Consider the following 144,179-nt stretch of genomic DNA (forward strand, 5'->3'; position numbering starts at 1 on the left):
TCAATGACCTCAAATCCTCTCAAACTCAAATTTGGCCCGCATTACTTCTCTGAAGGGCACTTTGGAGTCGAGTCAATTAGATTTGAAGCATCACAACCCTGTAAGAACAACCAGATGAGTCAATTAAATCGAAACTGCTTCACATTTCCATTCTAAAAAACATTTACAATATATAATCAAAAAAATATATTTGTAAAACTAATTGGTTCATATTATATAGCTAGGCACAACTTTCTTGGGAAAAAAGTTTATATATACATACAGGCATAACTGTCCGCACAAACCAATATATAGCTTCAGTATGCACCCCAAAGGATGACGTAGATATGATTGCTTATTGAGATGCACGAAAATTCAACTAGTTGCATGTGAATCAACCGTTGCATTGGGTTGTAAATAAATTGAGACGTTAGTGGTTGCACATGAAGGCTATTACGTACATACAGTAACAAAACAATCATGGAAGTGCATGCGAATGATAGCAGCTGCTGCAATGGTTCGATTTACCAAAAGTTGTTTTCGCTTGAGGGCAGGTTGAATTATAAAAACCAACTTGAACAATAACAATAACAAACAAAAGGACAATGGGCATGGGGAGCTTCATTTTTACTTTCTCTATTGAACAACTAAGATAGAAAATCAGTAAAAATGGTGAGGTAAGTTTGTTAATGAGACACCACAGTTTATTTCGTACAATATCAAAGTCGATATTTCGGCAATGGCTCAGGAGCAGCTGAGTAGTGGAGCTTCAGAGGTTGGACAAAAAAAAAACAATCTTTCTCTTATCCCAAACAAGTGTGTGCAGCAACCAAGCCTTCTTTCTACTGTGGGCGGAGACGCCAAAGTCCACCAGCAAGACCCAACCAGGTATTGACTTTTCGCGTTGGTTTATTTTGTAACTAGAAATCGACTTCTTTTAGTTGGAGAACTGTTTATAAGTATATGAAAATGTAGTTAGAAAAAGAGAATTTTAGATTATGTTGCACCCGAGGTTATAAAATTCGATTTAACATATTATATTGTATTACAAATTAAGTGATTGATGCTATAGTATGACGGATATGAACTCAAGTATGCTGCTCATGCTGAGCAGATGTCAAACAGTGAGTTATACAACACGTATTATAAGTTTATGTTTGGGGAGCACAAGAGGCGGGTTGTTCAAAAGATGTGTTCTAAGAGAGCTAGAAAAGACTAGGATAACAGATGGTGGTTTTTGCTTCCTCAGACCTGCTATTTATAGCTGACTAGTTCTGAGAAATCCTCTCCTCCAATGAAAATCAGATGTGGCTTGTATGATGAGGATTGGTAAAAGGTGTGCTGGCAAAACCTTCTGTGAAGTCCTTGTTGGTCCTGCGCTCGACCTTGTAACTTTTTTGTCAGACGACGTGTCAGTCTGCTGAGTCTCCCCTCTTCAATTTAGGTTAGATCAAACCAGTTGCACCTAGGAGGAAGTGGCTGCAGGGCTTGGATTTTGCTCATAAAGTGGCCCTCCAAGTAGCCTTCAGAGTTCAGACCACATTTCTTATATCAATTCGCATTGTTCTGAATTTGCAGAGTACCACCTGTCATGCCGCAAGGTTGGGCTCATACTTTGGCTTCTACAAGACTTTTTTCGATCACATAAGGCATCTGATGAGGAGCATTCTATGATGATAATTGAGGCAGGATCCAGAAAAGAGCAAAGACTGAGAAAGACAATACTAGTGATAGGACAATACATGAAATTCTAGAAATCTAGAACCATTTCCTTTAAAATTGGTGTAGTTATAGGCATAGGAGATGTGAGTGAGCCTAGGGGCCGGCACAAACTTAAGTGACAGTAGGCACCCGTACGCGCCTCTAGGCTTCAGGGGCAAGGGTTGAGCTCAGAGCTAGGCAAGCCTTTGATCCTGTGACTTAGGTTGGGGCATTAGAATACTTAAATATTTCTAGGAGTTCTGCATAAATATGCTCTCGACCAACGACACTCTGTTACTTATGACGCTTGCAAAAGACTTGTTTTGGTTTGTGAACTTAGAGGTGCCCTAGGTTATCTATCCATCATTCTGCTGCCTTAAGTCAGTTAAGTGTATGCTTCAACTGAGAGTTTGTTGTTGTATTTTTTTGATGCAAAGCTGATAAGTTATGAACCATGAAATTTAGTTGTTTCTAGTAACATATATATTCCACTGCTTTCGCACTCCGTGGTTTTTTTTTTTTTTTTTCTTTTTCCTCTCAATTTTAGTCATTATTTAGAATCATTGTTAAAGGTTTATCTTTCTTTTTTTAAAACAGAATATCTATCATTTCTGTTTGAAACTGAACAAGTGATATCTTTTATATAGTAAGGCTTTAATTGCTTTTTATTAAATTATTGATGATCTTATATTAGTATCTATCATTTCATAGAAGTCAATGGCATCCCAACTGATCTGTGAATGGACCGGCATTCAACAGTTCCGGCAGCCACCCAAACAAAATTACTTGAATTACTGGGTAAACTAAAGCAAGAGGTTTGTTTCTTTGCTAACTTGAAACATTCTCTTTCTAATTTTCCACATATTCTCAAAATTCTATAGTGAATTATTTCTTTTTGTTAACTATTTTGACACATGTAGAATGTGAACACATTAACAATCCTTGTAATGGGAAAAGGTGGAGTTGGGAAATCATCGACTGTGAACTCCCTGATTGGGGAGCAGTGGTAGCTGTTAGTGCTTTCCAGGTTGGTGAAGTAGCGATGGTTATTTGCTTACAATAAAGTATCTTGACGAATTAAATCCTTGTGGACATTTATTTTCCATTATGATCTTTTTCGTCATTGTTTTGTACGATTGTTGTGCTAAAATTGTGATTTTATCTGCAGTCTGAAGTACCACGACCAGTTATGGTCTCATTTCAAGGGTCGGGATTTACATTGAATATTATTGACACTCCTGGGCTTATAGAAGGGGGGTATGTCAATGAACAGGCTCTTGATACTATAAAACGGTTAGTAGTGGCACACTGGCACTGCATACATATCTTTCTCAGAATATCTTTTATATCATTGACTGACCTTTCGCAGTTTTAGTGCATCTTTCCTGATGAGATAGTATGTTGTAGTAGTGAAAATCTTTTCCTTTGTGTGAGGTGGGTAGTCACCTCTATTCTTCAATTGGTTTTTAGTCTATTTTATGTTGACCTCGCAGGTTCCTTCTGAACAAAACTATTGACGTTTTGTTGTATGTGGATCGACTAGATGCATATAGGGTGGATAATTTGGATAGGCAGATCATTAAGGCTATCAGTGATAGTTTTGGTAATAGGATATGGTGTAGAGGTTTGGTTGTCCTCACACATGCACAACTCTCTCCACCAGATGGACTTAACTATGACGACTTCTTATCTAAAAGATCAGTTGCTCTTCTAAAGATTGTTCGTACAGGAGCTCGGTTTAGAAAGCAAGACATCCAGGTACTGCATTTCTCAATATCAGAAACTGACTTCAATGCGGGCACCATTTCGATTAAGTTTCACATTGATCTCTGTTTCTATGAACTTTATGTTGTAGGGTGTTAGTATATTAAATCATGGTCCTCTAAACCTTAAGGGTTTGCCTTCAGCGATAGGTGAAAAGATAGTCAGAGTATAGCTTTTGGGGTTGTTATTGACACGATAAAATGATAAATATATAATTGCAATTGTATTATAGGAATTCAAAGGGGGGTGACTCAACCTTCAGTGATAGGTGAAAAGATAGTCAGAGTATAGCTTTTGGGGTTGTTATTCACATGATAAGTATGTAATTGCAATTGTATTATAGTAATTTCAAAGGGGGATGGCACAAGCAAATTTTGATTTCAGGGGAAAGAAAGCTTGCTGTGATACTTGTATTCTTTCTTCTTAGTTGTCTGTTGCCAGTTTCAGCATGTCAAATTGTTAATATATTGCCCATTTATTTTCTTGAGAAAAGTAAAAATCTTCTAATGATTTGGTTACAGTTCTCCTTGGGAATATAAAAATCATATATCGTGGTGTTTTTTTCTTTTTCTTGTTGCAAGTGACAGTTTTCAACCGATAGCCTATAGACCAATATAGCATTACAAAGCTCATCTCCTTTATTTTTTTCTATTTTCTTTCAATGGTAGGATTCTATATGTCCTGTCGTTTTGGTTGAGAACAGTGGGAGATGCCGCATCTAATGATGGCGGTGAGAAGGTTAGTCGCTTTTGTCCACTGTTCATTTCTTTGTATTGTTCATCATCTTTAAGCTCCAATAGTTTAGATCTAAAGAAAAATATGTTGAGAATGTTAAGAAGTTAGAGTGTCATCATGCAGATTCTTCCAAATGGTACTGCATGGATCCCAAATTTGAGGTGGAAACCATCACAGAGGTTGTTTCAAATGGAAGCAAAGCAATTCTGGTTGACAAGAAGTTAATTGATGGGCCCAATCCAAGCGAAAAGGCACAAGTTCTTGATCCCTCTAATCCTGGCCTTCCAGGTAAAGCTTGTCAAACATAATGGTAATATCTTTTACTAGCTACCAAATAGAACATTCCCTTATTTGTCTTTGCCATGTTGCAGTATTTTTTCATTGTGAAACCTATTCAAAGAGCGATTAAGCATGACATTTTCAAAGAAAGTAAGCCTTCGTGGGAGCTACGAGACGTTGGGCAGGCTGGTCGCAGGTTCTGATATACAATTGAGTATTCTTCGCTTTTACTGTTCGATTTTTGTCTCTGAGCTCAATACCGTCTAGTAGTTGCACTCAATGGTAGCAATGGACCGCTGCGGCAGTTAGGCTAGTTCGATCTGAGAGAACTGAGTTATGTCCTCACTGTGTATTTCCAAGTTCTATTAGAGCTTATCAAAGTCTTATTTGAGTAGGTTTTGTTGTTGGATCTTACCTTTTTCTACATCTCATTTCTGCCATTGACTTCATTGTTTGCACAGTAGATTAAGATCAATGCTTTACAGTCTGAACTTGATGTTCCAAGCTGCAATTGAATTGTCATGATGTCGTAATTACAGCCATAGCAGGTTGCAGACATGAATTTCTTTAGTACCTCCATTGTTTATAAAATAGTAACATTTGGGAGGTTCTTTGTTGTTAGCAAGTTCCATTGTTGCCCTGCCGAGTGGTGGTGGTCCCTTGAGGCACTCCAGAAATGGTATCAGTACCCAGCAGCTATTTCTGGGTTTTTTTGCAAAGCAGATTCCAATCTCTCTCTGAAGGTTTGGAGTAGGTGGGGACCAGGGCCTGGAGGTATACATACATATAGTGATTAGTGTGGTGTGGCCGTGTGGGTGTCAGTGGTCATCATTAGGATCACCACTACGGCACTACATACATCATTATGTTCACTTAGCATGCTAATTGATTCTATATATTATCAATCCGCCGAACCACAAATCAGTCCCAAGGTTAAAAGCATTTGTAACTTTACCATGAATTGTACCACTTTGTTGACTAAACAAATATAATTGAAGAATTGTAAGTACAGAGTCTGTAGATACATTGTCCAAAAGAAGATGCTAGTTTCTTCAAAATCACATTTTGAGGAATCCAAAGGACCTGTGGGGCTAGCAATACATATACCGGCTGGTTAAGTGCAATTTCTGGAGGCCTAAATGTCAACAAAGTGGAATCGTTATACTTGGTCGCTTCATGGCACTCCCACGCATGCACGAAGTAATATCTTGTTACGTGACTTTCATGATTTTCATCAACCCATAGATAAGATGGAGAGAGAGAGGGGAAAAAAAGGGTAAAGGAAGCCTACAGAGGTAGTGTTGAACCTCTATATATCTATAGTAAATCAAAAAGACATTTTCAACAGTAAAAGTAGCCCATGAGAGATTTTGTAAGCCATTAGAAACTTTGAGCATTACCAAGTGTCTTTGTATTATAAAAGGGTAGCTGGACATAGCTATATCGCATGAGGATATCACCTCAACAATCATAAGCAATGGGGAACTTAAAAAACGCTTTGATAGCCATCTTGGTTCCTCTTCCCTCCATTGCTTTTTATCTCGTATTCCTCCACCATTTCAATAGTAGTAAGAGCACGACTGCTAAAGCTACTACAGACGGTAGTACTAGTGTAGATGGAACTCTACATGCTATCTGGACATGTAGTTTCAACCATCCCCATCTACTGGCTGTTCTTCTTTTCTTCATCAATGTTGATATTCTGTTCTGGCTCATCAGTCTCATCCAATCAAGCCACTGGGTACGTAGGCCACTTAATCTTCCTTGAAAAAGAAAATACATTCTCCCACACAGTCCCACTGCACATTTATTTTCATTTTCTACTTAACTTGGAATATAATCTTAAATATGAGTGCAGATGATTGATTTGTATTGGACGGTGATACCTGTGATGCTGGTTAACTATTATGCAAGCCATCCTCTTTCAAAGTTTAATGTCTTTAGGTCCATGGTTGTAACTTCTCTGACTTGGGTTTGGAGCATTAGGCTCTCCCATAGCTACTTCAGGAGAGAAAGGTGGCAATGGGGTGCAAGAGAAGACTGGCGATTTACTGATATGAGGGAACAGTACGGTAAGCGATGGTGGTGGGTCTCGTTTTTTGCAGTTTACATTGCTCAGCAGGTAATTCACTTTTCTAAAACAACTCTATATGCCCTCACAGCTCTGTTTTCAGAGTCAGTAAACTAGTACAGATGCATGGATTATGAATATGAAATTGTACTTTCTTTGCGTATAGGGAGACTGGTGTGAATCTGTTGATATACACGTCCTATACAGGAACCGTCAACCACGCCTTATTTTATTGTCACAGCATATTAATTCCTCATTTCAACTGTTATGTTTCTGTGCTCGTTTTCTTACTACTCAATTTGTACTAACATTATATATTCATACTGAATTTCAGGTCTTAATGATGGGAGTATGCCTCCCAATGTACGCAATTCATTCAGTTGAAAAACCATGGAACACTTGGGATACTATTGCTACAATCATTTGTAGTTGTGGAATAGCTCTAGCTTACTTCGCAGACACACAGCTCCATGAATTCATTAGTAGGAACATTATACTGAAAGAACAAGGAAAGCCAACAGAGATCGTTCTCAAGAAGGGTTTGTGGCAATACTCTCGACATCCAAATTATTTTGGGGAGCAATTGTGGTGGTGGGGATTGGCAGTTTTTGGTTGGAACGTTGGATATGGTTGGACCTTCATTGGATCTCTTGTGAATAGTCTGTGCTTAGCCTATGTCACTGGTCTTGTAGAGCAAAGGATGTTGCAACATGATCTCAGAGCCAATGAATACATTGCGTACCAGAAAACAACATCAGTGTGGATTCCATGGTTCAAGTTGTCATTTAAAGGAGAAAAAGTGAAGAACACCTGATGCAAATTTGTCCCTTCTTGTGTTGCGCTCCTAACGAGCAACCTTTTCTTGCTCTTTGTTCATTTTCCCTGTCTCTGTGTGGGATGCAGAATGTAGGAAATGTGTTCTGTACTTCTGTTCTAGTTTGAGTGTTTTGATGGAAGTACGTTATCCTATTTATTTATGTTGATAAAACATTTTAATCCGTAAATTCAGATCTACAGAGAGCATGTTGAATAATGGTAGCTACCTTCATTTGATCATTTACTTAAATTGATAATCTCAAGTTCAATGGATTAGAATTCTGGTCATTCCAATGCTCCCCAGAACTTGAAAAATGCAATTAGAACCTTTCAGTGATGCACACAATTTTAGAGACCCTCACGCTACGATGAATTCCAACTTATACTTATTACTAAACCCACTATTTAAAGCAGCATGCACCCACCTACTCAATAAACCCACCAAAGACTTCACCTCTCGATCTCATCCTCTGGTACATGGAATCCTAAAATAAAATTGGGAGTGTTAATTACATTGCATTTTAAATCAAAAGTTTATTGATTCACTTAAATTAATTAATTTTTAATAATTACTTCCAATTGATTCCATTCAAAATTGTCAGCTTAAGAATGTAAATTTTGATGGGTCGTTAGAGAGAAACAAATGAACATTGAGCATTAAATATTTGAAGGAAATAAATTATTAACACATGATAGCAATAAATTAATTATCGTCATCAACTTATTACGCAATCGCTACTGATGACGACGATGCAATTTGATTTGTGTATGAGAGAAACCTAAAACTTTTTATTCACTTAAATACAATTTGACATTTCGAATTCTCAAACTTGAAAATCTCACACCTCAAGTAAGCTCCTCTAAACTATGAGAATGACATAAACTCAAATAAGATTACAAAGAGGAAGATGCTAAAAGGAAAAAAAGAAATTTAACATGAAACCCCCCCTTTTTATTTTTTGCTAAAATTAGTTATTATTGCCGCACAAATGAACATTTTGTATATATCCCCACGTTTGTTGCTTTACATGCCCTCATGACTTCATGAGTGAAGTCAGAAGATTTTATATAGGCTTAATAACTAATTTTCTGATTTTTAGGGAGTCATGCATGTACGTGTTTTTTGCATCATCATCTAGCTACCAGTGGTAATTCTTAGAAATATAATTGACATAAACAAACATAGTTCGGTAAAGTAACACAACACACACAACAATAAATACACGTTATCCGTGACGTTTTAAGAAATACACATTAAAAAGAATATTGGAGGAGTGGATGGAGTTGAGAGGGAGAATATCCTTTTGATTGGACTCGTCCTCATAAACCTTGAACAGACACCAAGACGCCAACAAAGAGAGAGGAAAATCACAGATACATTGGGAATTGAACTGAACTGCAATTGGAATTGTTTACCGTGAAATGTAGTTTGACCTATCTGAACAAACTACAAAATGAATAGCAGATGGTTGAAAAATAGACAAAATGTGAATTTCGTTTGAAATTATTGATGAGACTTTATAAATGTTCCCATTGGCTGCCACTTTTCTATAAAAAAAACAAAAATTACAACCTTGTGTAGGGAAACTAAGCATGACATAATACTATATACAGTAACTTAGACAATGATTTAGTCTGAACAACGACATTGCTAAACATAAATGTAAAACTGAAGGGCCATAAACGAAGGAAAAAGTTAAATAGGCTATGGACTATATATAAAAGGTAATAAAGAAGGGGAGAACTTTTTAGTTACGTTACATTTAAGATTGGTAAACTGAAATGATGTCAAAAGTAATGCATCCAAAGAGATGTCTTATTACATTGTGAGTCAACACTTAAGAGATATATAAAGACCCACAAAAGAATGGTAGTAGACACCTAAGTGAAGATTAATCTTATATTAAACAAATAATTCAGAGCACACTGAAATCATTCCCAACAAAAAGAATATTATTATTTGGGGGAAACAAAAGAGCAACATGTAACAGAATTAATGATACCAACTATAAAATGAATAACATAAGCAACAACTGTATGACAATCCATTCTGGTTCACACAGAATCAATCCTAGTAATAAATTAGTAGTACTTATTTATTAAGAATGCACTAAACTCTCGAGATAATCACCAAGGACGAAAATTGAATGGAACACACCTGAAAAATGGGAGTCACAGAACTCACACCCTTGGATTAATTGTTGATAACCTGATAGTGCTATTGCAATATGAAAGTACAATAAAATCACTCTAAATACAAATTTGATCTAAACAAAATAATCTCGAGATAATCACCAAGGACGAAAATTGAATGGAACACAACTAAAAAATGGGAGTCGCAGAACACACACCCCTGGATTAATTGTTGATAGTCTGATAGTGTTATTGCAATATGAAAGTACAATAAAATCACTCTAAATACAAATCTGATCTAAACAAAATAATAAATGATAATGGGAAAAAAAAGAATGGAAATGTGAAATAAAAACCCACTTATCCTCGACGGTCGTCTTGCAGATGGAAGAGTTGCTGACATTATATGCGCGCTGGATCTGTTACTCCCTGGAAGCAACATTAGTGTAGATTGAGTAAAGAGATGAGCGTAGAAGATATTTAAAAGTTCTTTTGAGTGACATGGCATGGAACTTTTTCTTCTTAACTTAGTTAAAGCTTTAAAGAAATGTAAAGAAAATGCATAAACTCCTATTGTGCTGAAGGAAACGAACTACATTGAACAGTTGGAGCAAACGACGTAGAAGAACAACTAAAAGCAGCAATCTTAACATGTCAAAACACAAACAACAAAAATTATATACTAAAATAAATAAATCGATGAAGATGGCAATAAATGTCACCTAAATTCGAGTTTCTGTTTCTAGCTATTTGCAGTGAGTCTGTTAGTCACAGGCGTGTGTTCGCGGGAACAGGTTGTTTATGGGACTCTAATTTGAAAAAAAAGTGTTAAAAAGAAGAATAAGTTAGAATGGAAGCAAAAAAATAAAGTTTTAAATATAATGAGATAACTTTTGGCAACGGATTAAATTAAAACCGAACCTTCATTAACGCTAGAAGATAAGTGCTGTTGATTGAGCTGCCTTTGATAGAGATTTCTACGATTAATATAACAAAACGAATGAAAAAGAAACAGTAAATTAGAATCTGTGGGTGAGAGAGGTTCGAATGATGAGGAGAGTTGAGATGATAATGAAAAAGCGTTGGAGATAATTTGTGTGCTATTTTTTTTTCCCATTGTGATTTAAGAAGCGATGGAAATGGTACGTCTGTTTGGTTTTTCCAATTGTAATTTAAGTGATGGAAAAGGTGAAGTGTATTTACGATTTTACCCTTTGTGTGAAAAGCAAAAAGAAAGTGGTTATCTAACTTTCTGGTACCCTTTTGATTAAAACTTTGGCCTAAAACTGGAAATATGGGAACTAAATGAAAAAAACAAGTTTTCGTGATTATATAAAAATAAATATTGAACATTAATTGTATTAAAAAATGTGATACTTAGAAAAAGTTTTAGCATTATATAAAAGATAAATATTGAACATTAATTGTATTAAAAGTTTTAGTGATTATATAAAAATAAATATTGAACATTAATTGTATTAAAAAATGTGATACTTAGAAAAAGTTTTCGCATTATATAAAAGATAAATATTGAACATTAACTGTATTAAAAAATGTGATACTTAGGAAATATTGTTGTTCATAACAACAATAACTAATACTGTCTCTCTCCTCTCGAACAAGCAGTTATGCAATGGATTAGTCCACGTGGCCACTAATAGCACGTGATTTTGTTATTTGTTCTAACAACATTTCTCGCGCTCCTCTTTCTTCTTCACCACCATTATAAAATGCTGTCCACTCCAGAGAAAAATAATTCTTCAAGAAATTTTCTTTCACTTCACAGAGCTCCGAGTTTTTTTCGATTCACATCAGTTCTAGGTATTATATACTAAGCTTTTCTTCGTTTTTGTTCATAGTAGTCTAGCTTATTAGCTTGTTGAACAATTAGTATTTGAGTTGAGAATCGTTTTCAGATAAAAAATGAGTTGAATGATAACCTAGCAAGATTGAGCTTAATTGAGTTTATAAATTTATTATTCATCTTCTTCTTTAATAATTTTGAGTTGTTGTATCTTGAAATTACTCAATAACTAGTTTAGTTGATTGAAAAAAATGCATTCATCAAAATTTATATAATTTTGTGTTTAGTTTATCATAATATTATTGTCGAATTTAGATTTAGATGCGTGTTGTAGTTCTTGCCTAATTTCCACCGCAAATGTTGTTGAATCTTGGCAGTTGAAACAAACTTTTTTTGAAAATAATGTTTAGAAATTTGTTGTGTTATTCATGTTTCAGCTGGAAATAAAAAATGTCAACCCCAAACTTAACTCCATTAAGAGGTTCTGGTTCGGAATTTTTTTGTCAGAGGGTCTAAACAATAAAGATTAACAAAATTATACATTTATTTCAATTCACAAAACTAGAGTGCGTTGACTACTAAGAATTTAATATGGACTGATGAAGTTAACTACTTAAGCACTTAAACCATTAATTGATACTACTATGTCTATATATATCTAAATAATTTAGTCCACAAGTCTACAACAATTTAACAAATTGTTAACTTTCTATAATGTTATAAGTCTATATAATAATGTTATATAGACTTATAAAATATTAACATTGAAAATAAAAAATTACCTTGTTTTGTTTTGTTTTTTTTAAGTGGAAATTTTATTGATAGTGATAATAACTTTTACAAATAATTGGGACAAGCGTGCAACAAGCTGTATACTTAAGTCATTAATTGATACTACTATGTCTATATATATCTAAATAATTTAGTCCACAAGTCTACAACAATTTAACAAATTGTTAACTTTCTATAATGTTATAAGTCTATATAATAATGTTATATAGACTTATAAATATTAACATTGAAAATAAAAAATTACCTTGTTTTGTTTTGTTTTTTTTAAGTGGAAATTTTATTGATAGTGATAATAACTTTTACAAATAATTGGGACAAGCGTGCAACAAGCTGTATACTTAAGCCATTAATTGATACTACTATGTCTATATATATCTAAATAATTTAGTCCACAAGTCTACAACAATTTAACAAATTGTTAACTTTCTATAATGTTATAAGTCTATATAATAATGTTATATAAACTTATAAAATATTAACAGTGAAAATAAAAAATTACCTTGTTTTGTTTTGTTTTTTTTTAAGTGGAAATTTTATTGATAGTGATAATAACTTTTACAAATAATTGGGATAAGCGTGCAACAAGCTGCGTACTTAAGCCATTGATTGATACTACTATGTCTATATATATCTAAATAATTTAGTCCACAAGTCTACAACAATTTAACAAATTGTTAATTTTCTATAATGTTATAAGTCTATATAATAATGTTATATAGACTTATAAAATATTAACATTGAAAATAAAAAATTACCTTGTTTTGTTTTGTTTTTTTTTAAGTGGAAATTTTATTAATAGTGATAATAATTTTTACAAATAATTGGGACAAGCGTGCAACAAGCTGCGTTGCGCCGCAAGTCCTTTATGAATTTGTGTGTGTGTGTGTGTGTTTTTTTTTTGGTTGAGGTCTGACCGTTTGTTTAAGAATTGAGAGTGAAACATATATGTGGCCAAACATATATTGGATTATGGACTAAACCTTGGTGTAGCAATCCTCTACACCTAAGTATCCAAAAGTTCTAAAAGGAGGATGGCATGCTAGAATTGTTGGGATGGCGATTGGAACTCTTTCGATGCTGGCGATACTAATAGGATCAACTCTAGTGCAGAGTATTGTCGAAGGTTTTGGATTCATTACGACTGCTATGACAACAATATCTGTCTTGTACGCTTCTGAAGGAAAGTGGAAGCATATGTGGATATTGTTTCTATAATTTCTTATCTTTTCCACAGTTTTGATGCTAACAACATATGGAGTCATCCGCTAGAAGAAGAGTGCCCAAAATATTTCACTCCTAGCATAACATCAGTAAGCTAAAAAAGGATATAGAGGCTCTGACAGTTGTGTTATTTGTGTATTTGACCAGATAATACATAATATTAGAAACCCTTTTACTCTAGGTCAGTTGCAACAACCACTTTGCTTCCCTCTTTACTAGTTACAGATGTTGAGTATAAGACATGTTGAGTCAGAATGAAACTGTAGTATGAATTTCTTAAGAATTTGACTCTGTTTGTTATATGATGATTAGGTAGATTTACTTCAAGTTTTGTAAACGACTTCATCGGATAAGCACCTAAAAATCAAGTGTTGATACATGGCAGTGGTTACTATTTTGTTATTTATACCTTACATTAGAATAGTTTCTGTTTTTAGTACTTTTCATTCCTCGCCATCTAGACCCTCTGAGCTTGCGCCATTAGCTTTGGTTGTTGGTGATATTTGTTAAGAAGTAATTAAGATGGCAAGCATCAACCAGCTTCCCACCCTCTGCTTCCTTCCTGTAAGCTTAATTTTTCTGAACCATTGCAAGAGAGGCAGGTTCTAGATAATGGTGGTCTGTTTCTTGAGGCAGGTTCTATGACCTTCTTTTCTCCCATGAACTCTGTGTAGTTGGTAACGCTAGCATCAGCAACCTTCTATGGTACGGTATGTGTATTAATACCCTCACTTGCATTGGTCGCGCGTCTCAAGTCCCAAAGATATCTAGTATAACAAATTAAGATATAACTTTATACAGGCCTTCTCTTCAACGGATTATCCGTTAACAGACATGGTGTCTTGGACAACTTGTTTAGTGTCTTGAACAACTTTTTCATTTACACTTATTGTATGGTTGTGGGCAAGACACTAAATAAGATGCGTCAAGACACTATATAATATGTCCGTAAACGGATAATCCGTTTAAGAGAATTCTTGTAACTTTATAAACAGGATACAAGATAGACTATGCAGGTATGTGTAGTACTATGATTACTATCCTCACTTGCTTTGGTCGCACGTCTCAAGTCCCAGAGAAATTTAGTACGTATAACAAATGAAGGTATAACTTTAGGGACAGGATACAAGAGAGACTAACAGGGAAAAAACAATAAAATGGTAGTCTAGAACATATTCGAGTGATACAGTCAGAGATTGAGCTCCCCACTATATCTTGTCACTGACCTCTTCTTCAGATTTCTTATCCTTCTTTTTTTCATCTCCCTTATAGCTCTCTTAAGCTGTGGTTTCTCCAATGTAGACTGCGGACTGATCCTCAAACACGTTCTTTTTCTCCTAAGATGTCCTCTTCTATCTCCTTGTTAGCTCCATCCACCGTAAGACCCTCAAATACCTGCATTCCACCAGATAAAGTTTCAAACTGATAGTAATAAAAGATAACAGAGAGGTATGATGCAAATTAACAGTAGATCTGGTGTAGACTATACATATATTTAAATTTCTTTTCTTCAAAGTTCAAATGACGTTTTCTTTATGCTCTTTCAACACCTGTTCATCTATCTGGGAGTTCTCTTTAAGTAGTGCTTCTTCTCCAGCAGTGTCCGTTGAGTGCTCCTGGAGTGTTGCTTCTTCTTTAATTACCTATTTTACTTTTTGGTGCACTTTACAAATAATTATAGGAACATAGCTTGTCAAGCAAGATTAAGATAACAAAAGAAACGAAAGAAATTCAATTATGGAAAACACTACACGGAAAGAAACTAAATTATAGACTAAAAGATGAATTATTCAGTTTCACCTCTCCAGCAGGTTTACATTGCTCCCCTTCTACCTTCCTCCAAACTTGCTCAAATATTTTCCTCTTCGGTACATGTAACAGACTCTTCTTTGTTTACCTTTTCAATGTCTTCACTAGATCAGATATCCTAGCTAGATTTATCGCCATCCCTATAGGGAAGTGAAGCTGGAATCTTCAGTATAAAATGAAAGAACAGATCGAAAAACAGAACAAATGTAGGAGATACTTTTACAAGTGCACTGGGGTCAACGAGAAACACTGGGATCATGTAATCTGTCAAACTGGATACGGCGTATCAAAAGAGACTCAGCTTTCATGCTTTTCTTGGGTCTTACCTCTTCATTTTCAATTTTGATATTGCGTGCAACACCACTTGTATGTATCCGATCTTCATCCCAGTTCTTGTTCCAACTCAATATTCTTTTGCTCCTTTTTATTTTCATACATATTCTTTGATCTTCATATAGTAAAAAAAAAATTATTTGGTGATTTATAGACAACCATATTCAAGAGGGTTTGGCTATTAGAGATTCTGCAGCAATTAAGTTTTAAACTTAAAGATATATAATATCATGTTCCTATTCTAGAAAATTTGAGGTTTTTTCCGCTTGAAATGGAACTATGAATATTGATGATTTCAGAACGAAGATAATTCTCAGAAATAGTAGTTCAAGGCCTAACTAAAATAATTGATAAGCATATGGAGTGTGAATGACTCAAACGGCAACATAATTAGGACCAACAAATTCTTTCATGAGTGTTTGGGTGAGAACTCACACAAACACACTAATGATCTTGTTGGAGAGGTTGATAGAGAGTGAAAGAGACTGTACCACCAATGGCTGCCTACGTATCCAAATTGTTCTCTGGAATCAAGTCTAAAAAATGCACGTAGTTTTTTGTTTGAAATGATTGTTGGGTATTTATAGGAATCTCATTGCTAAAAATACCCCTTTCTTATTTGACGAGATATTTCCCTCTTTGTATAAAATCTTTCTAAAAGCTTCATATGGACAAAATCCCTTGACATATCTCCAGACCTACTATATATAACTTGGGTGTCATATTAGTGGGCAGTGTCATTGCTCCAATAGAGGGTGTTTGGGTGAGAACTCACACAAACACACTAATGATCTTGTTGGAGAGGTTGATAGAGAGTGAAAGAGACTGTACCACCAATGGCTGCCTACGTATCCAAATTGTTCTCTCGGAATCAAGTCAAAAAATGCACGTAGTTCTTTTGTTTGAAATGATTGTTGGGTATTTATAGGAATCTCATTGCTAAAAATACCCCCTTTCTTATTTGACGAGATATTTCCCTCTTTGTATAAAATCTTTCCAAAAGCTTCATATGGACAAAATCCCTTGACATATCTCCAGACCTGCTATATATAACTTGGGTGTCATATTAGCATAAAACTAGGTTTAAAACCCTAATTCCAGTCTTTATTAGCTTAAAAACCATTGACTTTATTAATTACACCTAAAGCCCACCCGATTTTTTGAAATGTGAAATAAAGGTTTCAACTTCGGTAAATTTCGAGTTTAAGTCTTTTCTTTGTGTTTCATTTATTCAAAATGCCCATTTTACCCTTTTCAAGTTTTTCCTCACAAACACCTCTCTTCTCAAAATATATCTTCATCACCACACTCCAACATACACTAGCTGTCGACCTTCGCATCTCCCACAATCAAAGTAATCACTTTGCCTCTCCATCTTCTTTTCTCCCCACTCTTTTTTTTTTTCCTCTAATCGTTCTAAAAAAATGAGTGTTTTTATTATTTATGATTTTGGGTTTCAAAATAACCTTTGAAATTTGGCATTGATTGACTTTTTGGATTTCATTCATTACAAATGAAGCATTTCCCCTTTATGTAGATTAGTTTTATTGCATACTCCTGTGATTTCAAGCGGTTGCTATATATATTGATTGTTTAATTTAATATCTGATTTTCTTTACTTTGAATTATTGATATTGTTACTACATACTTTGTAAAGTTATACGTTGAATACATTGTGTAATATTCTAATTGTGTTTTCAAGGTCATTTAACTCATATTGTTTTTGGCACTTGAAGAACAATGTTGGTTATGTTATACGAAAAAGATAACAAATTGAGAAAATATGTTGTGAAGCTATTTTTTCGATTGTGCTTATATAGCTTCTCATCATGAATTTTTGCCTTGTCTTTGAAAAGTTGAAGAAACATGGTGGTTTTCATTGCAAAGGTTTTGACAGATATTAGATTGGAAAATTGGGCAAATGCATACTTTCACGGTGCTAGATATGGTAAGATACATGTGCTCGACACTAACTGATCGAATGTTTCAATGAATGATATGGATCACTAAAGAGCGCTTCCTGCCTATTATTCCTATGCTTTTTGGAATCATGGAAAAGATGATAGAAATGACTTGGAACAGATTGGAGGAGTCTATGAAATGGAATTCCTTTTTATGTCCAAAAATGGAGATAGTACTGGTTAGTAAGGTTGAAGCTATAAAGACTTTGAGGGTGGTTAGATCAAATGAAAATCAGTTTCTAGTTCATAGCGACGTCATTCATTCAGTTGATTTAGTGAATAGATCATGTACTTGTAACTATTAGCGTGTTGATAATTTCCCTTGCATACATGTTATCGCTTGTATTGGTAGTAAGGGTGATTCCTTTTATAGCTACATTGATGAAGGATATCAATTGATGATCGATTCAGCAATGTTACTCACATTCTATCAAGCCAGTTTCGAATGGTTCTATGCCAAGACATATGCTTGATTTTCCTACGGTTTATCCGTGTAGTCCGAAGATTGGTCTTGGTAGACTCAAGAAGAAAAAAATTGAAAGCACCGGTGTGATTCGTTAGTCTGTGATTAGTTTTGATATTCTCGGCAAACCATATTTTTTTTGTTATCTTAATTGAGATTTTTAAGTATGGTCTTCTGACATTTATTAATGAGAAATTGATACTCATTGTATTCTTTTTATTGAATGTTAGATACTCATTTGAGATTATTCGTTAGTCGTTTTTTTTTTCATTTGTTATAATGGAATTTATATCCTGTGAAATTATTTGTGTTGCAATTGTAATTAAGAGTGCAACATTCATGTTGCAGTCATAATTGATAGTGCAACATTCTAATTGATATTGCAACATTCATGTTGCAGTCGTAATTGAGAGTGCAACATTCATGTTGTAGTCGTAATTGATAGTGCAACATTTTAATTGAGAATGCAACATTCATGTTGCGCGTGAATGATTGAGTGAAACATTGGCGGTGCAACATTCATGTTGCAGTAAATGAATTGAGAGTGTAACATTCTAATTGAGAGTGTAACATTCATGTTAGGTTGTAATTGAAGGTGCAACATCCATATTGCAGTGGGATGTTGTACAAGAACCATGCGTGAGACTTACTTTTGATGTAATGCATGAGACTTAATGCTAGAACTATGCGTGAGACTTAATGCTATATACACATATAAACGAATCTTGGTGGATTTGAACCACCATCCTCTTGGGATTCTTCTCCCAAGCGCTCTACCTTTTTGAGCTAAAGATCCATTCTTTTTATGTTAACTTCATCACGATAATACTTATAGTACATTTGAATCAAAAGTAATAAGTGCACTTTCTATTGTGTATAACCATTAAGTTCTTTAACATTCATATATGAGTACATGTAATCTCAATTATTTGATGTCAATGTAATAGTGCAACATCCATGTTGCAGTAGAGGTGACAGTGCAACATCCATGTTGCAGTGGTAATTGACAGTGTAACATTCATGTTGCAGTGGTAATTGACAGTGTAACATTCATGTTGCAGTGGTTGTTGTAGTGGTAATTGACAGTGCAATATTCATGTTGCAGTATTAGTTGACAATGGTTGTTGCAGTAGTAATTGACTATGCAACATCCATGTTGTAATGATAATTGACATTGCAACATCCATGTTGTAATATGAGTTGACTGTGGTTGTTGGAATGGTAATTAATTGTGCTACATCCATGTTGCAATGGTAATTGACGTATAGTGTAACACCCATGTTGCAGTAGGAGTTGACAATTGAAAACAACATGTAAAATCAAATAACAAGCATCAACATTTAAGCTTCATGTTCATTTAAGCAAAAAGCAAGTTCATTAAACCAAAACACAAAATACAACTAAAATTAAAATATATATATATATATATATATATATATATATATATATATATATATATATATATATGGACATTTTAAATTTAGTTTCTCACTTTTGTAATAGTTGGTTGTTTTTGTTTCGAAAGTAGATCTCGGTTTTAATGTACAAAATCGATTGGAATCGCCATTAATTTCAAATTTCAAATTTTCATGTTACACTTTTCATACTTTCGGTTTAATTTGGAGGAACTAGGGTTTGTTTTTTTGTTTTCAAACTATTTAGATTTCTGTTTGGGGAAGATGGGGTAAAGGACAAATTTGTAATATTACCAAAAAATTGACTGGGTGGGCTTTTAACATAATTATAAAAGTCTATGTCTTTTATCCGAAATTAAATTAGAATGGTGGGCTTCGGGCCCAATCTCTGTCATATTAGTGGGCAGTGTCATTGCTCCAATAGAGGGCATGCCCGAATGCCACATTAGTAGACAAGCGGGACTGCCACAGTAGCGGGTAAGCAAGCCCGTCTCATTAGTGGGCGGCTCTTATAGTGGTACCCTATGATGGTCGTTCGTAGGGGTATAAGTACAGTGGTACATACAATGAGGTCGTAGGTGCTCTCGTCCTTGAGAGCTTCAGCAGCAGCTATTTCCTCATCATCATTAGTCCTAGGGATTTGATGTTCTACCTGCGCCCCAAGAACACATACAAAGCAAGTGTTTCTGATTCCACGAGCACAATAGACATCCAAGAGTAAGCAGTCAACAAGGCAAAAGCTTCAATGAGAGAGAGCAAAGCAATTGCTAGCGAGTATAAGCATTAAGCCATTTACGTTCTTAAAATTCAATTTAGCTTTCCCTTCAACCTGCCCAGCCCGAAGCAGATGCCTTGTTGTCCATGTAGTAGGAAAAAGCAAACCTACCAAGCTAAAACATTCGAAACAACGGTGAAGAGTGATAATATCCAGACACCATGATTCATCACAGGTTAAGCTCATGGCATAGTAAACCTTTACAATATTGCTGGCAGAAGAAAAGATAACTAAATTCAATGGTAATTTCATTTTGCACACCGCAGTTTATTTCGTACAATATCAAAGTCGATATTTCGGCAATGGCTGAGTAGTGGACCTGGAGAAGCAACAAGACTTCTTTGCAGGTAATTCACTTTTCTAAAATGCATGGATTATGGATATGAAATTGTACTTTCTTTGCGTATAGGGAGACTGGTGTGAATCTGTTGATATACACGTCCTATACAGGAACCGTCAACCACGCCTTATTTGATTGTCACAGCATATTAAATCCCTCATTTCAACTGTCATGTTTCTGTGCTTGTTTTCTTACTACTCAATTTGTACTAACATTATATATTCATACTGAATTTCAGGTCTTAATGATGGGAGTATGCCTTCCAATGTACGCAATTCATTCAGTTGAAAAACCATGGAACACTTGGGATACTATTGCTACAATCATTTGTAGTTGTGGAATAGCTCTAGCTTACTTCGCAGACACACAGCTCCATGAATTCGTTAGTAGGAACATTATACTGAAAGAACAAGGAAAGCCAACAGAGATCGTTCTCAAGAAGGGTTTGTGGCAATACTCTCGACATCCAAATTATTTTGGGGAGCAATTGTGGTGGTGGGGATTGGCAGTTTTTGGTTGGAACGTAGGTTATGGTTGGACCTTCATTGGATCTCTTGTGAATAGTTTGTGCTTAGCCTATGTCACTGGTCTTGTAGAGCAAAGGATGTTGCAACATGATCTCAGAGCCAATGAATACATTGCGTACCAGAAAACAATATCAGTGTGGATTCCATGGTTCAAGTTGTCATTTAAAGGAGAAAAAGTGAAGAACACCTGATGCAAATTTGTCCCTTCTTGTGTTGCGCTCCTAACGAGCAACCTTTTCTTGCTCTTTGTTCATTTTCTCCGTCTCTGTGTGGGATGCAGAATGTAGGAAATGTGTTCTGTACTTCTGTTCTAGTTTGAGTGTTTGACGGAAGTACGTTATCCTATTTATTTATGTTGATAAAACATTTTAATCCGTAAATTCAGATCTACGGAGAGCATGTTGAATAATGGTAGCTACCTTCATTTGATCATTTACTTAAATTGATAATCTCAAGTTCAATGGATTAGAATTTTGGTCATTCCAATGCTCCCCAGAACTTGAAAAATGCAATTAGAACCTTTCAGTGATGCACACAATTTTAGAGACCCTCACGCTACGATGAATTCAAACTTATACTTATTACTAAACCCACTATTTAAAGCAGCATGCACCCACCTACTCAATAAACCCACCAAAGACTTCACCTCTCGATCTCATCCTCTGGTACATGGAATCCTAAAATAAAATTGGGAGTGTTAATTACATTGCATTTTAAATCAAAAGTTTATTGATTCATTTAAATTAATTAATTTTTAATAATTACTTCCAATTGATTCCATTCAAAATTGTCAGCTTAAGAATGTAAATTTTGATGGGTCGTTAGAGAGAAACAAATGAACATTGAGCATTAAATATTTGAAGGAAATAAATTATTAACACATGATAGCAATAAATTAATTATCGTCATCAACTTATTACGCAATCGCTACTGATGACGACGATGCAATTTGATTTGTGTATGAGAGAAACCTAAAACTTTTTATTCACTTAAATACAATTTGACATTTCGAATTCTCAAACTTGAAAATCTGACACCTCAAGTAAGCTCCTCTAAACTATGAGAATGACATAAACTCAAATAAGATTACAAAGAGGAAGATGCTAAAAGGAAAAAAAAGAAATTTAGCATGAAACCCTCCCTTTTTATTTTTCGCTAAAATTAGTTATTATTGCCGCACAAATGAACACTTAGTATATATCCCCACGTTTGTTGCTTTACATGCCCTCGTGAGTGAAGTCAGAAGATTTTATATAGGCTTAATAACTAATTTTCTGATTTTTTGGGAGTCATGCATGTACGTGTTTTTTGCATCATCATCTAGCTACCAGTGGTAATTCTTAGAAATATAATTGACATAAACAAACATGGTTCGGTAAAGTAACACAACACACACAACAATAAATACACGTTATCCGTGACGTTTTAAGAAATACACATTAAAAAGAATATTGGAGGAGTGGATGGAGTTGAGAGGGAGAATATCCTTTTGATTGGACTCGTCCTCATAAACCTTGAACAGACACCAAGACGCCAACAAAGAGAGAGGAAAATCACATGTACATTGGGAATTGAACTGAACTGCAATTGGAATTGTTTACCGTGAAATGTAGTTTGAACTATCTGAACAAACTACAAAATGAATGGTAGATGGTTGAAAAATAGACAAAATGTGAATTTCGTTTGAAATTATTGATGAGACTTTATAAATGTTCCCATTGGCTGCCACTTTTCTATAAAAAAAAATTACAACCTTGTGTAGGGAAACTAAGCATGACATAATACTATATACAATAACTTAGACAATGATTTAGTCTGAACAACGGCATTGCTAAACATAAATGTAAAACTGAAGGGCCATAAACGAAGGAAAAAGTTAAATAGGCTATGGACTATATATAAAAGGTAATAAAGAAGGGGAGAACTTTTTAGTTACGTTACATTTAAGATTGGTAAACTGAAATGATGTCAAAAGTAATGCATCCAAAGAGATGTCTTATTACATTGTGAGTCAACACTTAAGAGATATATAAAGAGCCACAAAAGAATGGTAGTAGACACCTAAGTGAAGATTAATCTTATATTAAACAAATAATCCAGAGCACACTGAAATCATTCCCAACAAAAAGAATTTATTATTTGGGGGAAACAAAAGAACAACATGTAACAGAATTAATGATATCAACTATAAAATGAATAACATAAGCAACAACTATATGGCAATCCATTATGGTTCACACAGAATCAGTCCTAGTAATAAATTAGTAGTACTTATTTATTAAGAATGCACTAAACTCTCGAGATAATCACCAAGGACGAAAATTAAATGGAACACACCTGAAAAATGGGAGTCACAGAACTCACACCCTTGGATTAATTGTTGATAGCCTGATAGTGCTATTGCAATATGAAAGTACAATAAAATCACTCTAAATACAAATTTGATCTAAACAAAATAATCTCGAGATAATCACCAAGGACGAAAATTGAATGGAACACAACTAAAAATGGGAGTCGCGGAGAACACACCCCGATTAATTGTTGATAGTCGATGGTGTTATTGCAATATGAAAGTACAATAAAATCACTCTAAATACAAATCTGATCTAAACAAAATAATAAATGATAATGGGAAAAAAATGAATGGAAATGTGAAATAAAAACCCACTTATCCTCGTGATTCGTCTTTTGCAGATGGAAGAGTTTGACATTATATGCATTTGGATTGCATTACTCCCCAGGAAGCAACATTAGTGTAGATTGAGTAAAGAGATGGCGTAGAAGATATTTAAAAGTTCTTTTGAGTGACATAGCATGGAACTTTTTCTTCTTAACTTAGTTAAAGCTTTAAAGAAATGTAAAGAAAATGCATAAACTCCTATTGTGCTGAAGGAAACGAACTAAATTGAACAGTTGGAGCAAACGACGTAGAAGAACAACTAAAAGCAGCAATCTTAACATATCAAAACACAAACAACAAAAATTATATAATAAAATAAATAAATCGATGAAGATGGCAATAAATGTCACCTAAATTCGAGTTTTTGTTTCTAGCTATTTGCAGTGAGTCTGTTAGTCGCAGGTGTGTGTTCGTGGGAACAGGTTGTTTATGGGACTCTAATTTGAAAAAAAAGTGTTAAAAAGAAATTGAAAAGCAATCAGGGCATTCAGACAGTGCCTGTGCCTCTATCCCTATATATATATATATATATATATATATATATAAAAGAAATCAAGAGAATACAGGCAAGTACATGAAATATGGTCTTTACCTCGGTGAATTGGTGGAGACAGCTATCCACAAGATGAAGATCCTTGCCTTTGGATACTGCTTCATGCCACACAAAGACCCATGAGAACCCATTAGCTCTCCACTCGAAGCTTGGGCAATTTTCTTCAATCAAACAGCCACACTAACATTCATATTTTGTCTTAATGGTTGGACTTTTCTGGACAATGGCATATTGAGATCAAAATCCTTGTTCAACACAGTTAGCGTAATTTGTTTGGCTTCATTCGGCATACCAGCCTTTAAAAGACAAGACCTTAAAGAATTCACAGTGATATCATCTGGGGCACACCCACTCAAGTGAATCCCACCACTCAAATACATCTTCTTGTTCATACATTAAGTTGTTGCGTTCTCTGCGTCCAGTTTGACTGTTCAACAAATCACATTGCGGACACACACATAGACACCATTGATTGATAGGAACAAATAATTGAGAGTATAGAAGTCGATTCCGAGTTCTACCATCACCAAAAGAAGTTCCAATACTATCGGTGGCGATTCCATAATCGAAAACTCTAGAAATCAGTTCAACTGAAAAAACAAAACAACCAAATTCAAAATTCCAATCAATTGAAACCAAAACAAGACTAGAATTTCTGAATCTCCACGAAAAAATCAACACAAATTTGAATTTATCTGTGGATAAATTGAACAACAAATTATTTGAAAATCTTTAAAAACGGCAACAAATCAAAGAAAATCCTAAAAAGAAATAAAGTTTCTGATGAAAAGCTTGAAACTACATACCTTGATCGAAAGGGTTTTCAGTGTAGAAGCAGATTATCGAAATACTTCATGAAAGAGATGTTCAGGACGTGGATAATCTCCCCACTCCAGTGTATCCCACCACTTTCTGCTTCCATAAATTTCTTTGAGAGAAGGTGGGGCTGACTGATGTTCTCGGTTGAACAGAGGGAGCCTTTTCAATTCAGGACCATAGTATACTTTAACTGTTTGAAGATAGTCACAAACCATCATGCCCTTCCAAATGCTCTTCAGTTTCGGTAGATTCCAGAAATCCAATATCTTCAACCTTGGGAGTGCGACAGTATAATCAATTTCACATGCTTCTTCTTCTTCTACAATTAGTTCTTCCAATTCCGCACAAAAGTACACCCTGATATATTCCAGGTATTGAAAGTGTTGTAATAACCTAGTTGAAAACAGGCGGTCCAGTTTGACAGTCTCAATTCTAACAGACTGCCAAGAGTTGCTGTACATGAATAGCTGGCTCCAAGTGCTCTTCAGTTTTGGTAAACTTTTTAATTCCAGATTATGTAACCTCGGGAGTACTGGAATGGCACCACTCTCATCTCCATCCGCTACCACTAGCTCCTCCAATTGCTTACAATACCCCACAATGATTTCTTCAAGATTAAGAAGCTGTTGAAGCAACCAAGACGACAAGAAAACTTTGATATTATCACAAGCAAAGATCTCTAACCTCTTCAAACAAGGAAAAGCTCCGTGTGCTGGGACCTTCTCATATATCTTGCTTAGATTCTGACAGTATTTGATTTTCATAATCTCAATCCGTTGTAGGAAGATGCCCTCTTCGTCTTCTGGTACTATGAATTCCATTGAATTGCATAAAATGATAATTTCTCTTAGGTCTGTTGAATCAATTAAGGGCAACTCTGATAATCTTGTGAAACGTAGAACTTGAAGAAATTGAATGCTTTTCGGAAGTCGGAGGGCATTGCAAGGAATACCTTTTGAGTTGGACAAACATAGACTTCTCTCGTGCTGACCTACGAAATATATGTCGCTTTCCATTTTAATAACATACTTTTTTAACTTTTCAAAGTTTGTAAATTCACCATAGCAAATAAAGTCCGACAGCTCGTGAAATTGAATGGCAAGATTCTCCAAGTGTGTCAAGCTTGAGAGTTCCCGCACGAAATCTCTCCCTTTTTCTCGCGCATACACATTTTCCGGTGGTATTCCCAGCAATTGTAACTCTTGAAGTAAAGAAAACTTGGATATCAATCCTCCTGAAGGGATCATTTCTTTCAATTTAGAATTGCCGCTGAGATCAAGGCTTCTGAGGTTGACCAACATTTCCATCCCATGAGGCAGTTCTTCTATGTCCGAATATGTGAGCTTCAACACTCTTAGTGACTGAAGCTTGGATAGAGAAGGCACTCTAACTAATTTCTCACAATTAATTAAGAGTAAACCACGAAGATTCACCAAATCAGAAAGTGAATCTGGTAATGACTCAATACAAGTCCCAGATAAATTGAGAACTGTCAGACTATTCATGTGCCTAAAAAAACCAGAGGCAACGTGTTTCAGTCCAGACATATAATACTCCTGAACAAAGATCAATGTCAAGAGTTTTGGGCATTTAGGAATAATTTGAATATTTTCTATTTTACTTTCCATAAACGAAACCCTCTCAAGATCTTCTGACCAATCATCTTCATGCGGTATTTCGGTTGATGAAATCCCAGTTCCGACCATGAATTTAGGTTTTGATTTTGTGATGTAAAGAGCCATATCCCTTATCAAATCATGCATTTTAACAAGGTCCCTATCAACATCTTGGAAAGAAACTTCTTCTAGCATGCAACAACCTTTTAGTTTGTTCATTATAACCCGCCACCCACGCATTTCATCTTCTTTGCTTTCGATCCCTTGACTAACCCTTCAATTACCCAATACTCAATTAACTTCGCTAGTGTCGACGATTTTATAATCTTGAGGATACAATGCACAATATAAGAAACACTACGGTGGTTTCCCTCAATTGATAAAGAATGAATTTCGCATTCTTTGAATGACTTTCTCCTCCATGGCCATGTTCAAACTTGTAGATTCTCGCAGATCGATAATGCAACTTCGCCACTCATCAACATCACCAACATCTTTGCTTCTCATAGCTAGCCCAATTGTGATGATTGCAAGCGGCAAACCACAAACTCCCCCAATAACTTCTTTTGCAATCTCTTCCACGTCGGGAACAAGCTCCTTACCGACATTTACCAAGAACAGTTCCCATGCTTCGTCCTTAGAGGCCCGGTTCAACTTTGACATCTTTACGGCACCGAAAAACCACTAAGTGATTCGAGAAAGTATCGCGAAGATGATTATTTCAGTTTATATAAACGATGATACTAAGGACACTAAAGCCCATCGATCGCCCAATTAAATCCGACGCCTTGTTCACCTCCCCATGCTACTTCTTCTTCTTCTTGACCGACGCTTATCTTTTCATTTGTAAAGAACAATCCGATGTTTATGATAAAGCCAAATTTTCATTCATGTAAGGGGATTGTTAAAAAAATATTTACCTGAAATCCATTCAGATATAAATGAATTGTCCCCTGAGATACCCCAACTTGAGATGAAATGGGTTTCTCTTGAAATAATGCGTAAAGTGAGAAAAACTTTTTTGAAAGGGTTTACCGTTCAAAACATCTGATATGTCAAAAGGTCGACGCTTTCGAAATGCCTTTGGTTTCGAAACGATTACATCATATCGAAAAGGTGTGACTTTTTGAAAAGGCACTATTTAGCTTGATTAACTTTCTCTTGAAAATGGTATATGTCGCTTTCGAAACATGTGACTTTTCAAGAGTTGCTTACTTTTTTTTTGAGTCATTTTGTTGTTTTGAGAAGCACCACTCACCTATAAATATTGGATGAATTTGGAGAAAGACACACTAGATCGCAATACGAGTTGATCTTTCTATTGCTTACGTTGCTTGAGAATCCCGAATCTTATGTTATGTTCAATGGACTTCATAGAATTGAAGTGCTGCTTTCTATAGAAGAAAATTCATTATCTTGGGAGACAATTTCCGTCAACCTTGACAGAGCGGGAGGAGGAAAATCAATGGTTCTTAATGACATATTGTATCTACAACTAAGCCTCGAATTTAACTAAAAGTCTGACATACTTACAAGACAAAAGTTTGTATAGTTTGGTAATTGGTGGTAAGAGTAAGTATAATTAAGTTGTATATTCCACAACAAAGATCTTACGTAGAGTAGATATGCACATGAGCAATGTCTTAAGAGCTTTATCTGGTTGTTGATTCTTGATCTGTCCTTTACTAGTAATTCCTCGTATTTTTTTTTCAGACAAATGGTGTTATGTTTAGCATTGGAGAGAGTGAACAAGTTGCAGATGAGAGTACCACTGGGATATTGACATGATGTGCTATGAGCTGAACTACGGAATGGCGCCATTTAAGGCCAGAGGAATCTCCCACAGAAAAAAAAATTACGCAAAAGTTCAGAACAATCTTGTGCAGGATTCCTGTTACATTTTCAAGGAATTATGAGCAAAAAGGACACTTGGTTTATGAAGTGGCACTCAGATTGTCAGTCTATCCTTGTTTTCCATCTTGATTTAGAAAGTAACCACTGATCAACGTATGCCGAGGACCCAAGCATTAAATTTCTGAGACCGGATCCGCGAAAAGTTTATGTAGAATGTATGTCCTTAAAATTTGATAGTATTCTTCACAAGTGCGCAAACATTAGATATTCTCTATATGAACTTTTGTACATGTAATCTTTTGAATAGTCTACCATATCCCCCTAGTCGTCCAGACTCTAGAGCATATCTAACCTCAAGCTACGGTGAAATTTATGACCCCCTGATACTTTATATGCCGGTATTTGTTGTGTCGGTATCTTAACATTGGCATCGACCGTACTTCCGAAAATCAATCTAGTTCCTCCCAAGTGTGGCCAGTAACGGCTCCTTTTAATGCGCAAACTCCAACTTCACTCAAGGTATGATGAGCTAGCTACCCTTTTCTTCATTTTGTTTCTTCCAAAGTCTACTTGTTCATAATAAGATAACCTCTCAAACTTCCAATGTTTATCCACAAACCATTTGTCCAATTCTTCATTGGGTTTTTTTGCTTGTAATTGTACTGAAAATAAGTCTTATATTGATCTCTTAAAAGTCCAATGTTACAAGTGTAATAGGTTCGGTCACTATGCTCACAATTGCCCTAAGAAACTGAATAAGAAACCCTTAGAGAAAAAGGAAAGCCAACGTTTCTGTAACTTGATGATTCCCAAGATGATGAAATAGTTAACTATGTTGTGTTTGGTGCTAGTCTTGGTAGAGATCTTGAGGAATCTGACAAAGATAGTTTTTGTAAGTAGTACGTTGAATCATTTTGAGTCAAGTGCTACTAATGGCCACCACTTTCTTCCCAGCAAAGTGCATCCTTGCAGACCATATAGAATTCCTTGGAGCTCCTGGTATAATACAGACATATTCCCCTTCTCCAGTGTAGACTAGGAAAATTTCACCATCTGCATCTCGTATTGCCCCACCATTACTTGTTGTAGAGTCAGTCATGGCTCCATCAGAGTTTTGATACTGAAGAGAATTAGAAATACAAATCGGTCTTGGCTGAATTTGAGCAAACCAAGAAAGACTTTGTGTTTTCTCAACAACAACTTCAAGCTTTCTCTAATGGCCACCAAGCACCCTCACCTACCAACTCCAACATCACTCAAGGGTATGATGACCTATCCATTTCAGCTTTTTCTTCATTTTGTTCATAATAAGATAAGCTCTCAACTTTCACTAATTATCCACAAAGTTCAATGCCATCTCTTTCTCTACATTTTATTTTTGACTTTCGACTTGAGAACCATTTACATGTACTTTCGTTTATATGTAGTTTCATAATTCTTCTTATTGTATTATTAATTTTGTAAGGATTCCTTTCTTGATTGGGTTTTTTCTCCTTGTTACTTTTTGTTTGTAATTGTATGTTTATTTGGATGTATCTGCTTTATATCTTTATTCTAGAAGCCCCTTACTTTTGGGTGAGTTCTGATGGTTGGGGGAGATTCGTGTAGCTTAAAGGTTAGTGAATATGTGTCAAGGAGAAGTATTTTGCCTTGTTTTATTCTTGGATTGTTCTAGCATGAGGTTTTATTTTAACAGAAACAAGAGACGGTCCATTACGTTTGTTTAGTTACTAATTTAGGTATATGTTTCTAAGCGCAATGATATGGCCACTTGTAGTTGTCAAATCTTTTCTCAACAAAATATTTCTGTAACATTGGCAATGTATATGGTTTTGTGGACCTCAATATAGGGCTTGTTTCCCCTGACTAGATTCTATTGGAAATGGTCCTTGAGGAGTTAAGAATGTACCTCGATAAGGCATTTTAAGTGATTTATGTGTGGCTTCTTATGTGTACTACACATTATCATTGAAAAAAATTCTTATATGTCTACTAGTTATCTATAACTCGTGGGTTCTGAAACTGTCATTTACAGTCTACCAGATTCTGACCTTGGTATGATCCCCAGATTATATCAAAAGAATGACACTGTCAGCAAAGGATTTTATGTGCATCACTCAAATTCAACTAGTTCACCACAAAACAGCAGCTCCAGCTTCCCAAAAAAGCTATGGAATTCTCATGGTCAGAACGTGCTCCACTGCTGCCTCAATGGTGACATCTTCATTAAGCCCATTCGTTCTTTGTGCCCCATCATCTCTGGTAGTGAAGTGCCAGCTTACCCATTCTAATGCCCCGCAAAGTGGGAGGAGTGGTTTTGCTCACGTCCAGGGACAAGCTGACGACAAGCACCTTTAGCACCGCCTTGGGATTCTGGAAGGGAAATCGTAAGTAATGAGCTTTGGCAGGAGAAAGTATTTGCACCACATGGTGATTCAATTGCTATTGCAGCCAAGGCTGCTATGGATTGGGGAGTGCTCAATGAGACTGCAGCGATCGAAAGGTACAAAAGCATCACTGGTAGAGATGTGTTGGCTTCTTAGGGTTTGCCATCCATGCGGAAGAAAAGTTTCAGTGGCTTGGGGCCTCTCAGATGGACTACTTGAGGGTTGCCCAGGAGGTGGGGTATTAGAGGTAAAGTGTCCATATAACAAGGGAAAACCTGAACTTGGCCTACCCTGGGAAACAATGCCTTTCTATTATATGCCTCAGGTACAGGGTCAGATGGAGATCTTGGATAGAGAATGGGTTGATCTATATTGTTGGACTCCAAATGGGAGCAATATATTTCGTGTCAGTAGGGAGAATATTGGGAACTGATGAATAAGATTTTGCAATTTTGGTGGAACAATGTTCTTCCTGCAAGGGAACTGATGTCTTTGGGGAGGGAAGAAGATGCAAAGGGCCACATGCCAAGCGCACACACAGGCAAACAGGGTTGATTATTGAAGAGTCTGAAGTTGGCAGCGGAGGCAAAGTTGCTTTGCAAGGAAATCGCCAGGTCATGTAGAGTTTTACAGGTATTGATTCAACAGAAGAAAGGTGTCACTTTTGTGTTACTTTGTTTCTTCTGGTTTTCAGATAGCGATGGCTGATTCTATGTATGTGTACACTAGCCTCAAGGACTCAACTGTATACTATCATTTTGAATCCATAGTATAATATCATTCCATTCTTTTGTTCTCCTAGAAGTGTTGACTCATGGTATTTTTTTGTCGTGTTTAATATTTTTAGGTCCCATTTCATGTTTGGCATTGTCAGTTACAGCATGTTAAAGTGTTGTTATTTCATCATTGTTGTTGTCAAAAGCTTTCTTGACTGATTCCTATTATAGTTAGCCAGTTTTATTAGAATTTGATTCTTATTCAGTGATATAGTTAACTTTTTTGAAGAATTTAGATTGTTGGTTTGGACTATAAAGCTGGAATTTACTTGCACTCTGTTTCTCTTAATTTGCTTACGCATTTCGGCAGACGCATTGGTTGATTTAGATTTCACAATATGCATTTTATTTCCTTGACAAGTTCCGCGAGTAACAAAATCCAAAACTATTCCACACATGAGAAGCTGTGTTGCATGGGTACGGGATGAGTGTTTGGTTTGGACACGGTACGACGATTTGACACGCGAGATCTGAGAATTAGAGTACTGTTTTGCTTGTGTCCGTGTCCGTATCCGTGTCGGCTGCGACACACGGGTACATGATACAGAGGAAATTAGGGCGTACCTATGCAACAGAGGAGAAGGCTCCCAGGTACGTATCCTCTATGAAAATAACGTTGATTTTCCTCCAAGTCTTTCACGTTATCTTCTTTTGTGTGTTCCCTTTGAGATGTGGGTCATTTCCCTTGGCATTCTCTCAGTAATGGACAATTTTAACAACTGTTCTACTTTTCATAAGCGATTTACGCCCTCACAAGTTCACAACATACCCCACACGGTTTTCTTCAAATTCCAAGCAATTGGTGGGTGGAACGTCCCCACTGTCACTTCAAATATTTCAAACTTTGATTAGAAATTTTGTTCTTATTCAGTTATATATATGAGTTTGTTGCATCTGTTACCAGTTAACTATTTTGAACAATGCGGATCGTCGGTCTGTGCTCTAAAGCTGGATATTTACTTGCACTCTGTTTCGCTTCCAAATGCCAAGTTACTTTTCCTTCACCGTTTTCAATCAGATTGCCGTAATTCCAAACCCATAGGATCATAGAAGTTTCAAGATGTTGATGAAACAACAAATAATTTAATCACCTCAAACTTCAGGGGGTGTAAGACCAAGCCAGAAAAGGAAGAAATATTGCTTATAGGAGGAAGGATTTAGATAGAAAAAGAAATAATAAAAGTGACTGGCCCCAGCTACTACTTTGAACTAATCTGGCATGTATATACAACAACAACAAATGTCCTACATCATAAAACTAACTGAAACTGGTAACCAGACAGATTCAAGGTTGGGTAGCCTAAAACAAAAGGCCACCCAAAAATCATACAAAATTCTGTAGGTTTGTTAACTGGACAGAAGTTTTGTTAAAAAAATGATTTGCTCAAATCCATTTAAATATGAATGAGTTTGTTTGTCTCCTGTTACCCCACTTAAGATGAAATGGGTTTTTTAACAAAGATGCGTAATGTGAGAAAAACTTTTTTCAAAATGATGATTTGTTTGAAACAAATGCATTATGTCGGAAAGGTCGCGACCTTTTCAAATGCCAGTAATCGGGTTTGAAACAAACAGATCATAAATCTTAGAAAAGTCTTAACAACTTTCAAATAAGAATCGGTTCGACAAATAAGATATGCCGAAAATGGTGTGTCCTTTCAAAACATGTGACTTTTCAAAGAGTTTACTTTTTTTCCCAAGAGTCACCGTGTTGTTTCGAAAAGCGCACCACTCACCTATAAATAGTGGATGAATTTGGAGAGAAAGATACACCGGATCACCAGAAGTTCCGATCTTTCTTCTCCCTCCGCTCTTACCAAATACTTACGTTGTGTTCACGAAGTTCATAGAATTGAAGTGCGCTAGCTTTCTATGTATGAAACCCGTTATCTTGGGAGATAGTTTCCATCAACCTTCAAGCACCAGAGGGGAAAATCATTTTAAGGACATAATGTATCTACACTAGTTCCGGATTTAATTAAAGTCTACAAGACACTTCTGCTGACAAAAAGATTTGTATAGTTTGGTAATCGGTAAATAGTAAGTACAATTAAGTTGTATATTCCAACAACTTAAGACACGATTTCTTTTCTTCTTATTTTTGCGAACGTAATTTGTTTACGCTTTTCTTTTTCTTTTTGGTTTAAAGGAATAACAAAGTGTAGTTGTATTTGAATATGGCAACACCACCAGTTAGTCCTCATTCATCGCTTCCCATTCCGCTCTCCTCATGGGGAGAAGCACGAAAAGTTCAATGGAACCGATTTCAAGCTACCGCAACAAAAGATGCTCTTCTATCCGACCACCCTTAACTTGGCAAGGTTTCGATAAGGCTCACGATGTAAGCTCCGATGAAACCGACAAGGGAGAAGGTTTTAGCCAAGGATGCTTGGTTTCATCGCCGATTTCTTGTGTAGAAATTATGTTCTTAAGCGGGTTAGGTGACTCGTTATACAATGTGTATAGTGTGTTCAAGATCGCTAAGGAACTTTGGGATTCGTTGGACAAGAAATACAAGAGTGAAGATGTTTGCATGAAGAAATTCATAGTTGGGCGATTTCTTGATTTCAAAATGACCGGATAGTAAGACCGGCCATAAGCCAAGTCCAAGAACTTCAAGTAATCTTCCATGATGTCATTCATTGGAAGGAATGACCCTAGGAGAATCTTTCCAAGTGGCTGCTATGATTGAGAAATTACCACCATCTTGGAAGGATTTTAAGAACTATCTTAAGCATAAACGCGAAAGATATGAATCTTGAAGAGCTGATTGTCCGCCTAAGGATAGAAGAAGATAACCGCTATATCCGGTAAGAGCGGCAAGGATCCCATGGTGGCAAAAGGCCAATATTGTGGAAGGATCTAGTGCTAAGGGAAAGAGGAAGCGCCAAGACAAAGCTCGAAAGAGAGAAAGTACGCTACTAAGTTCAAGGGCAAGTCTACAACCGTGTGGAAAAAGGCCGACATAAGGCAAGTGAATGTCGCAAGCCAAAAGAAGTACAAAAAAAAAAGATCAAGCAAATGTGACAATGGACACGCTTTTATAATGTTAATGACATGAACCTATCTGGCCGTGGTTTTTGAATGTCTCATGATTGGAAATGAAAGGGAATGGTGGGTGGATACCGGGTGCTACTCGCCACATATGTCCAACAAGTCGATGTTCACCACTTATCATCATTTGGGAAAAGGAAGAACAACTCTTTATGGGGAACTCTTCTTCCTACGCCCAAGGTTGAAGGCAAAGGAAGGTGGTGATGAGGTTGACTTCCGGGAAAGGAACTAACTCTAAATGAGGTGCTCTATGTGCGACATTCAAGAATTTGGTTTTACGGGTCGTTGAGCAAGCAAGAATGGCTTTAAGTTAGTCTTTGTTTCGATAAATTTGTACTAACTAAGAATGATGTATTCGGTGGGAAAGGGCTATCTTCGTGGATGGACTCTTTAGGATATCTTGTTTTACTATCAAGCCAAAGAGAGCCCAATAAAGTTGAATCTTTTGTTTACTTGATTAGTCTTCACATGTATGGCATGGTAGATTAGGACATGTTAATTATGATACCTTTGCGAGATTAATTAATTTGGAATATATACCAAAGATAAAAATAGACCCACACCATAAATGTGAAACTTGTGTAGAATCCAAGTTGACCGGATCATCCTTTCATTCCATTGAAAGAAGTCTTGAACCTCTAGACTTAATACATACGGATATATGTGATCTTAAGTATGTACAAACTAGAGGTGGTAAAAAGTATTTCATTACTTTTATTGACGATAAAGACTAGATATAGTTATGTTTACTTGTCGGTGAAAGTAAAGATGAGGCAATTGAAGTGTTCAAGCATTATAAAAATGAAGTTGAAAATCAACTAAGCAAAAAAGATTAAGCGCTATAAGGAGTGATAGAGGAGGTGAATATGAATCACCTTTTTGAAGGTTTCGCTTACGAACATGGAATCATTCATCAAACTACTGGCCCCTTATTCACCTCAATCAAACGGTATTACTAACGCAAAACCGAACTCTAAAAGAGATGATGATGAACTATGTTGTTAAGTTCGGTTTGCCCTGCAATTTGTGGGGAAGCTTTGCTTTCACGCCAATTACATTCTCAACAAGATTCCTAACAAGAAGACGCTTTTTAAAACACCATACCTAATTGTGGAAAGGTCATCGACTTCCTACTTAATTCTTAAAAGTGGGGGTGTCTTGCTAAAGTGGAAGTCCCTAAACCTAAGAAGGTGAAGATAGGACCCAAGACTATTGATTGTGTATTCATTGGATATGCAAACAATAGTAGTGCATATCGCTTTCTGGTTCATAAATCGAGATTCAAGATATACATGTTAATACAATTATAGAGTCAAGGAATGCTTCATTCTTTGAAAAGATGTTTCGTGATAACATGTGTATAGAGTCAAGTTCAACAAAGAGAACTTTAGATGCTACAACTAGTAACCATCCTACACAAAGCCGAAATTGAGGAGGAACCTAGATGTAGGAAAAGGTCAAGGACGCCAACGTCTTTTGACCTGATTTTCTAACATACTTGTTGGAAAATAATCCTCAAACGCTCAAGGAGGCAATGTCATCTCCGGTTACTTATTGGAAAGAAAGCAATAAATAGCGAGATTGAATCCATAATGCAAAATCATACATGGAATTGGTAGATTTACCACCAGGTTCCAAGACTTTGGGATATAAGTGGATATTCACAAAGAAATTTAAGACCCGATGGATCAATCGACAAGTATAAAGCTAGACTTGTGGTCAAAGGCTTTTGCATGTGACAAAAGGAAGGATTGGATTATTTTGACACTTACTCTCCGATTACAAGAATAACTTCCATAAGAATGCTAATAGCAATAGCATCAATACATGGATTTGAGATACATCAAATGGATGTAAAGACGGCATTCTTGAATGGTGAAGTTAGATGAAGAAATATACATGGAACAACCCGGGCGGTTTATTGCTCCCCGACAAGAAAGGAAAGTTTGCAAAGCTTGTTAAATCTTTATATGGATTAAAAGCAAGCACCTAAACAATGGCATGAGAAATTTGACAATGCAATGTTGTCAAACGGTTTCAAAATAAACGAGTGTGACAAGTGTGTCTATGTCAAAAGCACTCAAAAGGGATGTGTCATTGTTTGTCTCTATGTAGACGATATGCTAATTTTGGGTAGTAATATGGATGTCATAAAATCTACCAAACAAATGTTGTCTAGTAAGTTTGACATGAAAGATTTAGGTGTCACCGATGTTATCCTAGGAATTAAGATCTCTAGGATGGAGGATGGACTTGTTCTATCACAATCTCATTACATTGAGACGATTCTTGACAAGTTCAAGAAATATAACATCACACAAAAAAGGTCACCACCGACGAAATCTTCATTTAGCCAAAAATATCGAGATAGCATATCTCAACTAGAATACTCTCGATACTTGGTAGTTTAATGTATGTCATGAACTGACAAGGCCCCCATAGCATACTCAGGAGCAAACTAAGTCGATATATCGAGTAATCCCGGCGAGATCATTGATCCGCCATATTGAGAGTTTTGGGGATACTTAAAGTATACTCGAATTTTTGGTTTTGCACTATACAAGATATCCAAACCGCTCCGTATGGTATGCGATGCTAATTGATATCCGACACTAAAGACTCAAAGTCCACAAGTGGATATGTCTTTACACTTGGAGGTGCAAAATTGCTTTCTTGGAAATCCTCAAAACAAGCGTGCATAGCGAGGTCCACTATGGAATCGTAATTCATAGCATTGGACAAGGTCGGAGTAGAAGAGTGGCTTCAAATTTCTTAGAGGATATTCCAAACTGGCTAAACCTGCAAGACCCCGTGTATACACTGTGATGTACTAATCTGCTTTATTGGTAGCACGAGTAGCATGTATAACGGAAGTCTCGACATATCGTCGTAGAGACATAATACCGCTAGACAATTGCTCTCAAATGGAGTTATCTCAATCGACTATGTAAGGTCAAAAGATAACATTCTTGGATCCGCTTTTACAAAAGGTTTAACAAGAGAGCAAGTAGAAAGATTATCAAGGGAATGGGCTTAAAGCTTTTGAGATAATCAACCAAGAGTCATCATAATGGAAAAACCAACCTAGTTGATTTGGAGATCCCAAGATCTAGGTTCAATGGGCCAATCAATTATGTTAGTGACTCCGTTAGCACCGAGAGTAATATTATACTCTAACCCATTCCTATATAAGACAGTGCATATCTGGCCAGAACCCGTGGATAAGTCGAGCTTTTAATGATTTACTATATCTTGAAAGTTATGTTATCCAAGCCGAGTATTGCAGGATACTTTTATAGAAATCACCTATGTTAGTGCGAAAGTGGGGCTTCTATGAGAATTTTAAAGACAAATGTCTCAAAAGCACTATCTCGAAACCAAGAAGTGTTCAAGGCCAAAATGAACACAAACGTGAGAACCAACAAAGATTCGGAGACTGGTGCTCGCGTGAAGATGATTGTCTAGGTTTTATACAAACGGTGACAGTTCAAGGACATTAATCAAGTCTACCGATCGTCCAATTAAATCCGATCGTCTTTCACTAAGGCAAGTTCAAGGCCTCCCATGCTACTTGACCGACGTATCTTTTCATTTGTAAAAGAAACGAAATCCATGTTTATGATAGAAGAAGCCAAATTTTCATTCATGTAGGGATTGTTAGAAAAATGATTTGCTCAAATCCATTTAAATATGAATGAGTAGTTTGTCTCCCAAGTTACCCCACACTAAGATGAAATGGGTTTTTTGAAACAAGATGCGTAATGTGAGAAAAAACCTTTTCAAAATGATGCATTTGTTTGAAAACATTGCATTATGTCGAAAAAGGTGCAACCTTTTCAAATGTGCACTCGGTTTTGAAACATTATCATCATGCCGAAAAAGGTGCAACCTTTTCGAAATAGGCACCGGTTCAAAACAATTACTTATATGCCGAAATGGTGTGTCCTTTTCAAACATGTGACTTTTCAAAGAAGTTGCTTTACTTTTTTCCCAAGAGTCACCGTTTGTTTGAAAAGGCACCACTCACCTATAAATAGTGGATGAATTTGGAGAGAAAAGATACACCCGATCACACGTAGTTCTCGATCTTTCTCTTCTCCCTCTCGTTTTAGTCAAAATACTATGTTGTGTTTCATTTGAATCTATAGAATTGAAGTGCTAGCTTTCTATAGAAGGAAATCCGTTCTATCTTGGGAGATAGTTTCCCATCAACCTTCAAGCACCGTGAGGGGGAAAATCTGTCTTAAGGACATAGTGTATCTACACTAGGCTCGGATTTAATTAAGAAGTACAAGACACTTACAAGACAAAAGATTTGTATAGTTTGGTAATTGGTAAAGAGTAAGTACAATTAAGTTGTATATTCCTAACAGTTTTGTCCTCATCACCTTGTGCTGATCCACTTGAGTCGTTCTCCCCATCCAGCAATTGTGTTCATGTGTTGGCGGTTCTTCCTCTTTTTTCTCTTCCTGAACATCTTTGGCACTTAAAATTTTTGGCTGGTTGGTTGATGATAGAAGCCTCCCCCAACCTTATTTTACATCTAATGATACACTGCAATTTTCAAAAATATTTGGCCTTTTATTGGCTTGTGTTACATTTTATGGTAACACAACGTGTAGTCTCCACAACGTCTTACGCTGGACTCATCTTTCATTTGCTGTAAAGGACTGGTACCACGTTTCATTAGACACTAGTATGTATCCTGTGCTACGCATCAGTTAGCCAAGTTGTAAAGAACTAAAATGAAAATTGTTAAAAAAACTAAAGAGAAACAATTTTTTGTGAATCTCTCACTAAGAAAAGAGAAACAATTTTCTAAAAATAGAAAAGATATACAATTCCTATACATAAATTTTAGCTTTTAAATTAAGAAGACTATCCTAAAATTATTGAAGAAGGAGGTGGTTCAATTTTAATAGAGATCAGGGAGCCAATTGTAATTAATAAATAGGAGAGATGTAATTTAAATAAACGTAGGGAGGTGGTTCTAAAATCTTAAAATTGAGAGATTATAAATACAATTTTGTTTGGTAGAAGTGTGGTTCCTACAAACCCGGCTATCATATAATGTAGAAATGGCAAGACCTCGATCTAATACATAAGAAGTAGATACCAAGACATTCATGCAAAACTATGATAAATTGTTTCACTCAAACATTCTTCACTAAATATGTTTATTACATGAGATTTTCGAACATCCATGGATAATTAAAAATATACCATTGGGATGGTTCAAGTGTTTAACAAAATAATAAAGCATTTCGCATGCATATTTATTCCTCTTTATTCTTAGACGTATTGGTCCAATTAGATTTCACAATATGCATTTTATTTCCTTCAAAGTTTCGTGAGTAACAAAATCAAAACTATTCTTCAACAGTGCATGACAAAATCAAATTACCGGATTGGTGTCTTCTCTGAGTTCTAGGCATTAATTTTATTTATTTTTTCCTTTCCTTTGTTAGTTGTCCACTTGTCCTAGTTGATAAAAACCTAACGGCTTTTCCTTTGTTAACAACTGTTCTACTTTTCGTAGATGAATTATGTATTCATAATTTCACAACATACCCCCACACATTTTGGTTTTTGTTTTTCTTGTTCAAATTCAATCAACATACCCCACACGTTTTTGTTTTTCTTGTTCATTATTGTACCATCACTTAAGATATGAGACCAATATTACTGGATCAATTATTTCAAACTTCGCATAAAACTATCCTTGCTCAAATTTAATTGTTCAGCTGAAAATCTTCTCTTTTCCAACCGTTGTCATCGTGTGTCCTATCTTCTTTTCTATACATAAGAAATGGCTGATGCACTTGTTTCTGTTGTGTTGGAACAATTAACTTCTGTCATCCGAAGAGAAGTTGAGAAAGAAGTGAAACTAGTGGTGGGTGTTCGTGAAGAAATTGGAAAGCTCAGTTCTGCACTCACTATGCTCCAAACTGTGCTTGATGATGCTGAGGAGAAGCAAGTTAATGAGAAAGCAGTCAAGCTCTGCCTAGAGAAGCTCAAAGATATAGTCTATGATGCCAACGATGTACTCGATGAGTGGAACACTAGAACTATTATCTCACAAATTCATAGAGTTGATGATGATGTTGTTAATGGTGGCATACACAAGAAGGTACTTTCCTACTTGTTCTCTCCTTGCTTCTGTTTTAAAGATGTTGTTGTTCGCCATGATATTGGTCTTAAGATAAAAGAAATGAGAGAGCGCTTGAATGTGATTGTCGAAGAGAAGAATCAGTACAACCTCATTGCAAGGCAAAGCCCGGACAGACCTCGACAACTAACTACCTCCCTTATCGATGTATCAAAGGTATATGGTCGTGATCATGATAAAGTAGTTATAATGGGATTGTTGTTTGGGGAGAGTAGTCGTCAAGTAATGCCAGTCCATGTCATCTCCATAGTTGGAACCGAGGGATTCGCAAGACAACGCTTGTGAAACTAATTCTCAAGGAAGTGAAAGTGACGACAGCCTTTGATAAGACAATGTGGGTGTGTGTTTTTCGAGCCGTTTGATCGTGTAAGGGTTGCAAAGGAGATTATTGAACAAACCGGAAAAGAAGTCGGAATGTGATTGTATGGGGGAAGTTCTTCACAATTTATTGTGCGAGTCACTCGAGAGGAAAGAAGTTCTTTTAGTCCTAGACGATGTTTGGACAAATGATGCTAATGAATGGGAGCCTTCGAGCATGCAATCAATGGTGGTGCATCCGGTAGTAGAGTCTTGATCACAACACGTAATGAGAAACATATGATAGGTTCTATCCAAAATCATAAGTTGGGGGTATTATCCGAGGTCGATAGCTGGATGTTGTTTAAGGTTATCGCTTTTGGGGGAGAAGAAGATCTTAACAAATTGGAAGGTATTGGTAGACAAATTGCCGATAAATGTAAAAAGGCTCTCTCTCTCAAGTGTATAGCAAGCCTAATGCGATCTAAGAAAACAAAGAAAGATTGGAACGATGTTCTAACAAGTGAAACCTGGAATATACAAAATGTTGAAAAAGAGATTTTACCTTCTCTCTTTTTGAGCTATTACCATTTGTCCTCAAATCTAAAGCAATGTTTTATATATTGTGCGATCTTTCCTAAAGATACCAAAATAACAAAGAATTGGTTAGTGAAGTTATGGATGGCCCAAGGTTTTCTGGGCTCAGAAGAAGGAAGCAGAGATTTTGAAAAAATCGAAGAAGAATATTATGATGATCTTGCGATGCGCTCATTTTTTCATGATTTTGATAGAGATTCAGATGGAAACATTATGAGTTGCAAGATGCATGATCTTGTTCATGATTTTGCACAATATCTTGCAAAGAGTGAATGTTGCATTATGGAGGCAAATGATACAAAATTTGATGAGATCAAAGTCCGTCATTTAGCAACAAGAGATTCGAGTATTGCTTTCGATTTACACGGCAAAAGAAGTTGAGAACGTTTTTGACACCAACTAAACTAGCACGTACGGTTCCGATAGAGTTATATCGTCAATTGACATGTCTCAGGACATTGGATTTAGGCGGTTGTGAAGACATAGTGGAACTACCAACTGAAGTCGAAGGATTACTGCATCTAATATACCTTAATTTGTGGGGTACAAAAGTGTCGAGTTGCCGAGACTTTATGCAATTTGTATAATTTACAAACCTTGATACTCATGAGGTGCGTAAAATCTCCAAAGCATTGGGAAGCTATCTAATTTGAGGCACCTTGAAATAGAAAAATTGATGCTCTGGAGTACTTGCCACGGGATAGGTAGATTGGGGTTCCTCCAACATTAAGGGCATCTCCAATGGGGGTGTAAAATTACACCTCCACCTAGGCTCCACGTAGGTGCCATTAGATTTTAACCTCTAATTGTATAGTATTGTATAACTCATAAATATCCACACTCTATACTCTCCAATGGAAGAGTGTAAAAAATAAATTTTAAACTTCGGACGTCACTCCAAGTGACGCCCCTCTTTAATTTAAACTGACGCCACTTGGAGGGGCGCCCGAAGTTAAAAAATAGAGCTTCAAACGTGTGTTGAAGTGACGTCCGAAGTTTTAAGTTAAACAGTATCGCTATTTTAAGTGGCGTCCGGGCTTTTATTAACTAATAAATTGGGAATTCCCCACCCTCTCTATTAGCTAATAGACTATTATTACCTACGGTTTAGCACCCCCATTGGAGAGAGTTTTTTGATATTTGAGGTGTAAAATTTACACTCTATACGGTTTACACCCCCCATTGGAGATGCCCTAAGTAAGTTGATTGTGGGTGGTGGTGGGAGCAAAGGATGCAAAATAGGAGAAGTAAAACATCTCAATTTTGTGCGAGGAGATTTAAGAATTACAGGATTGGAACGGGTGGGGGACATGAATGAGGCGGCTGAAGCAGAATTGAAAAAGAAGAAGGATCTCCATGGATTACGTCTAATCTTTGGAGAAGACACAAATGAAAGTGATGCTGAAAAGATGGAAGGTGTTCTCAAAAACCTTGAACCGCATGAAAATCTGGAAGAATTGAGAATAAAAGGGTATCCGGGTCTCCATTTCCCGGATTGGATCGCAAGGTTGTCCAATCTAGTCGATTTAACGATTGACTCTTGCAAAAACCTGAGGGTATTACCGGATCTTTCAAAACTCAAATCTCTGGAAACCCTCTGGATATATAAACTGGAAGAGCATGAGGAGATGGTTACAAGTAATAACCAAGGAGAAGGAGATATCCAGTTGCCCCGTCTCCGTCAAGTTTTCATTCTAGATTGCCCCAAGTTAAAACTAGTACCGCACTACATTATGTTTTCTCACACGTTGAAACAACTGACAATAAGAAATTGTCCAGAACTTGAGGGGTCCAGCCTCGTCTTCCTCCACTCCTTGAGAATCTTGAATTGTGGAGGGATGTAGGTGTCTTTTTTCAAAGTCACTTCCATTAGTTGGCGAATGCAGCAGTTACCCAAATCTCAAATCTGTTTCCATCTTTTCTTCACCACATTCGTCACTCCCCAAGGGCTTCAACCGACTCACATCAATTCAAAGATTGGAACTTTTCAAATGTGAAACCCTTGATTTCGAGCTCGAGGAGTTGAAACACCTCACCATGCTTCAGAAATTGTGGATCGGCGATTGCCCTATTCTGAAAGAGCGCTGTGGAGAAGGAAAGGACTGGAGATCAACTCTTTCCCATGTCCCAAAGATCTACATTGATGACAAGGAGATTACAGCAAGTCGCAACTGATGAGGAACTCAAACAGGTAGTCATTTCTAAAACTCTAATTTTCCTTTTTTTGTGTATGTTCTTCCATGCAAAACATCCTCAACAGGTTTCATTGTTCTACAGGAAAACAAAACATTTGAGTTCTGGACTTCATTTTTATTTTTATTTTTCTTCAGAGTCTTTTAATAAAGCATATTGGAAGATTATGTACTTCTCAAAATAGAACTATGCAAACAGAACTTTGTAACTTATTATGTAACATTCCAAATGCAGCTAAAATGAGGAATCTTAGAATGGGGGTAACTTTGTGCATCAAGAGTCAAAACCATCTGAAGTAACTATAGCTCATTTATGCTCCGTTACAATTTACTCTATTTTAGTAAAATTAACCATTCATAAGTTGAGTGCATTTAGACTGAGTCCAATGGTAGTGCCATTTTGTATCTGTAAAACCGGATAAACCAATATTGTTGTAGAGATAGAGAAAAGAAAATGTGAGGCAATGGCGCACACTGCAAACCCACATCTTGCGCCACTTCATCGTGCATAGAATGAAATTATTTTAATAAAATCTGACATAAAATGAAATTATTTAAAAAAAAAATAAAAAAATCAAGATGTGGTGGGGACACATGCCATATTGAGCCACTTCAACTGGGGTGCTGAATGAACTCTCTATCCCTCAAATTACTCTTTATATATAAGGACTAAAATTGAGATGAGAGGTAAAACAGCCGGATTTGCCACCACTTATTGTGGGATAAGGAGCCATTGTACTCGGCCTTAGAGAATCTTTGATGCATTAAATGATATTCAGGAATAGGCACTATAATGATAAAACCAAAACCATCACTTAACCAGGCCCCATTTAAGATATTCATGCAGATTTAATGCTATGAAGGTACTTTTGGTGGTGGTTTGGATAAGGGTTTAGGCTGTGTTTGTTTACTGGCAAGTGACAAATTTTATTTTCCTACTAGATGTACCATTTGCCAGTGTTTAGGTCCATTTAAGGACACTGGTAAATATTATTCTCAATTTGTCGGCAAACGAAATTTTCCCACTAGAAGTGGGAAAATAGAATCCACCTCCTCCCCTAAACTCTTTTGCCAGTCGAAATTTTTCCACTAGGTGAAGAAAATTTTGCCACCATCGCTCACTCTCATCTCCCTCTCGCTCATTCACTCCCTCAAGCACAGTCTGGACAGGTATTCTCTCTTTCGTTCTCTTCTCTCGTTTTCTTCATTCTCTTCTCTCTTTCCTCTCCTCACAGCTAACTTATGTCGATTGTTTTGGATGTAAACGATATATGGCATTGTATGTTAACATAACAAAGGTCAATTGGTTAATCTGAAATTCGTGTTTGTGTTTTGTTGACCTAATTGGAATAGAATTCTATCAATTTCACTCTAATGGTTAAATCTCTTTTCATATCTACTGAGTTTGTGATGGAATACATTATGAAATTTCCATTTTGTGGATAATTTTTTTTTTTCTGAATTTCTTTTAGCAGATTTATTTGATATAAAAAATTGGGGGTATACTAGAAAGTGTGTTGACAGGACAACAAGAATTTATAAAGAACCAAAGTATATATGGTGATTAAATGTGCTTGAATTGGTTTTGGAGATTAACTACTTAACGTGTTTTGAGTTTTTGACTTTGTCAAATATCATTGCTACTGATGCACATAATAGTCATGCCTTTGAAGTGAGATTTGGCTGTTTAAATTTACTTTTTTAGTTCTTTTCCAAAACCGTCCATTGTTTTTGTAGCGAGCATTCGACATTTGAATCACCTGTTAGTTAGTTGTGGAGTACATAGGGGAGATGGTGTAGGTGGTGCTGGTGTAGTGGTGTAGGTGGCAGGTGGTTTAGTGGTGTAGTGATTGGCGTAGGTGGTGTAGTCAATGACCGAATCTGCATTTGATCTAATAATGGTTCAATCTGTAGTAGTCAATGACCTTGATTTGCTTATCATCACTAGTGCACATACTTATGTGCTATGACCGAATACAGGTATGCAGTATTTGTTTGGCAAAATATGCTGACAACGATGAGCTGCGGGAGCTTCCATGCAACCATTTCTTCCACATGGAGTGTGTGGATAAATGGATAAAGATCAATGCTTTCACTACAAGAAATGAGTTTTAGCAACGCTTGCAAGCATAGCCAATACTAGCAAAACTGTAGCAAAAGCTCATTTGCTTACGCCTTAAGTGGCGCTGCCAAGGCGTTGCTGAGATAGTGGCTAAAGTAAAAGCTTATGGGCAACGTTAAAAGCGTGGCTAATACTCTTTCTACTATCCACATTTAAAAGCATGGCTGAAAGATCTAAAAGCATAGTTGATAATATTTTCAGGCTGCATTTTGTAAAATGTATATTTATGTCTAAAAAAATCATTAGCAACCGCTTTAGAAGCTAAAGCAAATCCATCTGCAACCTTTTCAAAGCGTAGCAAAAGGGAAACTATTGGCTACACATTCTCATGCGTTGCAAATAGAATTACATTAGCAATGCTTCAAAGCGTAGTATGAAGTATGAGCTTTGGCAACAGATGGACATGGACCGCAAGAAAAGAAAAAACTACATTTGCAACCATTTGAAACGTGAGCTGAAAGGGGGACATTTGTTACACTCTTATGCGCGTTGCAAATAGAATTGCAATAACAACGCTTTTAAAGCATAGCATGAAGTTTTTTTTTATGTTTCAGTTCTCTTTGGTTTTGTCTACACATTAGCCGTGAGCGAAAGACAATGTGTGGTTTAATATAATATCGCTTTTTAGCAATGCTTTAAAGCGTGAGGTAAAGACTTGAACTGGGTGGATGTTGTTTCATCATTAGGCATGTTTATTAGCATAGCAAAAGCCCTTACAAATTTGTCGTGTTTTTAATTTACCCTGTTTAGAAATTGGTAGCAAGCAATAAATGTAATCCAACAAAACCTTTCCATAAGCTAAATAAACAAAAGTCATACACTTCTCCAAAAAAGTTATGACTGCATCCAAAATGTCACCCAAAAAAGTTATGACTGCATCCAAAATGTTGACGTTAAACTTGTCATAGAAATTTTGTCCAACTTCGAATCATAGCATTCATTCTTCCCATGAACCCCATAGTCCTCCCTCACATCTTTAAGACATTAGACCCCATGACTTGAACTCTGCAATTGGAAAAGAGGTAGTGAGATTAGGGAGCCAGCAGAAAAAAATGGCAGCAGAAAAAGAGATGGCAGCAGAAAAAAATGGCAGCAGAAAAAGAGATGGCAGCAGAAAAAGATGCTAAGGAAATGTACTTGTTTTTCTTGCTCAAAATCTATGTCACCAAGTATGAAGTATATCCTTAAACAGTTAACAAATCATTTATAGACAATGATATGCAATGACTCCAATAAGTATATGATGAAGTTATGCACTTAAGTTACTTTTTAAATTGTTCCTCAAAATCATCATGTATTTAATTATCAGGAAGTGGGATCAGTTTAGAACTATGTTCTCCAGCTTATAGTATATACATCAATGCATGATGTTGCGTGTACAGGGTGGTGCTTTGAATCCTTTTATTGGCCAGCACAAGGACAGACACAAACTAATTATTCGCTTCATCACAATAATCCAATGTTCTCTAGTTAATACTTTCAATCTTCCCTTCCTCTCTATCAACACATATTCAAATATCAGCCTCACCTCTCTCTTTCAGAAAGACATGTGGGCTACTGGGGTACTAGCTAGGAACTACGGTTGAAGTTTGGAAAAGGAACAAGGTGGCATAAAATATGGATGATAAAATATGCAATAGGTTAATTCTTACCACATGAGCACCGGTGAATTGCGACATAAGAAATTCAAGTTTCGATTCAGATGCAGCTTTCAAACTCTACAACTCCTCAACCCTTAGGTCAGTGTCAACTAAACGAGTTGTGAGCTCCTCAAAGACGTTGTTCGGGACTCATGTGCATGTCTCTCGGCAGCCTCGCTCTCTCCTTCTAAGCTCCTCCACTTCGAATTACGGTAAGCTGAGGAAGATGAGATTGGCTCCACGCCATGCCCAAGCCCACGATTGTAACCTGGTTTCTTACCCAATACCATTTCAGCTATCTCATCCTCAGTCCTAGGTTCAGAGCCTTCTTCCAAAGGCTGAGACTTTATCTCCAACATCTTGTTCTGTAAGTTTAAATTCCAGGGAAAAAATGCAGTGTCAAACACTACTTTCTAGTAACTCGTATGTTTTAAATTATACATAATAAGTGAAATCAAAGACATGTTTATTACATAATTCTCTTCAGCCACATGACTAGCCCATCCTTTCCTGGCATTAAAGTACATCATACGATAGAATTCAATCCTACCAGGTTCTTGTCGAAGTTTACGGATCACTTGTGAACACGCGTTCGAAGATAAAAAACAGTGAGGATTAGTATGTCCACTAGCTACCACTAGTATGTTCACAAGATAAAAACAGATGAGGATAAATACATATAGAACTAGCAATGTAGAAAAATAATAATAATGCAAGAATATATATCCAATATGACATCACACAATTCCTATTATATAAAATAGAAGTCCTCAAAGCATAATCATACTTAAAACAAAGATATGATTCCATACAAAACCACTTCTATAACTAATCAACAAACATTTAAATAAATAGTGTCATTTATTCAAGGAGTAACACGTTTGTACAGGAGCATTGAATTTAATTAAAAAACAAAGAATGTCAGCTGTTTCTATACCTTTTCCTCACGGTAGTTTGAAAATGACTTTGAACCACCACGATGGTGCACTACTTTTTTCGCACAGTTTCCCTTGTTTTGCACACTGAGTTTCTGCCATGATAATTTTCCATTATAGTACAACATAATAAGATTAGGATAGTGCAATCTAAAGCAACTTTTACCTTGAACTTGTCAGTTTCGAACCACGTAGTAATCTTTTCCCAATCTTCCAGTGAGACACCATCATATGGCTTTTCACATCTCCGGCGGTCACTTCCAGCCTTTTTGTAGAACTTATGCAATCTGCAACGGAATTCCCTGAACCGCTGGCCTAGAAACCTAGTGACAGCCCTTTCCACATGCGAGATATGCAAATCAATGTCAAACTTTGTCTACAAATAAAATTTGGTTGAGAGGGTTAGTAATAAGAATTTAGTACAACAACCAATATATATATATATATATATATATATATATACAACTACTATATAGAGATTTATTACCAAAATATGCTCATGCATAGTGGTAATAGCAGGCCAGTTCTTCTTCTTGACCAAAATCCAGTTTTGAAAAGACAAAGGATGCGCTTGCGGCAATGTATGCCAACCTCAGTAGCAAACTGCGAACTCCACCTTCCAACCGATCTCAACATCCCAGGTGGTATCTCAATTCTAGGCTTCTGCTCACTCTATAATTGTTAAGAGTATTATTTATTGCCTTGCCTCTTCTTTTTACTCTCGATAAGGTCGGCTTAATTATACCAAAATTAAACCAACATAAAAAAGATGATCTAATTTATAGTTTGTAAATACGAAAAACTATTATCTTACCAACACTATACACATTCCTTGGAATGACTGACTATGCAACTGAGTTTGGCACCTGCCCACTGATAGCTCTCAAAGATCGTCCACTTGGTGCCATGATCGACTTCACCAAAAATTTATGTTTAAATAAACTATCACAAGATATGTATCTTAGCAAAACCATACTAGCAACTTATACTAGCAATAAAAATAATATTCCCATAAATTTTTCAATGCCTTGTAAACTCTCAACCAACTTAGCAAAACCACAAACTAGTAATAATGCTTCCAGAAATTACATACTTATAAATGTAAAACAATCACAACTAAACAAAGGGGATATTCTAAACTGTACAAAGTAGGAACAAAATCAGTACCAACATTATTCCTCATCTTTCAAAACTCTACTTATACAATTTGATACGATTAGAATCATCAAAACTCTACTTATACAATTACAATTATACAATTTTGCATTATAATCATCTAAAGCTTTAAACTTTAGATGTTTAACGTCTAAATTTTCTCGAATTAGAATCATCTAAAGCTTTAGACTGGCGTTTAAATGAAAATGAGAGGAGATATTTCACTTACCAGTGAAAAGGAATAATGCTAGAAGTGAGTGTGTGCAGGTTTTATTAGTGAGTGTTATGTGTTCTTTCTTTCTCCTTTTCTAATTAGATTTTTCAATCGAGAGAGAGAGAGAGAGATGGAGAGAAGTGGAAGTGACTAAGTGAGTGTGTGTGCTGGAACTCTGAAGAGGAGAGAGAGTGCCGGTTTTATTAGTGAGTGTGTGTTCTTTCTTTCCCTCTCTAATTTGATTTTTTCACTGAAAAAATAGGCGCTAAAGTGAAAACAAGCGGTGGGAAGTAATGAAAAAAATATTTAGTGAAAAAATTTGCCGCTCAAGTTAAAAGAAGAGCGCGGGAAGTAGTGAATGGCACGAAGAACAAAAGGGTTACAAATAGATAGGGTGTCACTTTTTCCACCAATTTTGATTTTTCTTAAATTTGATCTGATATTTCTCCAAATTTGTTAATGATATATGCATTCCGATATTTGAAATTCTAATGTTCGACAAAGATTGAATCTGAATCTGTTTTCAAAATCTGATCCGATTCAATCCAATTTTGTCAAAAACGATCCGATCCGAAATTTAATTATGAATTTATTTCCGATTGTTTAACACATCTTGACCATCCATCTATATACTAATGGTTAATTAGTGTGTTACAAATAACAAGATTTATGACAATCAAAGTCTGCGATCACATTGGCGCCATTATTGTTAAGTATATTGTTGATCGAGTACTTAAGTTGTACATGGTATGTATAGTAGTAATGGCTAATGGACAGCAAGTTTACACTTTAAAATTTTTAAGTTATGTGTTTTAGTTAATGGATGAGTCAAATCAAGATCAAACACTACTTGCTCATTTCATTCAAACAAATCACGTGATAATTGGGAATTTGTTGGAGAAAATTGAAGAAGAACCAAATTGGGTGGCTCAAAACCTGGACATAAGGTGAAGAATCATTCAAGAGGTGCAGCCCATGATAAATTGATTTCCGATTACTTCTCCAACCATTCTATCTTTGAGGATGATGATTTTCGTACCAGATTTCGCATGCGCCAAAGCTTGTTCGAGCGTATATACTTTGCCGTTGTAAATCACGATGATTATTTCAAACAAAAGCGTGATGCTGTCTTGACACTATATAAGTTGCTCAATGTATACAACAATATATAAGTTGTGCACGACACTATATGATATGTTCGTGGGCAGTTTATATACGACAATGTATAAGCTGTGTATGACACTGTATAAGCTGTGCATGACACTATAACAAAGAAAGTTTATATACGACAATGTATAAGCTGCCCAACAAGAGTATGAATATTCAATGTTCATTGAAATTTCATTTGCCACAAGGAAAAAAATGAGGTAAACAAACACTGGCAAAACCGACAAATCTCATATTTTCCCACTAGAAATTTATGCAAACAAACAATGGCAAACAGAAAATTTTCCACTAAAAATTTACCTGGCAAATCTCTAATGGGAAAACCCTGGCAAATCTCATATTTTCCCACTAGAGATTTGCCGGTAAACAAACAGAGCCTTTAGATAATTGCATATGATGACTGAAAAACTGTATCAATCCCCAATGAAGTCATTTCTCTCATTCTCTTTCTAATTCCTGTGATTTCCCCACATGTGCTGAAATTAGTTGAAATCATCTTGAACTGCGTGTTCTAATGGTGTACATCTGGAGGTGGTCTTGTTTTTGAATTGCAGATTAACCTTGACTATGTCATCATGCATGCATGACAATTTATGTGTTTACAGCCTGAAATTACTGAGTTACAGTTAATTGTACCCTTTGTTTTTAAATAATACAGTTACCAGCGGGGAGGCTTCTTATGAGTCGGCAAGGGCATTTATCCTTTCTGTTACTCTGAGGACAGTGAGACTCAGTGTAAGGTTCTTTTAAAATCTTATACAAGTTCATTTGGGACACTGCAAGTCATGGAGAGTGGATCAAAATAAATGAAGGTTGGTCAGCATATTGGTAGGATATTCCTGCAAGTGCTATGGTTTCTTTAAAATTCTTATTCGTGCTATGTCCCAAAGATCACCATTGATTACGAGGAGATTACAAGAAGCAACTGACCTTTGTTAATAGGGATTTTGCATAGGTGGTGAACCTGAAAATAGAGCATGCATGCACCACAACAGGTAGTCCCTAAAAACCCAAGTTTTTCCTTTTTGCGTAAGTTCCTCCATGCATACATTTTTATCAATTGGGATTCATTCTTGTACAGAAAATAAAATAAATACATAAGATAAAAACATTTGAATTCTGGAGTTCAAAATTTTATTTCATTTAATTGAAGGATTTAGCTTGGTGATCCTATACATAATAGTAATTTCATACTTTTTGGTGGCTGCAGTTGTCACCACTTTTCTCTAAATTAGTAAATTATAATATGATGATTACTTAGTGCTTACAATCTATTAGTGATCCTCATCTATTAAACATGTGCATTGGGACTTTTATATATTTATATTTTGGGTCTAACCAGGGCATGATATCCAAACTATTCTATTTATCTCTTGACTAGTTTTACCAAAATTGAAATGTACATAGATATTTGAAAACAATTACACTTAAATATTTGAAGACAATTACACTTAAATATGGCATTATTTTCGAGTTGAAGTTTAACTTAATAACTTCAGTTTTTCTTGGGTATTGTTTTTGTTTGTGCAAAGTGCGAAACCATATGATAAAAGTTAAAAATTATATGTACATCAGAACAGCCATGATCCACATGTGCCACCTTCAGCATCTTTTGAGGTCTCTAAAACTACTTCTGCGATCACACCCAGAACAGTTACTTATTCGCACACCTCTTCTTTATATGCAGCACATACCTTATTTCAATGTACACATGAAGTTTTAATCATAATTGAACCTTAATCTCTCTGTCTGGACTGTAGAAAGGTAACCATATTCGATACAGAGATATGCATATAAATATAAGTCCCTGTTTCAAAAAACTTTTGTGCACCTATGACTTTTTCTTCTTGTTACTCTTTGGAGGTATCTGTCAGCCGAAATACTAAGGGGTCGTTTGTTTTTCTGAGCCTATGAATCTTTGAATCTTTGAATCTTTGAATGGCTCATCCTCCAATGCTAAATGCTGATTCTTTGAATTCTAAAAACATGTTTGTTTTATGTTAGAATAATCAGCTCAAGGAGAAATATAAATAATTCATTAGGACAATTTTATTCTTGCTATCTATTTTAAACACTAACTTGATTTTTTGTTAAACAAAATATATATTATATTTGAGGAGAAGAGATGGATTATCGAAAAAAATAAATGATAAATAAATTTATTTAAAATATCCTTTCACAAATATATTTTAACGGTTTATTTTCATATTTTGTTTATTTTAAGAATATATATATGTAATTCTATTTTTAACAAAGTGGATATCATTCACCCAAAAAAATGAAAAAACCCGTGACGCCAACATCAAATTTTGAAGAACCTATTTTGAAGCCATAAAAGTCAAGGTAGGAAATTATATGGGTTCTTGAGATTGGGTTCTTAAGAAAGGGCAAGAAGGGACTTTCTTGTTTCAAGTATTAGAATTCAGCATTCAGAAGAAATTTTGGTGCTGAATGCGGAATGCTAAAATTACCACTGAATGCTTAAACTACTTAAAAAAAACAAACAAGTTTTGAGCCTCTGAATGCTTAAAACTTAAGTTTAAGAGGCTCTGAATGCTGAATTCAAAAAAAACAAACAACCCCTAAAACCAATTATAAGTGCTTGTGTTCCTTTTGCAGTTGAGAGCATAGTGTTTATCTTCCCATAGGAGGTACTGACTTGTTTGCGTATGAGGAACTTAACTATGGTGCAAACTTTGTCAGCCATAATACCATCCCAATTGTAAGGGTTTGTCTTTTGCAGTGAATAGCATTGGGCTCCTCAGATGTGGATATTTTGGAGCCTGAGCACTTATCTTACAAGATCACTGTTGATATTTAAAAGATTACTAGGCGTGACTGACTGTGGAATGTAAAGCACCAAAAGGTAATAAATGATCTAGAAAATAAAACATCTTGTTGGGTGTGTGTTTTCAATTATATTTATGCATGTACACTTCTGATCCATTTCTTTTTACTTCATCTTTCAGGGTTCCAAACAACGGTACACTCCTTTTATCCGATTCCTTTGTTGGGCCCTCAAATACTAGTTTTATTTCTATATGGACTGTCAACATAAGTTATAAGTAAAGTCGAAATGAAAATGTGTGTGCAGGAAACACAGTGCCACTGTGACTTCTTAATTATTTGTCTAGAAACTCAGTTCCTTGAACAGCTGAAGAGGACTAGAATCTGAATTACTGTTCTAATACCAAGCCACTTATGGGATCCAACAATCTTATGCATCTTTAGTTCCTTACAAACAGGTTGGAACATTTGTTTTGTTTTTTCTTTACAATTTCTTATGAAGATCTAAATATTTTACTTCACTCAAGGTATGTTAACCTCTCCAACTTTCAATTTTCATCCACAAAGCTATATCTTCCTCTTGTATTATTTTTTTAGTGATTTTAAGCAAACTATTTACATGTAGTTTCGTTATGCAATTCTTCATATTGTATTCTAATATTTCGTAAGGATTTCTTTCTTGATTGGTTTTTTCACCTTGTTACTTTTTGCGTGTTTATTTGGATATATCTGCTTTTTTCATGTATATTCTAGAAGTCCCCCATTTTTAGGTGAGGTTTGATGGTGGGAGGAGATTTGCGTAGCTTAAAGGTTAGTGAATATGTGTTTAAGGAGAACTATTCTGCCTTGTTTTAGTTTTGGATTGTTCTAGCATGAGGTTTTATTTTAACAGAAACAGGAGACGACCCATTGCACTTGTTTTGGTTACGAATTTAAGTATACGTTTCTAGCGCAATGATATGGCCACTTGTAGGTTGTCAAAGCTTGGCAGACCTTTTTCTCAACAAAAATGTTTCTGTAGCATTGGCAATATATACATTTTGTGGCTTTGTTTGTTGTAGAGCAATAGTTTGCTCTGTGACTGGATTCTATTGGAAACGATCCTTGAGGAGTTAAGAATGTACCCGTTTCCTCATTTCAATCTCACTAAATAATCCGTGGATGCCTAATGCAATAAAAGAAAAATATTTAGCTTGCATCATGTTTCGTTAGTGGGAATATCTACCATGACAACCAAAGACCTCAATACCCTTTCAGAATCTGATTCTTTTCTTGGTCTGCTACCTTGGAAGAATCTCGGCAATGAACCATCTTTGAAAAGGAAAGATCAACTTGAGTTCCTGCATGGTATTCTTGGAGACAATAAATTGTCTTACAAATGGTGGCCAAACTCTAATGAGATACTTAGGAAGGTTGAAACTTAGAAGCTGCGTAAAAAGTAAAAAGAACTACTTGGTTGTGAAAGCATTACTTTTAAAAGATCTTAATTGATTATATCGAGATATTCATCCCTTTGTGCTGTTATATTAACAGCATATGCTGTCCTATATGACCTTGGTTGTTTAACCATTCTGACCTATTGTTAGAGTCGGTGAGCCAAATCATACTTTCAACTCTCTTAAAATTGTTGGTACTGGGATCCTCTTGCATTGCTGTAATTAAGGGAAATATTGTATTTCTCCTGTCTTTTTCTAGTTTGATATTTCCAGAACCTGTTATTATTTTCTCTTCACTCTCTTTTGTATACGTCAGGGACTGCACAGGTCTCAATGACCAAAGTGCTATGTTAAGGCATTTTAAATGATTTATGTGTGTCTTCTTATGTGTACTACACAATATCATTGAAAGAAAAATCTTCTTATGTTTACTAGTTATCTTATAACTCTTGCATTCTGAAAGTGTCATTTAATGTCTACCGGTTTCTGACCTTGGTATGATCTCCATATTAGATCCTACTGTCATCAAAATAATGACACTGTCAGCAAGGGATTATAAGTGCATCAGTCAAATTCAACTAGTCCACCACAAAGCAGCAGCTCCAGCTTCCCAAAAACGCTATGGAATTCTCATGGTCAGAACGTGCCTTACTGCTGCCTCAATAGTGACATCTTCATTAGGCCCACTCGTTCTTCGTGCCCCATCATCTCTGGTAGTGAAGTGCCAGCTTACCCATTCTAATGCCGCACAAAAGTCGGAGGAGATGTTTGCGCCACATCGAGACAAGCTGACCACAAGCACCTTTAGCACCGCCTTGGGATTCTGGAAGGGAAATCTTTGCAATGAGCTTTGGCAGGAGAAGGTATTTGCGGTCACTAGGTGATTCAATTGCTATTGCAGCCAGGGCTGCCAAGGATTGGGGAGTGCTCAAAAGCATCACTGGTCGAGGTGTGAGCTTCTTAGGGTTTGCCATCCATTGGAAGAAAAATTTCAGTGGCTTGGAGCCTCTCCAGATGGGCTGCCCAGGAGGTGGTCAAGTGTCCATGTAACAAGGGAAAAGCTGAACTTGGTCTACCCTGGGCAACAATGCCTTTCTATTATATGCCTCAGGCACAGGGTCAGATGGAGAAGTGTAATTTCTGTTCGCAGCATGAGATCTTGGACAGAGAATGGGTTGATCTATATTGTTCGACTCCAAATGAAAGCAATATGTTTCATGTCTGTAGGGAACGGGAATATTGGGAACTGATGAAAATGATTTTGCACCAGTTTTGGTGGGACAATATTCTTCCTGCAAGGGAACTAGTATATCTCTGGGAAGGGAAGAAGATGCAAAGGCCTATATGCCAGCGTCCACACAGGCAAACAGGGTTGATGATTGCTAAGAATCTGAAGTTGGCAGCAGAGGCAAAGTTGCTTTGCAGGGAAATTGCGGGTCATGTGGAGTTTTACGGGTATTGATTCAAGTCATTTAACAAAAGAAGGGTGTCTAACTTTTGTGTTACTTTGTTTCTTTTAGTTTTCAGATAGCAATAGCTGATTCTATCATTCGATGTACGTGTACACTAGCCTCAAGGACTCAATTGTATACTTACTATTTCGAATCCATGTTATAAAATCATTCCATTCTTTTGTTCTCCTAGAAGTGGTAACTTATGGATAATTGATATATATCATGAATAGTGTGTTTAGGTCCCATTTCATAATTGGCACTGTCAGTTATAGCTTGTTAAAGTTTTTATTTCTTGACTGAAAGTGCTCTATGTTTGGCAGTATCTATTTGCCCTGCCTTACCATGGTGAGCCCTGAAGTCAGTATACTACATGAGAAATGAAACAAACTTAGGGCCTGTTTGTAATCAGAAGTTTAGATGTATGGAAGCTCTGCTCATTTTCGTTCAGGGTCATATTGGATTGAATCGTGGTTTCTAACAGATTTCCATGTTTTTAAGAGTCCCAATTCTTGATTTTCCGAAGTTCAACTTGATACAAATAAGCAATATGTTCCAACTCCATAAATAGACAAATTGGCGGAGCAAAGTTAGAACTGCGAGAAGTTTAAGATTGACTTGCTATATGGATGTTGGCAAGTTGGCAAGCGAGCTTCCAAAGAGTAGAACCTTGGTTTAAAAACCCTTTAAACAATCCTAAATAAAGTCAAACAGAAAATATCGCTGACTGTAAGAGGTCGAGTTCATGAGCATGAATACAGACATTCCTTTTAGTGGTACAAAACTGAGAAGCTGGGGTGTTGGGAGCAATTTTATCTCCATCTTAAAACCCTTTTTTAATAGTTAGGCTACTGGGGAGTGAGGAGAAGCCGCTTCATGTAAATACAAAAACTGTATGTCACTGGTAGATGAATGCACGCACTCAATTTCTTGTAGAACTGGAATGCTTGTCATTTCGTATTGCCACACAAGTTAGTCCTGAAGGATTTCGCTCAACATAGCACTACACTAGTTTCTTGAGAAGCAGGCAATCCTGATACATATCGGGCAAACCTGATACAGATCCTTCTGGTTTTGTTATTGTTTTCCCTAATGCAGTTAAGCCAGCAAACAATAATAGCTCGGGTTGACGCTTCCATTTCTACTTGCACTCTGTTTCTCTTAATTTGGTTTTGCAATCCTATCTGTTTTGCTTCCCGTCTGTTTCGCTTTCAAATCCCAGGTTATATTTCCTTGAACATTTCTCTTTCAAGAGAACTTTCTGATTAATGGCACCTCTTAAATGAGTACCGCCAATCAAAGACTTAATTCGAAACCATTGATGCCCATAGGCACAAATTTAATTATTACCATAGAAGTTTCAAAATGTTGATGAAACGATAAATAATTAAGGAGGTGTAAGACCAAGCCAGAAAAAGGAAGAAATATAGCTGACAGGAGGAAGGATTTTAATAGAGGAAGCCTCATCAATTATAAGCAAGAAAAAAAAAATTGACTAGCCCCACCTGGAACTTTGAACTAATCTGGCATGTATATACAACAAGAACAAATGTCCTTCCAACCTCCATCATAAAATTAACTGAAGCTTGTAACCAGAAAGATTCAGGGTTGGGTAACATAAAACCAAAGGCCACCCAAAAATCATTAAAAGTTCTATAGGTTTGCTAACTGGGTAGAAGTGTTGTCCTCTTCACCTTGTGTTGAGCCGTTCTCCCCGTCCAGTAATTGCGTTGGCAGTTCTTCCTCTTTCTTTTCTTCCTGAACATCTTTGGCACTTAAGAAGCTTGGCTGGTTTGTTGAGGATAGAAGCCTCGCCCACATTCTATCAGTTATCACAACCTTATTTTGCTTCTCAGTGATACACTGCAATTTTCAAAAATATTTCAATAGTCACCACCAAAGTTTGATATAATATTGAAGGAAAATGATCTACATGTTGGCACTCAATAGATAAAAAAAAGATGATTCAGTATGATGAGAAAACATTTTTACCATACCAAGAACAAAATTAGTAATATAATTTGATCACTGCAGAGTCTCATGTCTTGCCCAAGGAATTGCGATTTCTCAGTAGTCATACCAGCTACACTATAGTGAGTACATTCTTTACAGCGAGTATTTAACAGAAACAGTGGTTAGAATTGAGTACGTCTCAGGTATCAATGTATCATAAGTTCAATCCTATTATCACGTTTGTTGGTTTGTGGAAAGTACCTACTTTTGTCTCTATCGCAGCTTTCTCGGTTTGTGTTTCGAGTGATTCAAAATGTAATATTTTCAGAAAGGGACAAGTCCGATCAGACTAAAAATGCATTTGATCTCTAGTATGAAAACCATAGAAGATCCAAACTCTGAAGACAACAAGATATTGGGACTAATTATGGATGTCAATCAAATACCATAAGCAAACAAGATCATACAAGATCAGACGGGAAGACACATATTAAACAATTTAGCCAAGCTGACCAGATCCAATGACTTATTTCTTATTAAGCAATAATTGGTAACCAACAGAGTTTTCCAATTGGCCAAATTATTCTCAAGCATTCAATGCATTTAACAAACTGTGTAGCTGAGACATATAGGGTTTTCATACTTCCACTGCCCTATGAGTGAATAGTTATGACATACGAACAAAATCGAACATCCACTGAAAGGTTTGCATGCAAAAGGAACTTGCTCAGTATTGGATTTTAGAAATACTGCAAGGTTCAACACAAAACTCATTACATAGAACAAGACAGAGTTCTAAACTATATTATCCCAAAATAATTGGAGAATATGTATAACTAAGCATGAAGGATCCTTCCACATCATTCTTTAGACCTATGTCTCTTTATCCCAAAATAGGTCTTCCTCCATTGGCAGGTTTTCCAGGTAACTCCCATCTATTCTGGTGCAATAAGCAGGTTTTTCAAATTCCACTCAAGAAAATAATCTTTCTTTTTTTAAACCTATGACGCTTTGAGTCCAAACAATTTGTAAAAGTTACAGTTTCTGCTTCAGCAATCTACTTCATATATCATTTAATGTTTGATGATAGTTTTCCCCAAAACATACGTATTTATCACTTGCTGCTGTGGTGGTTGTTTTTATATCATTGTTGCCATTGTAGAACGGATTTATATGCAGTTTCTTTTCCAATTGCTGATTTTAGTGCTTGCTTTACTTTGTTTTGTACTTTGGGCGTATCAGGGGAGATGGGGATTGGTCTTATTCAATTATCTTCTGGCTAATGGATAAGTGTCAATGTAATATTTCAGGTTCTATTAATATATAATAAAAAAAATTAATTACAAATAAAAATATATAAAAAGGAACACATTTATGTCTCATTTGCTCACAAATCTTAAACCCTCCCTAAGGTTGTCAATTCAATGTACCCTTTGAAAGCATGGAGGGTATATGCTTCGCAACCCATAGTAAACTAGTAAAGAGCCTGAAGTACAACTCTAAAATCTCATTGTCACCCATTACAAAAGTCAAATTCACATTATATATATCTTTTCCTGTGTCAGTAGTTATGCATATTGGGGATTATTGTTAAGCAGTAGAGTAACTCACAGGGAAGGGTATATATGCGTGTCTTCCGTTGACTGGACCAACTGTGAATCCCGTGTACCCTGCCATGGCACCATGAACAGCACTTTGGGCAAGTAATGTGCAGTAAACATTGTCAGATGCATTGCTTGGGATTGCACGAATCATGTATGTGGGATCTTCCAGAAAACAAAGAGCATATGGTTAGGGCAGTATAATGACTAGTTTCTGCTGGTTATAACAAGTAAAAAGAAAGGGCAAAGGGATATAAAGCAGAGATCTAACCTATATACTTGAGATTTATGACCATCTTATGCCGTCTTGTGAAATGATCCTACAATAACAAAAAACAAAAACATGTGTGAGCATGAAGAATGACCATACCAAATCAAGTCTTAATTGTTTTATTTGCATTCCAACAAGGACATATTTGCAGTTTGTAACTTGAATTAAGTATTAAAGTGAAACCGAAAATACAGAATGAAATTGCGTGACCTTTGTGCTGGCATCTACACTTCATGTACGTTATATAACACCAATAAAGGTGAATGTGAATTGTATAAAACAGTTCGTATTAGATAAAACTGTCCACAATCAAGAATTCAGCATCCATACCCTGATCCTCTGAGATATCCAAAGGCCAACATCTTGAAGGAGTTTGTTTCCAGAAGCATCCTGCTGGTCCATCGATTTGATGCTTTCAGAAAGAAGTTCCTGTCCTGCTCCTTCAGCTATGACAATAACCATGTGCCCATTTTCTTTAAGTCGTCTCTCCATAAATTCAAAAAGACCACCCGGGCCCTCAAGATAGAAAGGCGACTCCGGAATCAAGCAACAGTCCACATCTCGGCTGGCAAGTGTAGCATACATTGCAATGAACCCTGGACAAGTAAATCCAATTAATCGAAGGATTCGAAGCCAAAGCTAGCACATAAAACTAGAATTTCAGTTCCACAGAAAGAACATAACTGATATTACAAAGAAAAGCGTCAGAAAATTGACATCTAGTGGGTATAAGTAATCAGACCATCAAGATTTCTTTGTAAGGACCAACCAGTGGCGGAGCCAGAAACTTTTGCGAGGGTGAGCAAGAAAAGAGAGAATTTTCTAGACAAAAGTACCTAAAAAATAAACACAAAATCCTTCACACAAAAGATGTACAATAGAAAGAAAAACCCCAAATTGTCAAATGCTGAACAAATTTATGCTCATCGTTTGAACTCATCTCCAATTTAAACACCAAAAATTTCAATTAAGTTGGAGATGTAGGGCATAATATGTATTGGATTTTAAGGACTTGCGGTACAATATATAAAGAGAATCACAGAAATTGCAAAGAGAGAGGTGAGACCTTGAGAGATAGAAAATGGTGATGATAAACACACCACCCTAAAATATAGAAAATAGTGTGAAAATAAACTGACGTGGGGATGTGTAAGTGTGTTTTGTTCTCCTTTAAATTAGGTGAAATGATAAGATACACCCAAGTTAATAAAGCACCAAGTAATTTTTAATCTTATACCAAACAAAGGGTTAAAATAGCAAGATATTCTTCTCCATAAGATTTAAGAGTAGCCAAGTATTACTCCCTAGTTTGTTTCTTGTTCAAACACCACTACTAGAAGAAAAAAATTCACTGAAATTTGAGGGTGTGCAAGTGAGGACCCTTGCGACCCTAGCTCCGCCCCTGGGACCAACTGACAAAAACAATTCCCTTTACGCACTGTTTATATTTAGAACGCCTTAAATCCACAAATGGAACCCTGCTATATATAGCCCGGCTCCTCCTAAAAGGACCTTAAAATAAGTACCAAACTAAGTACCAAATCTAAAACAACCCACAACTTTACCTACAAAATCATTTAAAACCTAATTTTTTGTATATATGATCTACTAACCATAAAGAACATCTCTACAAAAATTCAACTCGTTTGATATCCTATAACTTAGATAAAAATTGTTGTCCACTTTTGAAAAAATATCTAACTGTCCAAAAATGTCGAGTTTTTGCAATCATCTTTTGCCAATGTTAAAAATTGTCAAACAAGTTGAATTTTTGTAGAGATGATCTTTATGGTTGGTAGATCATATCCACAAAAAATTAGGTTTTAATTCATTTTGTAGGTAAACTTGTGGGGTGTTTTAGATTTGGTACTTAGTTTGGTACTTATTTAAAGTTCTTTTAAGAGTCGGGCTGTATATATATATACACCATTCCCACTCTTAGAAGTACATATTTATTTTAACTTAAAATAAATACGTAAGTAAAACTTCACCTAGAAAATGAATTCAAACCTAATTTTTTGTAGATATCATCTACTCACCATAAAGATCATCTCCACAAAATTTCAATTAAATTGGAAACCTCTAACCTAGGCAAAAGATTATTGCAAAAACTCAACATTTTTAGACTGTTAGATTTATTTTTAAAAATGACAACAATTTTTTTCTAGGTTAGATATTTCCAGATGAGCTGAAATTTTGTGGAGATGATCTTTATAGTAAGTAGGTCATATCTACAAAATATTAGGTTTGAATTCAATTTCTAGGTGAAGTTTTACTTACGTACTTATTTTAAATTAAAATAAGTTTGTACTTCTAAGAGCCGGAAGCCACTCCGGTGACTTACAAATTGAATTAAAACCCCATTTTTTGTGGATATGATTTTCTCACAATGGATAGCATGCCCACAAAATTTCATCATATTTGGATATGTCTAACCTTGCGAAAACTAGTGTTCAATTTTGAATGTTTATCTAACGATCCAGAATTTTCTAATTTCATAATAACATTTAATTGGGTTCGACATATTTGAATGAGCTGAAAGTTGGTGGACATATTCATGGTGGGGAGATCATATCTACAAAATATCAGCTCTTAATTCAACTGGTAGGATGAAATATGGTTTTGTACGTTTTGGGAGTGGCTCGGGAGTGGCTATATCCCTCCATATATATATATCGATCAAGCGTATGACACAAAACTCAAAAGTAAAAGCTTACCACTGTAACGACCCATTAACTTCACAACGCCAACACCATTCTCAAAACTTTCAGCTTCAACATGGGCTGCATTAATGGCCCGTTGAGCCTCTTCAACAGCAGTATCAAAACCAAAGGACCTGTCAATAACCTGAATCAACAAGAAATGACGACAAGGCATGCATTATGTAACGAAATGTGTTTCATTTAAATAGTTAGTCAAATGTATAATCAACAGATTATCCATTGAAATGAGAAGTACCGGGATGTCATTGTCAATTGTTTTCGGGACGCCAGCAACTGCAACCTTGAGACCACGTCTTCTGATTTCCTGCAGAAAAAACGTTTAAAAACCCAAAACTAGTAAGAGTAATTGACTTGCACTATCATTTGTACAACAACAGTGTGCAGAAAATCAACTTGATGCTTAACAAGACAAAAAAAAATAGTAAGAAACTCTAATGCAACTTATATAACACAGATTTTGATAGTGTTGAGAAATATGAATAGTAGTATGCTACATTGCAGGTTTTGGTCCTACATTGAGTAGGTAGGAGTCATAGCATGTGTGCCTCCTTATTTAAGGAAAGTGAGTCCTTACATAATAGCATCTTAGTATAACAATATTTCCTCTTTCTAGATTTCTACAAGGAATCGGAACCAAAGGGTTCATACCTAGGCTTCACATTTTCTAGTCCCTAGGCACCAGATTCCAGTGACCACAGGTGGCTGGATTCCGGCGATAAATAAAATTTTCTGGTCAGTTTTACTAGTTTTTTTCTCTTCTCGTTTTGGTGGTATTATTTATGTGGGCAGCATAACTTTTCTGAGGACAAGATCAAGCAGTATTATCGTTGGTTCTATTCCTTGGGTTTTATTGCTGAGCTCTCAATCTATTGGCTGATTTGGTATGTTGTTTCTCACTCTTGGTTTAGTTAATTCTCGTGTCTGTGTAGTTGTTTCGTTGGTTTGAAGTTGTTTGTGATGTTTATTTGACGAGATTCGCATTTTAAATCTGATTTATGGGGATGGTTTGTTGAAGTTAAATGGATTTACATTCATGTGCCGAATCTGATTTGGGTTCACCCATACATTTGATTTCGATTGGATATAACTTCTAACTTTGGGGTTTGTTACTTCGGTGTTTGATTTGGTATTCATGACTTATTCAATTCTGATTCAGTCGAGAAATACGGGTCAAACTGTCAAAGAGATGGTGATATGGGTGAATTCCAACCCTGTTTGCTATATGAGTCAGTCTCGACCCACTTTGTTATTGGTTAATGGGCTATGAAGTTCTGGTTATCCTGTTCGCGTTTTGCTTGTCCTGGTTAAGTTCATGTCCGTGATCTGCATAGCCAGTTCCAGTTTTGGTTATCATGATCACGATATGTTTATCCCGTTCTAATTTCCGCTGTTTGCTTAGTTAATTGTCACATGACTCCCCTGATAGTTGATCGCACTACCCCTTCTCTATTATTGGACGTGTCTCGCTTTGTCTTGTTATCTTCGTTGTTCAAGCTTCACCATTATTCAGTATGCCCCGTGTGTTGAAGTTACCTCTAATTGAGGAGCTTTTTATAGTTGGAGTTGCCTCTTGTTGAGCAGCCCTTTAATGCCATAGTCATGATCCCATAAGCGTTTTAGTGTTACCGAGTTGTTTGAGTTAATTGTTCAGAGCCTTTTTTATTTTTATTGGATGCTATTGTTGTGGTTGTTGATGCTTCAAGATGGAGATGGTAGTTGATGGTGTTGGAGAGTATTCTATTAAAGGGAAAGTGTTAGAAGGTATTAGTGGCAGAGCCAAAAAAAATTCTCAGGGTGAGCAAGACATTGAACAATGTTTGCTATAGTCTTCTCTTAACCACCTCTCCTTCATTTCTTTCTTTCTTAATCCATCTAAGTATGTGTCTTTAATCTTGTAATTCAATTTATGTATAAACTGTAAAACAGTAACAAAAATAACGAATTTGTTGGAAAAAAAAAGTATACAACTGCACAATGTCTCAAAGGAGTAGTGGAGAGAAGATAATAAACACTAGAACACACCACGGTTCTTTTCAGAGTCCAAATTTCCCACATTTCTTTTATTTTTATAGAAGTGCACCTATTCTCTATCTTTCTAATCAAACGCTAAAACAATATATGCAAATGAGTGGATACAAGTGAACTTGTGTATCTATTGAAAAAGAATCTAACAGCAGCAAACCACCCCACTATCAAACCCCAAGGTATAGCATATACTAACTGCCAAATCTCTAATTGAAAGTACTCGTAATACTAACTATTTTTTCGCCACAAGTTCAGGGTGTGCAACTGCGGACCCTTTACCCTTACACACCCTTGGCTCCACCCCTAGAAGCTATACTGTCTGATGTTTGCCCTCAGTTAATTATTGATTGCTCAGATCCTTTACCACTTGGAGCTATGATTGTGTGGATTAAATGCAGCTTAGCCATTTTTTGTAGTATTGGTCAAGCTTCTCCAGTGTGTTGCCCTGGTTCTTGGGCTACTTCTAGTTGAGGAGCATTTGTTTGTGGAGCTACTGAGGCATAAGTACCAGGAGCCTTTGTTATTGTTATGTTCTTACCAGGTGTTTGTTCATAGATTCGCTTGTGCCGGAGCTTGGAAATAGAGAATCTATATAATTATTATCTTTGTATTTGCTTGAGGGAGTCTTTATCGACAAACTTCTTTGGGGCTGGCATTGTAATGGCAAGCCGGAAATATATTTCAGCTTGAGGGGGAGTGTTGAAAAATATAAATAGTGTTGTCTCCTTATTTAATTTAAGAAGAGTGAGTCCCTATGTAATAACATCTAAGTATAATAATAATATTTCCCCTTTCTAGATTTCTACTGATAGAAGTACTAAATACATCTCATAACCAATTCATAAAACATAACACTTTACATTTTAAAGAAACAAAAAAGGTATTACCTCGTAAATCACAGATGCCCCTTTTTGAGTTCCATCCCCTCCAATTATGTAGACCTGAATATAGAAAACAAAAGTGGTGGTTCTGCATAATGGTTAACAAACAAAAAATTGAAGCAATATATATAAAATAAAACATACATGATTAATGCCACGGTCTTGAATGCTGTCAACTATCTTTGATGTATCATGGCCTCCTCGTGATGTCCCAAGAATTGTGCCACCGCGTTTGTGGATGTCATTCACAACCTTTGGTGTTAAAGGAACGGTATTCCGGGCATAAAAACCTCTATATCCTCCCTGCAGATACAACCAAACTTTTGAGTTCACAGCACCGCAAGATATGAATTAGTTAAATTTACAAATGTTTTGTAATGACAACACGTGGCATAATGTGTAAATGCAAAGAACTTCCAACACATACCATAGAAAAATGAAATTCTCACGTTTCCAGAAACAATGCAAATATGCAATAAAGAAGTTATGTGGCCTTATCTCAAATTTATTTTTATTTAAAAATATATACATATTTTTGTATGTCATTTCTGTATGTCGATGTCGCCTGCCCCATATATATGTGCATACTAATCAAGGACATGTAAATAAAGTTGTAACCTATGTGAAAGTCAAAATGTGGGCCCTTCTATTATTGAATTACGTAAAAATACTTATTATAAGAACACATTTTGATAAGCTAACCAGGTATGCATTTAGTTTAGGCAGTGACAAAGGCACCCCAAAAAGTGGATTTGGCACCACTTTCTAAAAGGGTTCCAAAAATCAAGGTTATTCTAACGTTGTCCTCATTGAAAATGGGAGGAAGGCACCAAAGCGACGCAGAAACAAAGTTACCACAGATATTTGTTTTTGAGGAAAATATATTTCCCACGGAATATTTTTGCCGCGGCAAAGAGAACTTTTATTTTGGAATGTTGCAGTAAAAATGTTCTGTGAAAAGTCAGAAACCATGGAATAAAATAAAAAACCCACGGAAATTAACAACGTAAATCTATTGCAGTGAAAAATTGGTCTCCACAACACACACACACACAAGTATATAACATTGTTGCTTTTGGCTCCGCGCTCCTCTTCTCTACGAACTCTATTAGAAAGATGATAGGACAGAACTAAGAAGCCAGTAATTTCGACTGATAGTAGGATGAGCTCTGATGAGCAAAAGAAGAATTGGTAGAGATTCTCATAGGTGAAGCAAATCAAACCCATTTTCAAATACAGAATATAATGGTTTCTGGAGCAATTACCCGATCCCCAATGGCCGCCAAACCTATTTATCGGGAGCCTTTACCGTCACCCTTAATTTAAGTTAGGGTTATTTAGACATAGACCCCCAATTGGGGTGGTCATTTGATATAGACCCCCAATTGGGGTGGTCATTTGATATAGACCCCCAATTTTTCATACATTTGTTTTGCACCCCCAATCTCATTGGTTGACTGGGTCAACTGTCAGTCAATACAAGTTGGCCATATTGGGTTTTTTGTGAATACCTAAATGCCCTTGGACACGTGTCGATGATATAAGATGCAATTCAAGAAAAGGGAAAAAACCGGAACAGGTGTATAATATTCCAAACAAGAAGTAAATTGGAACAACTCATTATTGAGTCAACTCACTCATCATCTTCCCCAATAGAAACCCAAAAACAGCCCATTAGTAGGGTATCTAAACACCCATAATCAGCGCTTATAGTTTCAAAATAACTGTGTAGATAAAAACTAATAACTTTTGACAATCAAATGGACATCAAAACAACACCGTTCACTATTGAATGGCCAAAAAATAGATGGAAAATAGCTTCAATAAATAGATGCTTGAGATTTACCATGAATGTAAAGGCTGTTTACAAGACAATTTGTAATGAAGTGTGACTCACTCACACTCTGTTTTGAATCCTGACTTGTAGTCGAGCATGTAGTTTGAAATATTTAAAGCTAGCTTGAACCCCAAATCTATGGGGAAGGGCACATTATCTTTTTAACCTATCTCCAGCCATGCTTTCTTGTTGAATCGTCATACTAATTGATGGACCATGAGTTCTAGGTGTTTCTACCTTCTTGTGTTGTACCTGGGGAATAATCTAGCCAATTGGACCTGTAGACATTGTTTAGGCATCACTAGGGAAGCTAATGCATCACAAGTGCAGGTTCAAGATTAAGTTGGCGATCTGTTATTGAACGACGACTCCTAATGAGGTTTGTTTAGCAATCAAATCGACATCAAAAGTTTCAAAACAACACCAATCACTATCGAATCGGCCAAAAAATAGAAAAAATATATGGAAAGTTAAGGGTTTACGAAAATAAACGTTGTTCATAATGAATTTTCAAGACATAATTTTGCTGAAAATTCTTAATTCTTTGAATCAGTATTGTAATATAGCAATATTAAGATTATGTTTAGAAATTCGGCTTAATTGATGATTGGTTCAAGATATAAACAGCTGGTGGGGTATTTTCCATATTAAAACATCATAAGGGTACTTTGGTCACCAAATAAAAAATTCATAAGTGACCCAGTCGACCGGTTACATTGGGGGTGCAAAACAAATGTCCGAAAAATTGGGGGTCTATATCAAATGACCACGCCAATTGGGGGTCTATGTCTAAAAAACCCTTTAAGTTATATATTCAAAACCTCCTTTCTAGCGTAAACAACCAAAACACTCTAGTTCATTCTAGCAAAAGAAATCACTCCATATGAGTTTTGGAACTCTGAAAGCTTACTGGACGAGTGGTAAAATAGTGCATCGTCATAAATTGAATTAGGTGGTTTTGATTCCTTTAAAGTGCAGAAGCGCCAAGATTTGGTTATTTTTATTCTATGGATGCTATTGGGTGGACTTCAGCCTGGTCAGATTTGGACTTATGTTAGTTGATATTTGATCAACGCCGCGATCTGACTGTTTTGAATTTTGTCCATTGACATCCCTATAGATGGGGCTCCCACCTTTTGTGAGGCCTTATGTGGTTGCATGTATGGCCTTTGGTCACACCAAGTCTGCTAATATAATAACAACGATGATGATTACTTTATACCAACAAATATAAATAGAATGCAACTAAAATAGCAATTATAGCAATAAAAATAAAAATAAAAATACGCATCAACTATGACCAAATCTTGCAAGGATTATGTCATGTATGTCTTGCTTACAAACAATGAAACAACCACATCAAACTTGAGCATTACTTTGGCAGTGACATCACTATTGAAATATGGCATTTGTGTTCAAAAAATGTTACTTGGGATGGCTATAAAATGAATAATCAATCTGAATGTTTATGCATGCATGCAAACCGTCAAAAAATCAATATGTTTTATAATTTGGCATCTAAAAACGCATTGTAGAATGTAGACAAAGTGGTCAAATATGAAGAAATCAAATAAAAAAAAATTATACTTACACAAAAAGAGATTCAGAGTATTGTTCTTCGAAAGTAAACTAAAGCTTTGTTCGGGAAAATTCTTAAGCTCTAGAAGAACTGTCGGTGCACAGACGATAAAATCAAACTAGACAGAAACAGTGAACATGAGATGTATAAAATGAAAGATTCTAAAGTAAGGTCTCACCTCTATCCCGAGAACTTTGTTGACACCATACATGTGATACAAACCACATACAATTTCCCTTATCACTGTATTAAGCCCAGGACACAAACCACCACATGTTACGATGCATGCATGCACTTCATCTGACTCAAAATACACCTGGCAAAAAGAGTGAATGAAATCTCCTGTTATTCTAATTACCTCATATTTCATCATCATTCAAAATGGAATTGCAACTGTGATAATGGACATACCTTCTGACGAGGCCCTGCACGTCGAAAATGTGTCCCCCTCGGACTACTCTTATGGACAACAATCTACAAAAAGACATAAAATTGAAAAATGATGGAATAAGAAATGTCACAACCTAATAAAATAAATTCAAGAGGATCATATGCCACCTTTTGGGCAACGGTATCATCCGTATTAACAAAGTACTGCCTGGTGAAATGAAAATCATTTTCAAGTATTAGTAACTTACTGAGGTACAAGTAGTAAAAAGCAAATGGAAAAAATGAAGTAAATTGACTTACTTAACGACGGAATATGCAGGATTGTTTTGCAATGGATTCGAGTAAGTCTGTTATTATTAAAACAAAACTTATTAGTAGCCAAGAAAAAAAACATTAAAAAAACAGAAGGGAAAATATAAATAATACATACAGGGAGTTGAGGAATATAATCAGACAAATGAGGAACATCTTCAAGAACATAACCAGCATCACCTTTCACAATCTTAACCTCACTCTTACTATCATTATTATTATTACTACCATCCATTGTTGTATTATTATTATTTCTTGAAGAAATAAAATGGTTTCTAGAAGGATCAAAACAACGAAACTTGGGTGTAGCAATTGAATTCATTTTTCAATATGGAAATTTTTGAAGAGTTGAAAATAGTTTGGGGGTGAAGAAATTTAAAGGACTCATTTTTATTTATTTTTTACTTTTATTCGCGGGCGGTGACCATATGTTTGATTGATAGAGAGAGGTTTTTAATAAATCTGTGATTTGAGACGACTTTTTTTTTTTTCTTCTTTCTAAGATATTATTTATATATGACCAATGACCATAGAACAGAAAAGACTAGAAGAATGGAGAAGAGAGGAGTTTATTTTAGTTTGCTAAATTTTTGCCTTCGTGACACCCTGGTAAAAACATTTGTCAAACATAGTAATAAAAGTGTTTTGACCGACCAAAAAGTTTGCAAATCACCGCTTGCCAGGTCTTTCCTTTTTGTGGGGAATCACGGTTATATATTTTACAATATTTTGAGACCCATTATTCTGTGTATTACTAAATATATATATAAACTGGGTAAAAGAAATATTATATTTTGCATAAATTAAGTAGATTCAATTATGTAATTCTAGTATACTTTTATTTGGTTTAGGTGGGTGGTCAACTTTCTTTGTAGCATGTTTTTTTGCCTCATATATATAAAAGTCCGGCCATCTCTATCAATAAATGGTATGCAGAAACCAACTGTGTTGTTACTATATTAGGGTATGCCCGTGTGTCTACGAGACGAGACCTCGGCACATTTATTTGATTGTGCCTTCGTCACAAAAATAATCGCATTTTAGGTGCAAAAATATTCCGGCCAAGCAAAACCATCCCAAAAATAATTCAATTTATAAGTCCAGCCGCAAAACCATCCCAATTACCCATTATTTATAAGCACAAATCAATTGTAGGCCTTTTATAATTTATGGATTTAAAAATTTATAAGTCAATTTTGTTGATAAATTCAAATTTTGGTTTTATGATTTTTTGGCCATATTTTGGGATGGTATTATTGACAGATTGGTTAAATTTAACAAAATTACACAAATTTTCCAAACACTTGAATCTGTCGTGTCACAATTTACTAAAAGACAATGACAACTAGGCTCTGCAGCCCCACACCATTACTTTTTATTATATAGATACTTTCCAAACAATGGGGATTTTATGAATTGAAAACATTTTTGGAGCTCTCGAAAAATTTGGGATGGTATTATTGACTTCCTAGTTCCGAACAAGCAGGCATGTAATCACATGTCAAAGTATTAACTAAATTTGTCTTTAGAGGTTACTCTCGAGTCTCGATGTTGTTCGTCCATGAATTTGGACAGCACATTGCATAATTAACTCGGAAAATTAAGATAAGATATTAAGTTAGGAGATGAAATCTAATGGAAACTTTCATTGGTGTTAGTAGGTAGGTCACTGGAATAATAAAGAGTTACAAACCCAGTAGGCCTTATTCAGCTTTACCTCTCGTCAAAATATGAAAAGGGAAAACAAGTCTGTATATCCAATCCAATGAAGATTTAAATTGACTAGGAAATTTGAATTTGTGTTTTCATATTTTCCATTATGAAAGTACATTTTTTTGTTTCTCATATGCAATACGGTTTCTATTTTGGTCTTTTGTTGGAAAAAAGGGAATAGGCCCTGCTACAGAAATGTTTAGAAGGACCTCCCGATTAGAAATACAAACAAAATTAGGGAGTCGGAATTAGAATTGGATTTAGAAGAGGGTAACCCAAAATCATCTATATCTATCTCTATATATATATATAAGGGGATGGTTATATGAACTCCATCTTATAATGACTCTAAAATTACTCCACTCATAATAGTGGACTTACAAAATGAATTGAGAGCTAATTTTTTGAGATGATATACATCACATGATAGAGAACACCTCTACAAAAAATCAGCTCAATTAAATACGTTTAACATTGTCAAAAGTTGTACCAAAATTAAAAGAATATGGGCCGTTGGATAACTTCATAACATTATTAACGATTTTTAGCGAGATTGTACATCTTTAAATGAATTGATTTTTTGTGAGGATGATCTCTATTGTGTGGAGAACATCTACACAAAAAAAATTAGATTCTAATTCATTATATATAGTGGTGGAGTTTTTTTAGAGTCATTTTAAGTGGAGTTCATATAATATAGTGATTAGCATACCTCCTACCACCAAATACATATTCAAAAGGCGCGGAGTTGTTGTTGGGTATTTGGATCTCTAGGTAAGTTTTGTGTTCTTTCTTTGTTGATTAATATTGATAAAACCATACATTATCTATATTATTAGTTTTTTTCAAATGGCTGCTACCGATACAAGTAGTGTAGTGAAGAAGCAAAGGGTACTGGGTGAATTGGGTCGTACTAATACTAGTTTTTGTTATTTCAACAGCCTGCCCGAAGAAATAACTTTGGAAATTCTCTTTCGTCTCACCGCGGAGGATCTCTCGAGTTCGAAATGTGTATCCAAGCTTTGGTCCTCTTTCATCTCCCGACCCACTTTCGGGAATGCTCACTTACAACGACAACAAGAAGAACAAGGGATAATATTTACAACTGTTGCAAAACCCACTAATATCATTCCTAATTACCAGTATAATCATTTCTCCATCAGCCTATCACCGCCAATACCGCCATCATTGAATCCCCGAAAGGAGTTGAAAATTCCTTTTCACAAGCTTATTAAGAAGTGGAGCACTGAAGAACAAGTCGTTGATGAGAATGACAAGGAAAGCATCATGTGACGGTTTACTCCTCTTTCAAAACAAGTATAATCCTAAACTTCTTTACATATCCAACCCACTTCCAGGCTCTTCCTCCTACCAATGGCCCAATTTCTAATTGGGCACTGTTTCCTGACCATCATTCTACCCCTCGTACTTATCGCTGGATGACATGGTGGAAGGATTCCAATGATTTTATAAAATTATTCTGGTTCAAAAGCATCTCTTTTGGTTGACAATTGAGAAGGACGACGCAGACAACTCTTCATTATTTCCTACTCGTGGAGAATACTATTGCCTATACATGCTTGATGTCAAGACTCGCAAACCACCCGTCAGGAAACAAGTTCCACGCCACCCTAGACCTTTGCACAACCTCTTATCTGTCCTGAATGGTGGATCACTGTGCCTAACCCTTTTTCTGCTCATCAGTTGCAGATGTTTGCTTTGCATGACACTCTTACAAACGTTTGGACCCGCTCTCATTGCATCCGCCTTCAATCCTTGCGGAACCGTCCTCCTCTAACCAGCTTCTTGTCAGAAAACACATGCCTTGTCACAATAAGACTTCCTTAGGTGTGCTTTGTTTCATTGCAAATTACAAAATACTTGCTTGGAGTTTACATTATAGACTTCCTTAGGTGTGCTTTGTTTCATTGCAAAGGAGTTGTAATATGAGCAGTCGAGGGTTTTAGCTGGATGTCCTAGGCTATATCACATACACGTATATATTGAGATACCATACAGTGCGGATCCTGCTTCCGGCATAAAACTGTTGCATTCAACACATATGAGGTGCAAGTTCAGTTAAGAGTTATTAGACTACATTAGTGCGTCTTGGATTGGTATGGTTCTTACATGGATCGACTCTGTAAACTATTAGATATCACCGAAAGAGCACTACAGCAGTCTATACGTCTACGTTGAATTCACTTTTGAGCGTGAGATGATGTAAATCTCCATTCCACCACAACGATCATATTTACAAAAGATGTAAATCTACCAAGATTACTGGTTAAAACCAAAAAAAAAAATGAAAGAATCAAACTACAAAGAGCTCTCAGTAGTCAAGTCGAAAAGGCAGACAAGGAATTATACATATGAACATATACTACAACAACATCAAGACCCGTAGCTGACGGCAGAAGTGAGAGATGACTTCCAGAATAGAGCTTCTTAACCCACCAACCAGATCTTGCACTACTTTGCACGCCATCTACATAGGTTGGGAATGTAAATGTTCCCACATCCACATGAGATACTGTAGAATAATTATCTTTCTAATGGGACAAAATTTCGGATACTCGCTTCTCTGCATCACCAGGGATCTCCCTCCCTGGGACCTGGACCTTTAGAAGACTAGAATACCTGTCAAACAAGGAAATTCATTCGTGCACAAATTAGACCTGAAATGATGTAATAGAACAATGTCGTTTGCACTGTCGTGTTCTTTTTTCAATTGATAAATCAGAATTGCATTACGTACTCCGCAGCAGTAAATAAGTATTCATGCTCCGTAATAAAGGCAAGCAGGGCGTGCAAGCAGAAAGATAACCTTGATCTTTAAAAGCGACATAAATTTTATGAATAACAGTCACAAAAGCACTCAAGATGATACTGCTTGCTGCATTTGGTGATTTAATTTGCATAATTCCTTCTCACATATGGAATTGATTACCATAATACTCTTCAAAAAAATATTCACCTCAAATGGCAAGTTCAGAAGTTCATAATAGGTGCGGACATGATCTAATCGCTGTTGAACAGCTTCACCGTTAACTGATGGGATAGCTGCTAGGGCCTGCAACATGTGAAGTTCAATAATGAAGTATGAGGACAGCTGCTCAACACATAAGCACGAAAAACCTGGAAAGGCTTAACATAGTAATAGAAAAGAAGAAAGGTTTGATATGGGAATATCAAACAAATAAACAAAAAGAAGAACAGAAAGAGACATCAACTCCAGAAATAATCTCTGGTCACATTACCTATTACATAAGGGTAACCAAGAAAGCAAACACTTTTTTTCATTACCTAAAACATAGTACCAGCAAGGAGTCTACATGGGAGGACGAGAATAGAAAAGCAGGGTGGTTGTATATCAGGGAAAGAAAAATATAAACACTTCATGTGAACGTTGTTGTTGACAAGTCATGTAAATTGTTCTTGGCACTTGTTCGCAAGACATGTTATTCATATGTTACCATTCCATCAAGTCATCATTAAACAACCACTCTGAGAGTATATATCGCAGCTCAGCGATTTAGGTGTGTTGCGAAGTTTAGTTTAGTCCCACGTGGGACATTGAAAGCCTTGTACGAAAGTATACAAATTCCTATGCCTCTCCACTCATCAGCAATTGGTTTTTAGTTGGATGTCCCAGTGTTTGATAAGGTATCTAAGCAGGCTATTGTGTTTCACCCAACAGGCCTGTTTATTCCATGTCACCCAAGAATGTGTTGTTCATGTGTTAGACTCAATCCTGGGTAACTCATAATCTGAAGCAGACCACTTGACGAATGACTTTAGGCATCTTAAGCACACCTCACATGCTTTAAAAGTTTCGTGTATTACCCAAAAAGTAAGTCTACACGTATACAAACCTTTATTGATGCATTTGCGGCAATGCTACATATTCCACCAAAATATATAGTTCCGTTTTGTATCTGCAACAAAAGGTGCCATCTCCTCATCCCTCCATGTTATCTATGGAACAACAAAGAGAGAAGAAATCAGAAAATTTCATGCTTAAAGAGACCCACATCAATATATATATATACAGTCAGACTAAGTTGACACCCTGAATTGACACCCATACCAGAAAGTGTACTTCCACTATAATTTATGGCTCATTTTTGGTTGATGTGATCTCCCAACCATGGATATGAACTCCACAAAAAATATGCTCATTTAAATATGTGTAACCTTGTCAAAAGTTGTGTTTAAGTTTGCAAACTTTTTAACGGTATATATTTTTTTCAGTTTTGTAAAACACATTCGATAAGGCTAGAGGTACTGAAATGAGCTGTTTTTTGTGGACATGATCAACATGGTAGGGGTCATCTCCACCAAATATCAGCCATTAAGTCATTGTGAAAGTGCACTTTTTGGTAGGGGTGTCAATTCGGGGTGTCAATGATATTACATTGATGCAAATACGAAGTTGCCTGACACGACGAAATATCGAAAATTGAGGAAAATCACATACAATGTGTCCAATATGTATCCAACGCGGACACCTGGATACGTGTCTGACATGGATTATTTTCAGTTGTAATTTCATCAAGCTAAATCAAAAGTAAGCACCAAAAACAAATTTGTAATAAGAGTTCAGCTTTCTAAAACAAGAAAGGAGACCAACAAAGAGGAGGAATCAATTCCAGGAAAGTGCCATAACCAACAAACATACCATGGGTGATATATAAGATATGTACAATATATTACGTGTTGCATGTAAAATTTTATGTAAGAAGTCAGATCCTCTACAATTTGCACTTTTGTTGTTTGGTGAGAAACATATTAAGCGTCCTATTTAAGTTGATTAAACCTTATGTATTTTCAGGGGAGATGGGCAGATGGCCATGTGGAGATTCAGTAGATTTTCCTTTATGAACTCCTTCAAAAAAAATTGGATTCCCCATTAAAATTGGGCTATCTACAAATACCCATACAATCTAAACCGGAGGGACCATGTTTAGGCAGACAACAACGGATACCTAAATGATCTAACATACGCAAATAGTTCACGTACCTGATATTGGAAACCCTTTGATAGGAACCAGAAGTTCAGAACTGAGATTTTGTATAGTGTTGAACATGTGCTATTTGAAATTTTTGATTGGATAACTGATGCTCAGGATCCATCATTTTGGGAAATAGGGCCATTATGAACCAGATAATCCCAGTCAGTATGAGAGCCTAAAGATATAAACTCAAGGGTCCAGTTCTAGGGACTCAACTTTTTTTTACTCATTTTTGACTCATTATGAACCAGATAATCTAGTTTATTTCCTTTTATTTTTTTCTTCCAAATTTCTCTCCCTTCGTGTTTTTTCTCCTTCACCAGTTCACCCGTATCTCCTTCAATTGCAGCACTAAATATTTATGGTATAATAATAAAAAAGAAAAAACATGCTAAAAGCTTCATTGTGTTTTTTCCGTCTTTTTCTTCATTGTAAAAGAAGTTGACTGAAAATGCATAACTAAAACCATTGCATAGCAATCTTCTTCCTCTTCTCATGTATGTCTTAAGCTTTACAACTTTTTTTGCTTGACAAAAACAACACTAACAGCAACGAAATCCTTGATGCAAAGTTATACATTTTCTGTTTCTATTGTTTAATTCCAACTAAAAAAATCCAAGGTCCTTGAACTGATCATCAATGGGCGTAGGATTCATCAAAATTGTTCTACTTACAATTCAGTGTCAAGACTGTATAATTTATACACTTCAATTATTTATGGTTTTGGGTCAAGACGAATTTGGATTAAAAATATATGAATATGGGGTTTTGTACTTAGTACACAATGAAAGAAACAACACAAAGGGAGAGAGAGAGAAAGTGGAGCAAATAAAACAAAGTAAAGCCTCATGCCGTCATCACTCTTAGTTGTTTTCTTGTTAGAATCTGGACCCTTAGATTGAATCAATCTAAGGGTCATAAACTTGAGTCAAAAGTGAGTCAAAAAAAGTTTCCCTAGAACCGGACCCTAAACTCAATTCCACGAAAACGTCAAGTTATAAGAAAAAATCTCAATCCAGACATTTTAAGTTAACACAACTTTACTGGTTAAATATTCCAGGTAAAAGAAGAAAAGGTGACCCCAGCACTTAATTTTCAGGTGTACAAGGCTATTGCGGAAGTACCCAATCAAATAAAATTCTCATATTTGGTATAACATTTTTGCTGGACCAACAGGAATCGTCAAGGCTTAAGAAACTTAACTCCATGCTTTTTGGGATGGATTTATGCACTCACAGAGTCACAGCCATACTGTTTGTTGCAACTTACGAACTACAATGGTTGAATGGCTTCCCAGCAATTAAAATTGACACAACATGATATGTGACATATCATGTGACACAACTAACATGATACACTGGCAACTAAACAAGAGAACATAGTTCACTGGCAAATTATTTATAAACTCTAGGTATGTTCCACGGGAGTGCGCTGTTAAAGTCTAGTACAATTGCCCGGAGTTTTTGGAGTCGGACTCTAACCTGTGCTGTAAGTGAAATAATGAAATCATCTGACTCTTCTGCATCTTGATCTTCCACATATCCCCTACTAGTCATTTCCTGCTTATATTGAAAATACACAGTAGCTTTTGTTATTGAACATATCCCCTAATTATATAAAAAAAACAACCCCAGCACAGTATGAGAATCGTAAGTATATGCTAAAAAGTTGTAAACCTGCATATGGAAAATTGTCTCCAACTGCATCTCTACACGTAGAACCTTGAGGCAATCAATTGCCAATCTTCTATATTCTTCAGCAAAAGAAGCCAGATCCCGAATAGCTGCACTTGACATCCGTGTATGACGATGACCCTTATTTTGGTTCTCCTCTGCTTGATTTGATGATTTTAGGGATGTCTGTCCAAGCCTAAAATCATTGCATGAAAAAGTTCACTTGTAAGTGATTGTGACAAAATCTGTTTATTCATCCATGATGTTCATTCATCCAAAGATTTTGGTAAATATGATACTTCTTAGTTCTTACATTTTTTCTTTAGGACCATTTAACCGCATCTGTTAAATCCCATAGTCATGTACTCCTGTCATATGCACATTTAAGGAAGAAAAGAAAAATAAGTACAATAGAACCAGTTTCCTAACAGAGTAAAGTTCTTCAAGATAGATCTTCTATCAAGTCATAAGGTGTTTTCTGAATACAAATTTCAAGAAATGAATCAAACTCTCGGTACTACACCAGAATTAAAATGGCTCGGTGGATGGTGCAACGCCATCAAGCTTTATTTATAAAATGCAGTTTTAAGTGGAAAAGTGACAATTACAAATGGTATCTTATTAGAATCTTCATAGAAAGTGCATTTATATTTCTTTTTCTTTTCTTTTGTTTGTTTATTTGTTGTAGGTTTTTTTTTCTGTTCTTTTTTCTTTTGGAGTTTCAAGTCATTGAACTAATTTCTTTTTTCGTTTTCAAAATTCAAAATACAAATTTCAAGAAATGAATCAAACTCTCGGTACTACACCAGAATTAAAATGGCTCGGTGGATGGTGCAACGCCATCAAGCTTTATTTATAAAATGCAGTTTTAAGTGGAAAAGTGACAATTACAAATGGTATCTTATTAGAATCTTCATAGAAAGTGCATTTATATTTCTTTTTCTTTTCTTTTGTTTGTTTATTTGTTGTAGGTTTTTTTTTCTGTTCTTTTTTCTTTTGGAGTTTCAAGTCATTGAACTAATTTCTTTTTTCGTTTTCAAAATTCAAAATGCCATAAGCTCATCACCACCCACAAGTCAGATTTAGATTCCTGGAAAGCTGTGACTGCCTGTCAAATGAGACCAACGATGAGCACCAAATTCTGAAAAACAAGAAGTGTTTTTTGTCCTTCATGGGTACATAGGTATGCAGAAATTTGCCCAAGGCATAGCCTTCATGGGCATATCAGTGTGTGCTGGGGAAGTGCGATAACTATCATGAATGCCAGAAAAATGGGTCACAGCTATTGTATGTGTGACGTAACACTGACGCATGCCAGAGGCATACTAGACCCATAGAAGTTTTGCGAAATGTACTAACTGCACAGCCTTTTGCACAGAGGCACGCAACTGTCATGACTAGCGTACCAACGGCAATTGCTATTTCTTTTACGTAGACAAAAATGAAGAAAATCAACTTTATATGCCTGACGTGTGTGTTGTGTTTTACCTCGATGAAGTGCCAAAATAGCTGGTACCAACATAAAAAGTTTGACTTCTCATAAAAACCCATACCTTTCTATAGAATCTGCCACATACTCCAATGAATCGCTTAGGGATGCCAGCAAAATGAGCTTGTTATCATCACGAATTAGATTTTCCTGCACAAAAACAACAAAAAGAAAGGAAGATCACCAGCCAAACACGCTTCCAAGGTCTTTTCATCAAATTATCTTTGCAAAATGAATATTTTAAATTAGTATAAGATTATAAACTTGTCGTGCTAAAGTATAGGTATGACCGTAGTACAACTTTTAGCGACTGTCTTGTAATTCGAGTTCAAGCCATCAGTCTCTCCTACAACTACAAGTCTAGATGTCTGAGTCCAGTCCAAAACAAAATCAATAGCAATAGCACTTGGACATCAGACATGATGAGGTCAGATCTTCAAAGCAAAGATTCGCCTACTCAAATACTTTGTAGTGATGCACATTATGCATCACGAGACTAGTTTGTTAGGTTTGACTGCTTGAGTGATAAAACCCTGGGTTCAGTGAGAAATATTTTTATTGGAAAACTTTTAAGCAAATCATACCTACCAGTTTTGATCAAAACCATTTCAAATTTCTATCAAATCAGTCTACAGCTAGTATTTGGTATCCCTAAACTCAAGACCTTTATATAACCACCTGTGCTGGAAATCAAAATTCTTACAAACTTTGAAAATTTGTCAGGTAAGAAGTCATATATTCATAGGAGATAAACTTTGTAAGAGCCTTTAAGGAAGAGAGTATCAACTCATCACAATGCTGTGAGAGATGGCTTCTAATCGTTCCTCAACAGGTTGGGATTCTAGCATTGCATGTTTCATTGGTGTTTTGAGGTGGATATCCGTTCAAGATTGATCAAGATTCAATGATCTAAATTCTGGTCGAATTTCCTCAAGTTAAAAGGTTTTGAAAATTTTCATGTAATAGAATCGAGTTCTGAGATTTTCTTGGTAAAATAATCCGCTTTATTAGTTTGAAACTATTCCGAAAAAGCACAGATCTAGGTTTATAGGATAGAGAACATGACTACTATCTTGATCAACGAATTGACGTATGAGCTAGTGATCAACCAGTTTTTAAACCAGAGAGAAAGGTTCCCCACACCAAAAAGTTCTTTTGTGCCTCCTATTATTTTTTATTTATTTTTTATCAGATATCCTATCATAACAATTGTTTTTTTTTTTTTACTTTACTTGCATTTACTTTCTTTTTTTAGTTTCAAGAACTTAGTAAAACTAGGGATAGCTTCTGCGCCACTTTCACCTTGTTGATATAGTGGAAATTATTTGTTCTAAAAGAATGTTTATGGTGTAGTAAAGCAGTCATCAAGATTTTGACGCATCAGCTTTCATAAAAAAAAAAAAAACGCACCTGCTTGATTGGCCTCAAACTTAATAACAAGTCGCTCATCTCTATCTCAACTTCAACAGTTACAGCATCGGTACCATTGTTCTCCAGGATTAGCTGACCAGATGAATTTGGTAAACAGGCACTTGATGGATCCAGTCGCATCAAGCCCTCAACATCATGCCTCCCAATGAGCATATAGCTCTACTTTTCAAGGACCGCCTGAAACATCAAGAAGAAAATAAAAAAAAAAATTATTTCAGTCCAATATAAGAATTATTCCTCAGCACCATGTAGTGAGCTTTCCGACATTTTCTTTGGCATAATTGATCTCGCCACCATAGAGATCATCATGAATAAAATCAGCTCATTTGGATATTTCTGATCTTGCAAAATGTTGTTTTTAACTTTTGAAATATTCTAGCCATTCAAAATTGTTCAATTTTAAAATGTGTATTTAAAAACAGGCTTGCCCACACATTTTAAAATTGTTCAACTTTGGATCCTCTTTTAACAAGGTTATAAACATCCAAATGAACTGAATTTTTGTCAGGATGATCTCTTCGGTGGGGAGATCATATATACCAAAATCCACCACTTAAGTCTTCTTCTTTTTCAGGATAGATCGATCCACGTCTATATTTATATATACTTATATTTATGAATCACTTGGACATCAACATAAATGTAAACAAGTAAATACGCTAAAAAGAGTTTACATAGAAATACGAATTGTGTAAATTGGTATCAAATATTAGAAGAAAAGGAAGTAGAACTAAAAAGGCAAGTGAAATATTGCAATCCACAACAGATTTCAACTGTCAAAAAGAAAGAGAACAAAGGAACACCCATACCTCCATGTATGAAGTTCGACATCTTTCATACGTCCGCTCAAGGAATGTCTGTACATACTTCACAAGGACACCAGCATATTTAGGCATTGCATGCGCCCAACCAAGCCCCTACTTTCAATCATCACGTATCAGATTGGTTATTCAAAAGAAAATCTTCATCACGTAAGTCTGTACATCTGTAGTGAAATCGATAAACAATTTATAGGAGAAACGGGTATACCTCTTTCGATAAGAAATCAATAGCCAGAAGGCCTTGTAAGACAGGGCATCCCTTCTCAATCAATGGGCTGTAAGTAGAAGCACCATGTGCCTGTGGTCGAAATGCAGCAGGACCTATTGGATTAACCTTTGAGAGTTAGGATTAAAATACAAAACTTATAACTGATTACTTGAGACAATGAAGAAACAGAAAACTGAAAAGCAAAAGACGCATTAATTGCAGAGATGCAGAGGCAATTGCCCTATTGATGTAGCATGATGTGACACTAATGTCAGCATCAGCACAAAGTGTCAGCCTGACCATGATGGCAGAACCATATTCCTATGTCCTCTATTTTGATTTCCTATTCTATTTAGGAGTAGATTTAAGTATTTAAAGGCACATTAGTCTTCATTGTAAGTTGTTTTTTATTGAATATTAATTCTACGAGAATTGTTCTTCTTATTGATGGTTTAAACCCTAGATTTAGGCATTTGTTTCATTAAAAATTACTTGGTATTTATTATCGTTGTTCGCTTCCTGCGACCACCTATTCATTAACTGTTCCCTCTTACTAAAATCTCTAAAGGTTGAAATTCAGTAAATAACTATACTAAATAGGCAAAGCCTCAAAAAAGGTTTCTACATGAAAAATTAATGTTGTGGTGATCTAACTAGGTTAACAGGAAATGCAATTGTAAATTTGTTGATACAGGAAAAACCATCATTCTTTTATATCTAACAGTTGTATTTTTTCATGCCACAATTTCAGAAATAGTCACCTAAATGAACGTTCATTTTATAATATTTAGCCAAATAATGAACTAGATTCTGTAAAAGAACTTGCTTGAGATAGCCTGCTGAACGCCCTTCCGGTAATCTATAAACATCATAGGTAAGAAGTGATCCTTAAGAAAATTTTCCACAAAAGCAAACAACCCATCATTCCTGCAAAAACATTAGAATTCAGAATGCAAATGGTTTTAAATTTTAAACTAAAATCAACACATCAGATATAGTTTGTTAAAATCATCAAATGTGGTAAGCAAAAAACAACTTGAGTTTCAGATGTCTGGTGATCCACGCAAAGAGACATGCTACATTGCACATGGATGCACATAACAAAAAATAGATTGCAAAAGGCATAGAGCTTACCCAAGATGAGAATGCAACCTTATCAGTAAACTGCAAAAGTTTCACCAGATCAGAGATCAGAAAAGCAAACCCAAAAATATAAAAAGTTAGTCCCTTTAGTCACGGTTCAATTGGGTTTATGCATGGCTCACCCCAACATTTTCAGCCTAAAACTGTTGCAAGGCAAAACTGATCGTATACAACCAAGTAAAGTGAAAGATATTTTTAAATCCATGATGCAAATAAACCATTAAGTCACTGGACCTTCAAATGGCATAGCCATAGGATGTATCAATTCAACAATACAAACTCGTGAATATTTTGTTCACTATTAATTATTTTGTTGGAGATGGGAATATATATGTTATATTTATATGACCATCTCGTTTTATATCTCAGTGTACATCTCGGAACTGATTGACGAACCTAAAAAGGGAACAAAAGGCTGATTTTTCGTAAATATGATCTCTACACCATAAAGATAATCCTCACAAATGATCATATATTTATTAAGTTGTTAAAAAGGCGGCAACCCTAATCTTCAAATGAACTAAATTATTGTGAGGATTAACATCACAAAAAATCAGCATTAATCCCTTGTGTAGGTTCGCAGCCTGTTATCAGATGATTATACACAAAGATGCCCATGTATCCATTCCAAAGAAATATACATGCTACTAAAAAAAACCTGGAGCACAGGTCGATATATACATGCTGCTAGATATATTCCTTGCTCAGGAAGGACGGCTGCAGTTCCATAACGACGTTTGGGCCCCTCCTACTCCATCCTTGGGGAATAAGATCAACTCCTATAACAAAGAATAGATGGTTAATAAGTAATAGCAGTGACCACTTCTGATGCAAAATAAGCTAACATGGACACTTCATATACTCAAAAAAATCCGTGCCGTGCATAATCTATTTGCATAGTTACAACTCCATGATATGCCACTTTCATTGTTCATTATCTGTAACGAGATGCTTTATAAGGTCTTGAGACCAAGAATTAGTTGTGTAACTAATGAATAGTGATAGTTTTATTTTTTGTTAATTGTGTCCCTGTGTCCTACTTTATAATGGTCACCGTGTCAGACACCGACGTGCATATCCGTGTTAATGTGACTTGGAAAATAAAAAAGAGAATTAAGACAACGTAAGGTCAAAATTCTAAGATCAAATTTGCACAAATTGCAACTGATGCAATCTAATGCTTCTACCCTTAATTTTATCCTCGAATTAATTGCTATTTTTACTGTTTCTTTAAAAAAAAATATTAGTATTTTAGGGTATTTAAGTTGTTTCTAATTTTGGGGTAACTTTTGTTACAAATTCATGTTTCTAAGTAGTTAAAACTACTCTTAGAGTTTCTCTTTTTTCAAGTTGTCTAAGATTATAAATAAACATGTAAACCTTTGACTAAATTAGAGTCGGTGATAATGAAGTTGCATGTATGTGTTTGGGAGAAAGGTTTTCTCTACTTGTAGTGTTTGTGAACAAGGTTCTCGAACCCAAAAAATAGGTTTTGAAATTTCGCTTGGAAATTATATCTTTGTGCATTTGTGTGCATCAGGCATATCAAGTTTATCTTCAGGCACAGTCCCTAGGTAAAATAACTCACAGCAATGACTAATGAAACCGATGTTTCCAAATGAACACAAAATAGCATTCAAAAATATAGTTAAGTCCAACTGTCCAAGACAATTAATATAAATATAACTTTGTTTCCAGATGAGTACAAAATATGTTTAAGTCTCAAAACGATTAATATAAAAAATAAATTAAAATAAATAAACATAAACATAAACATAAAACAAAATAAATAAAATAAAAAAACCATAAAAGATGGATGTAGTACTAAGGATAGCAAGTGGATCAACTGTTCTCCTATAACTACCTGTATGCTACCTTGGTTGGGGATGGAAATCATCACATCAGTAAAGCAGAAAGCAAAAGTAAGTCCATCATCTGAGCCATCTCTGCTACTCAACAAATATTGTACGAAATATTTTAGTAACAACTTTAGGCACAAGAGTCTACTTGTAAATATTACTTGTATAAAATAATGGTGCACAAAGTAGTAGACATGTTACATAAATTTGCATACCTATACACACGGACATATAGGCGAGCTAACAAGAAAAATTCAATAGTAAATATAAAAATAAAATAATAATTGGATGAATAGTACATTTTGTAGATGACAACAAACATCAATGTAAAGATATGTATACCCAAACACGGACGCGATTGGATGTTTGATTTTGTTATACAACCCTTTAATATTAGCGGTGACAGTGTTGGGGTCTGGGGCTTTACATTGAAGTTAAATTCTATTTTCTTGATGGTCAAATACCATCAAGAAAGGGTAAGGGAGACATAAGCCAAAGTTGAAACACAGACAATCTAACGTAATTTTCAAAATTTGTTAAGAAAACGGCAATCATACAAGGAACTTGTTTGGTATGGAATATGCAAGCCACGCCGGAATTTGGCGCGAAAACTTTAACATCCTTCTTATCTCCATCTCCATTAACCTTTGCTGATGCAGTATAGCCATCTGGGGTAGCTCCATCAAGTGTTTCGACAACATTATCTTCATCATGACCATCATATGAAGAACTGACAACATAAAATATCAAATTTTAATCAATGACAGTACTGGTATGGAAAACATCAAAAATTAAGCCGGAGATAATTCAAAACAAGCCATCTAGAAAAGCTGCTAAAATGTATGGAGACATATACATATACGTGAGCTTTCTGAAACTTTAACCGATAGTAATCGCGCTAAAAGTACAATATAAATAAATGTGCATAAGCCCACTGAAAAGTATGACCAAAATTGCAGTCAACAAATTTGCATTTTGAGACATACTATGCCAATAATATTTTATTTCAAAAAGCAACTCAATTAGTAAGACCTTAATAATACTTCCATAGGAAAGAACAGAAAGCTGTTAATAACCTTGCCAATAATATTTAATTAGAATATGCAACTCGACTAGTCAGACCTATGAGAGTTACTTCCACACGAGAAGAGCAAGGTTTTGTTAACCTTGGGCAGCGCATTCTGGAAGCATTTATATGACTAGTACGTTAAGCATACCGTGCTAGCACAAAGACGGCAAAAAAAGAAACCCAGAAATTCAGTCAGCTTAGAACCTTTAAATTTAACCCTAAAGGATTGTTTTTGTAAGGTGAATCGAGAAACATGAGAAAGAGATGTAGAGCATTGAAAAGTTCGCATAATTTTGCTCACAGCATTAATAACCTTCTTCAGAATTACAAACTGAAGCACATAAAATGAGAGGATTCTATAAAGTTATATGGTTTAACAAAATAGAGCGGTCTTGTGACTCGAGGCCAAGATTTTATCCTGCCTCTGTATAAGTAGTGGCCAGCATTCAAGCTTGTACCTGGGTTACTGTACTGTAATTAAGACTACCGACTTTTAGGTCGATTTTCAGGGAAAACTAAATTGCCACTTATTTAGGCCGTTTTTTGAACAAATATTATTTATCTCTGATTGAAAATAACGGATATAACATACGTTTGCAAAATTCTGCTTACTATAAAATCCTAAACATGTGTATGGGAGAGAAATTAACAATCTCCAAAGATTTTTTATAATGATAAATATCCTTAATAATTTCTTGAACAAATTGTAGAAGTTCATGTTGAACACACGGGATGCCAAAGAATAATTCCGGAAGGCACCTGGCATCGCTAGTCAAATCACAAGACCTTAGTGAACATTAACATAGACCTTTTCCACGAGAGAAGATTCGGAGAGTAATGAGCCAAAGTTTTAGTTGTTTCCCTTTTTTCTATCTTGAATTAATATCTCCAGGTAATAGCCTCACCCAGAGCTTCATAAAACATGATTACAAAGATTGGTGGCGCATTGGCACTCTCCAGGAGATAGAATTTTGAGAGCCCAATGACTTTCTACTGAAAACAAACGTTGATCCATTTATAAGCTACAAGCGGGTACCAGTAACAAAGAAAGAACCAAGAGGGTACTATGTACTCAACAATGGAAAGGAAGTGATAAAATTGATGAAGGGGATCAAATATATGTAACACTATTTGTAAACAAGAGAGAACGGAATGCAAAGGCTAAGAAAATTGACCAGACGTACCCCCCATCAATAGAGCCTGGTCTATAAAAACCATCTCCAAGCCCTAGAGCACCAAATTGATTGTCACCTTTCAGTAATCTCGTTCACCGAGACAAAGTCTGTGACTGGTTCATTGAAAGAGAAACTGCTATGATTGTCGGCACTTCATCGTCCCTTTCATCCATGCTCGTCGTGGTTGAGCTGCAGTAGATGATTACCTCAAAATATCAAAAGTTAGTGATGTAGGAAATACGAATAATACAGAAAACCATACAACTTATCAAGTCAGTCATACAACTTGTTAGGATAAAGAGAAACTCTATATCTAATACTATAACTGTCTCAAACATTTACAAAACTCTCCGCCTCTCAAAAACCCAACTTCCCCTCATCACTCTCCCAGTACAACATACCCATACACATTCTTTCCCTACAAAGGAACCACACCACTGTCAAGATCCGCCTCTACTTTCCATGTCTCATTCTTCTCACGCATATCTTCTCATCACTGTTTATTTTGTTTTGCAATACATCTCATGTCAGTCACCCACAAAAGCAAGATGAGATTTTTCACCTATTTAGGGACAAAGGTCTTCCAGCAACTTGATAAGGTGGGCTGGGCAGGATATAAGATTCATAGGCAGTGAACTGATCTAAAGACTGAACTTAAAGGTTTGATAGTCAGACTTAAAAAAAGAGGATCACTCCATTAAATTGAATTCAGGCTGGAGTACATTCTTAGGAAAAACATTAGAGATTTTTACATTTACTAGTCTTTACACACCTCACACACATTTCATACATTCACGTTTGTTTTCCTAACTACTATTAATATCAATATATAGATTTATAACAAATGTTTAAAATGCAATTACCTATATTCGCCTCTATTGTAAAGGTGACTGCGAATCCTCTAAAACTTTATAAAAGAGAATTCCACGCAATTTTTCCAGTTCAGAACGAACATCTTGCAAAGCACCAACCTGGTCACAGTAATAATATGAATGCGATGTCACAAAAAGTAAAAACATAACAAATTCTTTGCATCTGTGTGTGTGTGTGTGAAGATAAGTAGCAACTTAGACGACGGTCCACATTTTAATTGATCCCTCCACTGATCCCGTTTTTTAGTACTACAATGACAATAGGATATTTTATTTTGTTTATTTTATTGGTGAAATTCACTTTGTAATAATAATATAAGAATGGTAATAGGTATTACAATGTTCAAGTAGCAAGGAGCTACTTGACCTCACTCAAACTCCCCCAAATCCTCAAATTACAAAGGTGGCTCATCTCACTAGCCCATCCCATTTGCATATAAACTCAACAAATTCTAAACCCCTAAACAATGAATTAGCAAGTGCCCAATCAAAGAGCAACTCCTTGAACTTCCCTACCAACTTATGCAGCTCCTTTTCTTTGTTCAAAAGGTCCCACGTGTCTTTACTTCAATAGTGTCCACATAATAACATTTGGTAATACTTAAACTTATGTGTTCTATAATTCCCAACATACCACGACTCTAAAAGTTCCATCATTCACCATTTTATCATTATTTTCCACATAAATGCGTCCACGACACCAAAGGTCAAACTATACCCCGAAACCGAAGCAAACAAAATAAATAAATATATGAATTGATCCAGGTCAAACTATACCCCGGAACCAAAGCAAACAAAAAAAATAAATATATGAATTGATCCGGAACAAGGACATAAACTAAGATTACTTGTTATGGGGCACTCCTAAATTAGTGAGGTATTGAACTAAGCATATAAAAGTAATCTTGCTGTCACTTGAAGTGGCGAGAGTTGTTCTTTGAAAAGGAGAAAGACAAAGATGGTATCAACTTTCAAGAGTTCATCACACCTTAAAATTGAGCAGCCTCTAAAGACCTTTGAACAGTACACTATCTTATGCACATCAACCTTAACATTCTGAAGTAAGTATCCAAACTCAAACATCTCGTAATTTAACGCACAATCACTATACCTACAGCTTCCTCTGGCTATCAACCACCGCATGAGGATCAAACAACTCTACCAACTGTTACTCAAGCACAACTACCATTGCCTTCAACTTTAGCTAGACAGAAACTTTCACAAATTGTACGAGGTAAGCAAGGTTGGACCACATGACAGATCATTTGAATCAATGATATTTTCGATTTGTGCGAAACCAACCTCAGGCCAGCTCAAATCTTTTCTTTCATTCTATTGACACAGTGATATTTTCGTTTACCAGAATCACTTTTCACCTCATACACAAAGCTTAAAATTCATCACAATATCAAGCAACTAAGCATAATTGGATAAACAGCCTTCGTTTGAGGCACACTAAAATGTGCGGCCCACCTAAAAGGCGATGAGAGATTAGGGCAAAAATAAACAATACATAGTTATTGTGATCCAGTTAAGAGCCGCATCAACATTCATTCAGTAAGCTTGCATCCAATGCAGTTGGGACACAACCCAAATTTTCAGATTCTTGGTCAAAAAACAACCAAACACTAATATTAGGCTAAAGATGGGCAGAGCAAATACAAACCTTTGCAATACCCTCAATTTGATCCAGAAGTGAAATTATGTGGCGTAGTGTAACCAAACGGTACCATAATTGATGCAATTGCTTATTACGAGCACCAAGAAGCTTCTTGGCTCCTGCCAAATCCACCTTTAGAGCATTTGCAATGCAGGGGGTTTCAAGGGGTTTGTGACTATAGTCACCAGTTTTGGGGAAAAACTGCTCTGCAATGCAGAGGTGAATACCTGGTGACTATAGTGCCCAGTTGATTTCAAGGCGAAACTTATCACCGAGATAGTGGCTGACTTGTTAACTTCCGACGGGATGTTGAATTCGTCTGGTGAGTGTTGTAATCCAGACAGAATCCAACATCCCGTCCGGAGTCCTAACGGCTAGTTTACCAATGGTCAGAAAGTCAGAACGGTCAAAATAAAAAAATTTGTATATATACAACATTTGTTTCATTTCAACTCACACTTCCAACAATCATATTTCATATTTCTTCTTCTTTAAAATCAGTTCTTCAAAAAAACAAAATATCAAATGGCATCAACTCAAGCATCTCAAGCAAGTGGTAGCACTCAAGCAAAAGCAAAAACTCACTTTAGCAAGTTCTATGTCTTGCTTGGATAAAAATTAGTGAAGACTTCATTGTTGGTGCTTTCCAAAATGCAAAAGGATTTTTGAATCGTGTAACAAACGAGTTCAATCAAACACGTGGGTCGGAAAGGTCTTCCGATTCAATTAGCAGTAGATGGAAATATATTTCAAAAATGATGAACAAGTTTGTTCCAATTGTGAATGCTGTGGAGGCTCGACATGCAAGTGGTACAACAATACAAAGCCGGGTAATTACAACGTTGTCAATTTGGAATTTATTGATTATCTTAGTCTTAGTCTAATTATCTTAGTGTATTTATTATTTCCATTTTAGTCTTAGTCTAATTATTATTTTAGTTTAATTATCTTAGTCTTAGTGATTATTTTAGTCTAATTACCACTATTTTATTTTTTAGTTGTCCGAGGCAAGGATGACGTACCAACTACAAGAAAAAACGGCTTTTTCACTTGATCATTGTTACGTTATACTCAAGGATAATCCAAAGTGGAGTAACGTTTTTGAGGCAAGGTCAAGCCGCCCCACAAAGGGAAAAAGTCGCAAAAATGATGGTGAAGATTCAACTTCTAATTCACCAAGTGTTGGTGGAGTTGAATTTGAGGGTTCTCAAGAAATAGAGTGTCCTCAAGAAATGAAGCGTCCTCTTGGATCGAAGAAAGCCAAGTCCAAGAGGAACCAAGAAAAATCAGTTGGTATGTTGGAATGTTACTTTACACGTTTAGAGGATACATTTTCACAGGATGCAAATGAAACACAAAAATGCTTTGAACTTAGGGAAAAAGAACTTGCATATGGTCAAAGAACTGTGATGGCAAGAGAAAAAAAAAATCGGATTCAAATGGAAAAAAATCAAGTTCAATTGGAAAAAAATCGGCTTCAAAAGATGCAATATGAAGCTAAGATTTTAGCGACCGATACAAGTGTCCTCCATCCCGATACCGCTTTTTTAATCGAGCAACAACAAGCTGAAATACGTGTCGTGCTGAATGGGCAAGGGCTAAAGGTGGTTCTAGCTCTAACTAAGCTTATGTAATATCTAGTATTTTATTTTAATTAAAGCACTATATATTTTAATTAATGCACTATGTATTTTAATTTCATTGTATTTTTAATTAATGAACTATGTATTTTTATCTCACTGTTTTTTTTTTAATTAGTGCACTATGTATGTTCTTTCCAATATAATTATTTTCATAGAAATACAATTACCAATAAAATTAAAATACATTATAATATAGTTCATTAAAACACAACTCATTAAACACATAAGAACTTATTGGAATTACATAGAAAATACATTAGGAAATACATATGAAATACATTGGAAATATGTCGGAACTTAATAGTTCACGTTAGGAAATACATAGGAAATACATTGAAAATACATAAGAAATATGTCGGAACTTAATAGTTCACGTTAGGAAATACATAGGAAATACTTATGAACTTAATAGTTCACGTTAGGAAATACATAGGAAATACACTTTCATTTCCATTTTAATTTTTGCCTCCTTCTCCCTCATCTGGATCCGACCAATTTGGATCATAAATTGGTACCGGATCTGCTGTTTCTTCAATGCCAGTCCAATTAAAAACATGTTCAACTAAGTCCTTTTGAAGATTAGTATGTGTAGCTTCATTTCTGATCTTATTTCTTGTTTCAATCATCTGATAGACAAAATGAAAACCATCATCTTCCTGAAAGAGCGCAGGTATTGTTTCTTTCCTCTTACCTTTCCAATTCCAAATTCCACTTTCACGTTCATTCTCAACAATCATATTATGCATTATAATTAATGCATGCCTTCATTATGTCTCCAAGAACAACAACACTATGACAACGCGTAGAAGCCTTAACAATATGTCATCGTGCCTGCAAAACTCCAAACGTCCTTTCAACATCCTTTATTGCAGCTTCTTGACGTTGAGTAAAGATCTTTTCATGCTTATTTATTAGATAACGAATGGCTTGAACAAATGTGCCCCATTTTGGGTAAATACCATCAGCAAGATAATATCCTACATTGTAGTCATTACCATTCACATTAAATGCAACAGCAGGAGCCTCACCTTGCTCTAATCATTCAAAAACATGAGAACGATGAAGTACGTTAATGTCATTATGCGAACCTGGTAAGCCGAATAAGCAATGCCAGATCCAACAGTGTCTGTCTGCAACGGCTTCAAGTATCAAAGTTGGTTCCTTCTTGTACCCTACATGTGCTTCAGCCCATCCACTTGGACAATTCTTTCACACCCAGTGCATACAGTCGATTGATCCAAGCATTCCTGGAAAACCCCTTGCCACATTTTCAGCTAATATCCTAGCAGTGTCTACCTCAGTTGGTCGTCTCCAGTACTCTTCCTCAAACGCCGTGATTATTGCCTTGCACCAACGCTTCATAGATACATTTGCTGTGGAATCTCCAATTTGTAAATACTCATTCGTTAAATCAGAAGAACAACCAGTTGCTAATTGTGCAACTACAGCTAGTCCTTTCTGTAACCCATAAATTGCTTGCCGACCCAATCCATCCACCTTGTCTTTAAAGTAATCGTCAAATGATGCAACAGTTTGCAACATATACATAAAAAGCTCTCTTGTCATCATGTACCTTCGTCTAAACTTATGAGGAGGCCACCTACAAGGTGTTGTGAAGTAATCCCTCATTATCTTATTTTGTTTACTGAAGTCACCACCATCTCTAAACATGTAATCTCTGCCCTTCATAGATCCACCACGTTTGTCTGTATCCACATCTTCAATTTCAATGGCTGCTTGAGTCATTAATGCCCTAGCAGTGGATAATAACTACAACCTCCTCCTCCTCCTTCGCCTCATCATATCATTATGCTCATCTCTTACTCTTTCCATGTAGTCATCTTCAGTAGAAGTACCAGAAGACGACCCGGTAAGACCAGAAGACGAACTATTACTACTAGATCCTCCCCATAACCTTTGGTTATATGCATTTCTTTATTCTCTAAACATTTTTTCTATTTTTAGCTTGGTTGTGGGGAAGAAGATGGTTGTTTGTTTGTTTGATCTAAAAGAAAAAAGAGTAAAACGAAATATGAAAGATAAGGTCACATGTGATACTTCAATTTTGGTCCACTTACCAATTGACAACACATTTTATCAGATTTTTGTTCACTCTCCAAGTGACAACACATTGTATATAAATGTACCCTCAATAATTCCAATGGGCCACCATCCCCATCCATAATTCCATTGTTTGGAATAGTAAAAGATGCAGTGAGAAGGACCTATGAACCAGACGGGATGTTACATTCCGTCTCGGTATCGTCATACACTATTCCTGTTAGAACCAAACCACCAGCAAAAATGAGTGATATTCCATCAAAATTTTCTGTTTCAACCAAGACATACGAAATGAGTTAAATGCGAGGTCTAGCCTAACCTACGAACTTTTGGAATGAGTGAAATGAGTGAAATGCGTGAAACGAGTGAAATGAGTGAAACGAATGTGAAATTTTTGGAAACATACGAACTTATACTTTAGAAACATACGAACTTATAAATTTTTAATTTTTTTTGCCATAACCTCATTTGTTTTATTGACATATTCATATCCAAAACCTGCTAATATACTTTGAAAATAATAAATAAGACAAACAACAATCATGAACAACACCCAAGTCTAACACAGAAACTCGGTAAAAAAACTAACTTATAATTTCTGGAAAAATTTGGGCATAACCTCCTTTGTTTAATGACATATTCATATCCAAAACTCATCAAAGAAAAACCTGCTAATAAAAAAGTCGTTACAAACAACAATCCCAAACGCTATAAAACAAGTAATGGCGCACAGTTATTACAAACTACAAAAAAAATATCTACTGAGACCTCCTCCCCCTACGAGAAGGCTCGGTCGAAGAGCTCTCCCCCCTACGTCGTTGTCGCCTCTCTGGTTGAGGTTGAGCTTGAGGTGTGGCATTTCCAGCATTCTCCAACTCTTGCACACGTCTCTGAAGTTGCAAAGTGAGATTTCGCTCTTCTTGTAAGTACTCAAAACTGCAACGAGAGGACTCCATGAAGGACGCACGCATGGCATAACTGAGAGAGATATAGTTAAGGAGCTCCGACCTTACTTCATCCTGTTTAACAAAACAAATGCATGTTAGGGGTTATAGTGAATAATAATAATAACAAATCATGAATAATTTCAAATCATACTAACCTCGGCTAACTGCTCAAACTGTACTGACAAATCTGCTACCAATGCGGCATCTATTGGTGGAATAGGTTTGCTCATATCTTGCCCCTGAGAAGTAATCATGCTCCAGTGCCAAAGGTCATCCTCATCAAATATCTGTGGAGTTCTTTGCGGCATCTGAATATCATGAAACACCCTGGGCTGTGACTGTGGCAACTCCACTCCTTCTGGGAAATGAATGTCGGGCCTCAATGCTTAAGAAGTAACCCCTTCAAAATTGGTGCCCCGGTATACCACACCTAGCAAGAGACCTCGACCAACCCTCTTCCAATACAAGTCATAGTCTCCCGTAAAAATGAAAGATGATGCGTCTGGCCAATCATTTGCTCTATAGTGTGAAAGAGCAGCAGGAAGAATATCAAAGGCTGTCATATCTATGGGTGATGGGTAAGGTATAACAACCTCTCCGTATACTTGTCGCCAACATCTGTCCCCAAGGTACCATGCAGTGACTGACCCTATAAGTATCATTCGCCGCTGAGAAATAAATCTTGCTCTATGACACATATAGGATAGTCTACGGTACTCAGTGTTCTCTGGAACATCTGGAATATCCGCATAAGGGGTCTGAAAGATGAAGGACTCGGCCCAGGGTTGCCACTCAATTTAGGTAGCTCCTAAAAACTCAATCTGCTGACGAGTGTTATGAATATTATGCGATAGTCCCCATACCCCCTCTACCTACGATGAAGCCCCCATGCTTGAATACGTGGAATCAGGTCATGAGTCTCATCCTCTTCCAACCTCTTCAACACAGGATGCATCATACGAAAATGTTCGTACCACCAATACTAAATCAATAGATAAAATACTAAATATATATATATATATATATATATATATATATATATATATATTATATGTCAACATTAATAATTAGATAAATAAATGAAATGAAACAATAACTTAATAAATAAGACTTATCGATATAATCCAAACAAAGCCGCACAAATTGCTTTTAGCGACTTTCGTCTCAACTGCAAGGTCTAGCCAGCGGAAAAGGTATGCCAAGATGGATTGACCCCCAGTCATAATCACACATCCTCTCTACGTCTGAGACAGCGGGCACCCACCCTATACGTAAATAACTATCAGCATATCCAAATAATACCGCACCAACAAAGAAGAAGAGGAAGGCACGTACATATTCGTGGATCGACTCCTCACCAATATGATAGTCTTTCGGCTTCTCCTTGAGTCTATTCAAATATCTCGAAGTAAACCAACTCATACTTATAGCTCCTCCCTTAAACTGCTCAGCCGATAATCTCAAAAACACGTCTTCCTCATCATCTTCAATCAAATCAAAACCTTCAAAGAAACTCATCGCCGTAGTAAAAACCTCTAAATTTTCATCAAAAGGAACGACATCTCCATAACCAATTGGGATACCCGTGAGCATTGTGAAATCAAGAGAGGTAATCCCAAGCTCACCCCATGGGAAATGGAATGTGTGGGTAGTTTGTCACCATCGCTCAACTATCCCAAACAACAACGCTTGATCATTTTGTCCCAAATTAGAATTAAAAAAGTTTCCAAATGGTGTGGCGGCTATAATGTTGGTAACCGTGACAAAATTAGGATCCGTTTTTGATTTCATACAACACCACCACGACATAACATTTGAAAGTGTACAACGCACTTTTCATAGGTGTACTTCCTACATTCAACCAACGCGCAATACGATATAATTACAACTATTTTTTTTTTAAACAATGCGACAAATTCAAACTAATTACACAACAACAAACTTGATATAAACTAACATAAATAATAATAATTAACATAAAAAAAAATCTAAAACTTACTTGAGACTCCGCCACTCGATTTGCTACGTGTCGGACCGATGTTGACGCTAATGGTGGGTGTTCCTCGATTTCACAACGCGGTTGAAAATTGAACCCAAGTTCAATTTCGTCCTCCTAACCCACATTTTGCGTTCTTGATGACTATCCTTTTGCCCCCTTTTTTTTGGATATTTTGACATTTCCAAACCATCGGGAATGCTCTTCATGTGGTGAGGTTGGTGGGGATGCATTGGGGGGTGGAGAAGTCATTAGGAATGGAAGGTTGTGACAAAAGGTTGTTAATGGAGGCTAGAAAATCACAATGGAGGCTGGGAAGAAAGTGAAAATGGAGCTTGTTCACATTTGTTCATAACAAGTCATCAGACGGGATGTTACATTCCGTCTGGTTATAAAATACCAGACGGGATGTTACATTCCGTCTCAATAAAAAACCTCCAGACGGAATCTAACATCCCGTCCGAGATATTTTATTCACCTTTGCATTGCACAACTTCACCTTGTTTTTCACCGTTTTGGTGAAAAGTGGGTGAATAAGTGCTGAGGTGGCGGTGATAAGGGGGGGGGGGATTATATTCACCTGCATTGCAAATGCTCTTAAGACAGCAATGCTCTCAGAAATCAAAAAGAGAAAAAGAAAATTTCTTTTGTAGCTAGGTGGGATCTTCTTTTGTTCTTAGACATGCGGGGTGATACGTTGCATTTCTTTGGTATTTTATTCCTTGTTTACATTTTTTTTAATTTCTTTTTACTCGAAATGGAGGCCTTCTCACCCTACTTTCCCTTTACGAATGATATATCACTTTACCAAGCAAAAACAATAGCAAATAACAAGAATACTAATAATAATAACAATCACAATTTCTCCATTTCACTTCTCATCCGATTGGTCTCACTGCCTAGCAACTTACTAGTAGATTTTCACCAAGCTACACCTTTCGATCATCCCAAACTTCATGGAACATCTTTCTAGTTTCTTCAACTCGGAATTTCACTTTGCGCATTACAAACCTAATGAGTCTATAAGTTAAAATTGTAAAAGTTTGGTCCATTCGTTCCATTTTTCATTGCTCCCTCCCTAGATGGGGTATTAGGTCTCTCCTATCATCAAAAAACTACCACAATTCTTAAGTCGTAATACGGGAATTGTATTATATTATGATAAGGAGAAAGATATGAAATGTAAATAGGTACTGACTAAGGAAAACAACTAACAAACAATTTTGCCAAACAGGAAGATCATATAAGTCCATGACCTAATGATGGGATACTAAACACCAGACCAAAGCCATTTCTGCGAGATGACCTTCCAAGTGTACAATATTTTATTTCTTGCTTTAAAAGTACCTCGAGTTGCAAGGTGTCTCGATCCCAAACTACAAATAAACATCACCATGAGCATTTGTGGAGTAGGCGTGGACGGCGTAGTCAACGTGGTTTGGTAAATTCCAAACTTACCTGCATTATTAACTTTTTGTTGAAAATATGGTATATTATGGTTAAGATGATTGAAAATATAAGTAAACAATAACTCTCCCATACGAAATCAGTGTCGAAAGTCATGGTTAGTGAATATAGAATTTGCGCTGAAGTAGTTAGCATTTACACAAGCCAGTGTTGCCTCATACTGACGATTCTTGCATTTTATTTCTTTTTTCGAACCACCATGTGGTTTATAAGAAGACTCCGCTTCTTGCTGACGCAATAAACCCAAACGATGTCAAACCAAAGGTAAAGCAATAGCCACTAATTTTTTACAATGCTTAATTGCAATGTTATCATTTGAAGAGCTCGAGCTCAATGAAGAAGAAGAAGATGAATGATCCATTGAAAAATCATCAAGAGTTTCAGTAGTTTTTTTTTTTTTTTTTTTTTAAGGATATGAGTTTAGGATTAGAGAGAACATGAAAAATGAAGAGAACCACGCAGGATTAGAGGGTTAAAAGATTATAGCACGCGGTTTCTGGAAAACTGCGTAGGCTTGGGCTTTGAGAAAACCATCAGTGGCGTGGTTTTGAAAAACCGCGTGGGCTATATGGTGCAGTTTATCCAAAACCGCGTCATTTGATGTTGAATATTTGATGTTTTTCCTGAAGTTGGTTGGTGTTTTTTTGGTTTGGTGTTTGGTTTGGTTCAAAAATTTGGTATTTTCTTGGTTTCTCTCCTAAAGATGCTCTAAAGATGGAAAAACACCAAATTGTTGGAAATTTGGTGTTTGATACTAGGAAAGTATCTCACCTAAAGATGCTCTAAGAAAACATACCCGCCCCAGTCTATTATAAGTTTCAATCATGTCCAAGCTTGCAGTCCGGCTGTCACACCCCAAATTTTCAGAAAATTAAAAATAGGGAATTATCCGCACCCTATTCCATCTTCCGAAAACCCAGGATGAAACGAAACCCTAATAACATATTATCAACCACGATATTAAAATATGAGATCAAATTTTAAAACCAAAGGGACAATATTTCAATCACATTGTTAAACTACAAAGAAACTAACCAACTCTATTACGTACATCTGTCTCAAAACAAAACCATACACTTCAGAAAAACTTAAACCAGAAGACTCAAAGAGTAATTCCAAATCACGTGTCCTCATCCACTGCACTCCACCATCTATGTTTCCAAAAACACACCCACGTTGCAAAATAAAGCAAACATGGGTCAACAAATTGAATTGGCTAGTATGAGTAAAACTAAAAATATAAAAAAAATATGTTCAATATTTTAAATAAAGGAATATACTATTACAATAATTTCAACTTGGAAGACAAGTTAGTTCCGTTTTCTCAAAACGGCATGTAGTTTATTCCCAAGTAAGATTTCATCCCCAATATACAATTCCAAGAATCTCATATAATAGTACTCATCATTTTCACTTTCCAATATAACTCACAACATAAATACCACTTACATTCCACTTAATAAATACACATATGATAACCTAATTAAATATGAGTTTGATACACCTTACATTTAAGCCAACACGTCGTCTTAGGATAGGATATTTACGTCTCTGCATAAAAGATTAATAGATTCTACCCTCCTGCAAAACAGGGTTAGACATCACAATAAAATGATTTATCTCAGCCAGTCAAATTTTCATTCATAATCAAACCTCATTTAAAACATTTAAGTCTAATTTATACGACTTGGTTCGTCCCGCATATTCGGAGAATACCACTTATCATAACACCTTTATCAAGGGTAGTCATTCACATGACATCATTACGTCATAAAGTTTATGCGTGCATAACCATAGATCTCAGACTATCACAAGTCGTTACTATTTTCGTAATAACATATCAAGTTATAGTCATTTCGCAATCACATAAAAGATCACCAGCATTCACTAATATTATTCACAATCACACTTCACATCCATAACATCACACAAATTCACATACTTTTAGTTCATTCAATTCCACAAGGCATCTTGTTTATTAATCACTTATTTACTGACCTCACCCTTAGTTCCTATTCCACGATTTGCACTTCACACATTTGTCAAATCACACATACCCGTGTGTCTCTCTCATACCGAGTACCACTACAAGACACATGTCCCAAGCGGGGATATCACCTCCAGGAACATATTTACATCTTGCAAACTCGTAACTTGTGAGTCACAACCATCTCTTGGCTTTCCATTCGCATAATCACAACCTCTTATGGGCATTCAATATCTCAGGTCATTCATGGCACATTCAATGAATACCTTAGGTCATTCCCGCCACATTCAAGGAATACTCATCATATACTAACAGGTCATTCATGGCACATTCAATGAATACCTTGGGTCATTCCCGCCACCTTCAAGGAATACCCATCATAACACTAACATGTCATTCATGACACATTCAATGAATACCTTCTTATCACATGACATCTCAAGTCATAAAATATCATTACCAAATCCTGAGGCGTGGAGAGTTCTAAAGGTGTGGTCGACTCATTAAAAATATTATTCTCAGCTCACTTATCATTGTACTAGCATTAATCATACACAACAATTGATCACATGTGCATAGTTATTTTCAAGCATCAATGCAAATCAATCACGCATTTAAATATCATGGAATGCAACACGAATGGTCATCAATCAAATACAATTCAAATAATCATAATCACGTACACAATTAAATGATAGCATTATGCATATATAGTTATCACAAAAACTAATATATAGTATATTGGCTGCACCTGTACATAAGGCTGCCTACGTATCCAATCTTTCAAGATTAGAATCAAGCCTTACGTAGCTCTTAACTAATAAATATCAACATCCTTGTATGCACCTTTAAGGAAAACAACAATTTATACTATATAGAATCACATACAATAAGTTTCAAATATTCTCACAATCATATATGTAAAGTTTCATATCTAGAGATACACTATGAACCTTTAAATCCAAAAACTCACAAATGAATATTTCTCTACTTTTGATTCTAAAAAAGACAATCTTATGAACCATGTCGGTTCCAAATAAAATCACAATCTAAAAGTAGACTACAAACACTATATAAAACACCCAAGAAGAGTTTAAGAGACTCTTAGTTCATTACTAGACATATTTCCCAAAATAGATTCATACACATAAAGGATAACACAGTAGGGTTTCTAGTCAACTTGTCAATGCTTCCTACATTCATCCAAATGACATGTAACTTAATTATTTAGAAACTAAGGTATGTAGACATACTTTTTCATGTAGAACTCAAAGTCCCAACCTCAGCCCATCTAAAAGAAAACTTATGTTAAAAATGGTAAAAATCCTAATTTCAGCAAATTGGATTTCTGACGGATTATCTTCTAAATGGCACAACTCTTTCCACAGGTATCCAAATACATCGAGAATTTTTGTGTTGAAAAGATAACACACGGAAATTACTTTTTTATGTTTTACAAAAATACTCAATATTATTCTAAGTGTATGAAAACTAGGTTAGAACACAGTGCACAGAAACTGATTTCTGACGCACTGTTTTATGTCAGTCAAACTTCCAGACGCCATAATTAATTCCAAAAGCCTTCGAATGAGATGAGGCCAATTGGAATAGAAAACAGACTTCCAGATCTTACTCTTTTATGTTTTGTAAAAATTCTAACTCTCACCCTAACTATTTTAAAACTGAACTTGAACACAGTGCATAGAAACTGATTTCTGACACACAGTTTTCTGTCAACTAAACTTCCACACATCATATCTATCTCCACAGACCTTGGAATGCGACAATGACCAATTGGGTTGGAAAGAAGACTCAGAACACTCACTTTTTCATGTTTTGGAAAGAGTTTGAATCTGACCCTAACTATGTGAAAACTCGATTCCAAACCAGACACAGACCGGATTTCTGCAGTCAGAAAATTCTGACGTGTCAACTTCCGAAAGGTGTAACTCCTTCAACGTAAAATGAAATGCTATGGGGCTTTTTGAGTTTGAAAGAAGACAGCTAAATCTTACTTAACATGTTTTAATCAAAATCTATGTCAATTTCTAAAGACACTGAAAATCATCTCCAAATCAGACAAAATTCCTAACTATAGCAGGAACAAAACAACATCAATATTGGAACTAAGTGTACGCCCATTTATATACTTATCTAATTTAATAGAAGGGTTCATTGCTCAGGTAGGTCTTTTATACTAAAAGAAAATTAAGAGATAAGTTTAAAACCGATGTAAATGTTAGACTTATAGCCTTGTATAAGTCTGACTTGTAGGTTCATTATACAAAAGAGAACCAATAGTTAAAGAGATTCAAAACTAATATATAGGTTAAGACCAATGCACATTAATGTCTTACTTAGTTTAGCTTAACCTTATTATAACTAGGTGAGCAACAAGTTAAGGTGTACCTCCTAGGTATTCAAAACAGTTCCTGCTTGGACTTACAAAATTTAAGTCCATATATTCCTACGTAATCATCATATCACCACTTATTTCATATTTTAAATATCATGAAGGTTAGCACAAGTTGTTACAATCAAATATTCCTTAGATCATCACCAACCATATAAGACACTTCAGTAGCAAATAATTCATACAGACGCTTCAACTACTTAGTTCTCATACATATATATAAGCCATTTCTAATTCATAGACACTTCAAATGTTTATTCTCATATCTATAAGCCACGTCAAAAGCAAATAAGTGATGCAGACACCACCAGCCATATAAACTCATTTATATCAAAAGATATCTCAATGTCAATAACTTAACACAATATGCCATTTTCTTTTCTTTTTTGGCTTTGATCAACATAACAAATTTTCACTTCAAATTTCCAATAAATAAATTCAATACATCACTAATATAATTCATATGATAACTAATCAATTAAATTTAAAAATAATAAGGTTTAGACTACTCACCGGAATTAATCGAAAAGCGAAAACGTTAGTTTACGTAACAAACTCGAAATCAGGCGAACTCGAAAACCAACGGTAAGGTGTTGTCTTCCTCCGCCCCTTTATCTTTCAAGCATTCTCAAGCAATAACTATCTCTCTCTTTTTCTCTTGTACGTCTCTCTCTGTTTTTCTCTTGTACTTCAAAAACCAGAAAAAAAAAAATACTAACAAATAGAGAGGGTTCAGTTGTAACCAACCCCCTCTAACTCTCCCACCATTTTATCTTATCATATTTTATCTTTATATTTTCTTTTTATCTTTATATTTTTTTTTAAATATTATTATTACTTTGTAAACCCTAATAAATAGGGAAAAATATAAAGAAAATAAATGGGGTGTTATACCAGCGCATCCACAAACAAATAAATTTGAAATTGACTGGGATGTAGAAATTAGTAATCAAAAGATTGGCCCAAAGGCAAAAAACAGCAACTGATATCGCAATAAGTGTTTTCGTAGTCCTTCAATGCGTCCCAAAAAGGAATTCAACCACCAACCAAACTTTCACAATGACATTTCTTTGATGTTTTCCAGGAACAAGCACGCTAATACACATCAACAACATTAGTTTGTAACGATTGTTTCTTTGAAGGGTCACTAGCTGTCCTCATCTGTCTCAAGCCTTTGAAGGTAATACTGCAGACAGTTTATCAATACCTGCATGTTCATATCAATCAAACAAAAAAGAGACTATCAATCAACTTAATGAAAACTGATTAGTCAGAATGTGCAAAGAACGACACATTCATATAAATCAGAATGTACAGGAAAAGACAGCAAAGCCAAGGGGGCACGAGTTAGGCAATTCTTAAAAAATAGGATGCAACAACGTAGCTACATATATTGTAAGCAGTTTATACAATAGGCTATTGTAAGCATAACATTCATATATAAGAGGATGAAACCCATTACCTATGACAATGATTTGTTCAATGCTGCTCCCTGGAAACTAACACAAAAGGTGTCTTTGGCTACCAAACCTTGCAAGGTAACAGCAGAAAGTGGGATTACAATTTTTTGTTTTTTGTTTATATTTTTATTATGTTATTTGAAGTTACAACTTACAGATTATTCTCCTAAACCCTTAATCCCACTTCCCCCACTGAAAGTACAAGTAAGAAAAGAATAATTGAAAGCTTTTGCAAACATACGACTGTGTCAATCTCTGCTGATTCCACGTTTAAATTGAAATCAGCCATGATCTTAATAAGTTCCAGCAACAATTCAGGTCGATCCGCTGTCTTAATGTAAAGCAAGCTGAGAAGTACTTAAGTAAGAAAATAGAAACATTCAAAGGTAAAAATAACAGCAAAATAAAGACAAACTACACCAGAGAGAAGAATGAGGGCACATTGCTTGATTCTATTTCTACTTATTTTTATTTCCTCATAAGGTATGAATGAAAGGACAAATAGATGCTAACTGTAATAATTTAGCTTTATCATACGCAAACAAGAGTTTCAAATATTAAGGAGGTAATCTTTATTGGATTTTCACAAACTCAGCTGGATACTAACATTATTAACACACTACCATAATTCAATTATCAAGTTAAACATGCAAATAGACAAACATTAAAGAAATATCTCATTATCAAACTCCTCAAATTAAGGTAACAAGTATTAGTTTATTAAGTTCAAACCTCCTCTTGAGTCCATCAGCCTTAACATGTACGTGTGTTGCAATATCCACCTGCAATGAAAAACAAATAAGTAAAGAGCTTCTCTTGGTACGCATGTATAGAACATCTGTCTCTGCAACATGACCTCTCTATCATATCGTGTAAATATATCTAATGATTTACAGGGTGTTGGTGCAACGGAGAGGTTAAAGAACAAATAATACTCATTCCACTTTAAAAAAAATGGTTTACAAGGTGGTAAAAACATGTTAGCCACTGCAAATTCTATATGTATATATAATAAGTCTTGAAAACCCTGTTGGTCTTCCAACAGCATGAGCTTGTTGTTCTACATTTTTGCTCCATTATTACATAACTAATTTTCTAGAAAAATCTTCAAACTATAAAGACTCGCACCACCCAAATTTTTTTTGTAAACTTCCACTACCACACTCCTAAAATTTTTACCCATATTGAGAATATAATCAACAAAAAAAATAGTATGAAAAAAAACTAATAAAAAACATTCCAATAAACCAGCGTTTTTTTACTTCTCTTTTTGCCCTTAAAAATTATCATTTATCATTTATGTTGAGTACAAAACCATTAAAGAGGGACAAATATGTCTTTAAATGTTTGATGAGTTAATGAGACTAAAACACATAGCCAATGGCCCAAAGCCCAACCCGTCAGTTTGTATAATTCTAATCACCCATAACAAACATATAAGCTCTCCCTCATTTATTTCACTCTCAATCTTTAAACAAGCGTCAGACCTCAACCAAAAACAAAAAACAAAAACAAAAAAAAAAAAAAAAAAAAAACAAACAAATTTAGAAAGGACTTGTGATGCAGCTTGTTGTACACTTGAGGGAGTCACCTTTGAGGGAGCAATTTGATGACATGTATATGTTCGCCAATAACAAAGATGCAAAGGTTGAGGACTACATGATTTGAGGGGTGAATGGAGTAGGGTGGAATGTGATGTAAGAGGGGTTTGAATGATTGGGAATTTGAATCTTATGAATCTTTCTTGACTACCATTTACCAAAGAGACATTTGTGGAGATTGATAGGAGAAGATGTGTTTGTGACAATAAGGAAGAATTCTCGGTGAAATTCTTCTACCAAGTTTTGGCCAAGAAGTTTGTCTTGAAAAATCTTTCACGCGATGAGGTGATTCAGTACTTTCTTTACAAGAAAGATATGGAAGAACTCAGTTCCGTTTAAAGTGACTTTCTTATGTTGTTTTGGAGAGAATAAAAGCTATGGATGCCTTGAATAGAGGAGGTATGTAACTCCAAAATATTTGTTCACTATGCTAGGAATAAGAGAATCTGGATCACATGCTTCATGCATGTGCCTTCTCAAAGGGCGTATGACCGTATGAGAGCTATTGCTTTCATCTTTCAACATATCTTGGAGGTCTCCGACGAACATCAAGGAGATGCTTAGTAGGAAGGTTGTTTCTCAACAGCTTTCTAGCAAGGCCGCATGGATAGTGGAGCGTCTCCATAGTGCTATTGTGTGGATCTTGTAGAAGGAGAGAAATACAAAAGATATTTCAGCAAGTAGAAAAGGATACGTACAAGGTTGTGGAAGGATCAAGGAGGAGCTACAGCATTGGGCATGCACTAGTCCTAGCTTCAGAGGGGTGATTTATGAAGATTTTATTTATAATGGGGACACTCTTGTATTGTGAATTGGATTTGTAATTGGAAGGGATGCTTATGGTAGCTTTGAGAACCAATACTTGTAAACTCTTATAAATTTTGTAATATCAATGAATGAGTTTTACCGATATAAAAAAGAGAGAGGACGTAATCATTTTATTCATGGTGTAACTGCAGCTTGTCTATCGACTATTCACAACTGATGTAGTACCTTCGTGAAGAAGAAGTTAAAGATAGTGATGGAAACAGCTGAAGAAGCTATCCATGCTCAAGAAAGAGACCCACACAGTGCATTTGCTAACCGTGTGCGAGAGCTCAACTATGGTAACTCCTATTTTTTCATGGTAAGCTTTTGATCTCATAATTAGTTGAAGTTATAACATCTCTTTTGCTATTCTTATTCATGAAGTTTTTATCTTGTTGCAGCCCATCAAAATTAGTGACCTTCGAAAGGTTGACCCAAGAAAAGCTTGTGAATACTTTAATAGTTGTTTTAAGGATCCTTCCAGCTTACTGTCCTAATTGTTGGGAATCTAAATCCATCGGTGGCACTTCAATTAATTTTACAATATTTGGTAAGACCCGTTTCTGTTATGGGCTTTAGATGTTGAAAAAGTCAAATCCAAACTGATCGGTTATTTCCTTTGATTCAGGCTGGAATACCTAAACCCCCCGGGCCAATATTACATTTCAATCGAGATGAACTAAGAGGGTTACCATTCACTTTTCCTGCAAGCACTATTCGGTATGTAGTTTTTACAGTTCCCTCAAGTCTTTGGTGCTTTTTGATTTCTGGATTAAATGAGATTCTCGGACGTTTGGTTGTTGTGCTTGTAATGGTGGAAGCTCAATGTTCGGTTCAGCTAACCTTTCCTGTTGAGCTGAAAAATGGATCTATGGTAGTGATACGTATTAAATATGTAGGCTATCATATGTTTTAGTAAGTCCTCTTTTTAAGAGGCCAATTCTATTTGATCCAACTAACAGATTTTTAATTTTTTATTATCTTTAATTGAACAAAGATTGAAGAGGTTCACTTTGTTGGGTTTTTGAGCAAACTTCTTGAAACAAAGATCATGCAAGCTCCTCTGCTTCAAGCATGGGCTGGTACTTTTTTATAAGTAGTTTTTCGTTGAAATATTTGTCTATTCATACTATCTAGATTGAATTTATGATGAATCATATGTATGTCTCAGGTAAACTCTGTTGGTGTCTGTGTTCCTTGGTGGCAATAAACCTTCTAGGAATGGGGATGTGCGTGGTGATCTTAGTGTTAATTTCTCTTGTGATCCTGACATCTCGTGGAAGCTGGCGGGTGTTTTTGTGTGTAACATTAGTTGATGTGATGATTTACTGCGATGCTTGTATATCTTGATATTTATCCAAGAATCTTAATTTGCTCAAATTGTCAAGATCACCTCTCTTTGCAGGTTGACATTGTATTGAATGAAATATCACGTCTTCAGGAGGAAGGCCCCTCAGAACAGGATGTTTCGACTATCCTTGAGATTGAGCAACAGGCCCATGAAAATGACTTGCAGCCTTTGCAAGTTAGTTATGTGATGACCCTCTTCCCTCTATTATCTATGTTGTCCCCACTTAAACCGACGTGGGGTTAAATCAGGACAATATTGGCTGGTTACAAATTCCAGTAATTTTTAAAGTCATGCATGTTGTAGCCTCACAAAGGTGTATGCTTGCAGGCAAACTATTACTGGTTTGATAGGATTCTCCGCAGCTACCAGTCATGATTGTATTATGGCGATGTCAGTGCTTTGTTCATGGTTGGTAGTGTGCAACTAGTAAATTTTGATCCAGTTTAGCTTAAAATTTGTTACTTGGAAAGCGGCAAATTGTCAATATATAACTAACAAAAAGGGGAAGTAAGGTAGGAAAGGAAGCATACAACGAGAAAAGTGAAAAAAGAAAAAGAAATGGAAATTGTATCTAGACTCCAGCAACAAAGGTTAGGTTATTCTTTAAATAACAACGGATCCTAAGGAAAGGCAAAGATCCCAAAAGGATTTCCTCCTGGTTTGTTTAGATTTGAGAAGATGCATATGTAAAGTGATAGATTAAGTAATTTTCCTCGATGAAACCATATACTCATATTTAGAGAAAGTCCCTCTAATGATGAGGGAGGATTGTAAGCATGATACTTTAATTTTGAATGGGACGGTTAGGGGCCGTAACGGCGTAACCCCCAACTTATTCAATGACAAAAACAAATTCCATTTCAATGATGTGCGAGCTCTGGTTCAGTTTAAACTCTTGAAAAACAAGACCAAAAGAGGTACTTTTAAGCATCAGTATTATGAAAACCATAAGAAGTGGGGACATTGGGAGTTTTTGTTAATGTGTTTATGTCTACAAGCACATACTACTACTGTGTATTTACGCTTGTGTATGTGAAAGTAAAGTTGAAGTAATAATTACATTTTTTTTTTTCATCTTCACTTTTGCAGATGTTGGCCTCTGTATCAGGTGCCGTGGTTTTGGCTTCCAGCTTGTGGAGATACTCACGACACACTCTAAAATCTTAAAATTTAGCATTCGAGTTACTGAAGATAGAAGAAGACATCAACAAGGGAGAAGTTATTCTCCTTGTGTAGACAAATAGAAGGTACATTGACCTAAAAGGACGGCCACAAAGACATTTCTCCATCGACTGAGGCGTTTGTTTTGGTGTCGCTCCTAAAGAATATAGTTTTACATGAAAGTGGGGTTTCCCCAATCTGATTTACTGATATGATATTCATTTCTCATCCAGTAACAATCGTCCATTGTGTATTACAATAGCAACATTGACTCGGTTGTCATTTTACTTTTCAAAGGATATATAGGGTTCCATGTAAGCAGGGGAGTCCCCAATCTGAGTAACTGATTAGGTATTCATTCTTACCCTGTGGCATTCCCCAATAACAAGAATGTATTGAATTAGTTGCAATTCTGTTCTGGCTAGGTGAACATTGGTCTGATGTAGATAACTTTTTTTTTTTTGCGTTTAAGATGGATGTGGAAATCAAAGGAGCTAGGGGGATTAGTGGATTACTCTTTCGAGTGTTTCTGTAGTTAGTGGACGCAGATTTTGATTTTGATTTTCTTAACAACTGACTGAAGCCTCTTGTCCCAGAATTTCAAACATTTATTGAGAGATAAATCTCTTAACATAATGTCTCAACATAGAGTGGCGTTCGGGATGAGATTAGGAAAGACCATTAATATTGAACAGTTGAGAATACAAGTCGAATGTTGGACGCGTCAGTTTTTAATCATTCAGCAGATCAGAAAGCACGACGTTTGCCTACAAGAATTAACACCCAAAAGCTAATAAAAAAACTTTGATATTCAACTCTAGATTTGTAGGTGCACCTACTTCCTTCGCCTCTAAATATACTATCGCTGACCATTCGTTCTAAAATTGGGAAGAGGTAGGGCTTCAGTTGAAGAGGATTGAGAACAAGAATAACAGGCAAGTTACGTTTTCGAAAATAATGTATGGGTTTCGCCTCCTTTGGCTTTGTTGTTAAATTAGATTGATTCGATCTGTTAATTTCTTTGATCGTTTGAAACAATCCTTAAAAAGGTAAAAGGAGAATCATTTAAATGTAAAATTCAATTTTGGTACTAATAAATCTTCCACCGTCTTGGATTAATCAGTGTGAATGCTTACAAGTACTCCTGTTAATGAATAATATATTTTGTTTCGGTCATGCAGTGAAGTCTTTTGTTTTTCACTGTGCTTAATCATTAACAGGATATGTCAAAAGTTTTAATCATTGATTTATATAGATATACGTGTCCGATCATTGATTTATATAGATATACGTGTCCGTGTGTATTGCAATACAAACCAACGTTATCTAAATAGTTATCCAAATAGTGAGTTGAAATAGTAGGTCTAAAAGTAGGTACGTGTAGCACTACTCGTACTTAAGAGCTTGAGCATGGGATTTAAGCAAATCTGTTCTCGTTTAATTGATATTTCTTATTTAAATTTCAGATATAATGTATTCGCTTAGCTCCCATCAATTTATCACAACTAAAAAGGATGAACTTATGAATCGATCACAACAAATCGTATGGGGATATTAGAAATTTAATTGGTTATTGGCATGATTAACAAATTGACTCTGTTGATCGGCATTGCTATTTAAAACTCAAATTCTTGTGCAACATTTGTCAATCATAAGTGTGTGTTGATGTTGGAACCACACTTCAACAATATGAAAAAATTGAACAAAACAAAACTTTATAGATAACAGTATGAATGAAGAAGATGATGTTTCACATAACAAAATAAATAACAATAAAAGAAATTACTCTTGATGATTGAGGTTTGCAAATGCAATGTCCTAAAGACAAATTTCACCCCTGTCCGAATGCTCATAGTTCTTCAGGTGTCTTCTTCCCAGGATACAACAATCAGTTACTTTGAAATCATAGCGCCACAACTTCAAAGCCCCAGCAAACCTTTTAATGAATTTTTGTACTCTCAATGAAACTTCAGAAATCGACAAGGAAAAAAGACATGTACATTTTGTCACTTACAAAAGTTCTTTTCTCTTCTTCAGATATCTTTCTCAAGTGTATTCTGAATGAACAAGACAAGGGTTTAAATAAAATGAAAGTGTCTCTTCAAACAACCACCATGTCTGTTCTAAGAGTCACTTTGTCTCTTCAAGCATGTCTTTCCAAGACAATGTTTAAAGAGTTTTATAATGGACAGAAAAGAGAAAGGCAAGTTATCAAAAAAGTAACCGTCAATAATTTCTTGATAACTGTCTATAACATCCAAAAATAAAAAACTAAGTTTCAACCATACAAGTCCAAGGCCAAGGCGCAATCATAGAATATTCAATATATTCCTATGTCTATTTTGTTGGGGAGTAGGTTTAAACCTTTCACATCCAACTTGGATTCCAAAATGTGTGCCACTAGACCAACTTCTTAAAGTTGTTCAAGTACCTCATCTTTCATATATGTAGGACTACTTTCTATTCACACTTAAATTTTCCGATTTTCCAGCAGTTGAAACCTAAACGAAATGACAAAGACATCTGCCACAGAAACTTTGTCTTCTTTACAAGTTCAGTTTTATTTTTATCTTCTAAAAAACTAAAACCATGCATGGTGTCGCTGGAAATTCACCAACTACTCAAATGAAAAACTATTGAAGCTTGGTCGATGCATATTCGTACTATACTGCTTGAGAATTTGATTTGAGGAAGTTGTTTGTTGAACCAGGGAAACCATAAGGAGTTTCGTGATGTTCTTTTCTTTCCTTTCCTATATGCCAAGCTATTTGTTATTTTAAGGAATTAATAATAAAATTTAATTGGCAATTGAGTCCCTAATTCTTATATGCCAAGTTATTTGTTATTTTAAAGAATTATATATGGGGAGGGATAGAGCCACAATATTGAGGCCCAAGAAACTAAATGCTTAAATTGCCATTTTACACGTGGCAATCAATCGTGGAGTTTATAAGGAAATCATTATTTGCTCATTGTTTTTTTGTTTAAATTAAAAGGAAATTGTGAGTGTTGGAAATTGAATAAATGTTTATTTTAACATGACAACTTCTTATTCAAGTTGAAAGTGTTTAATTTTTTTAATTTTTTTTCTTTAATTTAATAATAAGGATTAACAAATAAAATTGATATTTTATCCAAAAATTAAATAAAATTGAACTTATGAAAGAATAAAATTTCTTATAAACAAAGAAAATTGAATTCATGCTCACGTGCACAAATGGCTAGTATAAATAACCCAAGCTACATAGCAAACTAACAGAAAAGAAACTCGCCAAAAAAAAAATGAGGGAAAAGAAAAGAGGAGAAGATGGAGAAGAAAGAAGAGGGGAATAAAAGAGAACCTCAGGTTTTATTTGGGGGGAAGTTTGAGAAAGAGGAAGAAGAAGTGGAGAGTGAGAAAGAAGAAGAGGAGAGTGAGGAGAATGTTGAAGTAGAAGAAGAAGACGAGGAGGAGAGTGAGACTGAAGAAGATGAGAGTGAGGCTGAAGAAGAAGAAACATGGAGCGACTTCGACACTCGCCACGATGATTTAAATCATCGTGATATGATGGCGAGGAAAAATTTAGAATTGGCAAAAAGCGGAAAGCAAAGGAAGACAAAAATGAGGAGGAAACTAGAAGGGTTAGAGAAGCAAGTGGAGAGGAAGATGAAGATGGAGCTAATCAGTCGGATGATGAAGATGTGGAAGCACATGGAGCTGGTCATTTTGAGTCAGTAGGTGTGGAAACAAGTGGAGCTAGTCATTCTGAGTCGGAAGCAAGTGGAGAGGTTTGTTTTCCTATTTTCATATTGCCCTCATTCTTTTCAAGATCAAGTGGTCTTTAAACTCCCCTACCCAAAATTATTTTAGCAAACTTCAACTACCGCACTCCCAAAATTTTCACAACTATAGTGAGAATATAATCAACAAAAAAAAAAAAAAATAGTATGAAATAAAGGCTAATAAAAAACATTCTAATAAACCAACATTTTTTTTTACTTCTCTTTTTGCCTTTACAAAATTATCATTTATCATTTATTTTGAGTCCAAAACCATTAAAGATGGACGAATGTGTCTTTGAATGTTTGATGAGTTAATGAGATAAACAAATAGCCAAGGCTTAAATCCCAACCGGTCAGTTTGTATAATTCTAATCATCCATAACAAACCCATAAGCTCTCCCTCATTTCTTTCACTCTGAGACCTCAACCCAAAAAAAAAAAAAAACAAAAACAAAAAACAAAAAACAAATTCAAAAAGGACTTGCGGCGCAGCTTGTTGTACGCTTGTCCTAATTATTTGTAAAACTTGTTATCATTATCAATAAAATTTTCACTTAAAAAAAAAAAAAAAAAAAGTTGTTACTTTCAATGCCAATCTTTTATAATTTTTTCCACATGATAGTAGAGTTATATAGACTTATAGCATTATAGGAAGTTAACAATTTGTAGACTTGTTGTAGACTTGTGAACTAAATTATGTGTATATATATATATACATAGTAGTATCCATTAATGACTTAAGTGTTTAAGTAGTTAACTTCGTTAGTCCATATTAAATTCTTAGTAGTCAACGCACTATAGTTTTGTGAATTGAAATAAATGCATAATTTTGTTAATCTTTATTGTTTAGACTTTCTGACAAAACAAAAAAAATTTTTTGTGGGGTGGAGTGGTGAACATAATCTCGCACCCCCTGGCTTACAATCATGGGTCCTTCCCTGACAATACCCCCTGGTTTTCTTCATTATACGGACGATAATATGCTCTGTCGTCATACTTCTCGTCCCAAATAATGTCTTCTTCCTCTTGTCCAATTTCAGTAGTAATGTGAGGTGGAGATAAATGTGAACCTAGGGTTTTAAAGTTAGGATGAAGTTTGATTGGATCTTGATCTTCAGGTGTAATTATTACACGGAGTGGGCGTGGGTAGGGTTTTGGGGTGATCTTGAATTCAATTTTTCCATGATTTATGTGAATACCAGGCTCGTCACCTTCTTCTAATGGGGGGAGTGGTGATAGTGGTGGTGGTGGTGTTTGTGGTGGGGTGTCTTTAGGGGGTGATGGTGTTTGTGGTGGGGTCTCCTTTGGAGTTGAAGGGTCATCTAAAATTTTGACGATCACCATTTTGCCGGTTTTTCTGATGATGGATTTGTGCATTGTGGAGCAAGTGAGTAACAAGAGATATTTATATTGTGGCAATCAAACCCGATTTATCTCTGTTGTGCTTTAGGATAGCCAAGAAATTAGGCCCAAGGCCCATTTCCCCGGTTTTGAAATCACTTTCAACACATATCAATGGTTGTAGAAACCCGAAACGTTATGCCCACATCCCCATATATATATTTGGGTTAATTTGACATACACCCCCAATTGGAGTGCTAATTTGATATAGACCCCCAATTTTTTGGACTTTTGTTTTGGACCCCCAATCTCATTGGTTGACCGGGTCAACAGTCAGTCAATGCAGGTTGTCGTCAGTTTGTTGTTGGGTTTTTTTGAGAAGACCTAAATGCCCTTGGACACGTGTCAATCTAAGTGCGACTGAACATACGGATGAGATTAAAATGGATTATCGAAGTGATCTAACAAGCGAAGTGATATCGAAAGAAAAAAATTTCAAATTAAAAGAAGGTGAAGATCAAAGAAATAAATTTGGAACTTTACACAATCACTCTAGAGGAGAAGATGGGTGGTAATTCGTTCAACAAATCTGTAAAGGTGATGTTTTGTTTGTGTTATTCACTAGTATTTCACCATTTTCATTTTCGTTAAACGTGGCCCTTCGAGTGGTTCCTAATCACCCCGGAGTCACCTTCAAATATTTATATGTACACACATAACTAACATGCATTGCTATATATAGTATTCAATTCAATAATAATTAATAAGTTGTTTGTTTGCTTCAAGTTGCTTCAATTGGATTGTCTGCTAACTACTGGCATCTTCTCAAACCTGCAGAATTCTTATTGTACACTATTTATCAAATATTTTAGAATGATGAGTGAAAATTTCGAAGTAGAACTGACAAAGTTTAATAGGATTTTTAGTATTTCTGTTGTAGTTGGTTGTATTTCGAACTGTTGTATTTCTGTTGTAGTTGGTTTTTGCCTTGCATAATTGGTGACTTCTTCTTCAATATTTACATTTGAATTTGCAGATGTCATGTTCAATTTGTGGTCTTGATGACCACTGTGGGGTTTGTCCTTGGTCACACAGAGCTTGCAAAGAACCAGGTTGCAAAGGCTTTTGTTTCTTACTAAATTCAAACGGAAAAAGGTTTCTGAAGTGTCAAAATGACTTGTGCATTGGGTTTCAGTTGTTGGAAAAGGTAATAGCTGATGGAGCATGTACATCGTCACCAATTATGCAAGGCAAATCGACGAAGTGCTTCGGATGTGACGAAGATGGTCATTGGCTCGAAAATTGCCCCCGAAATTCACTTCACCCCGCCGAAGTGTTATGGGGTACGGAGGGCACTCCTTACTTCTCGTACTGAAAAAACATATGGACAAAAGTTCTTGAAGTGTAGACAGTGCGAAGGTTTTCAGTGGCTTAAAGATGCGAAGATGGAAGCGAATGGAGATAGTGTAAGGGGGAAAACTGTTGTGAAATACACTGTTGAGGTCAATGTTGATGATATTTCTAATGGGTTTGAAACAAAACTTGTAATAAACATACCCAAGTGATCATTGTACTTGTGGAGGTGATGAATGAATGATAAATTTAGTTGCGACTCGATTATGCTTGTTTGATAGGTGGTATATATGCTTGTATGATAAACTGAAGAATGTAACGACTTCTTGTTTATTATTATTACTCAATGACCAGCCTGTGTCCTTGTTTTGAGCATTCATAAAAGTTGCAGCCTCTGCAGCATATATTTAGCATTTGCCAAAGTTCGAAACAACTAGATTCTGACAGTTTGAAAGAATCGAAATGAATTCCCAACAACTTGAGGAAGTACAATAGTACACTGGTCTCTGTCTTGATTCATCACTGATAGAGCTAGATGTGTAAACAATAAGCAACAACTAACAGAGATAGTATTCCAAAACTTTCGATTTAAAGTGTCCAGCAAAACGGTGATTAAAGAATATCTTACCATGTTTGGTCTGTAAGTGGCAAAGCATCCAAATATGCAAACAAAATAAACAAAATGCATTTAGTATCTTTCATTGAGTTACACTAGATAATCCAAACAATCTGAAAACTATATGTGTTACTCTTGTGTCTGAATACACAATTCTCTGAAGAAGACAGTCCTGTAAAAAGAGAAAACCTCTTTTCTCATTCATTGACTGCCTCCAAGGAGTTGCTAAGGGCAGCAACATCAACCCATATATAACTTCTTTTGCTACTCGATTAGTCTTATAGTCCAACCTATAATAGAGGTGACAATCCAATCTAGCTGTAAATAACAATTCAATCCAATCGAAACTCAATGGAGAACCAACAAAATCATGAAGATTTAAAATATTAGACCCCATAAACCCCGACAATAATACCGACAATAATACATAGTACTTGAGTTCATCTCAAAAGTTCCTTTGCATTTTGATAGCAAAAAACATGTGTCCAAAAATCAAAATATTAGACGTAATAAACCCCCCAACCCATAATACATAGTACTTGAGTTCATAGAGGTGCCTTTGCATTCGAAGTTGGCCTCGCAACAAACAAGGGCCTCAATGCTGGATTCCTAGATTGTTGCATTCCAGCTGGTGTAATGAAGTGTTGCTGAGGAATATGAACTGGAGCTCTAAAGTATTGCGGTGGTGCAGGGGCACTAAATTGCTGCTGACATGGAGGTGCAAACTGTTGCTGAAGTGGTGGGGGTCTGAAATGCTGATGTGCCGGTCCTCTGAAGTGGTGATGCGCTGGTGCTTTGGGCTGCTGTTGCATTGGTGCTATGGGCTGATGTTGTGTTGTTGCTCCACGTTGTTGCTGTTGTAATGTTGTGATGCTGCTGCGTTTGTTCTTTCCGCTTGCTTTGGGTTCTTCTTCTTTGTCTTTTTATGGGTTGTTCTTCTTATTTCTTCTTTGCTTTGATTCTTCTTTACATTACCATTTACGTTGGTTGTTCTTTGTCTTTGCTGCTACTGCTATTGTTGCTTTGGACTGCTGCTGTGCTACTATGGATTTTTGATGTGCTGCTGTGCTACTATGGGTTGTTGTTGCTTTGGGTTGCTGCTGTTGTGCTGCTATGGGTTGTTGATGCACTGCTGCTGTTGTTGTTGCTTTAGGTTGCTGCTGATGCGGTGATGCTATAGGTGTTGGTTCATTGCTACTAGTGGAGGTGCCCTCTTTACCTGTAAGCATCGCACAAATACAATAAATGAGTAACAATGATCTATAACAATACGAATTATTTTTAGGGTAATAATCAAATGTACCTTTCTTTGTATATTTCTTTTTAGGAGCAGGAACACCTTTACAGTCCCGAAATTGTGGTTAGTTCCATTGCAACGTTTACAATGCCTTACTTTTCCAGTAGGTGCAGGTTCATCCGGGGCCCTCTTCCTATTTTTCTTAGGTCTTCCAATGCCTCTAACAAAGGGTGGTGGTAGAACTATAATAGGTTCCCCTTGGGGATCACCTTCTGGGAATTTAGGCTGATAACATAAAAAGTAACTCAAAAAATAAATATGACCAATATTTTAAATACATGTGAAATATATAGATGGGTATATAAGAAATATTTATCATTACCATTGATGCTTTCTTATTATCCAGACTTCGTCCACAAACTCAATACAGTCATGGAAAACAATTGGTCAATTGAGAAATAAAAAAAATCTATGAAGTCTTCTATCTAAACATCAAATGAAACAAACATAAAGACGAAAAATATCATAGATGAGGTTAGGATGACAAAATACACCCAAAACACAGTTGATTCGAATTTAGAAACTACGCAGAATTTATCAAAGTTTTGAACACATCACCAGCAATGTAGCCTAAAGCAGTCACTTACCCACCATATTTTAACACCAAACACAACCTAAGGGCCCAACTACCCTTGTCTTTAATGAGTCTCTGGTTCGATACACATAGTAAATGCCTATTGCATCTATACGTGCATTCAACAGAAATTTCTGAAACCACACATTATACGAGCTGATAGGTTTATTGTATTGAAGATCGCCCAATAGAATCAAAACAAAAAAGTTTAAAGTCAAGAGCCTCAAACACACCCCTAGTTTGGAAAGTTGTTTAAATGGAAAACCTAGACCAGCTCATAAATTTGGATCCTTCAGGAAGAAACAGACAAGACTTATGCAATTGGAAAGGTAAAAAAAATAACATTATGAGAATTGCATTCCTAATGTTCTGATGAGTGCTTGGAGTCATGCAATGTCACAGTGAACAAACTGGGTCCTCATATCACAAAAGTAAAACAGAAATTTTATAGGACTTAGCAACTGATAAGTATAAAATGAGTAGTTTACCTACGAAATGAACTACGAATCCAAAACGTAAGTAAACTAAACTATTCTTTTACGAGTCTATTATCAAAGCTTCTACTCTCAATGCGAATTGCACTAAATGGAGTACGAAGTTCGTTCCACTCCTAGTTCCCTAGCATGGATTGTTTTCTAAGTCTAACTAGTCACTCTTAAGTCGATGAGAGCTTTACGAAGGGTGTTATACTACGATGAAACTAAAATGAGTCTACGTTGAATTTAACTACTTAATACTATGGAAATATGCTTGTTTTGAATCTAGATAAAAGGATTAGAGGGAATTGAATCCACCTCGAATCCAACTTAATAACCTAGTATAGATTCTTGTATCTCGATTCTCACGTTCTTCTGGCAAAGAAATTCGAAGTTCTAATCCCTAGTGTTCATGGCATTTCTACCGAAGTACTAACTAGCATGTGAAGTCGTCCACCCATTCTCATGGCGAAACACGACTTTCTAGAGTGGAATAGATTCTACAACCAATTCTATACTAACCACTAAGTTTTCATCAAGGCTTCATCAAACCCTCTAATGGAGGATTTAGCCTTGATTCATCAAACTAACAATTCCCATTAAATCTAAACTAAACATAATGAAAAGATTCTAACTTTATGCGATTTCACTAAACAATAATCGAAATCTAATTAATAACTATGAAATGATAACAAACAATAATGGAAATTAGATCTAGAAATCAAAATTGACAAAAGAACAACTATTTTATTATCTAATCAATCAAGAACAATAATTTGAGAGTTTAATCTAAAACAAGAATTGAAATGAAATTAAACTTAATTAATCTAATGAAAACTAGATCTAGAACTAAGGTTTAATGGCTACTTAATCTAATTCTAATCTAGGTCTAACTATCTACCATTAACAAAGAATGAAGCTTTTGTTTTATACATCCAAATCTAAAAAATCGTGCATGGGCTTGGAGCCGGGGTTTGGGCCGAGAATCGGGCCCAAAACCCAATCTTTCAAATTCAAAAGGCCTCTTCAGCTGCAGTTGGCTTCAACAGACTTTTCGTCCACTTCTGCTCCTCTGATTGGGTCAAGGCTTGGACCATTACAAAGCTCTTTCCGAGCCGGTCGTTTTGACATAAGGTATGCCCAATTCAGGTCCGAGTCCAAAGATACGGCTTTTCGGAAGTTCTCAACTTTTGCTCCTCAGATCTCGCTAAAGTGGTACATTTCTCGCACATAATGGACTTTGAAGCCCGAAATGCATAAAAACGCGTAATCGGTGTTAACTCTTACTTATTATTCACATAATTGGTCTAACAAGATGATTATTAAGGGGTTAAAACTACAGTTTTGGGCTCTTATCAAACCACCCCAAAACAAAGATTTTGCTTGTCCTCAAGCAAATATGAAAATTAGAATAAGTGACCAAAAATGGAGTTCTAACTACTCTCGTTTTTTGATGATTGCATTGACCATATGCAACAGGCCTTAAACCACTAGGAATTCCCTAGTGGACGAAGTTATAGCCTCGTGAGAGTTTTCCATGAAGGTACTCACAAAACTTCATTTATACTACTACAACGACTAAGAAAAATAAAACTATTGTTTCCTTTATTCATGCTCAACTATCTATACATCTCTCTAGCAATTACATAAGAATAACCAGTCAAAACCCTAAGTTAATATATGTATAATAATCAATCATCTACAATAAACATATATACAATGAGTAGTACTATAAAATGTTTAGCGTGTTTGTTTTCTCGGTAACTTCGGAATAGCCCCTAAGTAGGTTCTCACAATAATAGTCAAGAAACAACACTCTGATTTTTCCACTCAAGTTTAAGCTACTCCCAAAGGTAAAAAAGTACACTTTACCTTACAATCTCAATGACAACAAGGAAGTCGGGGTCGATCAAACACATCCGCCACTTTACTATCACACTAACCTATTCCTAATTGAGCTAGAGGTCTTTATTAGGTGTTACGGGGATTAGGAGATGGTTTAAGAAGGAAGGAAATGGATATTCAAAAGGACAAGTCTGAGATAATAGAGTCTTCAGATATGTAACTTAGAAAAACCTTGTTATTTTCTTTTTGCTTCTATACTTTGTTTCCATCCTTAGCCATATTTTTTTTTCCTTTTCTTTGGCTTTTGACTCCTTTTTATTCTATTTTTTTGAGTTTTATTTTATTTCTATTTTTCTTTTCTTTGGATGGAAACTTCTTTTCTTTATTTTCCTCAAGCAAGTAACAATTTTTGTTTACAAATCTTCTTTCTTCACTCATTCTATTCTCGGACTTATTCTAAATTGGGTAGGTTGATTTATTCTTTTTTTTTTTTTTTTTTTTTGTTTTGTTTTGTAACGAGGTAAAGGAATTGTGGTTTATGGAAGGGCTAATGAAAGGCTCGAGTGGCGACTAAGCGGAAAATAATTCATAGGTTTGAATTTACGGCTATATCGATCCAAAGAAATGACCTAAATTCTCACTTAGGATATGGTTTAGTGATCAAGCAAGTGGGCGGTGTTTCTTTCTATCCGATTTTTACTTCTCCCTTGTGTCATTTCTCAAATGTTTCGGCTCATATAAAGGCTTTAGGCTATATTCTCACAGGATTTGTAGAATAAGTACTCTAGCCTAGATTTGAAACTTATCGCTAACAATCATAGATACTCATGTAATATATTTTATAGATAGATGCAAAGATTATTACCTACATATTAACCTAAGTTTCTAACAATTATTCTCGATGCAAAAGCTACATTGAGACTTCTAGATTGTTAAGAGCATAGAGAAAGAAAACAATACCAATATTCCTAAGTGTATAGCATAAACTTATTTATTTATATTTTTGAAATTTTTAACTTGAAAACAAATGCATATTATACATATTTATATCCTAACAGATGCCTTAATTACACGTGTTTCTATGCCCCCAAACAAGAAGCATGCTTTGTCCTCAAAGCATTTAAATAAAGAGGGTAGAAAAATACCATGGAAATGCGTGAAATTCTGGAACATCTGCAAAACAAGGTTAGAACATACTAATATAGGAAATAAAAATAAAAAAAAACTGACGCAACTCTATAAGAGTTCCACCCATTATGGGGTTAACAAAATGAAATTGCTTAGGACATAAGCAGACACTAACTGAACAAAAAACTTACCTGCACCCCAGCATTTACTTGTCATCCTCCTCTTCTATAAAGAAGTGAGGTTCCTTCGCGTCCTGCCATGCCATTATAATTTGCCAAGCTTGCCGCCCTTTATCATCTATGATTGCTAACCTATTAAGCGCCACTTGGTCGGATGGGGTGTAAGGTGCAACCTGATGAGGTTGTATCCTCCACCCTTGCCAAGTCATTGCACGGAAAGATCGGATAATACAATTGGTGGGTCTCACAATGTCGACTTTAACCCAAATCGCGTGAAAACGGGCACAAAAAAGGAAGAAACATAGTATAATACGACAACTAATATAGGCATAAGAAGATACTTATGCCTCATGCTATGGGCTCGTGCTAAACTAGACATTAAGGTCTTAGGAAGGTCATATAGCAGGCGTTCCTCAGCTAAAGCAAGGAAAACATCGCAAGTGGCATCATTCGCAGAAGAAAAATGTCACCCCCCTAATATGTTTAACATGATAAAGAATATTACCGTATCACATTAAGGGACAAGCTACCAAGGGCTACATTATATGTCCATTGGTCCTCTACACGGAAAATGCCGGACCCATAAGCGGTTCCTAGCCTACGTGTGTGATCACCTCGCGAAACCAAGCACCATAAGTAGTGCTTTGAAACAAATCTTCGAAAAGATTGTTCCGGTATCAATGTAGGAGATGTCATCTCAAAATTACGCCCGAATAGCTGTGAATGATCCGAAACTACCCGTGAAAAACCGGAATTTTTCTGGTCCACGAAGTCGAGCTGGCGCTGCCAGATATTATAGAAGCGCCAGCTCTTAGGTTTTGGAATTACACGGTGTTTGGTCGCGGGTGGTCTGCTTGAAGCGGCCTCAAAAATTTTAGAATTCCAGTGTTTGAGCGGGTCGCCTCAAATTTCATTCCCGATAGATGATGAGGGGTCGCTTCGGTATGAAGGCGGTCGCGCTTCGACTAAATTTTCCAAAATGTGAAGATCGCGCTCGCTCGATGGTAGCGAAAATGGAGGATCTTCTACAAATCATGATATAATAAATAATACCACCCCAAACAATTCGGGAAGGTGGGATTAACAATAAAAAATCATGCACAATTTGAAAAGAACCACATTATATTAAAATTGAAATTCAAACAACATTTAACTACCAAATTCAAAGTTAACTACGGAATTTAACAACGTAACATCCTATCTACTAAAAAATAATAAAAACAACATCAAAACGACAAACAAGAAGAAATCTAACTACTCTTCAAGGGAGGTGAGGTGGGGGTAAGAATAGGAATTTGAGTGAGCAAGAATGGAAAAACCAAACACTTATTCCCCAAACAAATTTTTGAAAACAGGTTTGTAAAAATTTGTTTTAAAACGTAAAAGTCGATTCCCTAGACTTAAAGTGATATATATGTATTTACATGCAGTTTATCATATATCAACAACCTAAATAGTTGTGGATCATTCCATAAATAAATATCACAAAGAAACATATCCAAACACAATCAAGCACCAAGATTTCCTAGGACAAAGACTCTAGTGGAATGAAAGCCGAAGCCGATAGACCTATAACATAACCGAAAGCATACACCTTAGGTTTCATCTTTGAACGAGGGGTGTCCTAGTGAATAAGTGTGGAAAAGTGAATGGTTGTGGAAGATATGGTGGATTGGGATAAGTTTTAGAGGGAGAGCATGGAAAAAATGAGGATGTGGGTTTAGCACAAAACTCATTCATGGTGTAGTTAGGGACTATCTCAAGTCTGAAAATGAAGGTGTCAAGTGGTTTATCCTTGGGGCGATTTGTTTACTAGGTGGATTTAAAAAATCATGAAGCAATGGAGAAACTAAAGGATCGAAAGCAAACTCGAGGTTCCTTTGAAAAGGTGGAGGGTGGGGAATATTGGTGAGGGAAGGTGAATGATTCTCGCCTAGAGCTCTCAAGTCCATATCATCGAAATCTTGATATGTGCAAGACATTCCTCAATAGTTGGGTCAAAAGGATCACTGGGATAGAGATTGAAAAATTCATCTTCCGTCATAGCATCAAGGGATGAATGGTTGTTGGCAAAGGGGGGACTCGCTGGTGGTAAAGAAGCGGTGCAAAAGAGTTGCGGGAATTCTTCTTCGATTTCGCCTACTACTACCGTGGAGTCATTGTTAAAGTCGAATTTCCGGGCGAAAGGAATTTGTTAATCTGTTTCTCCGAAACATGTTTTGAAGTAATCTTGAGCTAAGCTCTCCGATCATGCTAACCTCTCCATTTGCAGGTGAATCGGATATCGGGTCCTCGCTTTTGAAAACATTTACCTCAACGTAAAGATGGCCAAAGGACAAGGACATCGAACCATCGCGCGGTTTATAAGCCGCATTAGCCTAAGAAAGGACGCCCTAAAATGATAGGTACAGAGTCGTTAGTGACTTCGTGGTCGAGGATAACGAAGTCGGCCGGGTAGTAAAAATTTTGGACTTTAACCAAAGACGCTTCAACCACACCCTTAGGATACTTAATAGACCGTCACTAATTGCAACGCCATTTTAGTAGGTTGCATCTCCTCTAGACCTATTTGTTTATACAAATAAAATGGGAGTAAGTTAACACTAGCCCCCGTGTCTAATAAATACCGTCGTGTCGTGAGAATCTCCTAAAGTGCATTGACAAAGAGGGGCGAATTGGGTCCTTGTACTTAACAATTCCATTATTTTCGATAAATGTTGGGAATTGTTCCAAAAAAAGCGCCTTTTGGTATATTGGTCTTATCGCCTAGTAGTACACAACTCCTTAAGAAACTTAGCATGGTGTGGTAGCTTTTAATAGCTTCGAGAAAGGGAAGGTTTATAGTTAGATTTTTGAAAACGTTCCTAATCTCCTCATAATTTGTATCCCTAGTTAACATGGCTAATTTTTGGGGAAACGGTGTTTTCTCTCTATAATTAGCATATGGATCAACAGGATGTTTAACCTTGGCTTTTGTTTCTTAGGTTGTGGTTTAACCGGGTACCTCTACGGTTGTAGGCTCTTCAGGTTCTATTTCGCATCTAGTTCGATATCCGGCTTGTAGGAGTATCTTGATGGGGTAACTATAGGCATAGTTACTTTGTTATCAACCACTCTTCCGTAACCGAGAGTGGTGATGGCATTTAGCTCACCCACGCTTTGTAGTTTCCGCACTAGTATTACCGCTTACCCCAAAGGCTATGTTTGCCGCTCTAGGGTTGGGTATCGCCACCGAAACACGCCTTTGGTTGGGCTTTCTCTTGGGCTAACTGTTGGTTTAAATTATTAACAGATTGTAGAATGTGTTGGTTAGATTGAGCCATGGTTTGGAAAAGTTGTTGGCTCACTTGTATGAAGGTGTCAAGACGATCCGGTTGTGTGGGTGTAATAGTCACGGGTGGTGTATTCGAACTATGTCGCGTTGATTATTTATAGGCGGATTGTGATAGTTATTATTTACCTAACGATACCTTTATTAGCATTATAATTATTATAACTATATTGACCTTGTGCTTGACCTTGTCGAGGTTGTGGCTTGGTTGTTATAATTATTATAATTACCCCGACCGCCCTTGTCCCGGAGGAGCTTGGTTATAACCGTGTGTTGGCCTAACATATTGATTATTGTACTCGAGGTGTGACTTGTTGGTTATTTCTCCAACCGAAGTTGGGATTTTGTCTCCAAGGGGTTAGGTTCACTATTAATAGAACAAGAATGTTCATAGGCTATAGGACGCCGGGAGCCTGATGCTCGTGGACTCCAACAAAAACTACATGGATTTGAATTTACATTCATGACGGGGATAGGCTTTGTTGTACAAATGGCCTCAACCTTTTTAGTTAGAGATTCGATTAAATTTTTAAGTTCTAGATCGGGTTTAACCTCAAACATACCGGTAGCCTTAACTGTGGAAGAAGAACTAGCGAGCGAGTAATCGCCACTACCCCCAGTTGTTATTTCGCTTTAGTTTGATCCTCTAAAAATTTGTAAGCCTCATTGGCTCCTTTACTTAGGAAACTACCCCCATTCATTATGTCAAGGACTTCTTTATGGTGGTGTAGAAGTCCTTTGAAAAGGCACGAACTAACGGGTCTTTAGCTAAGTTATGGTGTGGACACTCTATAAGCAGATCGGTGAAACGATTCCAAGCCTCTGAAAAATGATTCATGAGGATTTTGTCGGAAAAATGAATCTTGGAAAGCATCTCATCCGTTTTAGGGTGGGTAAAATGTTCCATAAATAGTGAACAAGTTTGGCCCACGAGTCCATTGAGAATTAGGCGCTTTGGGCGCTTAACCAAGACGCCTTTTATCGCCTAAGGTGAAGGGAAATACCCTCAGTTTAATTTGTTCCGCACCAACGGTAGGATGATGGAATGTTGTAAGGACTTGTTCAATCCCACGCATGTGTTGGTAAGGTTTTCATGGTCTAGACCATGGAAAACGGGTAACGCATTTGGGGAATTCGAAAATCCCCATTGGTCCGCTAGAACGATGCAAGATTTAGGGCTATCGCCAAAGCTTTATAAAAGTCGAGAGAGGAGTCTCTTTCTTCACCATAATATCGGTGTAGTGTGTGAAATTCTAGATAGGCGTTGTATTTATTTCTACTAAAAACAAGCCCCGATTATACTAGAATTAAACTCCTCCGACGGTGAAGATGCAGGAGGGAAGAAAGGAATACCTGATTAAGGCCCTTGCTTCGCTTTATGAATAGCGTCTTGTTTACGCGTGTTCAGTTATAAGAGAATAGAACACCAAAAACTTGACAACTTGAAGTTCAAATCAAACTGCGGAAATCCCGAATTCCAAAAGGGCGCTGGCGCGCTTAATCTTAAAAATTCGAGTTCCAGTAATCTTGGCGGCCGGTGGCTCTCCTCGAGCAGCGGGCGCCTGCGTAGTAGAAGAAAATTACAGAACTTAGCTGGTCTCTCTTTGAAGGGCGCCGCTCGGTGTATTGATGAAATTCCAAGAACATAGCGGGTCGCCTCCTTTCGGTATTTATTTTTTTCGAATTTTTCGACGCAAACGAATAACCACGCGATGAATCAAACAAGGGTGGGTGGGTTTAATGGGACTTAAAATGACTACTTCTACAAAGAAAACAATGCTAAAGTGCAACTAAGATGGCACGTGCCATTTGATAAGTATAAAATGAGTAGTTTACCTACAAAAATGAACTACTTAATCCAAAACGTAAGTAAACTAAACTATTCTTTTACGAAGTCCATTATCAAAGCTTCTACTCTCAATGCGAATTGCACTAAATGGAGTGCGGTTCGTTCCACTCCTAGTTCCCTAGCATGGATTGTTTTCTAAGTCTAACTAGTCACTCTTAAGTCGATGAGAGCTTTTACGAAGGGTGTTATACTACATGAAACTAAAATGAGTCTACGTTGAATTTAACTACTTAATACTATGGAAATATGCTTGTTTTTGAATCTAGATAAAGGATTGAGGGAATTGAATCCACCTCGAATCCAACTTAATAACCTAGTATAGATTCTTGTATCTCGATTCTCACGCTTCTTACGGCAAGAAATTCGAAGTTCTAATCCCTAGTGTTCATGGCATTTCTACCGAAAGTACTTAACTAGCATGTGAAGTCGCCCACCCATTCTCATGGCTTAAACACGACTTTCTAGAGTGGAATAGATTCTACAACCAATTCTATACTAACCACTAAGTTTTCATCAAGGCTTCATCAAACCCTCTAATGGAGGATTTAGCCTTGATTCATCAAACTAACAATTCCCATTAAATCTAAACTAAACATAATGAAAAGATTCTAACTTTATGCGATTTCACTAAACAATAATCGAAATCTAATTAATAACTATGAAATGATAACAAACAATAATGGAAATTAGATCTAGAAATCAAAATTGACAAAAGAACAACTATTTTATTATCTAATCAATCAAGAACAATAATTTGAGAGTTTAATCTAAAACAAGAATTGAAATGAAATTAAACTTAATTAATCTAATGAAAACTAGATCTAGAACTAAGGTTTAATGGCTACTTAATCTAATTCTAATCTAGGTCTAACTATCTACCATTAACAAAGAATGAAGCTTTTGTTTTTATACATCCAAATCTAAAAAATCGTGCATGGGCTTGGAGCCAGGGTTTGGGCCAGAGAATCAGGCCCAAAACCCAATTCTTTCAGTCCAAAAAGGCCTCTTCAGCTGCAGTTGGCTTCAACAGACTTTTCGTCCACTTCTGCTCCTCTGATTGGGTCAAGGCTTGGACCATTACAAAGCTCTTTCCGAGCCGGTCGTTTTGACATAAGGTATGCCCAATTCGGGGTCCGAGTCCAAAGATACGGCTTTGGAAGTTCTCACGACTTTTGCCTCAGATCTCGCTAAAGTGGTACATTTCACATAAATGGACTTTGAAGCCCTAAATGCATAAAAACGCGTAATCGGTGTTAACTCTTACTTATTATTCACATAATTGGTCTAACAAATGATTATTAAGGGGTTAAAACTACAGTTTTGGGCTCTTATCGGCAACTATAAAATCAAATATATAGATATACTTACATTTTGTCCCGCCATTGAGATCGGCCCCATCTAATAGAACCAAAGATAATTTTCCTTGTATGCTCGACACTCATATATGGATGAGTGTAGTCCACCCAATCACACCTCATGGGATGTAAGACAGCCACTGCATGTACACAAGGGAGTCCCGACAATTGCCATTTAATACACCGTGCATTCTTTGGTCACCAAGTTTACCTCCCACCTAGTTCCATCTTCGAAGTCCTCACCATATACACATGATCACTTTGATGATCTTCAACAATGTAATTGTTAATCAACTTGACATACTTGGCAATAAGCTTCTTCACCCTTGGAAGAACCTCATTCTCTCCTAATTCATTTGCAACTTGTTTTCTCATCATAAATGTTTTTCATAAATGCAATATGCAACCCATCAATGAAAGTCACAATCAGTTTGTCCCTCAACTCCAAAATCCATTTGTTGAATGATTCCGAGAAGTTGTTTGTTATGTGATCACTCTTAGATGTATGGTCAACCGCGACCCTAGCCCATGCTTGCACGCAGGGCTCAAGGTTGTCTAACCAAGCTTTTGCATCTTTGTCCTCAGCCTCAAGCTTTTCCATGGCTCTATTGAAATCTATCAATTTATATGCCCTCGCAGCGTCCCAAGCTAAATTTTCCAGATGACTACCCTTGTGTTCCTTCTTAAAGTTTTGATACATGTGTCTGAAACACATCCTATGCGAGGCCTCCGGTAGAACATCTACAACTGCTCCCACAAGTCCTTTCTGTCTGTCGGAAATTATCGTGAGTGGTAAAGGGTGCATATTCAGATATGGGGCTAAATGCTCGAGAAATGAAGTCCAACTTTCAGTACTCTCACTTCTGCAAATGTACACAGCTATAGGGAATAACCCATTATCACCATCCAACCTAATGATGCTGAGACATTGACCACCAAATTTTCCTTTCAAAAAGCAGCCATCTAACCCAATAATGGGTCTGCAAGGATTAACAAATCCATCCAATGAGGCTTCAAAAGCAACACACAAACCCAAGAAACGACCATCATCACTTCTACAGTATTTTGCAATGGACCCAGGGTTACTAATCAAGACTTGGTTACAAAGCTCAGGTATTAAATTATAGCTATCTTCATAACTCCCAAACAAGTTCTGAAGTGCCTTAGCTCTTGCATGCCATGCACTCCAATAACTAACCTTCACACCAAAACTCCACCACAAATCTTCTTGAATGTCAAATGGCTTGTATGACTTCTGATGATTCTTGATTCCATCTTCCACAACTTCCATTATCCAATTGCAATCAGCCATTGGATTTTTGTTGTTTTCATCGGCAGTACATACATGGTCACCACACATTTTCTTGCATTCAATTGTGTGTCTATCAGAAGCTAACCTTCTAAAATTAGCAAACCAAGGACAGCCATCAGCCTTACATTTCACCCTGATTCTATAACGCTCATTTTTTACGTATGTAACAACAAACTTGTTTTTTATGCAGTAATTCTTCAAAAACTTTCTGCATGCTAAAATGGTTGGCAACTGCATCCCAACTTGTAAAACATTTTCTGCATTTAATCTAATGTCTTCATTGTCACTATCTTCATTAGCAAAAACATTGTCTGCATCTTTTGAGAAACCTCCATCTTGAGGTTGGACAAAGTCATCATCCGACTCACCTTCGGAGGAGTTATTGCTGTGATACTCTTCTTCTGCCTCGATGTTACTAATGTCAACCTCTTCCATTTTAACCCAACTACCCCTTCGATGCTGAGGTGTAGAGTCCAAAATGAGTTCAATAGCCGGCTCAACACTAGTCTCTCTTATTCTCTTTCTGTTGCTAGCTTCTTCAACTGCGACTATCGGAAAATCATCATCTTCAACTACAATTATCGGGATCTCATCATCGTCAACTACCACCGTAGATCTAGGAGGTGGCAAAGCACAAGGGGTTGGTATAATCTCCACATCATCCCAACCAGCAAATATGTGTGAAAATCCATATGGATCAACCTCAAGATCTTTCCACATCAACATGACATCTTCGTCACTAGAACAAGTTATCGTAACCACCCAACAGATAAACTATCTTTAAAAATGCATCAGAAGGGCATGACACCGAGGTAGCTACAGAACTAACAAAATCAAGAAAACAAACACAGTCACCATCAACGTTAAGTAGTTTAGTGGTTTTGCCATTAACGTACTTATCAACCGAAAATCCCGCAGTTCCATCACTTAGTGTAGCCCTTTCAAACCGACCTCCATAATGTATCACAAATTCTCTTTTTTCATAAGAAGCCATTATCTGTATACAAAAAAAAAAAAAAACTTAGGCCACCAAAATAAGTTTTTGATAAAAAAAAAAAAAACTTACTTTTCTTCATAAACTAACGTAATATAAAACAAAACCAATAAAACTTTTACCTTTTGGTACTTTGAAAATGCTTGATGAAAGTTAATCGCCATTTTTCTTTCTACTACAACAAATCCAAAAAAAAAACTTCCGATTGGAGTTAATAGAGCATAAAGTCCCTCTTTTCTGTGGATGAGATGAGAAACCACTCTACATATTCTTCTCTCCAAATGAATTGAGTTGAGAGAGAAAAAAAAAAAAAAATACGTATTTGATTTTATGTGAAGTGCATGTGGCCTCTCCAATCGTAGATTGCTTTACTTCTACAAGAATTGATGATTGGTTCGGATGTAACCACGTAGTGATAAAACTACAACCATAGCTGGTGGCATTTTCGATATTAAAACATCATAAGGGTACTTTGGTCACGAAGTAAAAGAATGACCAGGTGATCCAGTCGCCTGTTACATTGGGGGTCCAAAACAAAAGTCCAAAAAATTGGGGGTCTATATCAAATGAGCACTCTAATTGGGGGTCTATGTCAAAATAACCCTATATATTTTGGTGTTTTTTTTAAGTCACCACAACTTTATCCCATGGACCAAACTAGCTAATAGTCAACCACGCCACCACACTTCCAACAGATCCCATGCCCATCTCCTCATCCTCCCAAGTTAAACAGGTCGTGCGAAGTTCTCAAGCATTAACACATTAATCAGTGACATCGCTCTGAGGGGAATTATTTCCAACATTCATTGTCATTCCAAAAAACTTCACACACAGGGAATTTTAAACCACCAAATCAAACCTAGCATGTAGCAGAGTAGCAGACACAATACCTTGTCTTTCAATATTTGATATTTTTTAGCCTTAGAACCAAAGACCGAAATTGATTGTAACGAGTAAGTCAGGGTGGTGTACAAGTACTTCACATAAATTCAGCAGTACAACAAAAGTTCTCCTAGTGATCTAGTATTGACTTGCCCACTTTAAAGTTGAATGAGGAATTATAGTATCCCAAAAGGTGCAACCAACTAAAAAATGTGAACCAAACATTAAAAATATATCAGCCACAAGCTATGCGAGGTTTATACATGAGAATATACTCCATGTGCCATGTGAGGGAGTAATATTCACATCCAATGAATATCACACACGTGTCCAGCATATACAGAACTACCAACCGACCTCATGTCCTTATCCTCCGAGCTTACTTTATAGAGACTTGACTCAGGCAAGCGACCTATGCAACTCGCGCCCAGAGCGATGTCATCACCAACTAATCTCATGTACTTGTCCTACGAGCTGGCTTCAAAGTGACTCGAGTAGAGTAGACAATCTCGCCCAGAAGCAATCTCCTCAGTGCTCATTCTCCCCATCCCACAACAGCTCATAACGGATTTCTTTATGACTGCCATCAAAACCGAAGCTTCAGGTACGCATCACAATAAATGTCCATTACTCACCATCATGGCTCGCAAGTGACCTGAAGACCTAAATCTGACCTAACGCGAGAGAGCAGGAGGCGTGGGCGCCTTGTCTATATAAAGAGGATGAGGAACTACGTCTGACCTGATTCAAGTATCCCTGGCCCCCAGTAGAGAGAACTTTATACGTAGGCAGTTCATCCACACGAACTCGGTCAAATCCAACCAATTAATCCCATCTTTCTCTGATTGCCTACGTCTATAAAGTTAATTTAAATCCAACCTTTACATTGGCGCCGTTTGTGGCTCAATTTCTTGAGTTCACAAAACCTTCAAAACAAAATCTCAAGCCCACGAAGCATGGAAAGCCTTCGAGAATAGGTGTAGAGTTTGGTCAGCCAAATTGGCACGATGAGAGACAGCATCTCCCTGCTCCAACAGGAAAATGTTGCACTAAAAACTCAGGTCGCAACTCAGAACCCGAACGGAGTCACTACTGAAGACGGCATCAACGAAGTGAACCAACAACTCAACAACCTCTCCCAGCGGATCGATTAGAGTATTGTGAAAAAAGATGCCACTCAGATCATCTAGAAGATGTTGAAAACATATCGTGCGTCCCCCTTCACAGTGGAGGTACTCTATAAACCCTCCCCCCAGGATTTTATCCAACCAAGGTTTGCAATGTACGACGGCAGCACGTGCCCCGGTTAGCATGTAGCTCGCTACATTCAGAGCCTCGCACTCTACAGTGCACAGTAGTTCGACCACTTGCAATGATGCTTGTTTTCTGCAAGCTTGAAAAACGGAGCCCTCAACTGGTTTTACTCGCTGGAACCGAACTCCATCGATAGCTTCAAGAAGCTAACCAATCAGTTTGCTAGCCATTACATCAACAATAGACATAAAAAATCCAACCTCAACTCACTCTTCCTGCTGTCCTAGAAGAGCGATGAAATAATCCGCTCCTTATTAGGTAAATTCAAGACCGAGCTGTTGTCCATGGATAGCGACCTCAAGGAGTCCTTCGCCATCTTGGCCTTCACCAAGGCCATCCAGAAACACACCTGGCTATACAGGTCGCTCATGAAGGAGCGTCCTGAAAAATTGGAAAACCTGTACACTCGTGTGTACAAGTATATCAAGCTACAAGAAGTATTGCACCATAAAGGCGAACAAGAGGAAGTCACAGCAATCTCAGATGATGTCCCATCCTCAAAGAAGTGACCCAGACAACAAGGACAAAAGTCTGGTACCAGGACGCACATGAAACGTGAGTTCGCTGTGCTGACAAGATCTCCAAGCTACATATTGGCCTGGAGAAAATAAAAATAAAAACATCTTACTACTGACTTGAGGTAAAAAGGCCAGAGGATACACCAGGAAAGTTGTATTGTGATTTCCATAAAGTAAAGTGTCATGAGACCAACGAATGTCGGGGGCTCAAACACTACCTCCAAGACCTCATCGAGGCAGGGCATATCAAACACTATATTGATATTGCCAATGGCGACCTGCGCCACAAGCTCATGGCTCGCAAAGAGCGTAGCCGAACTCCACCTTGTAGCAACAACAGAGAGCGCTCTCAGGCTCGAGGACGCTCAAGCGAGCGATCTCGCCATGAGCGTCGCCAACACTCATTTGATAAGATATCACTTTCTTTACTCTCTCAGGATTTGCTTGGGTTATCAGTGGCAAGATAAGATAGCAGTATGTACATCCTAAATGTACGTGGACGACATTAAATCTTGAAGCAAATAGAAATCCAACAAAGGGCATGCTCATCCACTTATCAGGGGGTGCTCAACCCTTTTCATGTGGAATTATAGGTTTCACAAACCTAACCTCACTGTTAGTGTACAATATACAGTATAGAGGGAGGTTGTCATTAAGTTCTTGTAACAACTCATTTCTCATCCACGCCACTCTTCCTAACTTTTTCCCAGTGACAATGCACATTGCTCTATACCCACAATTGCCATCACCATCAGGGTCATCCACTCTAACAATATATTTGTGCAGTTCTTCTAGAATATCCTCACCGTGATGTTTCGGCCCCTCAAGGTGCCAATGTCTAACTTTTGAAGTGATTTTTGAGAAAAGTTATTCCGTGGTGTGGTTGTTTTATGTGGTAAAGATGATTTTTTAGAAGAGTTATTTCGTGGTATGGTTGTTTTTTGTAGTAAAGGTAATTTTTTAGAAGAGTTATTCCGTGGTGTGGTTGTTTTTTGTTGTAAAGGTGATTTTTGATAAGAGTTCTTCCGTAGTGTGGTTGTTTTTTGTGGCAAAGGTGGTTTCGAAGAAGACTTCTTTGCGGGTGGGTTTGGAGTACCATATTTTGATGGTGTGGGTGTTTTATGAGAAGGCTTGGAATTTGGCGTACATTCCGATTGTTGCGATGAGACCCACTCTTTATGCTCAAACTGGGAATGTTCAAAACCAGATGAATCTTGCTTTGAAGAGTTCTCATCCTCAGTTTGAATACTCTTGGGAAATGTGCACTGGTTTGAAACAGTGCATCATGCCGACAAGGTGTAACCTTTTCAAATAGGCACTAGTTCAAAACAGTGCTTTTATGCTGAAATGGTGTGTCCTTTCAAAACATGTGACTTTTCAAATAGTTGTTTACTTTTTCCCAAGAGTCACTATGTTGTTTCGAAGAGGCACCACTTACCTATAAATAATGGATGAATTTGGAGAGAAAGACACACCAAATCACACAGAGTTCTGATCTTTCTCTTCTCCCTTTGTTCCTAGTCAAATATTATGTTGTGTTCGCTGATTCTATAGAATTGAAGTGCTAGCTTTTTATAGAAGGAAATCCGTTCTATCTTGGGAGATAGTTTCCCACCAACCTTCAAGCACCGTGAGGGAGAAAATTTGTCTTAAGGACATAGTGTATCTACACTAGGCTCGGATTTAACTAAAAAGTACAAAACACTTACAAAACAAAAGGTTTGTTAGTTTGGTAATTGGTAAAGAGTAAGTACAATTAAGTAGTATATTCCTAACAACTTAAGACATATTTCTTTTTCTTTTTCTTCTTTACTGAACATAATTTGTTTCTGTTTTGGTTTAAAGGAATAACAAAGTGTAGTTGTATTTCAGAATATGGCAACACCACCCAGCCACTCCCCTACCGCTTGTTCCTTCCTGTTGTTCCCCATTATGTTCCTCATGGGGAGAAGCCTGAAAAGTTCAATGGAACTGATTTCAAGCGTTGGCAATAGAAGATGCTCTTCTATTTGTAATATTTGTAATAATAATAATTATTTTTATGTCGACCTAACACAAAATGAGAGGTGCCCATAGCGACTACCTTTAATATTATACCAAATATTATGATACTGATACTAGAGAAAGAAACAAGTGGGGTCTTGAGGGGTATTTTACGGTTTTAACAAGTGTTGTTCCGTAATTTGGCAGATATCTTTTTCTGTCGTTTAGTCAAATTTGGAATCGATATAGTTAAGGAAACATCGGAATGGCGATTAGTAGTCCGACATCTGAATTAGCATGTATTTGGAAACCAAAAGTTTCATTTATTTAAATATATGGGTGCTGGCACCGATACAAATAGTTGTAGTTGTATTGTAATGAAGGAGGACAAGAAAAGGGCAATTTTTGGTCGTCATAAGAGCATTTGCAATGCAGGGGGTTTCAAGGGGTTTGTGACTATAGTCACCAGTTTTGGGGAAAAACTGCTCTGCAATGCAGAGGTGAATACCTAGTGACTATTTTGCCCAGTTGATTTCAAGGTGAAACTCATCACCGAGATAGTGGCTGACTTGTTAACTTCGGATGGGATGTTTGTAACGCCCGTATTTTTAAAATACGTTTTTATCTATTTAATTAATTAATTTAATTATTTTCAAAATTCGTCGGATTGGACTCGGGATACATGGGCCTGGTTTTTGGGCCCGAGTCGGTGTTGGGCTTGGGTTTCGGACTCAAGTATATAAACACATTTTTCTAGAAAATAGGGTTCAGAGAAAAATAATATATTAAAAATAGAGGCGGAGATGAAAGCTTGTTTGCTAGAGCGTGGGAGCGCGACGGCTCGAACGACGAGGGATTCGTCGGGTTTTAATACAAGTGAGTAGATTTTATCTTTCACTGACTACTAAAACTATGATTTTCGTCTGTTTGAATTTATGGATTTACTGTCCAAGCTATATAAGTTTTGCTCGTTCTTCCAGTTCGTATGTCTAAAGACATATAAACTGTCGATATAAGCTATATAAGATATATTCTGTCGGCTGTCGATATAAACTGTAAAGTGTGAGCAGTTTATTTTTCTTATTTTTTTCTCGTATATAAGACACAGTTTACTTCAACTGTGCGTTTTTCATGTTCTACTCGTCTCTTCAAAGATTATTCTTATGGTTAGTATTGAAAACTTGTTAGATTACAGGACTGTCCAAAGACTCGTAGGTGGTTATTAATGGAGGCGCGAGCCCCAAACCTCCTCCTCTGGCCTATAAATGTTAGAATGGTATCTTGTGATCTTGGTACCGGTGGTGTTGGGTTTTGTATGTTTTGAACTGCGATTTGGTATGGTGGGTTGGGAGTTTGATGAATGGTGGTAGTGGGGTGATGGTGGACTGGAGATTGGGTGTTGTGTGAAGCTTTGAACCTGTGTTAATGGCGGTCGAGATCTGATTTTGGGGAGTGATCTCGACAGTCCATAAAAGTGTGTGGTGTGTACATTAAAGGTTGTTGATTTTCGATGAGGAATGAAACTGATGTGATGAGGAAGTGAGGGGTGGTGGCCACCGCGATTTTGGTGGTGGCTGGCCGAGCCGAGGAAGATGGATGATGAGAGAGAGATCCAGTGCTCCCACTCTCACCTAGTCTAACTCTAATTCGCCTGGGGCTTGGGCCTGGGCCAAAGCCTTGGTTGTTTGGTTGGGCCCAAAAATCTATTTTAGTTTGGGCCGGTTTTTATGTTAAGTTTTGGGCCAGTTCTTTTTGGTTTTGTTTGGGCCTTTTTCTATTTGTTTTGTTTAATTTATGGACCAGTTTAATTTAAAGTTTTTGGGCCGGTTTCAGTTCAATTTTTGGACCGAACCACTTAACTGTTTTGGGCCAGTTTCTAATATTGCTTGGGGCCACTCCATTGGACTTAAAATAGATCCACTTGGGTCTTTCAATGTTAGACTTAGGGTTTTAGGTTTGGGCTTGGCGGTTGGTCCGAACCATTACCTTTAGTCATGAGCCCACGAGCCATGCACATTGACTTTAGCCATGAACCATGGCTATGACCTGAACCGGCGAAATGGAAAGCGACAGTTTGACTTTGACAATGACAGTTTGACTTCGACCATGACATGTTGATTTTGACTTTGACCATGATGTGATGATTTTGACCATGATGGGTTGACTTTTGACTTTGACCATGATGTGTTGACTTTGACCATGATGTGTTGACTTTGACCGTTGACTTTTACCATGATGGGTTGCATTTGACCCATGATGGGTTGACGTTGACTTTGACCATGATGGGTTGACTTTGACTTTGACCATGATGTGTTGACTTTGACCATTGACTGTTGACTTTGACCATGATGGATTGAATTTGACTTTGACCATTAACCGTTGACTTTAACCATGATGTGTTGACTTTGACCATGACGTGTTGACTTTGACCTTTAACCTTTGACTGTTGACTTTTTCCAGTTTTACATCTATTTAAGAATATGGACAAATATAATAATAAAATATTGTCGAACATTATATAAATTTGGTTGTCATTTATCTAATTAAGATTTGACGTGGATATTGTGACACTATGTAATAGGTGGGATATATATGTTGAATGCAATAGTTTTGGAGACATAGATTTATATAAACACTCTATTAGTATATATGTGAGATGCTACTATGAGGTAGTAGTATTGGTGAATATTTGCCCACGGGAGTGTGGCGTAGTGCAATAATATATTGACACGTGAAAGAATGAAAGTGGTTATGAGATATAATTGAGATATTTTCTAAATATTGTGGTTTAGTGCAATAAGGTATTTAACCTGCACGTGATATAGTGGAATGTTTATGAGTCATTAATGTATGACACCTGAATAAATTACGTAACGAAAATCCTAGAACCTGACTACCACAACTCATGTGATTGGCCCTTATGGCGTTTCAGTTAATCTGAATGGCCTTCGGGCGGCTCTTCTGGCGTTTCAGTTAATCTGAATGGCTTTCGGGCGTAAGTAATGTGATTGGCCCTCCTGGCGTTTCAGTAAAGCTGAATGACCCTCCTGGCGTAGCAGAATAGTGGTTTGATTATTCCGTTCGCAAAATAGAACGATGATGCGCAATATTTTATGCCGAATAGTGGCATTACTTACATAATTGCTTCCGTGTGAGGATTTACCCGGTGTCGCGGCATCCCGCCGTTCGGGGTGGTTACGCACGGAGTGGTTCATTATGTAAGGGGAGACATGTGGATGTACATGTTCGGCATTGGGTAGCGATTGTGGTAGCCAGGGAAACTAGGTAAGACATAGATACGACGTGAATTTTAGGGACACGCAAAGAAAGCCTGAAATAATCTAATTATGGTAATATGCTTGGTTGGTTATTTGTTTAGTTATAACCTAAGGCGCCTAGCTCGATGGAGGAACTACATGCCTTATTTATGATGCGTATAGTTTGTTGTGTGGTTAGTGGGAGGTTAAGGCGCCTCAGTGGAGAAACTACCTACCTTAATTATTGTACTTGAGTATGTCATATTAGTCGTTGAAAGTTAAGGCGCCTCGGTGGAAGAACTAACTGCCGTATGGATTATGTATATATTTGTATAAGTATATGTTGTTTTAGAGCTACTCACACCAAAGATTTTTATAATGCCAACCCGATTTGCATGTTTGCTTATCGGGTGTGTTCATTCAATGAACATAGTTGATAAGTTTTGAGTTTAGTGTTGAAGAAGAGAGTGGTTCTTTGCTTGTGGTTTTGCGTTAAGCGTTGCATCTCGAGGATTTGTTTTGTTTTCCTTGAGGTGATATAGAATTTCAGTCTAGACAATGTTTTTGTATTTCATTTGTAAATTTTATTAAAGAGTTATTGAAATGAGAGTTGTAACCTAATCTTATTTGTGAATCTTTGTCATGAAGAAGACTTTTGTTTAAGTTAAAATTTTTATGGGTTTTTATTATCCGCATATTTAAACTGTTTATGGGTTTTTGGGAGTTGAGAGTGCGTCACACCTCGGAGATCGAAGAGTCGGGAACAAATAATGTTTTTCCGAATTCTGTCGAAATTCGGGGTGTGACAATGTTGGATTCCGTCTGGATTACAAAACTCACCAGACGGAATCCAACATCCCGTCTCGCTATATTTCTTTTTTTCTAGACGGAATCAAACATCCCGTCCGGAGTCCTAACGGCTAGTTCACCAACGGTCAGAAAGTCAGAACAGTCAAAAACGGTAAAAATAAAAAACTTTGGTATATATACAACATTTGTTTCATTTCAACTCACACTTCCAACAATCATATATCATATTTCTTCTTCTTTAAAATCAGTTCTTTAAAAAAATAAAATATCAAATGGCATCAACTCAAGCATCTCAAACAAGTGGTAGCACTCAAGCAAAAGCAAAAACTCACTTTAGCATGTCCGAAGATCAAGCTCTATGTCTTGCTTGGATAAAAATTAGTGAAGACTTCATTGTTGGTGCTTTTCAAAATGCAAAAGGATTTTGGAATCGTGTAACAAACAAGTTCAATCAAACATGTGGGTCGGAAAGGTCTTCCGATTCAATTAGCGGTAGATGTTAATATATTTCAAAAATGATGAACAAGTTTGTTGCAATTGTGAATGTGGTGGAGGCTCGACATGCAAGTGGTACAACAATACAAAGCCGGGTAATTATAACGTTATCAATTTGGAATTTATTGATTATCTTAGTCTTAGTCTAATTATTTTCGTCTTAGTCTAATTATCTTAGTATATTTATTATTTCCATTTTAGTCTTAGTCTAATTATTATCTTAGTCTAATTATTATTTTAGTTTAATTATTTTAGTCTTAGTGATTATTTTAGTCTAATTACCACCATTTTATTTTTTAGTTGTCCGAGGCAAGGATGACGTACCAACTTCAAGAAAAAACAGCTTTTTCACTTGATCATTGTTACGTTATACTCAAGGATAATCCAAAGTGGAGTAACGTTTTTGAGGCAAGGTCAAGCCGCCCCACAAAGGGAAAAAGTCGCAAAAATGATGGTGAAGATTCAACTTCTAATTCACCAAGTGTTGGTGGAGTTGAATTGGAAGGTTCTCAAGAAATAAAGCGTCCTCAAGAAATGGAGCGTCCTCTTGGATCGAAGAAAGCCAAGTCCAAGAGGAACCAAGAAAAATCAGTTGGTATGTTGGAATGTTACTTTACACGTTTAGAGGATACATTTTCACAGGATGCAAATGAAATACAAAAATGTTTAGAACTTAGGGAAATGGAACTTGCATATGGTCAAAGAACTGTGATGGCAAGAGAAGAAAAAAATCGGATTCAAATGGAAAAAAATCAAGTTCAATTGGAAAACAATCGGCTTCAAAAGATGCAATATGAAGCTAAGATTTTAGCGGCCGATACAAGTGTCCTCCATCCCGATACCGTTTTTTTAATCAAGCAACAACAAGCTGAAGTACGTGCTGAATGGGCAAGGGCTAGAGGTGGTTCTAGCTCTAACTAAGCTTATGTAATATATAGTATTTTATTTTAATTAAAGCACTATATATTTTAATTAATGCATTATGTATTTTAATTTCACTGTCTTTTTAATTAATGCACTATGTATTTTAATTTCATTGCATTTTTAATTAATGAACTGTGTATTTTCATTTCACTGTTTTTTTTTAATTAATGCACTATGTATGTTCTTTCCAATATAATTATTTTCATAGAAATACAATTACCAATAAAATTAAAATTCATTGTAATATAGTTAATTAAAACAGAGCTCATTAAACACATAAGAACTTATTGGAATTACATAGGAAATACATAGGAAATACGTTGGAACTTAATAGTTCACGTTAGGAAATACATAGGAAATACTTTGGAACTTCATAGTTTACGTTAGAAAATACATAGGAAATACACTTTCATTTCCATTTTAATTTTCGCCTCATTCTCCCTCTTCTGGATCCGACCAATTTGGATCATAAATTGGTACCGGATCTGTTGTTTCTTCAATGCCATTCCAATTAAAAATATGCTCAACTAAGTCCTTTTGAAGATTAGTATGTGTAACTTCATTTATGATCTTCTTCAATCATCTGATGGACAAAATGAAAACCATCCTCTTCCTGAAAGAGCGCAGGTATTGTTTCTTTCCTCTGACCTTTCCAATTCCAAACTCCACTTTCACGTTCATTCTCAACAATCATATTATGCATTATAATGCATGCCTTCATTATGTCTCCAAGAACAACAACACTATGACAACGCGCAGAAGCCTTAACAATATGTCATCGTGCCTGCAAAACTCCAAACGTCCTTTCAACATCCTTTCTTGCAGCTTCTTGACGTTGAGTAAAGATATTTTCATGCTTATTTATTAGATAACGAATGGCTTGAACAAATGTGCCCCATTTTGGGTAAATACCATCAGCAAGATAATATCCCATATCGTAGTCATTACCATTCACATTAAATGCAACAGCAGGAGCCTCACCTTGATCTAATGATTCAAAAATATGAGAACTATGAAGCACGTTAATGTCATTATGCGAACCTGGTAAGCCGAAAAAGCAATGTCAGATCCAACAGTGTCTGTCTGCAACGGCTTCAAGTATCAAAGTTGGTTTCTTCTTGTACCCTATAAGTGTTCTGTAACGCCCGTATTTAAAATATGTATTTTTTCTATTTATTAATTAATTAAATTATTTATTTAAAAATCGGTTGGATTAGATTTGGGATATGTGGGTCTGGTTTCTGGGCCCGAGTATGTGTTGGGCTTGGGTTTCAAACCCAAGTATATAATCACATTGTTATAGAGAATAGGGTTCTTGGAGAATAAAAATAATAATAAAAATGGAGGCAGAGATAGAAGCTGGATTTTTAGAGCGTTGGAACGCGATGATTCGGATTAGGAGGATTTGTAGAGCTTGGGGATTAAGGTGAGTAGTTATTTTTACTATTTCACTAAATCTACAGTTTTCCGTGTATCGGTGTATACGGACATTTTTCTCTGTCCAAGGTTTATGTCTGTTATTACTACTAAATTTCCTGTTTTTATTTGGCGTTTTGTGTATTTGGTAAATTCGGTTGGAGTGTTAAACTGTGGAATACTTAATAGAACTGTTGAAGCTTTGGAGTTCGTTAATGGCTGCGAGCCAAAACAACAGTCGCCCTGTATATGATTTGGACTGTTTGTATACGATTGGAAACTGTTAGATATTAAATCTTGTTGGTTGATTAAGGGTTGGACGTCGGGATTGATATTTGGGTACTGTTGGAAGCTTGAACCTTCGAAAGTCGTTAATGGCATCAGCCCCGTAGAAATCGTCCCTGTATACTAGAAATGAAGTTCCTTAGATACCACGAATACCATGATATTCGAGGGCTCCCTTTTTCTCGAACCTTCCTGTGTCACGACTCATTGACAGCAAGGAGAGGCTACTAATTCAGTAATTCCAAAAAAAAACCTCCCCCATTTGTCTTGGTTTGTGCAGCCAAGAGCACCACCTAGAGCACCAAGCGGATATTATTGAACACATCAATGGGGGAGGAATATGGTTTGGATGTCGGATCGTATTCACTGTTGGAACTTTTAATTACTTTTATTATGCTGTTTTGTTTTGGTGGGTTGTGTTGTTGGTTGTTGATGTATGATTGAAGTAGCTAGTGTATTGTGTGTAGGGTTGTCAAATGGGGGATGACAAAGCTCAGAGAGGTTGTTAATGGCGGTCAAGATCTTGATTAGGGATAGATCTCGACAGTCGTTGAAAGGGGGTGGTGGATTAGTTAATGTTGTTTGGTTTGTGATGAGGGGAAACCGGGTTGAAATCTTGTGAGGAGAGATTGTGGTGGCCGATTTTGGCAGCTGGTGGTGGCTGTGAAGGAGATGACAAAGGGAGAGATCCAGTGCTCCCCATCTCATTAGTGCAAGTTTATTTCGGTTGGGCTTGGGCCTAATCGGTTGGGCCAAAAACCTTATTTGGTTTGGGCCTTTTCTAATTGATTTTCTTTGGGCCGAACCAAGTTAAGTTTTGGGCCAGTTCTCTTTGTTTAGTTTTGGGCCGGTTTCTATATTAGTGGTTGGGCCAGATTCTATTAGTTGTGTTGGACCAGTTCATTTCTTTTTGGTTGGACCGGTCCATATGACTTAAAAATGGGTCCAATGGGTCTTTCAACATTTAGACTTTCGGGTTCTAAGGTTTGGGCTTGGCCAATTGGGTCCAAACCATTACTTTGGTCATGAGCCCATGAGCCATGCACATTGCCCTTAGCCATGAACCATGGCTATGACCCTGAACCTGTCGAACATGGAAACGACAGTTTGACTTTGACAATGACAGTTTGACTTCGACCATGATGTGTTGACTTTGACCATGATGTGTTGACTTTGACTTTGACCATTGACTGTGGAATGTTGACTTTTTCCAGTTTTTCACATATTTGATTTTATGGACTATTGTAATAATAAAATATTGTTGAACATTATATAACGTTGTTTGTCATTATCTAATTAAGATTTGACGTGAGTAGTGTGTAAAACATATATATATATTGGGCTTTGATTGTGGACTGTGGACTGTTTAATTGTGCTACATTTTATGTTGTAAATTGTATGTACAAATCAAATGCTAAAATATTGTGAAAGCTTGTATGTTGACGTTGATATTGTGATATTATATAATAT

General features: G+C 36.3%; 7 protein-coding genes, 1 long non-coding RNA gene and 4 pseudogenes across 14 annotated transcripts; 8 read left to right on the top strand and 4 right to left on the bottom strand.

The window, feature by feature from the left end:
- Positions 1 to 2,397: 2,397 nt before the first annotated feature.
- On the top strand, positions 2,398 to 4,907 carry LOC147495484 (translocase of chloroplast 34, chloroplastic-like; annotated as a pseudogene). The gene is made up of 7 exons (XR_015197519.1): positions 2,398 to 2,495; positions 2,601 to 2,707; positions 2,849 to 2,973; positions 3,174 to 3,438; positions 4,113 to 4,182; positions 4,303 to 4,467; positions 4,551 to 4,907. The product of XR_015197519.1 is annotated as a translocase of chloroplast 34, chloroplastic-like (transcript).
- An 875-nt stretch (positions 4,908 to 5,782) lies between these two features.
- Positions 5,783 to 7,543, top strand: LOC147495485 (uncharacterized protein C594.04c-like). Its single transcript, XM_086564145.1, has 3 exons — positions 5,783 to 6,199; positions 6,317 to 6,580; positions 6,864 to 7,543. The coding sequence occupies exons 1-3, from the start codon at positions 5,936 to 5,938 to the stop codon at positions 7,341 to 7,343; spliced, it is 1,008 nt and encodes a 335-aa protein (XP_086420271.1). The 5' UTR covers positions 5,783 to 5,935; the 3' UTR covers positions 7,344 to 7,543.
- A 1,968-nt stretch (positions 7,544 to 9,511) lies between these two features.
- On the bottom strand, positions 9,512 to 27,260 carry LOC147495486 (disease resistance protein At4g27190-like). The gene is made up of 3 exons (XM_086564146.1): positions 24,958 to 27,260; positions 24,191 to 24,741; positions 9,512 to 9,907 (listed from the first exon to the last, which is right to left on the bottom strand). Exon 1 carries the CDS (start codon positions 26,824 to 26,826, stop codon positions 24,991 to 24,993), a length of 1,836 nt encoding a protein of 611 aa, XP_086420272.1. The 5' UTR covers positions 26,827 to 27,260; the 3' UTR covers positions 9,512 to 9,907; positions 24,191 to 24,741; positions 24,958 to 24,990.
- Positions 20,639 to 21,109, top strand: LOC147495487 (uncharacterized). Its single transcript, XM_086568384.1, has one exon. It carries the CDS (start codon positions 20,639 to 20,641, stop codon positions 21,107 to 21,109), a length of 471 nt encoding a protein of 156 aa, XP_086424510.1.
- Positions 27,261 to 28,935: 1,675 nt separating the features above from the next.
- On the top strand, positions 28,936 to 57,007 carry LOC147495488 (uncharacterized; annotated as a pseudogene). Its single transcript, XR_015197523.1, has 2 exons — positions 28,936 to 28,959; positions 55,882 to 57,007. The product of XR_015197523.1 is annotated as an uncharacterized LOC147495488 (transcript).
- Positions 30,244 to 31,467, top strand: LOC147495489 (uncharacterized; annotated as a pseudogene).
- Positions 40,334 to 44,177, top strand: LOC147495490 (putative disease resistance protein RGA1). 2 transcript variants are annotated; one of them, XM_086564148.1, is made up of 3 exons: positions 40,334 to 42,452; positions 42,919 to 43,911; positions 43,998 to 44,177. In XM_086564148.1, exon 1 carries the CDS (start codon positions 40,467 to 40,469, stop codon positions 41,109 to 41,111), a length of 645 nt encoding a protein of 214 aa, XP_086420274.1. In that variant the 5' UTR covers positions 40,334 to 40,466; the 3' UTR covers positions 41,112 to 42,452; positions 42,919 to 43,911; positions 43,998 to 44,177. The 2 variants fall into 2 exon arrangements, with proteins under 2 accessions (XP_086420274.1, XP_086420273.1); XM_086564147.1 differs by having other exon boundaries at positions 42,919 to 44,177.
- A 1,243-nt stretch (positions 57,008 to 58,250) lies between the features above and the next one.
- Positions 58,251 to 70,922, bottom strand: LOC147495491 (ATP-dependent 6-phosphofructokinase 6-like). Its single transcript, XM_086564149.1, has 13 exons — positions 70,510 to 70,922; positions 70,380 to 70,426; positions 70,248 to 70,287; positions 70,101 to 70,163; positions 69,868 to 70,005; positions 66,418 to 66,576; positions 66,280 to 66,333; positions 63,603 to 63,671; positions 63,362 to 63,491; positions 60,975 to 61,240; positions 60,645 to 60,693; positions 60,384 to 60,538; positions 58,251 to 58,682 (listed from the first exon to the last, which is right to left on the bottom strand). The coding sequence occupies exons 1-13, from the start codon at positions 70,711 to 70,713 to the stop codon at positions 58,473 to 58,475; spliced, it is 1,584 nt and encodes a 527-aa protein (XP_086420275.1). The 5' UTR covers positions 70,714 to 70,922; the 3' UTR covers positions 58,251 to 58,472.
- A 1,871-nt stretch (positions 70,923 to 72,793) lies between these two features.
- Positions 72,794 to 74,746, top strand: LOC147495492 (uncharacterized). The gene is made up of 2 exons (XR_015197527.1): positions 72,794 to 72,878; positions 73,046 to 74,746. It is a non-coding gene; the product is annotated as an uncharacterized LOC147495492 (long non-coding RNA).
- On the bottom strand, positions 74,324 to 90,898 carry LOC147495493 (exocyst complex component SEC8-like; annotated as a pseudogene). The gene is made up of 17 exons (XR_015197526.1): positions 90,526 to 90,898; positions 88,851 to 88,958; positions 87,997 to 88,176; positions 86,301 to 86,473; positions 85,749 to 85,830; positions 84,566 to 84,663; positions 83,876 to 83,905; positions 83,503 to 83,668; positions 82,742 to 82,854; positions 82,522 to 82,629; positions 81,692 to 81,889; positions 80,346 to 80,431; positions 78,796 to 78,988; positions 78,601 to 78,678; positions 75,980 to 76,082; positions 75,082 to 75,177; positions 74,324 to 74,744 (listed from the first exon to the last, which is right to left on the bottom strand). The product of XR_015197526.1 is annotated as an exocyst complex component SEC8-like (transcript).
- A 16,067-nt stretch (positions 90,899 to 106,965) lies between these two features.
- On the top strand, positions 106,966 to 109,823 carry LOC147495494 (zinc protease PQQL-like). 3 transcript variants are annotated; one of them, XR_015199157.1, is made up of 7 exons: positions 106,966 to 107,220; positions 107,303 to 107,451; positions 107,530 to 107,775; positions 107,899 to 107,983; positions 108,073 to 108,218; positions 108,307 to 108,660; positions 109,342 to 109,823. XR_015199157.1 is itself a non-coding variant. In XM_086566654.1 (7 exons), exons 3-7 carry the CDS (start codon positions 107,713 to 107,715, stop codon positions 109,417 to 109,419), a joined length of 492 nt encoding a protein of 163 aa, XP_086422780.1. In that variant the 5' UTR covers positions 106,966 to 107,220; positions 107,303 to 107,451; positions 107,530 to 107,712; the 3' UTR covers positions 109,420 to 109,823. The 3 variants fall into 3 exon arrangements, 1 of the variants encoding a protein (XP_086422780.1); XM_086566654.1 differs by having other exon boundaries at positions 108,307 to 108,426; XR_015199158.1 differs by having other exon boundaries at positions 106,967 to 107,220; positions 108,073 to 108,199; positions 108,307 to 109,823.
- A 19,048-nt stretch (positions 109,824 to 128,871) lies between these two features.
- Positions 128,872 to 130,557, bottom strand: LOC147495495 (uncharacterized). The gene has a single exon (XM_086568385.1). The coding sequence runs from the start codon at positions 130,555 to 130,557 to the stop codon at positions 128,872 to 128,874; it is 1,686 nt and encodes a 561-aa protein (XP_086424511.1).
- Between the last annotated feature and the right edge of the window lie 13,622 nt (positions 130,558 to 144,179).

The sequence above is a fragment of the Coptis chinensis genome, chromosome 6, assembly GCF_015680905.1.
Source record: "Coptis chinensis isolate HL-2020 chromosome 6, ASM1568090v1, whole genome shotgun sequence".
NCBI lineage: Eukaryota > Viridiplantae > Streptophyta > Magnoliopsida > Ranunculales > Ranunculaceae > Coptis > Coptis chinensis.

What these genes read in the sequence shown, in the direction of transcription:
- LOC147495485 (XM_086564145.1), top strand. Translation starts at nt 5,936, where the DNA reads ATGGGGAACTTAAAAAACGCTTTGATAGCCATCTTGGTTCCTCTTCCC. An exon ending in TCATCCAATCAAGCCACTGG is followed by an intron (nt 6,200 to 6,316) that starts GTACGTAGGCCA and finishes ATATGAGTGCAG; the next exon opens with ATGATTGATTTGTATTGGAC. An exon ending in CAGTTTACATTGCTCAGCAG is followed by an intron (nt 6,581 to 6,863) that starts GTAATTCACTTT and finishes ACTGAATTTCAG; the next exon opens with GTCTTAATGATGGGAGTATG.
- LOC147495487 (XM_086568384.1), top strand. Translation starts at nt 20,639, where the DNA reads ATGGGAGTATGCCTTCCAATGTACGCAATTCATTCAGTTGAAAAACCA.
- LOC147495486 (XM_086564146.1), bottom strand. Translation starts at nt 26,826, where the DNA reads ATGCGTGGGTGGCGGGTTATAATGAACAAACTAAAAGGTTGTTGCATG.
- LOC147495490 (XM_086564147.1), top strand. Translation starts at nt 40,467, where the DNA reads ATGGCTGATGCACTTGTTTCTGTTGTGTTGGAACAATTAACTTCTGTC.
- LOC147495491 (XM_086564149.1), bottom strand. Translation starts at nt 70,713, where the DNA reads ATGAATTCAATTGCTACACCCAAGTTTCGTTGTTTTGATCCTTCTAGA. An exon ending in AAGACCGTGGCATTAATCAT is followed by an intron (nt 66,334 to 66,417) that starts GTATGTTTTATT and finishes TTCTATATTCAG; the next exon opens with GTCTACATAATTGGAGGGGA. An exon ending in GTTAATGGGTCGTTACAGTG is followed by an intron (nt 61,241 to 63,361) that starts GTAAGCTTTTAC and finishes TTACTTGTCCAG; the next exon opens with GGTTCATTGCAATGTATGCT.
- LOC147495494 (XM_086566654.1), top strand. Translation starts at nt 107,713, where the DNA reads ATGGTGGAAGCTCAATGTTCGGTTCAGCTAACCTTTCCTGTTGAGCTG. An exon ending in TGTGTGTAACATTAGTTGAT is followed by an intron (nt 108,219 to 108,306) that starts GTGATGATTTAC and finishes CTCTCTTTGCAG; the next exon opens with GTTGACATTGTATTGAATGA. An exon ending in ATGACTTGCAGCCTTTGCAA is followed by an intron (nt 108,427 to 109,341) that starts GTTAGTTATGTG and finishes TCACTTTTGCAG; the next exon opens with ATGTTGGCCTCTGTATCAGG.
- LOC147495495 (XM_086568385.1), bottom strand. Translation starts at nt 130,557, where the DNA reads ATGTTGATGTGGAAAGATCTTGAGGTTGATCCATATGGATTTTCACAC.